Source organism: Colletes gigas, unplaced genomic scaffold, assembly GCF_013123115.1.
Source record: "Colletes gigas isolate AHSC1104 unplaced genomic scaffold, ASM1312311v1 Colletes_gigas_Sc00001, whole genome shotgun sequence".
In the NCBI taxonomy this organism is placed as follows: domain Eukaryota; kingdom Metazoa; phylum Arthropoda; class Insecta; order Hymenoptera; family Colletidae; genus Colletes; species Colletes gigas.
The window spans coordinates 5819137-5963315 of record NW_025106630.1 but is presented as its reverse complement, the minus strand read 5'-3'; the positions used below and the strand labels follow the sequence as shown (position 1 = coordinate 5963315).

The following is a 144179-nucleotide window of genomic DNA, read 5'->3' as shown; positions in this document are numbered from 1 at the left end:
GTTCTATCGAGAATTCATATGGGGCGTAAAAGTTTCGGAATTTAGTATGCAATAACTATTGTTATACGTGTCTTTGCTTTGGGAGCGACGGTACGCGAGATATCGAACATTTTACGGGCTCCCCATAACACCGTGAATTTTGTAGCGTTTTGTGTCTATCTTACAGATACGCGTCGAGTTGCATCGCTGCAGTTGTTTTTTCTAACCGTGTCACGTAGCTGGGAGTGAAATTAACTGAAACTCGCTATCTCTGCCATTCGATCGTTAGGCTAATCTGTTTTTTTTTTACAGGTTACGCGTTCCTCGAACAGAGTGGTTCTCTGGCAGGTTCTCTGGCTTCGGCGACCTCGAGCATTTCTATCTGTGCAAACAAAGGCCGGATTTAAATCGAGAAATTTCGAATCCTAACCCAGATATCGTTCGCCGCAGTCCTTGTTTATCGCGTCTCGATCTTGAAACTGTGGGGGAACGAGGAAGCGTAAGGTCGTAGGTCAGCCACGAGCCGAAGAATGTGGGAGCGCTAACGATACTCTGGTTTCAGCGGAGCAAAAGTCGCAATGCAGCGTCAAGAGCTCCCAATTCGTTTGGGGGGGAGCTGGAGGATCCGCGAACGGCGGAGGTCGACGACCTCGTATTTTTCCGCGAAACAGTTGGCTTTCCGTTTCGACGTGGAGCGTCCCGTTTGGCACGGTCGTCCAGGAGCCGTGATATCGAGAAATATAGGAGCCGCTGAACCGAACAAAGGAGAGAATCGGAATCGCGTCGTCGGTGACGTATTATATCTGCACGAGCAAAAGTCAAGGGAACAAAGCGACGTGGAAGCTCGCGTAATTGCCGCACGCAACAAAGCCACCGGGAGAAAGATTGGCGAGATTCCAGCCTCGATGTTTCCACGGCGTCGCCGTGACAAGACGCGGACCCCGGGCTCTTCGCGCGTGCACGTAATTACGCTGGGAAAATTGACGCTCCAGTTAGCCGTAACGTCTGACTGTTTGCCTCGACGTGGGAAAAATTCGCCGATACTTCGCGACAAAAATTTAAACGCTCGATTCACGAAAATGTAATTGAACCGAATGTTGGATTATTAATAAATAATCATTGCAAAACTGAATCTAACAGTGAGAAACACTGTCCATTGTCTGCATACGAAGACCGTGTTGGCACCATCGGGCCTAGGGGCCTGGGTCTGTTTTGTCGTCGAGGGCCAGGAAAATAAACATGATGCAGGCAATGGTTTCTTTTCTTTTTAAGTGGACGCCAGATTTTCTTTTAGGGGATTCAATTTTAACAGAGTAAAGACGTCCTTCCAAACCACAGAATAAAGTTTCATTTTTACTTACAAAGTGTACTGCTTTTTCACCCAATTCCAATACCGAAAGAGGCGATAATTATTCCCCCTTCCAATCCAAAGATTCCTATCGAATTTTTCCTTCTATCATTCGTGAATTTTATATTTATTTTTATTAAAAAGCAAAACTCCACGACTCTGAAAACAATGTTTATGGAATGGACTCTGAGTCCACTGTATTTTAATTCTATTTACCTAGTAGATTAAATAAGTAGGGGCTTCGAAGGGGAGTCTCGCGAGGGTCGAAACGCAAACCATAATTTATCGTAATATCAATTTGCCACTAATACTCTTAACGCTCGCGTGTTAAATATTGCTGACTAAAAGTGGTTAACATTTAATCTGCTTATTGAAATATTTAATGTTATTACGGACTACGGATTGATCCGGCCAAACACTGCCACGGATTGGACAAAGTACGTACCAGCGACAGCGACGTAGAATTTCGCGAAGCAAACAAGCACCAATTGAACTCAAACACTGAACGCCCACGATTATGGTTGCCATTGTACAACGCCGGACTGTAATATCGCATGAAATTGACTGTTAACAAATATTTGTCCAGCGTGGCTGGTTTAACGTAAATAATTATAAACGATACTGTTCGTTATCTATAGTCGAGCGGGTTTAAAACATTTGATAATTACACGTTCTGGAGATTTTGTTCCGCCGGTCGATGGCCGGAACGCTTTCATTAACCATCGTAAATTCGATGTATTAACGACTGCGACGGGGGATGTTGGGACGCCATTAAGCGCGCAAATAAAATCAGTCGCGGATAAACAGCGGGACTGCGATAATTAATGAATTATCGTATAAAACGCGTTACGTGGAATCACTTACGGATACGTTGATCACCGATCACGGTAAAACGATCCAGTGACGCGATGTAACCGACTCACCTGTAAGCAGACGAATAAACGTGTTAGTCAGTAATCAAATTTCATTCACGATCAAAAGGTTCTCGATAAGTTACGATATTTTAAATCTAATAAATTCACTCTCATGGTTCACGGGGTAACTCAGAGATCGAGACTAATTCCTCGAGGAGGCAGGAAGGCTCGAAATCGAAACAGTAACGCCGAAGAAGAATGACGGGGTTAAGAACGCGCGAGGGAGGAAGACGCACGGTCGATGGCGTAAGGAAATTCGGGAGGGGTTGGTTCGCGGAGCCAGTCTCTTGGCGCGTCGATTAATCGTCGCTTCCATCCGAACGGGCCTTCAGGAGCAACGTTCAGCGCGGAGATCCCCCTTGACGCGTCTGCGATTGAGACGTCTCCAGCCCCCTACCCGGGATCGCACGTTAAACCGACCTAATCCACCCTTCTCGGCTACGGGAGCGGTGTACGCGCGCTGATGCGGTCCGCCCTGGAGAAATCTTACGGCTGCTTCTCACGAGTCGGCGGATAGCCAATTCCACGGACGTACCCGTAGCTTTATTCAAAAAAGAAAAAGGCTTCCCCGCCGGGGCAGAGTTATTTGCCAGCCGGGGGATGATTTAACGGGGCGCCTGGAGGGAGCTTTCGATGACCGGTTAGTTTTTCGAGAACGTTAACTGTAATATCTTCCAACGGACGGAATGGATTACGTTTTCGAGAATTAACTGCAGGGACCAGGGGATCGTCTTATTGGATCCGCCAGCAGCCATTGCTCGTTGCTTCTTTAATTGTGATTTATCATCGAGGAATGAAAATAGATTCCGACAGGGCATTATTCCTTTGATTAATGAACTGTATTTTATCTTTCAATGAGTGGATACATTTTTCGTTTACTGCATTCGTCGCTAAATTGTTATTAATACTATTGTAAATTTTAATTTTTGTAATGTTTCCTCTGAGGTTCCAGAATATGGAATTAATCATTCAACGTATTTGAGGCATGGTTGCACGCGTCAATCTAACAACAAATGGGTTCACGCACGTTAGCTGCCAGCGAACCGTGACGAATCTCTAAGTCTTCATTATCGTCTAAATATTACCCAATAACGCCGTTGCTTTACGAGCATTCCACGCGCGCCTGGTTCAAGTACATCGACTAATTTCGCATGAGCAAGTTGTCTAAGCGTCGCAGAATGTTAATTGTATTACAGCGTAAAGAAACACGAGAAAGTTTCCCACGGAGTTGGTGCAAACTATTAAAGACACTATGGAATAAATATCGTTTCAAGGTTTGCAAGATTCGAGAAATTTCGTCAAAATAGAACAATAGGTTCACTAAGAACGTACGAATTGAAACGCTGAAGTTTGCAAGACAGGTCCAAATTTCCCGAAGGAAAACATTAAACAAATTTATGAAATAGTGTTTCTTGAATAAACTCTTGCAAAAGCCCTTTTCTGCAATTTATGATCCAGTTTTATCGCAGTCGTATAATCAATAGGAATTGCTCAAAGTAAATGTGTAAATAAACATAGAAGACAGGAAAAATTACAGTAGTTGATATAGTGGAAGGTTCTCTTATTTCTTAATCAAAGACCACTTGAACGACAAAAATAAAAATAGAATAGAATAGATAGTTTCAGAGTTATAACATAGAAGACACGTATCAGAATTTCACGTGTAAGAGAATTTCGGATAATTTAGGCACTATTATTCAAACGCTACGGCGATAGAGAAATTATTTGTTCCTGCTTCTACATTCGCCAGAGTTATTGACAGTATTGTAACCTGGTATAATGTGTTGATGGGTCGATTGGATGATGGGTGACGGATGGATGGATGGACAGAATGCGCGAATGAATGAAAGCTTCCTTCGCATTGTTTACGATGTAACATAATCAAATTCACTCCGCGCTTATTGGTCCACACGGATGCCCATACTACCCTTCGTGCATACTACTATTCTCCGTAGATATCAGTGCAAATAAAATTTTGCAAATCATCCATCTTCCCAACCCACGTTTTAGATAATCGACTCGATTTAAATGAACCACCCTGCGTATGTTTTCTTTATTGTCTAGCAAAGATGATAAGCGAGTAAATAAATAAAACATCAGCGACGAAATGCATCGGTCGAGGGTTAAACAAGTAACCTTGGCCAGAGGAGGGAAACTTTTTTTCGCCGCGGTGAAATCCCATGGAAGAAAGTTTCACCTCCTAAATCCCGTCTCTCCGGGGTGTCATTTAATCGATCCTACCGATGTCTGGAACGTACTCGAGCTTCCACAAGCCACTCTTCCCTCGCAGGAGAGGTATTCTCTCCACGGTGATTGTAAGACACTTCAGCCGTGCCAGAAGTAAACGTAAAGGCAGCCCCTCGACTTCCTAGAATTAAACACGACTTCGCCGTTGAACGCCGTGACTCGGATTAAACGCGATACGACCCCGAAAAGACTGGCGTTCCCCGCGGAAGATGTCCCTGTTTAATTGGACCGTTCCTCAAAAGTGCTTTTCGAAGATCTACGATGCTATTGCAAATCAATTCGAACGAGATTCTTCGAAACGAGAGAAAAATGTGGCAAGATGAAACTGAGCATTTATATGAAGTTAAATACGTGTATGTATGTAAGAATGTAATATCGATGCAATCTCTGGTAGATCTAGTGAAAAGCTTGCGACGATTCTGGTGTAATTTCCGTCGCGACACCGGCGAGACAAACTTCGGGAATAGTTTATAAACGAAACATTGGATCGTTTCGTGACTAGACTTATTTCCAGAAATAACACCGACGATTGAACTCGAAGCACCTTTGAACCAAAGGTACGTACAACTGCTCGACGGTGTAGGTGATTTGTGCCCGAAGAAACGTTTTCCCCTTCGCGAACTTGCGAGCCCGTGAACTCGCAAACTTGTTAGTTCTGCTCTGCGGAGTTCCACTGTCTCAAGTTTGTACGCACAACATTGACAAATCGCGGAACTATCAACGAGGAAGGAAGGAACCATTAAGAATACATTCAAATTTGGAGACGTCCTTTCGCATATTAGACAGACGTTTCAGAAATATTCGGATACTCGCGGGCAACCGACTTTTCACGTAAATTGATTTAACAAAAAGAGCTATTTGCATAGTTTCCGAAGGATCTAATCAGAAAACCGAGCCAGTATTCTCGGGAAAGGAAACTCGAGCGTTGAAATACGAAGGGTGGAAAGGTAGTGACTCTTTCCCGGACGCCCACTCAATTTTCCGAGGCTTAACCTGACGAGGACCGCACTATAAAGGTCGAAAACGTTTAAGAAATATATTGTTCGAGGAGACTACAATGTTAAATATATCTACGTTTCGCGAAGAGCAACAATACAATTTTTAGTTCCAATTTGTAACTCTTAACGCCTCCAAAGAATAAATGATTTCATAGATATTCAGATTTTTAAAAGTGAATAGTTCTTTGACCAACTTCACTCGTTGCAAATAACTCGACCAGTGCCTAGTAACGAATATTTTCCGAAAACTGTCGAAGTAAACTGTAAGAAGGTAGCGTGGAGACGGGCTCGAAGGAACGAAGAGGAAGCTGCGACGGTTTCCCAGACGGTCGCTCAATTTTCTGAGGCTTAACCGGCCCGGTGTTTCTTCGCTTTATCCCCCGATCGAGACGTGAGACGCAAAGATCGCTCGTTTTCCTCGTTTAGCTCGCGCACCAAGTATTTCCAAGCGATGGAAGAGGACGGGACACCCGCGGAAATGGGCGGCGGGACCGAAACGTAACGCTCCAATTCGTTTTATCCGGACGCTCCATCGATTACTCGGTATTTTCTGGAGATTAGTTCCCGGGATGGAGTTCCCCTCGTTTTGTCGTCTCTGACGGCCGCCTCTCCTCTTTTTTCTCGCGGAAAATCATTCCCCCGCTCGAGTTACGCAAAGCTGGATATTTGGAAAACGCGTCGCCCTCCCTAAATGATTTTCGAATTGGAAACAAGATCGAATTTCGTTGTTAAAACTTTGCACGACAGAGAATATTCAAAGTCTCTGCTTTTCCTTGCATATTCATGTTCTCGATCGAAGGGTAAATGCAGATTCGCCAATTTTGCTGGCTCGTGGTCGAGCGTGTGAAATTCTTAATCAGGTTTAATTTCAAAGCATGCAAATTTGCCAGTGATTTTGACTTTCTGTTAGTATAGACCCAGTTCTTGGTTGTCACTTCAGTCGACTCGTAAACTCCTGCCCCCCTCTTACTCTTATAATAATATGTAACTTACTCGGAAGCACTACTTAGAGGTAAGAGCATGACTGACGAACGTCGAGCAGTTAAGCGCGAAGATAAAGGACGCCAGGAAACGTTAATGCATCCCGTCGCCGGATATGCTTGTTTATTTTAGATTGATGCATGCTAATGTATTCACTGACAGAGACGAGCTAATTATTCGCGATCCGGCGCATTCAAGTTTATGCTCTCGATCCACCGCGAACCCCAATTTAACTCATTGCTGGCGAACATCTTCGCGAATAGAAAAGATAGAGAAACGGTTCCGATCGAAAGTGATCGATCCCACGGATTAAGTCGCTAGCAGTTGCGAGTACCTTGAACTCCCGAACAGCGAGAAAGTGTATTAAACAATTCGATTCGAGAAGAGCGGATTAAACGACTCGAGAGAAGCGTCATCGAGGCTCAACCGAGAGAGAAATATCATCAGGTCTCTCAACTCGTGCAGAAATATCGCCAGAAGCCAGCCAATATCAACAAAATAGAAGCGGCAATGGAATACTCTACCGCCCTCGCGGATCAACACTCTAGCACAACTAACTACCACACGGATTTGTCCACACACGTACAAACGATCCAATACATTACGAGCCATCGAACTCTAACAGCCTCTGTGCGTCAACGTGCTCGATGAATGGGACGCCGCGAAAAGTCGGACGAAAAGGGGGTGAAAGGTTGAGGAATTCAATACTACCCTCTTCGTATTAAAGCAGATATCTTTCCACGCGACATGTCAATATCCCGCGAAACGTTTACTTCGTAGCTTCCCCAATGCGAACCCTACAGGGTTGGAAAACAAATTTTTTAACGTAGACAAACCGTGGACAACAAAAATCTCTTACTATGGGCGCCGTTGATCGTTTCGACAATTTTTTGATCGTTCAGAAAATAAATGTTTAAAAATAGGGGCTGCAAGAGAAAATTGGTGTAACAAACGATTGTAAGAGTGAATTATGTTGAACTCGTAATTTGTCAGGGGCGCAGAAATTTTCTTTTGTTCCTGGAGGGAGGAAGCGGCTGGCAGAAAGTTTGGAAACCACTTCGGCAGACGCAGCAGAATTCGGCGCAAGAGAATCGCCAGATGCGATCGCAATTACGTTGGAAATGGTCAATTTTCATGATGACCCCATTACGGCAATTTCGCGAAGCCTCGGGGCCATTATATGGCGCTGTTCAATACTGACGATATAAGATCGCCTCGCATGCGAGCCGTAACAATGTATCTTCATCAACACCGCGCGGTCGAGTGAAAGGGGCAAAGATAAGTGGCGTTGCAAATGCTATCTATCAGGTTGGACACTAAGATTCGCAGGTTCGTTTCCTGGCTCGAACAGAACCGTGATCACGAGAATCCACGTTCACAGATATCGGTGCAGTTCCCGGTTAGGCACATTAAATTTAGGAAAATATTTCACAAATGAAATTGAATGGGAACTCCATGGATCATTGTGTCAGAAGAATATGCAATTTAAGGAACACGTAAGATCATAAACACTGTTTGTTTACTCAGCCTTTCATTTGGATCTTCAGTAAATGATGACACAAATAATTAAAACACAGATTTAACCCCTTCCTGTGCCATTTAAACAGATCAGACTGATACTAAACTGCTTTGCAACAGAGATTATAAGAATCCTGACCGACTCTTGTGGCGTACTGATAAGAACTAACACTCAATGACGATCGTGTTCTGCTCTCCGCGAGCCTGGCTCGTGATATTCATGTTTGGGCCAAAATCTTCATCGCGAGTCGGACTCGTTAAAGCACGAGAAGGGGTTAATCATTTTTAATATTACTTACGTTTCTTCTACGAGGAAAGGAGATGAATCTTATCAGTTTATTTCGGTTATGTCACGGGTATGTGATAAATTCAGTGGCTCGCGCGCGGTCTCAAATTAAATTGGAAGTCGAGGGATTAACTTGCATCTGATCCTCCTATCTTTCATCCTAACGCGTATCGATTTCCCATAAACATTGTCGCGCCAAGACAATCTATCGATCGTTCGATTTTAAGCCGGTCGATCATCCCAGGTGCACGGAACAACACGCTCCGACCGTCCGTACAAACATCCATTACAGCTACTTCAACGACCGAGTCCAAGATCTCGGGTAAAAGGTTCCCCGTTGCTCTTCGAGTTTCCGAAAGGACTGTAACTGGAAGCGCACTCGTTACACGGGAAAGCCTCTGTACACAAGATCAGGTCGCACGAATAACTCCGCTTCATCTTCGTCCCTCCAACACCCTCCAGGGAATGAGCCGCCGCCGCAGAAACCTTTGAGGTGTCACGGAGGAAGTCTTGTCTCGTTTCGGGCTACGCTTCGCCAAAACTTTCGATGGATCTCGGTTACCTAGCCCGCCGTTTCCTACATTAACTGCAATTTCGATCGAGCCAGCCGAGTCGATACCTTGATCCATCCAAATTGGCAACAAGTCGAAGGACAAAATACTCGTCTGCACTTTCATTGTGCAAAATTTTTAATTAGAATATTCCCATCCAGATGAATTTCAGCTCGACAAAGTCCAATCGTTATGATATGGATACAATTCTGTTCAATTTTAATTTACAGTAACACAAACTAAATTAACCAACCGAAGGAATGAAATATAAATTACGAAGTATTTTTAAATTTCGCGAGGAAAAAGAACACAAAACTGCGTTCAAGAGAATAGATCTTTGAGTACAAAGGGTTAATAGAAACGCTAATTGCAAAATTTACTTTGATGGAGTCGTAAATGAACGATACGAAGTCACGTTGGATTTTTAATCGTCTGATCCTAGGATTTGTTATAGACTGTTTAAGATCGTACAAATTTAGAAAAATTCTATTCACAGAGATTATTCGATAATTTGTACGAATATATCGTTATGACCATTAAAGTGACAGACGAAGTTTACGCACGCAGTGTTTCATAATAAATCTCGCTAAAAAAATAGTCGGCTTTGAAAAATATTCCGGCGTCGAATTTATGGAATAATTCGTTTAACAGCCACCAGGGTTTCGTGGCCAATTTGTTTACGGGCGGAGCGCAGACTACCCCCTACAAGGGGCACGGGGAAAATGTAATCAACTTTACGAGCAGATGACTCGATTGTATTTTAATTCAATTCCTGTATGCTCAACTTAATTACATTAAGTTCCGGTGGCGAACGTCCCTGGACAGAGGACGTTACTCCCTGTGTAAACGTATTCTTGAAGATTGTACATACAAAAATTAAAATCACAGCCATTTCTACCTCGCGTTCAATTTTATGACGCGAAACAGAAATTTAGTTTACTTTGTTTGCTTCTCATGTTTGAAACTATCGAACGCTACTCCTCAGTCAGACACAAATAGTGAAGGGAATAAGCGTTGTGCAAAATACCAAAGAATCTTAAAAGGATTTTACCTATTTTTAACAATTAGTAGGAAAATAAAAATTGGGTGAAACTGAGAATACGAAAAGGAGTGGCAGTGGGCTGATCGATGAAGAGACGTTGTCTAAGGAAGGAACGGTCCAAGTTAGGGCCCCCTTAACCCTGTTCTCGTCAGCGTGGAGCACAAAGTGATACCGTAAGGATCGTTTGATCTCTTTAGAAAGTTAATGGTACGCAAAGGGAACGGGAGATCACGTGCCATTAAGGTCGTAGCTGCGCTGGCGATCGGCCCACTTTCGGACCGGAGTCGAGCGTTCAACCGAGAAGAGAAATCGATGTACACCTCTCGATACGGACGATGCATGAACCGCGTCGCGCGACCCGCGGGAACCGAGTAAACGGGAATGTCGGACGCGCGAAGTTCTGGCCATCGAAAGTTAGATTACTTTCGCGCGGCTTACGGGGCTCGGGTCATCTAACGCGACGAAAAATAAGAAAAGACGAGGCGCGAAACGCGGTCCTAAGGCTTTCAGACGCGAAAGGACTGCAGGAATGTTCGTAGGGACTGGCTGGAAACGCGGAGGACGGAAAAAACTTTGCTGAGAAAGGAGGTTCGTGACCGTCGAGACACTGGGAACTAACTTCGCGTATTTGGAGGAGCAGGCATAATGTGAACGACTCGAGATACGACGGGAGACGAAGCTTATCAACGCTCGCGAAATTCATTGCTGTGAAAATGAAAATGTCTATGTTTGTACAAAGAGAAATTTAACGTTTTTGCAAACTTCTTTTGGGACTTTTGCTCGGTACGTTTTCCGTGTATGAATTGCAACAAGATTCCCTGGGTAGTGACCGCAAGAAAAGCGAACGATTCAGCGTAAAATGACTGTACGGAGATTCCCTGTATTTTAACAGCGCCGCGGAGAAAATTGCCAGCTCCCGTAATTGAACGAGCTCGTGACCAGCGATTTCCGGTCCGGCAACTACCACGGTTATGACGGTTACCGTTCGAAAGACACGCGCGACACGGTTTTTGTCGCGTGGACGAGCCGATACTCGAGCCTCGGTAACTTTCATAAGCTTGGAATAAAGTCGATTTCGAAAAGGGAATTCGTCGCTACCTTTGAAACGTAACCGCGCTGAAATAATTATTTTGTACAGCGTCGTTGTTTGCGAACTTTTTAAGCTACCGATTTAATAACACTTTTTACTTTTGATAATATATCGTTAGAAACATCAATTCTATTTGAAACTTCCCTTTGTCGATTAATTGCAGAATCTGGAAATACGTTCTCAGTTTCTACCGTTTGGATTCTCAGAGGAACTGTGCGGGGAAATCGAGAGTGCTCGAAGTATTTTCAACCGGATATCGTTGGAAGATCATTCTGTACAATCGAAGATACAAGAGATCCTGGCGATGTTGAGTCTTGTTAGTTCCGTGATTTCCTGAACTGGAGATTCGTGGCACGGATGAAGACGATAGTGCCAATCAACGTTTCTTGGCCCGTCTAGCTATCGAGACACGAAGAGACTTCGTCTCGATACAGGTGGTATCACTTCTGGTACTTCGAAATACATGTACATATTCCTAGCCTTCACGTGTGACGAGAATAAACTGTGTATCGGTGAATATACTATACATATACATTCTCGAGACTCGTGTGAATGAGAAGATTGTCACCAAAACGATGCTTATTTATCGCAGAGATACGCCCATACAGTTTTCACGAAGTGGCCGTCTCATGGCCGAAACGAAAGCAGAGAATTGTTCCCCGACGTACGGAATTTTTATTATTGCCGACGATAACCGTCGGTGGACCAGGTTTTCTACGAATTTCCACTAGTGTCGTTAAATTATTCCATCGTTTCACGCAGACCGCGCACACGCCCAGACTTTTTTCGCCCGCGAAAATATTCCAATTGTTCGAGAACTGCGAGCCATTCGGCGACAGAAATTCTTGCAATTATTTTTCTGCGCAATTCACCGAGATCATTCCCACTCTTTCCGTTTGTTAAATCTCGGGGACCAAAAACAAGTTATTTGTTACATTTTTACGAGTAATTATAAATGATTAAGATTATTTTTATTACCAGTAGCCGTTATTGAAGAGAATTTTATTTTGGCTATCGATAACCAATGTCGACGGTGAAAAATCGTTGTGGTTTCCACCATTAATTATAGGACTCGTGTATTTCAATAACCAGAAAATTGTATGAAACAAAGAATAAAATAAAAGATACTTATGGATATTAGTAATTAACGAGTAAAATCTGCAAAAATTCACGGACAATAATCGAAGTTAGTATCGTTGGTACGTATACTCTCATTCTTGTATTCTACGTTTTCTCGCGAAACAATCTATCTCGAGAAGTGAACTCTAATATTGGTAAACAATCCTGACAATTTCATAATATGATTCATATTCTTCATCGAATAATTCGCCATAAAATTACCATGCGTAATGTTCTGGAAAACTAACATCAACTCGATTAGAAATATTTTAAAAGAGAATTAATTACCCAGATAATTTTGCACGGTTGATCAAACGATTCGTGTAGAATTCAATGCACCAAATATTAAGATCTTGTACATAGTCGAATTCAATGCACCAAATATTAAGATCTTGTACATAGTCGAAGGTTTGGATGACTAATATATTATGTAAAAAATCATCGAAAGACCGCGGATTTCGATGTCGTTCGTAACAGTGTCAATAATAAATCTCTGTGTAAGAATGACGGGGCGATTCTGGCGCGTCGATGAGACATTGAAAGAGATCGAGGGCTCTCTTTCCGTTTCACAATCGGCCGTGAATGAAGGATCGCCGAGTGCCAAGGACCGAAGAGCGTTTGCTCTACCAGCAAACGAATTCACCCCGGCTGAGCCCGCCATCGATAAAGATTCATTCGAGCCTTTCTTGTCGAACGAGGTTTCATCGTTTTCCTTGGACGTCCAATCGAATCCCTCTTACGGGGGCAGAAAGGACGTTCAAGCGGCGGACACTTATCAACGTCGCGTCACGAACGTCAAAAAACCCGGAAGGTTATATTTCTGAATACACAGATTTTCAGCGTCGCCTTTCTGTTTCGGTGTCGAAGGAACACAGAATGTGGGGCGTACCTCGATTTCTCGATGCAATCCCATCTCGATGAAAATGGCACGAGAAAATGTGAAAGTGGCTCCGAGAATCGGAGAATCTGACATTCTATGAAATTTTCTAACATTTGCAAAACATTCCTTCGTCGAGTTGTACGAACTTTCGTAAAGTTACGGAGCAATTAGAAGCGAGAGATGCTTATTTTTTTAATTAGACCATTAGCCTTGAAATTGAGTAAGATGCATAGCGTTTCAGACGCGGGCAAACGTGACGCAAAATCGTGCAAAATTCCACTTTACGGGGCTATTCCGAATCGCTGAGGTCGTCGGGATCCCCTGGCCTCGGTTCATCCAGGAACAAGCTCAGTCTTCCAGGCGAATTTGCGTAGATGCAAGAAGCAGCGGAACAAGTTATTTCTTCGAGGGTACGTGCTCGTTCGAAAATTTCGTGACCGTCGTTTTCATGCTTCCGCGACGATAGACTCGAAACGATATCAGCACGGATCGTCCGAGTTCAGACAATAGCGATCGAACCAGATGTCGGAATTTTTCAAGCTGTTGCCCGACTTTGTACTCGCCGCTTCACGGATCGTTCTCCGCCGTGTCTCGACGAAACATCGAAACGGGTCAAGGATCGTCGTCGCCGGGTCCGATCAGGAATCCCGGCGAACTTCCTGGTTCCATCGCGGAGATCCCAGATGCTCCAACTTCCCCCTCGCATCGACGATCCGACCTATCGGATTCTCATCCTGCAGTTTGCCGCGTCGAACTTCGAGGCGATTGCAAACCTAACAACCGGAGCCTTTCTTCCGCGAGCACGAGCGAATTTTGCATGAATCGCGAAGCAACGGAACGACCACTCGAGACCGCCCCCCGATGGTTTTTGATTCGCGTTAAATACGGTCCCGTTCCTCGCGATCGTGCTTATCGACGCAACTTCGTTCCCCTCCCCATCTGAACGAAGTTCCTCGGAAAATTGAGTTCCGTTAGCAATGACTTCGATCGCCGATGAAATCGATGGAATTCTAATAAAATTTACCCGATCCGATTTGGATCAATGTAGGCGAACTGCTTCCCGAGGAGATTCTGCTCCTGAATTCCGTACGTTTTCCTCCCCCCTCGAGCTTAATAAGACCGGAGCCGATATTAAAACATAGGCGTGTGTCGTGAAATCGCGATACGACGCTCGAGCACGTCCCCCTCTATGCTTTACGCTTCAAATTTTACAAGCACGTCCGCTACTTCGATAAAATATGAGATGTTTCCGCGGAGAAGATTTCGTTTTAGACGCGAGGCAAATTGGGCGTTTTCTCCAAGAATCGAATAAACTTTCTAAAGAACTGCGACAAAGGACCCTGGTACGAGCCGAGACAATCAACGGAACAAAAACTATGCAAATTGCTTTAACTCGATTCCTCGGGAGCTTGAAAATAAGAACTCGAAAAATGAAATTCAACTCGGAACAGACGTGTATTTAAATTCTTATATTATAAGAATTTTTGTTTTACCGGAGATGACTCGAACCGAAGTAAGAAGGTTTCGAATTAAATTTAAATTTATGATTTAATTTACAAAATTCTGTCGAGATCGAATAAAAAACACATGGCGTAGCTTTGAATTGAAGAACCTTCTCTTGTCTCAATCTCTCGTGTCATCGAAATTTCCACAGCTGTCTGACACAGCACGAATGGAATATCATGATTATCCACGCTGAAATAAGGAGTCCATTAAGGAATAACCTGGTCCAACGTCGACGGGACGTCGTTCGGCTCTCATCCACGAGGCAGCACCAAACACCGCAAGATTTTACGGGGTACACCGTGTTCCTGTTCCCTGACGAGGCCTGAACACGCCATTATCGTTAAATCGCGGCGTTTTCGCGGAGCTTGACGCACGATAAGTGTTAACTGCGATCTACGAGCGTGTTTCGCTCGAGAAAGATCGCCTCCGCGTTGTAGTAGCCGGTCGGTTTATCAGACCAGCGATTACAGCCAGGGTTAGGCCGTAATAAATCGACGTCTCGGTCGATCTCACGCGAGAAAAATGATCGAGACGATCCGCTGAAGGCAACCTACTTTGTATGAAGCTTTTTTACCGATCTTTCTAATTATTAACAACGCGAAACAACTTTTGGAATATTGTGTTGCATCGACATCGTGTCAAGCAAAACTTAGAAACAATACAAAGTTATAATAATTATTCTTTGATCAAGAAAATGTATAATGTAACGTTGCTGAACGATCATAATAAATTTTTAAAGAAATGTTACTGTAGTTTTTCCTACCAAATCCCCGAAAATAATCCCCATTTCGGATCGTCCAAGCGCAAAACTCTCCATAAATTTGTTTAACTGTATGTTTTTCTCTTTCTTCCCGTTACATCTGCTTTCATCTTCAGGAAAGTCAAGCGCCCTTTGCCGGAGCCAACTTCGAATCTTTTCAGAAAATTCTGCTGAATTTTTTGTTCCGACATCGAGTTGGAGCCGATTAAGAGCACTCGAAGCGGAAGTTTATTGAAAGAGACTTTCCAACTCAGAGTTTCTTTTCATCGACAGAAGAAGGCCGCAAGTTAAAAATTGTTCTTCTATTTCAAAGCACTGCGCGAACGATTCCTGCTACGATGGAGATCTAGTCCACATAAATGAACAATCTTCAAAAATGATCATTTTTAATACCGGTTGGAAAAGACAAATTTTTGTGATCTGGATACTTTACAGAATCAAAATAATTTTTCGAACCGATCGAATTAATATTAGTAGTTTCAAGTAACTGCTGTAATAATATTTTCCTTCGCGCGAGTATCTCAAGCAGTTATTTTCCAATATTGCCAGCGGTCGCTTCTGTACGAACGGTGTAACAGTTGTTGCTCCTCTATAGCAACAGTTTTATGATTTCTTCGATCATTAAACCCCCCCGCAGACTTTCTCAACAGATTCCCTAATGGATTGCTTCAGAAAAAAAACGATCTTACGAAGAAGTCGGGCATCACGCATATTAACAAGGCAATTTGTATACTTCAACGATTTTGATAAAATAAGAATCTCGATATCAAATTCCGGTGCATTCTTCGCGTTGAATAAAGATATATTATTTTGTTCGGTCTGGAAATGGAAGTCGATAATTGGGACTCGAACGTCACCGAAAACGTATCCTTTCGCTTCCAGGGTTCCCAGCGATGCGCGAGTATCTTGCACGACTATACATATTTCGTTAAACGCACACCTGAACGCGATTTCCATACAATTTATCATGGACGGCCGCTTTATCTCGATCCGAGACGTCGCCGCGATAACATCCAGCTCTCCGGGCACAACTTATTTCTCCTGTCGAGGCGCTACAGCTCGAAAGAAAATAACGAATCCGTTCCTCGACCCATTTTCCCCGTTTCTTCGCGGCTCCCGCCGACGTTCTCTTCTTTTTCACCCGGAGTCTCTCGACTCTCGGGGCCGTGTCTATTCTTCCGACTCTCGACCGAGCGCGTGCCAAAGAAGATTCAAGGAAATCTCGACGGTCTTGCCGTTCTCACCTTGGTATCCCTCTTCAACGCCGGCGGAAAAAAGTAAACGAGAAAAACACGGCCGGCGCTCGAAAGCGAGAGAGAATAAAATAGCGTTCCGGGGCACGCAGGAACGGGGGGGCTCTTGAAATTATTAATTTCGATTCCACGACTCGCCCGGCAGGCGACGCGAATTTTTCGATGCAATTATACCGGCTCTCGACGAACTTCCGTCCACTCGGCCGTGAAATATTTGCCCGGTCTCGAGACTCGTCGTCTGGCCCCGCGCTGGCGTATTCTACTGCCGCGCTCAACCAGACAGAATTATGGCTGTTTCGCGCCGATACTCCGCCGTGCGACTCGCGCGAATTAACCCTTCGTCTCTAGAGCGCGCGACTTTTTTTATTTCACCACGTGACATCAAACAATTGATCGCGTACACGATCTGGTACGCGCTGTTTCAACGCTCCGCGAAATAACCAAAACCTGGTTTTACGTTACAAATCATAGATTCACATTAATTTTATGTCTACAATCTTATGTGCTAGAATTGGTGGTACGATCGAGAAGAGTGCAAGTTTAATTATGTTGCGATTGAACAAATTTGAATTCAGGCTCTATACAATATTAATTTGGCACCGTACAGGTGGGCAGTTGCCTCATTAAAGTACAGTCATAATGAAAAATTAACTCATTTTTAAGTGAACATACGAGTCACGATTCTTTTTACGAAACTAAATTCGTCGTTTATAATTGTGTTGTTTTTCTAAATTAAATGATGAGTGATGAAATCAATTTTACTCAGTATGCACTTGAATTGTACCAAATTACAGAACACAGAGAGTTGGTACATTTGCTCGAAATCTTTCGAAAAATTTGGCGTTTGATGTTTCGAAAGTTGTCGAGTTACGCGCGGCGCAGTCACGTAATCGAAGGCGCTTGTTTCGCGGGAATTTCGAGTCGCGGGTCGACGTACCGCGACAATAAATCAAACCTAACTTTTGCGATGTCCGCCACGAGCTGGAAGTCCACGATACCCTCGTATGCACGCCGAATATGCAATTCGACACGTACGGACAGAGACGCACGTACGCGACAGCCTGCTAACTGTTCTAAACAGCTCTAAAACCGATGCGAATCGCGCGATCGTATTGTCTAACAGCTTATTCCACGAACGGTACGCGAGGCACGACGTGACGATTTAAATGGAGATCCAATGAAATCTTCGGAATTAAACGCGGCGAGCGTGTCCAGACAGCGATTCAACAACGCTCGTAACTAGTTGATGGAGTCTCGAACTTCGTTTACTGGGTAAGATACGCGTTCGACAGATAAAGCAAATGTTTGGAAATTATAGTTATATAAATTGCAAACATTTCAGATCTCATTTAATCCTTTAACACTGTGACTGCCACGTCACCCATGTATAAGTGACATGAATTTACACTGATGAGCTGAAAAAATTATTTCTGAAGATTAGATCATAAAGAAAATAAATCTTGATAGGATACTTAAGTCTTAAAGAGGCTGCAAAAATAAGTTCTACGACAAATTGTGGATATACTAGTTTCCAAATGTCATAAAAAAGAGTAGCAGTCAACGTGTTAATTCAAAGTTTAAGTTGCAAGAAATGTATATTAGTGAGTATATCTTAATCGAGGAACATTGACACGAGAAGGAAACATTATCGTTGGTGACGATGATGAAAGTCTTTAGGCTACGATCGAATAATTAGGTTTAGGGAGAAGTCACTTATGATTTTTACGCTTAAATAATAGTTAATACCACAGGCCTGTAAACATCCCTGACATCCTTACAGAGAAACCTTCAAAATACCATTGATCTCTGTTTATTCGAAATTCTGTCAACGAAATCTGCCCACGTGTGTTGCAAAAGTTCGAACGTCCTGGTCGAGGTGCGAGAAAGTTTAAAATACTGTTTCCTTTTTTCTGGAAAATGGACAAACGCGCAGGCTGCAGAGCCAATAAATGTTAGATGGAAAGCGACGCATCATAAATTGTTCTGAAGTCACACAAAAGCCGGCGTAAAGCGATCCGCGTCGCTCGGCGCTGTATTTGCTCGCGGTATTTGAATACAGTTCAAATGGAAACCCGATACCGCGCGCGCCACGGGTGCCAGTGGCAAATCCTGGCTGCACCGGGATGTCAGGGCTCGCGGAGACGACGAAACGGGACACGGAAAATGAACACGGGGAATCGAGACGACGACGGAGTCGATCAGGAAACGCTACACTGCCGCGGCACGCTGGATCATCTTTTCCGACGGAGCTCTCGCGAAATATCCAGTTTCCCGCGATCCACGGTATATGAAAATATAATAACCGCGCTAGGGCCCGACGGTGTAGAATTTCGCGACGACTGGAGAAGAATCGCCAAACTTCTGCTCCCCGCGGCTGATTGCTTTGGAATTGTATAGAAACGAGTATTGGAGAAAAATTGGATGCGCATTAACCTTTCGTGCACGTTTTATAAATTATTAGGTACTATTTTTGCACGTAGAAACACCTGTTTCTCGACGAAAAAAAAATTTTCAAATCGTTCTAAAAAAATTATTTTTAGTTGCAGAGGTCAATTACAATCATTTTTGGTCATTACATATACCCCCGAAATACTACGCAATTTAGAGAAAAAAATTCCTTACTGAAAATATAATGTCTGACCATACACGACATTTTTCCCTTAAATTTCATGCGTATCTTTGAAACGTCATAACTTCTGAACGGATTGGAGGATCTTGATGTTTCAAAATGCAAACAACGCGTATTTTGGCGTAGAATACGCAGGAATTCGAAGAAATTCAGAAAAGTTGTCCCTTGAGCTTGTAAAGTGAAAAAAACCAAATAGAAGTGGTCCAATTTTCAGACTACCATAACTCCTATAATAGTGAATGTATCTCATTGAAATTTAGCAGGGAAGTAGAGCTCATGGATGCCTACAAAAAAGTATTAGACAACATTTTCGTACAGTGTCAAACAAATTTATTAAAAATCAAAAACAAATTTTTAAGAAAAATCGACAGTTGCCTAAATTTTTTGGCGAAATAAAAGTTTCAAATCGATCTGGAAAAATTATTTTTGGTTGCTAGGGTCAATTACAATTATTTTTGGTGAATATGTATATCCCCGAAATCCTACGCACTTTTGAGAAAAAAAATATAATATGTGGTCAGAGATCTGTGATTATATTCCCTGTTTTTATTACTTCATATGTATGTAGATGTAGTCCAATTATCCGGCACATAAAATTTTAATGGGAGATTTTAGAGGCGAAAACAAGACGAAAATTGAGAATAATTATTTAGAATTAAATTGTGCGTCGAGGGGCTAAATAAGTTTCACGTAACTTCCGGGAGCGAGAATGTGGCCTCAGCTTATTCGTCTCGGTGCACCACTCGAGCGGTGCAGCGCCCTCAAAAGTCCAATATCAACAAGTTTATCTGACTCTCCAGTAGCCGCGCGAAAGACAATCGTTATTCGGTTGAAGCAGTTGCTATATTATTCATTTGTTTGTGTTGGAAAAGAGCACCTCTAAGCATCCTATAGGAAACTGATGAAAGTGCTGGCTTTGATCTTGCAACGAGAAGCACCAGTGTCGAATCCTCAGTTATTAACTCTCGGTGACCAGTGATCGCCTTTACGAATTAAAATTAAAAATTTTTGTAAAAATAACGCCTACGATATCAAAGATTCTCGCGATGTGTTTAATTCTATTGCTGCCTTCGTCGAATGCTGACGAACTCCGGGCTCTCGAGAAACCAACCAAGACTGGAAAAGGGGAAAGGTTTCCCCGAACAAGTCGACCGTCGAGAGGTCAACCATGTCGATTCGTACGATCGCCCCGCCATACACTGAAATCGAAGGGACTTTCAATAGCTTCTGCAGCCGTAGGGCAAACTACGTTCCCTCTTCTAATCTCGTAAATGGCGCTTTTATTTCATACTATTTATTCCTTTGTCCCGTTTCGTGTCCCTTCGACACTACGGGCACGACTTTTCCAACAAAATACTGACTCGACTACCTCTAAAGCCCTTAAAAATCCAGTGCAATATTTCTATACACGACAATAAAAACAAAACACAAATTAAACAAATTAAATTGAAAATATTTCTGTGGAGGGTGTATAAGTGCTAAATAAGTTACTAATTGTTAAAATGAAACCAAGATAAATTCCACATTCGATAGATAAACGGTCGCAGGATAATCTGCGCTCGAAAATAAGTGTTCTGTCGAAACGAGCGTTCCCTAAAATTGGAATTCAGACTACCCCCAACCCTTTTGGATCCCTTTCGCCGGAGTTTAATTTTCGCCCCACGGTGAACGCTCGTGAACGTAGCCCAATTAACCGCGCTCGCTGCAGTCGAAACGCAGCGAGTCGGGACGAGCAGGAAATTCGGCACGTTTCGCGAAGATCCGTGGCGGAACAACTTCCTCCGAACATTGCATTACGTCATCGGCGCAGTTTGCCGACAAATATTGCATGCGACTCGCGACGCGATGCTGTTCCGCGTCCGAGGCGGAAGCGCAGCTTCGTGCCAGAAAATCTCGACGGGAGAAAGTCCAAGACGACGGCCAGAAAGCTCCCTGATAAATAATTTATCGATCCGTAGCCGTGTCACGGGCGAGGGGAGGGGGGATAAATAATTTATCGAACCGCGGGAAAAATTACTTCGCTCTCGTCGCCCCTTAACTGCCGTCCGAACTTCGTCGGAGTCGTGAATATTCACCGGGCGCACTTACGACTTCCGAGTGATTTATACCAACACCGTTATGCATATTCTTCGACGAGTAAGAACGAGAAGTACCGTGTCGCGTCCTGATAAATTTCGTTCGACCTTAGAACGCTTCGAGACCCTTGAGAATTCTCACGCCGAAAAATGGACCGCGCGACAACCGTGTTGATTTCGATAATTACGTATTCTCGAGTGCCTGGAAATATTTCGCTAATTAATTTCAATTTGCTTGTTGTCGTCGACGATCACTCCTCGACGAGGAAAGCGTAAATGGAAAAGAAAGGAGCACGAATCGAGAAACAGCGGAGGGATCGATCGAAACGCGCCTCTTCGATCGACGATTCCGTAAAATCGTTTTATTAATATTTTACCCGCCCATCCGTCGGTCGGTTATCGAAAACAAAAAATAAAAAGGATAAAAAAACCACTGTGATCCGGTACGACGTATGCCGGGCGTTCCAGTTAGCTCGACTAAACCGAACGATTCGTTTATTTTTCGCGCATCAGAAAACCATTCGACGAAAAATTCCGACAAGCACGGAATGCTTAATGCCAGGGTTCGATGAGCTCGTTTGATCGCGTCCGTTGGCCCTGGAGGTGTTATTCGTTCGAGAGGGACGAAGAAACAACGCTAGAGGAGAGGAGAATTTAAACGTGGCATATAACAAGCGAGTCTTCCCGTTGGTATTCTCGTCCGGGATAAATTAATCGACGAAAGAGATATCAGTGGTTTAAAAGGAACGGCTGCATGAATTTTGTATAAGAGAAGACACGCTTCTCGCGACACGAGTCGATTCTTACGACTATTAATGGATCGTTGACACGCGACCGTGGGTGCTTCCGAGAGAAACGTGTATGCATAATAGAACGATGTTTACAAGTGATTCTACTGAATTTATATATTTTTTTTTTCTAAGATATTGTCGAGGGCTGAATTTGTAAGTTGTGATAGAAAATATATCCTCCAAGAAATTCATACATCACCATTTCTCAGCCACGTGTGGGTTTACGATAGATCGATCGCCATTGAGCCGGTACGAGAGTCGGAGTTTTTCTCGGAGAAAGTTGGCTAATATTTTCCAGCCGAAACCGAGTCCCTAAGAAACGTATATAAATCAGATTATTAGCAACGTTCTTAAAACTGGCGACCATTGACCGTGTCGTAAACCCAGCCATGCGTCCTTAGCCCTTGTGTCAATAACCAAACTGTTCACGGTTGTTTGGTAACTAGGGTACTCGAGCAACTCAAGCGTTCTGTTTGGATAAATCAGATATACACCGATGATTTTGCTCCCGTAGTTTCCTGGAACTCTCCATTGACGTTTTTACGACTGGCCACAAACTTTTCTCTTTAGCGGTAGAATACAGGATGTTAAAAAGAGGAATTAAGACCCGAGGAATTCATCAAAAGGAGTAAACAATTTCTAAGGAACATGGGTCTTGAAGTCTTATCTAAGGAAGACTCATTATTCTGTTCTGGATTCGCATTATTTCTAAGTCAAATCTGTTCGCTTCATACTGCAGTACTAGGTTATTTTATTGCATTAATCTACGTTAGGGATAGCAGCTTGAATCTTACCAGTTACCAGAACAAAGTCTCACACCTCTCTACATGAAATCTGGCGGTTCCTATTTGCTTGCAAGACGAGAGGCAAAGCTCTATCACCTTCCTGTCGCCTCAGCCGTTGATAGAGGTCTAATAGACGCGATAAGACCCCACACTTCTGGATCCCTAATGATCCCAGGGAGATTATACTACAACTAATCAGACCGACAAAGGTGAGTCTATAGAGAGGCGATCATCCTGACTAACCAGACCCGCTAATTACAGGCGGTAGATTACACTGCAGAATTAGAGACAAGAACATAAACTTGTCCCTCCTTTTCCGCGACTCTCGCTACGCTGTGCTCAATCAGACTCAGAAAGGAGATTGTACAATGACCGATCAGACAAATTTATCGCCTCTGCGCGATAGGCACGTGTCCCTTCGACTAAATTCCCGCGAGATCGAGTCGAACGACCACGAGGCGAATCGTCGACGAAAAAAAAAAGAACGAAATGCCCGTTATTGAATCACAGATACCGCAGTCGGCAATAGCGAGTATTCGTGGTTTACGACTACGCTTCCGCGCCACTACCTCCGCTTTCGCGTTTCTTTTTTTCCCCCTTTTTACGCCTCGCCGCTAGCCGACATTGTCGTTTTGACGTTCGCGATAAAACACGTCCTGACGATCGTCGTTACTCTGTGTCGACACCGATAATAAATTTTCACGGACCACTGTCGCGGGGGCGACGCGACGCCGACGGCGCCGCGCTGGGGTCTCCTGTCACCGACCACGTTCACCTTGGCTGAGACTTACGACGTCTTGTCGGAACGTTCAGAATTTTTATTATTTTCCATCCCCTTGACCCCGACGCGCGATACGTGATTTTGGAAAAGGGACGCTCGTAATTCATTTGTTTCTTTATTAAATACTCGTTAGCAAAGAAAGAGATACACGCGTGGAAGATAGTTACATAACAAAGATAAAATTTAATGTTAGTATGAAACTGACTCTGAATAATTACATCGATTCATAGATTCGATTTTTTATTCTAAATCAGGGGAACAAAATTCTATTCTGCTCAGTTACCAGTCAAAAGAGCATACCTATAAGTTCATAATATTTAAGTTTTCATGAAAGTTCTACAAGCAAGTGTGTGTAGAAAAAGTATAGGGCAACAGACCCTATCATAGTAATACTATATCAGACTTTCCTACTAATATTATACAAAGCAATTGATTATCGCTACCATCAAGATAGACAGAGCTTCACGGCAAACTAATTACGAAAAGTACCGCGTACGAATTAGAAAAAGTGGACGACGTCTATCGGAAAACTCTTTGCTGCTGGCCATCGTGATATCTGGTTCCGTGACCGATGACCCAAAAACACCGTGTCCGCAAGAACTTTCCGAAAGACGGATACTCAGGTTTCTTGGTCGGAAGTCGCGGGTCGCGGTAACTTCGGGTGAATTTTTTTAATTGCTGGTTTCTGATCGTCCGCGAAAGCCCGATGAAAGACGACAGAGAGGAATTATTTGCCCACTCCGGCGGACGAGTCGCGTCCATTCTTCTCCCGGGTCTTCTAATCCCGGATCCCAGGGGGGGCAGAGGGGACGCTCGAGCATCGCGGAACGCGACAGAAGAAACCGCTCGTTAAGTTGACCCATTGAAGGGACTTTAAACATCATTACCGACTTCTTTCACGGTGACGGGGACGGTCCGCGAAATAAAGGAAGTAAGGGAACAAGAGCAACGGGGGCGCCGGGACGGTCGTGGAAAACTTCCAGGCGTACGGGCTACTCCTTGGAAAAAGTTTTCGCGAACTCCCCCGCCGCGGTCGACAATCACGAGTCATTCATTCCGCTCCGCGCCCGAGACCGCGTCACGTTCGCTGAATTTCAGCCGCCATTCCCGCGGATAATTCCTCCTTTCGAACCACCTGGATCTCGATTTCACGGTATCGATACGAATCGCCGATGTGCTTTCGAACACTCGCGTCGAACTTACTCCGACTCCGTGGATCGGTTTACTTTTCTCCTTTTTCCTCGACAATATTTCGGATCCTGTTTGCATCCCCCTATTCAATCTCCCGAAATTTCGCTGGAATTTAATACGGAGGGGGATCGAGATCGTCACGGTCGACACTTTCGTGGAACAACGGGGACCCTAAACTTAACACGAACGTTAAAGACGGGGTGGCAGTTTCGATGGACGGGAGGGGTGGTTAATAATTCCCCGAAGAGTTCCCCAACAACAATTCCGTTCTTAACGTTCGTATTAATCGTCTCCGAGGTGCCTTATGCATAAAGATCGGGCCCGCGAAGACAGTGGAAGCCCCGTAAGTATGCAAAATAATGCGGAATTTTAAATTCCCCCTTCGGATTGCGGTGAAATTTTTCACGCCGTGTATAAGGGTCGACTATCCGCGCGGCAACAAAAACGAAAACTTTAATTCCCGCTTCAGCGTTCCATCGATTTTTCGCCCGCTCGATATACGCATTCCGTTCGTCCATTAATTTGCATGCTAAATCTTTCGATAATTCCCCCGGGGGGAGTCCGACTAACCCGTCCAGCTCGAGCAATTAACGCGAACTCGCGATAAATCTATAGCGATAGCCGCGCTAAAATAATCATTCCGTGTTCCTGCGTCGTTCGAGGAACCGACGTTTAGGAAAATGAAGCCCGAGGAGAAAGACAAATTCGGGATCGGTGGGACACGATAAATCGATGATTCACGCAACTCGACGTTGGAAAACTGTTGGAAGGGATTTTCAATAGTTGCAACCATAGGTCAAGTTTCCCCTAATCCCATAAAGGGGAAGGGTCCTTTTACGTAACTCATTCTGTTGTTCGATTCGGGGTCCCCTCGAGCGATCACAATATCAGAAGGGGCAGAAAACTGTTGTCGTTCCGGTGTATGTTTGCATTAATTTAATATTGTTCTCCGTTGAGCGCCCAGAGGGTGTTCCGGGTTGCTTCTATCAAATTGCGGAAGCATATTCCACGAGTGGAAATAAAAGAAAAATGTTGCACGAGGCTGGGTTATATTCCTACATGCTGAATAACGTAAATCCTTGAGCACGAGTTTCAATAGACAATAAATCACGGGTGCCGTCTTTCTTGGTCAACCTCCCCCCAGACATCCGTACCCACGTCGCCCACTTCTATCCGTATTCCTTTCCCTTGAAAAATAACATCCAATCCTTGTTTTTCTCATCAGAAATACCGAACAACCTTTCTATTCCTCGATACAAACCACCAATGGCGATATTAGACACTGCAGAAGGAGGGTTAATCTCTCTAATATTACCAAATATATTCGAATAATAAGTAATTACTGGTTGACGTAGTGCACCTGTTTCGAGAATTCTAAATGACCTGTAGTTTGTTTTCGCCGTTGTGCTTACCCAATTTTAGAGGGTTGAACAGTTCAGATATAGAAGTCAGCAAGCTCAGATCTAGTATTAGGAATCGATAAGCTGCCAAGAAGCATTAGGAATTGGTAAGCTACCAAATAAATGGGAAGAGGTTGTGTATTCGGTTGCTATACAAGGTGTTCGGCCACCCCTGGAAAAAATTTTAATGGGAGATTCTAGAGGCCAAAATAAGACGAAAATCAAGAATACCAATTTGTTGATGGAGGTTTCGTTAAAAAGTTATTAACAACTAAATTCAAAAATTTCAAATCGCTCTGGAAAAATTATTTTCGGTTGCGTAGGTTAATTACTATCATTTTTGGTGAATAGACATAACCCCGAAATTCTATCCACTTTCGAGACAAAAAATCGGGTAGGTGCTGAAATTTTTAGGCGCAAAAAAATTTTTCAAATCGTTCTAAAAAAATTATTTTCGGTTGCGAGGGTCAATTACAATCATTTTTGGTCATTACACATATCCCCGAAATCCTACGCATTTTCGAGAAAAAAATTCTTTACTGCAAATCTAATCAGGTGCCTTTCGACGAAAAAAAAAAATTTCAAATCGATCTGGAAAAATTATTTCCAGTTGCGGGGATCAATTGCAATCATTTTTGGCCAATAGACATAACCCCGAAATTCCACCCACTTTCTAGAAAAAAATTCGAGAAGGTGTGAAATTTTTCGACGAACAAAAATAATTTTACATCGTTTTGGAAAAATTATTTTCGGTACTTTTCTACTTTCCTTTTCACGCCTCCTACGATTCTCACGAGATCCTACCCCCAGCGAAGCAGCACCACAAGGTTGTATTTAACCCCTTAACGTTCATGCCCGAGTCTGACTGCTTTGAAAACCGACATTTGTTTAATCTAATGGTTTAAGGGATGATAATATTTGTTTTCCTTCAAATTATACGTTGGATACAACATTGCAAATAACAAAAACCGCAGTTTTAGAAACAAATCCAATAAAGAAAACTGATCATTCTTGGTTAACCCGAAAAATATGAGCGTTAAGGGGTTAATAATGGAGAATACGTTGTAGACTAAGGTGTTACGTAACTCTTTCAGTAAAGAAATAAAATTAGAAAAAACTTCAATTACTTACGATTGAGCTCAATGGAATAATAAGAATGAAGCTTTCGATTCGCGACGCGGTGGAACGACTTTCACGGTTTCGAGGGAAACGGATGCGCCGCAGATGCTCGGTAAATAGGTATCCGGATGGAAAGCTGGTCGATGATTTGTGCAACATCCGGCGACCGTTGGCCGGAATCGAAACTCCATCCCGAAAAGCCTTCCGGGAACAGAGGTTTGGCGCACGGCGTGTCCTGGGTCCCTCCGTTCACCGCAGTCGCTGTTGTAGTTTCCAACAATTGCGGATCTTCCGCGTGCCGTGATAAAGGAGCCGACGATTTCGAGGTTTCCAGCAGGGAAGACGGGGCCTCTGGCCTATCGTTAATCAAGCGCAGCGATAAGTTAATTTCGAAGCCCGGCCTCGACCGCGACGCGACCCGGGCGAACTTCCATTCGACCGGGGCGAAGGAATCTGCCTGCGACCTGGATAGCTCAATCGGTTACAGGAGTCCTCCGGCCACCAAAAGGGCGGAGTTTCGATTCTGGTGTAGCCGACCGCTATGATCGATCGATCGCTGCACTCGGAATTTGTCAAGATTTTGGCATTATCCGCGAATTAATCCCGAACGAGTGACAAGTTCACGGCCAGAGTCGAAACTCGGATTTGCAAACCCTTCGTCGGTTACAGCGCGTATTAACTGCGGAATTTCGGAGCGTCGCGTTCGCGTATTCGGGGATAATTATGTTACGAAGCAGTACATGAACGTACGAAACACGGACCGTCATATTCAAAGCATATCATTAGTCGTAATATGTTATTTATTTCAGAATTTCTCTACTCTGTATTGTTTTGTCTGGCATAGTAATTTCTTTGTCTCGAATTCGTTACCTTGAACGAGGTAACAGGAATATCACGTTGCTAATAATTTCCCACCTCCGAGTTTTTTATTTATCTATTTCATAACACGCTTTCTAATAAAAAGTTCTGAAATAACTGTTACCATGGAACTTTTATCGCAAGAGTTCTAAAATATCTGTTCCGCGAGAACAGTTTTTAAAGAAGTTCTCGAAAGTTTGTTTCCATAAAAGTTCCACATGAATAGATACTTTTCCAAGAAAAAAAAATATAACTTCGAACAGAGTTAAAAAACGCTGTCGACTGTTTACTCGATCCCTGATTTTAATTCGTCGTTTTAGTAATTATTTGCACCGTTCTCGACCATGCTTATTTATTTTTTATTTAAATAAACGATGGATGCTTCGAGCTGAATTTGCCTTCGACGTATCGTCGAACTCAATTAACGCCGTGTCCGAAATTTTCCCTCCCGTCGACGTACGTGGTTATAACGATCACTATGCGTAACGCGAGATTATTAGCAGGAAGTTTAAATTGCTAATTATTAATCGAGTTCCATGGCGGGGGTCGCGGCGCGAAGTTGCAACGGTGCCGCGACCTCCGTCCCTGAATCACGCGTGCGTTTCCTTCCCGTGTCGCGAAAGTTGCTCGCATGCATTCTGTAATTAAGTGACTGGTGGGCGGATTCGCGCGTTACAGCGTAGTTCTGTGTAACAACTCCGTGGACAAGTTTTACGCGGGGACGAAGGTGAAGTTGCGCGGGGATCGCGACGCCTCCTGTAGACGACGCTCACTTCCGGCAACAGAATGAAAATCTACTTAACGCAAACTTACGTGCTGGAATAAAGACGTTCGTCGTGATTCTAAAACTTGGGCGTCCTCGTTGCAGCGTCGACTGACGCTTCAAACTTCTCTCGAGGAACCCTTAAATTTGCCCTTCGTTGCGTTTACACGGTTCGTTCAATCTTATAATTTCGAAATAGAAACATACGTTACAGATCGTTTGACAAATCGTAATAAAGAAACTAGAACATTAAGTAACTGTGTTTGTTTTACAAGCTGAATGAGCTCGATGAAAGGACCAAACTCTCGGTGCATTATTGCTTTAATTGGACCCTGGAATAACCACCCAAGTAGAGAGAGGAGCTTGCAACGTTAATCCCTGTCGAAGCAATTACCATCTATCCAGCACGCCCAAATTCCCTCGAATCGGACAGCTGACTAATTAAAAATCTGTTTCAAAGGACACGGAGTATCGAGGAACCTCTTAAAGCGACAAATATCGCGAAACTTCTGTCGCCAAAGTACTCAAGGTACAGGAAAGCAACTCGTCAGAGAAATCGATGAATCTTTGGTAGTGGAGTCGGGTTGCATTTTAATTAAATTCGACTGTGACGAGACCCGCTGTGTTTTGATCCGGTAATTTATGGACGTTGGATTTTCATCGCGTCCCGCCTCGATCTTCTTTGACGCGCCTTCGCGTGCATTCAACGAGGATCGATCGAAAGATGACAAAGGGAAAAAGGGCTCCGGAATCGGCGGCCCGGATTTCGTTGAAATTTGAAGAAGCGCGGGTTCGTCGATGCGGTACACGACGTCATTAAGAAGACGAATTACTCGCCTTGGAAAACGGAATCTTTAATAAACGAGGCTCACTCGCGGAGTAACTCATTTCTGACGCCCGGGGCTATTAGTCACCACATTCGTTAAGCTGAGTCAGGTTTTATTGCCCCGGGGACAAATCCGTCTAGTCACCGGTGAAATTGTTGCCAGACGGCGCGACGAATTTCTGCCTTTTACGTCGACAGACGAGTAAATAAAATCTTCCTGATCCATTAACTCGGGGCTATTGAACGCGCGCTACGTGACGTATTTTTACGTTCATTCTGCCGTTCAGAATAGTTACCAACTTGTTGCTGCACGGTGCCTGGCACATTTTAGAAATTTTCCCTCGCGTTCCCTGCGCGAATATCAAAAGACGTACACGCGATTTTCAACCTAAATTTCTGCCGTTTTTCTACGGGTTAAGTTGAAATTCTTACGCACTGTAGTCACCATTTGCTCGGTCTTGTTACCCGTTCTATAATCACATTCTCCTACCTGGAACATAAAAAAAATAGTTTAGTCATTATTTATTAGTAATTTTGTATGAAACACAGGGAAAGCGACAAGATTAATTTTCATTGATGGTTATTAAACTGCCACACTAAAATTATCTTGTGAACGCGGAATACGCGCACACCACGCTTCGTTAGAATAGTAATCTGATCTATAATTTGAAAAATTTTAATTTACATAAAGCAATCGACTCGAAATTGGACATTCCATGGGAATTGATATAATCTATAAAAGTGCTTGAAGCACGTCTATACGCAAAAATTAAAATCGTTAGAAGCGTCGAAATTTGCGGTTAGTAACCCAGACTATTTCCTTAAGAACCAGCCGGTATATTGATTCGCGAACAACACGCGCTCGAGCCGAGTTTCTTCAATGCAGATGAGGAAATGCAGTTTCCAACTACGCGCTTTACAGGGCGCCAGCTGCTCCGAAAGGGGAAATTGCGTTTGGTGTCGGCTCGGTGAGTCGACGGAAGGAAATTCGATCAATTAAGGGTGGCCGATGTTTGACGCTTTTTTGGACAACACCGGAACGAGTATCGCGAAACACGTTCCCACGTCGCTCAAAACTCGCTACCGTCGCGGTTCATTTTTAATCACCGTTCGCGAGGTTCACAAGAGTCCGATTACTTTGCATTTTTTACATTCTGAGGCATCGAGAAAATATTGTAAAATATTTACTATTCGAACCACCGTGTTCCGTAAATAAAACACTGGGCAAAATAATTGAGAACGTAAATAGAAGCCAATGTTTCCAGATTTTCTAGCGCCGTTTAAGGTAGTTCCCAGGAAACTGTAAACTGCAAAGCGGAAGGAAGTTGCACGCAGCCCCAAATTATCGAGTTACATCGACAAATTAGATAGTTCGCGACCGCTTAAGCTCCCCGACGCTCCAGCGGCGTTACAAACTTCGACGCATTTTACCGCGCGTCTACAGCTTTGCGGGGAATCCACTTTACGCAAAGCTGCGTGCGCGGCCCAATTAAAACTTATCTTCAGACCAACCCTCCACCCTCCCCGCCGCGACGCTTAGGGTGAGCTCCTGGTCCAATGAATAAAGTTCCATCCCGCGGGGACGAGCGATTATTTTTACTTTTCGTTTTCTTCACCGAAAAACCGCGAGCAACTTTCAACCGTAAGTAGCCGGGGTAAATTATATGCTGCTGCCTGATGCAGCCAGACTATTACGACGAAACATTATGTGTTTATGAGCCGAGTAAACTTCCGTGGGGGGAAGTTTATGGACATCTGCCCAGTTATGGATTACTGTCTAATTGCGAAACATTGCGAAAAATGTCTCCACGCTGCTATGAATTTAACAAATCTTTAAACCGTCGGAACAAATTTCTATATTTATCGACGTGATCATCCTCGTGAAAGGAATCGCCTCCTTAAAAGTTGAACGGTGAAGCACCGTTTATCCACCTTCGTGTCGATGGACGCAATTTTTAGTCGATTCCAGCGGCGTTCGAAGGGCAAAGCGGACAGTTTGCATCCGAGTTTCGGTGAACGATAACTCTCGTACGACGGGGAACACAGAGTCGCGGCGATCCACTCGACGTAATTAAAAAAGTCGCGGGTCGTTGTTTATGGAGGCGCGTCGTATCGAAATGCAAAAAGCATCGCGACGATGCGCGCGTATCTTTGATCCGTGCGTTCGACGGTGCAGCAACGTGGAAAAGGGTGACACCGTGAAATGGGGACGCATAGCTTTGCTGGGAAAAATTCCGAGGAAAGGCGGTGATCGATGCATTGTATTTACGAAAAATGTCTCTAAACTTCGCTGGAGATATGCGAAAACTTTGTGAAATGTTCTCCTTTCAAGATTTTAAGTTGAAGTTTGTTGCAACAGATTTCTAACTCTTTAATATATTTTAAAGGTAAAAATTCGATATACGTATGTACATATATCGTGGCCACGTATGCTATACCGTAAGATACATTTTATGTAAATGCTAAAATTCATCGTTACTTCGAACCAATGAATATTTATGCAGTAATCAACCTACGCAAACTAACAACCAAGTTTACTGTACAAATATATCGCAGTATGTTCCACTCACATTCGCAGTAGAGCAATCCCGCGATGGTCAGACACACGTAACAAGTTACATCAACTGGTGTAAAAATAAAAAGGAAATTTAAAGGCTTTAAAAACTGATTGCAAACATTACTATTCCCCGTTCAGTCTCGATATATTCTGTTACAATTACAAAGCACGAAAAGTTGAAACGTGCAAACAGTAATATCAGGAAAGTTTTGCAACAATGTTGCCAGCTGTTTCCGACTCTCGGTGGTAGAATCGTACGAGTCTCCGCGGGGAGCAAACCCTTCGGTTATTATTATCAAAAAATTTACAAAGATATTCTTTTAACGTATTAACGTGGTTCGACTCTGTAATGAAATATTTACGACGCGATTCGAACGGTAATAAAAGATATTGTGCAGCCGGACTACGTTATTTCTCGCGCGGCGATAAAAACGATAGAGATTAAACTGCGACCCGGTATCGTTGAAAAGAATATAACGACGGGAATGTACGACACACCGCATATACGTTTCTATCAGTTATTGTTATTACTGGTCGCCGTTGTTACTTCCAGCATTCTAACCGCGCCAGTCATTAAACTGGAGCGCAACTCGCCGGAGGAAGTCGAACTTCCACGCAACGAATACCTTCAACCCTTGTTTTCATCCGGTGGAACGAGCACGTGCCGGGTTATTTCGGCTTGTAACCGTTGTTGTTGCCGCTATCGTCGTAGTTAACGTCACATTCGTTCGTGCACCGTTGTTCGCCGCAAAGTATTCACTAATTTAATGGGCGCCGCGCGGTCCGTGCATACGCCAGGAGGGACATTTTCTTTTCACGATTCGACGGGAAAAGATCCCGCGGCGTAACGAGAACAAACGAACGCGGATCCTCCGCTAGACGAAATATATTTGGTCGGGACGTTTCGCGTCTGGGTTTACGATCGCCCGATGCGTGCAATTTTTGGGACCAGACACCGACGTTTATTGTCGCGACGACCACGTGCACTTTTAGACTCTTGCGTCGTAAACCCACGCCACTACACGCGCGGTTAACATTTTCACAGCTGCCGTTTATAGCACGCAACCTGCAGCCGGAAGCTGCGTGTAATTTACGAAAATCCTGGACGAATCAAATTTTCCGGCGAACGTGTTAGGAATCGTTCGAACAGAGTTTCTAGAAAAAAGATAATAAGAAAATATCTGAAGCTTTGTATTTTATTTATCTTGGAAACAATTTAAGCCGATAGTTAAATATGCATTGCTGTGTTGCGAAAGAAAATTCCGTTTTATAATTGATCGATTCTATAACGTCTCCGGGAGCTAAAAATATGCACGCTCACCGAAATGGAACTGCCCGATACAATCATCCCGGGAAAGAAATATCGACACTGCGTTATTTCCGTAACGGAATGTCCGTGATTAGTCACTGGTAAATAAGTAATATGACGAAGAAACCGTTCGCCGGTTCGCAACTGCTCGCCATTCCTCTCCGTCGGTCACAGACGGTTGATTCCACCGGAGGTGCAGTTTGTTCACCTACTTCGAACATGATTCCATGGAAACATGCCCGATAATTCTTCCAGGGAAAGGAGTTTTCAGGAATTCATTTACGAAGAGTCGATCACAGGATACGAAATATTTCACGGGAGAGAAAACGTTCGATCCGCGAATGAAAGGAATAATTCAACGTTTTGGGTGGTAGTTTCTACCCCTTGTTGCGGATGAAATTTAAGGAAAAGTGATATTTAAATGTTTCGAGTAATAATATAATCATATTTAAATATACTTCCACGATAAATTAAAAGTTTCCATCAAAAAGATAATTACTTTAACTCTTTGAAAAGAATAATTTGTTTTCTGGCAAAATTTTCAATTAAAAAACTAAATTCCTGAATGACCCGCGATAGAGATTGCAACGTCAAAGAATAATTTGAATCGGTTATTATGAAACGTAATTTGCAACGTGCTTTGAAAGTCCGAAAATTACTTCCTCCGGATAGTTTTATAAATTACACGCGCAGTGCGACGGAAAATACTCATATTTTGCATGAATACGTTCAGTTAAGGTCGCAAAAAGTGTTTGATGATAGAGAAAGATATTCGCTATGAAAAAGGTTGCATAAAAATAAAATTGGAATAAAAATTCATTTTCGTGAGTTTGCAACACGATTTACAACGATCCCCACCACGAACCTTTACATGAAAATAAAATTTCGCAATTCGTTCGGACGCAAGAAAATTACAAACTGAGAGTACCAAGCTGCACGAAAACCACGCGAGGAATTGTAACCGTGGATGGTTCAACGATACACGTTTTAGCAATGTACTCTTGTCATCGTAAACCGCATACGTCTATGTATCATCGATGCACATAACGTCATATACGCTTGCTACATCCGCCGACGGTGTACAGGTTCTGGGTAGTAAATACCCATTATGGAATAACTCACTCAATATTGAAGTTTACAGAGTGCCTTTACTACGGCCATTCTACGCTCGCCTTTAGACTATCCCAGAGGTTATATTAGTTGCTAATTATCCGCGTTTAAGTTACCATCGCGCCCTTAGCGAGTTTCCTGGCACGTAATTTGCAAAGATCCCTCAGGGGGAAAAATTGATTTCGGAACGAGCACGACAACCGTGACATAATTAATCATTCGTGGTTGAAATATGCCTCATTCATTGAAATTTTAATGGATTTCCGTTTTACCAAAACATGAAGTTTGTTCGTTCTCTTGTGTTTATGCAGAGATTTTCTGTATTTGTACCAGATTTTACTAATAGATTATATTTATGAGTCCCGAAAATTCTCTGGTAATATTATAACAAACGAAAGATTCTTCTCCAAAATGACAGAGAATAAAGTGGTGTACAAATAGCCAGCAAAGAGCATTTTAAGCGTGCCATAAAGTGCGATAAACGTTCAGCGAGGGTGTCCAAAGTGAATCGAGCGACTGTTCGCGGAGGGTCAGCGAACTTGCGTCGAGCTTTGCTCGTCGAGTGTGTGTAATTTTTCACGTAACGAGTAAACAAAGAGCGTAGTCAGAACCGCGGCCAAGATTCAGGATTAAAATTAGAGTATCGAAAAGCAACGGACGAAGAATGAAGGGAAGCCGAAGATCGAGCAAACGAGAAAGAGAGTTTCGCGGGGGAGCTAATTTTGAACGAATATTAAATTTTATTTCGATCGAAGACGAAACGAATTTTGTGATTCGTTGACTTTTAAAGAATATCCAAGTGATTCGTCGGACGCTACGCGGGATGGCAAAGTTTGCATCGTCGATCGAAACAAAACGGTCGAATGTCAAAATGGTATAAAGTTTAAAATACATCGGGGCAACCCCCTATTCGAAAGTTCCTCGATATTTTCTGCCCGATTACGCTTTACGTACGGCGCAGGAGTCACCTCGCCGGGCAAAAGCGAGCGCATTCGAGAGAAACGTCGAGGATCCGAGGATTTCCCGATACCGAGTACAACTGCAAACTTCAATTTTTGTCCCCTCCATTCAGGCTGTATTCGGGCCGCCCGTCAATATTGTCGACGATCCGAAAAAATATTCTGTTTCAATATTGACCGGGATTTCGCGCTATGTTAGGAACGGAAGTTGCAAACAAGATAACAACACGGCTTACGGACGGTTTTGTAACTTTTACACCAATTTTATAACACCGTCGGTGCCGTTTGAAATTTCAGATTTTCGACGGAATAAAAAACTGCGCGCAAGGTTCAACTGCGATGCTCGACTGTGAAAAAAAAAATAACGCACGGTTTTCTCTTTTATGAAATAACGGATTTTGTTATTTTTGTACGGTACGTCCCAATGATATTTGGGCGGAGATCGAATCTTTTGCCTCGCGTTTCCTAAAAATGTGAACGTTTGATCATTTTCACGTTGCGGGGATCTCCGAGGCTCGCGCGTGTTTCGTGCCGGATCGATCGCGACTACTGCGAGAGAGAGAGACGAATTCCATCTCCCCAATCGTTAAATCCAATCTAGATTATTCTGGTGGGAGGTGTTTCCCCTTTGCCGCCTCGAGGGATCAACGTCTTCGTCCATCATCCGTCACACGTGGTCCAAGAGGTTTCAGCCGGTTCCTTCCATCCATTCGTCTCCACTTTGCGCAGGATCGATTATGTCAGCCTGACAGGTGCAATTAGCTGCAACGCTGGTTAGAACCGGCTCTCTGCACGCTCGTGGGCCGCGGTGCTGGTAAACACGCGCGCGTACACGCGTACGATATAATGCCGATCATAGAGGAATATCGTAGTAGGCGAACACCAAGCAAACGATGATAACGCGATTAAACACTACACCCGGTGCGTCAATATTGCCGAGCGATCGGGCCACTTTCTGGTCCGCGAACAACGAACGACAATCTGCAAATATTTTCTTCTCGCGTCGCGTTGTTGAAAAACGTATTATCAACTGGACGAAACGTTTCGAAGGATACACTCAACCTGTACCTCTATGGAAATATTATAAAGACAGATTATTTATATGAATTACTATGAGCCTGTTCACAAGAAATATTGTCCACTATTTAGCACTTTATATACAGAAATTAAATCAAATTTCATACGGTGAATGTTAAGTGGCCATAAGTTTAGTCTTACTCGCATCTCTGTGTAGCCAAATAAACATGGAAGACAACGTTAAATATAGTAGTTGGTATAGTCATCGGATAGAGGATGAAAAGACCTTTAAAATGAGCGTTTGTACGAGTCGATAGCTTTAATAGTTCCGGAGATATAGCGATTTCAGTTTCAAGTCGACGCGGTGGCTAGTTACGGAGATAAAAGGCTTCGAAGTTTGTTTACGTCGCGTGGTCAATGGCCGCACGTGATCGTAGTAGATAGTAAACATTACGTCACTCGGTCAGTGGGTCACCGTGCGACAAGGAGGTCCGACGCGACGCGTTAGACGAAGACAGCGACAGTCGAATTAAGAAAAATTACCCCTTTACATAAATTACGATATCTCGGTAACGGAAAGTCCGATCGGCAAAAACCAAAAGCCGTTTTAAAGGGGAGGCCTTGCCACTTCTAACAGTGGCTCAATTATGCAGAAAATACTAACAGCTTTGGAACTGCATGTATCTAAAGTTTCACTACTTTCAATACGCATTACTATACTGTTTTTTATTAAATATTATTACATGTAAGTAAATTATTCGGATAATTTCATTCTATTGAATGTTTCTGACGTTACTAACAATGATTAATGTATGAAATTTCGTTTGAGCTGTTAGAAATTTGAAATTAATACAGATTCTTTATACCACCTTTTAATTTTTGGAGGAAGGAGAACGAAGCTTGCTTTGCTTGACCAGGTGTTTTACGATCGTATTGTTCCGCGAATCAAAAGGTACAACGGTGCATCGAAAACGCAGTTCTCACTTAACTTAGCACTTCGCGATCGTCTCGACTGTGGAACAATACTGGAGTTTTTCCATCGCGATCGTTGGACTTCTTTGTTTCGTCACCTTTCGAGAACGACTCTTGTTCAGCGCAAAAATACAGAGCGTTCGTTACACCAGCGACAAACTTCCACCAACAAACGTCCAAACACAGTGTTGTATAGTTCTTCTTTCCTACGTGGTCCAACAGACTTTTAGCTCGACACGCCCACGGGGGGGTATCATAGCAATTTTTCGAAACCGATGAAGCATCGATAACAACTTCAATTTGCTTCAATTAAAATGGATTTCGATGGAACAATGTTTCTCTATTTGAAAGGTTTTTCTGTGAAATCGAAACACTGCAGGCATCTGTTGAATGAAAACAAAGCGGAGACCAATTTGAACGGAAGCTACCGCGACGATGGAGCTAGCATGCGTTAACTGATGGACCAGTAAAGAAATGTTAAAGAACAATCAACGAATTATTACCGTATCCGTCGTTCGAATAAGCAAAATATCAAGAACGTTCACGATTCCTCGTGATTTTCCATTTCTGGCTATTCCTGATATCGAATATCGATCATTTATTATGTCATCGCGGCGGCAATGTTTTTACACCCGGTTTAAAAATGCCCACGCATTATTTCAACGTTAATTCCAGCCGACCAAAATATAAATTTCACCCCCCGGTGCCGTCCAAATGACGTTCTCCTCTGCGCACGGCTCGTTTGTAATTTATTATCCGATAATGAATCGATCGGGGCAGTCGCCAGCGAAGAGTTCCCAGTTCAAAGGACGCAAATGACGGTTTAATGAACACCAATTTTGAGACTGGAAATTTTGCGAGCGAAATTACAAGCGAATTTACAATTACCGCCTCGACTGGGCGCGACAGTGAATCAAGGCAGTACGTTAATGCCCTTTGAATATTTCCCAAGAGACGGACATTCTCTCTAAAAAGGAAAGGATCGTTCGATCAAACATACGATCGTGAAAGCATATGCACAGAGAATCGCTAAAAACGTCACAGAGGTAATATTTGTGAAAACCAACGACGAAAAGGACTTTGCAACGACACATATTATACATAGTTTCTGGGATAAGCCAAATATTATTACGCTACACGGTAAAAGAAATCCGTACGATTACCTTCTCGCTGAGGGATCCTTTCGCGCGGTAAGTTGCTTGATCGCGTTCATTTTTCAGCCTCGTTTTCGCGTGTCTCTACCGGCAATCGTGTTTAATGCTACTCCGGAGAAGGCGATTAGGTCGGACCGTTACGGTTTCAATTTGTGGTTGGGCCGGTCTCCAGGGTACCTAGCAGCCATCAGAATCTCCCGGGATGCTGATAATTCTGCTAGAATCAACGGTCATCGATTCGTGCCTCCGCGACAAAGCTGTTCCCGCAGTCACGGAACGTTTACGATTGCAGGGTGAATTCTTTTCGTTGGAAACTCTACTTTCACTGCTATCCAAAGTTGAACATTTCCCGATAGAAACGGCGTTATCGAAATCACGTGCGGGTGTAGCACTGCAGGGACGCGAGAGCTTTCGAGATGACCGCGAGTTATCGCTCGAAAACATACAACGAGAATGATACACTGTCACGACTACGTTCAGCGTTATTGAAAACGTATTCACAGCTCGGATAGAAACCGTTTCCAGACACGCTATCGTACGACCTGTTCCAATAACAACGCTGGGACACTTATTTCTTCCAATTGATATTGCAAACATTCTCTATCGTCGTTCTATAAACTGTTCCCCCTACCAGGACTGAGCCATAAAGTTCTATGAACGCTCGAGCCTAGTTTCCTATCGGATACAATTCCGGGGAAAACGTTCTGACGCAATGTACAATTTATTCGAGAGATTTAAACTGAAAAACACACGATAGATATTGCATTCAAAATATTTAAAGACCGAGCAATATTCTGAATTCGACAAATTTATGGTCGATCGTTACTTGGTCCCCCCATTGTCCTTAATCGAGATTAAAACTGTCCTTTGCGCAAAAGAGATACAGAATGAAAATGGCTATCGTGAAGTTCCGATTCCAATTTACCGAGAACTTTGTTAAATATTTAACGACTGTTTGTAGATTCCCTCAATGTCTCGAATTTCGTCCCTATGCCCTCCGAGGGGTGAATTCCAAGTCCGTGGACCAAGGGTTGAAGCACAGCCGACGCCTGATCGAAGCACGACTTTAAAGTTCGACGACTCGCGCCGCGATAAAAATCTTTACTTCGCGCTCCTCGAGCCGCTCAGCACTTTGGATCGTAAGATGCCCGGTCGAGGGTTCTTCGACTTTTTTCATCCCTTTCTTTTTCCATCGCGCCTTCCACGTCGCTGCCGTCCTGCCCCCCTCCTCCTACCTACCTATTTAAATGCGCGTTTCCCTCATAATATCATAACGAGGTCCGCGAAGCGGAGGAAGCTCGGTGGACCTTCCTTCCCCATCGTCTTCCCCGGCGAGAGGTCTGCAAAGTTTCTCGACGCTGCTTTCTTTTAAAAGCCTTAACGAGTCCGCGCCGAGTTTCGTGCCTTCTGGTAACCAGAAACACCGAACCTTATTATTTGCCCGCGACGGCGAGCTTAAACACAGCCTTCCTCCAACCGAGACTTCAAAGGGTTCGTTTTAATGCGTTCGCGACGAATTCGTCCGTCCATTAGACGCGATCTGTTCCTTAAAAAGCCATCACGATAGGCTATCTATCCAATATATAGGATACTCTAGGATTATAAATAGCCAACCCTTAAGTAGACTCTCAATCTGAACATTATTTTACTTAATGTTGATTTTTACTAAACTTTTCAGTGAAGCATTTAAAAAGGGGATTAACACTCAAGGGTTAAAACGAACAAAATATGTTGTATGACTCGAATAAAGATTCCTGTGAGGGCACTTTCAATTTTCTTTTTAAAAATTATATAAATTTGTTTTCCTATATTCGTTCACTTAAATAATTTTTCACGTCGTTCATCGAATCGAATAAAAACGTTCCTTCGAAAATAAATCGTAAATCGAGGAGCTAAAGAACTACTTACTCGCGAAAATTGGATCGATGGTCAGGTATTAGAGTCTCCTGCAAGGGTAATTTCAGAAAAATATTTGTTTCTTTTTGCAAATTATATAAATTTCGTTCATTTAAGCGGACCAGGCAATCAGAAAATCGATTTTTTTTCCGAAAGTAATACTATTCAGAAATTCGTTGCTAATAATCCTGTAGAAGGTTACACAGCATTCAATAAAAAGAAAAAAAAAAAACTATTCAGAAATGAAATGATAAAGTTTCTTAAAGTTGTGTTGAAAAATAATAATTTTTCACGTCGTTCGTCGAATCGAATAAGAACGTTCGCTCTAAAATAAATCGTAAATCGAGGAGCTAAAGAACTATTTACTCGAGAAAATTGGATCGATGGTCAGCTATTAGTCTCCTGCAAGGGTAATTTCAGAAAAATATTTTCTTTTTGGAAATTATATTTTGTTTTCCTATATTCGTACATTTAAGCGGACTAGGCAATCAGAAAATCAAATTTTTTCGAAAATAATACTATTTAGAAATTAAATGCCTTTCTTGAAGTTGTGTTAAAAAATAAGGATAATAATTTTTCGCGTCGTTCGTCGAGTCGAATAAGAACGTTCGCTCGAAAATAAATCGTAAATCGAGGAGCTAAAGAACTATTTAGTCGCGAAAATTGGATCGATGGTCAGCTATTAGTCTCCTGCAAGGGTAATTTCAGAAAATATTTTCTTTTTGGAAATTATATTTTGTTTTCCTATATTCGTTCATTTAAGCGGACTAGGCAAACTGAAAATCAAATTTTTTCAAAAGTAATACTATTCAGAAATTAAATGCCAAAATTTCTTGAAGTTGTGTTGAAATATAAGGATAATAATTTTTCGCGTAGTTCGTCGAATAAGAACGTTCGCTGGAAAATAAATTGCGAGTCGAGGGTTTAAAGAACTATTTACTCGCGAAAATTGGATCGATGTCAGGTATTAGAGTTCCGCAGCGAGGTTCCGGTTTAATTCCACGAAATATGAGAGGTCCACGATCCCGGTGTAAATCGCTAAGTGTTTGCGTGGCTCTGTGCAACGCGGGCTCGCATCGAATATTACGTTCCCGGTTGTAGTTTCACGGCGGAGTCTCGCGTAACGTTTTCCAAGCAGCTTCCGCAACAAAAAGGGGCACGTCTCGAGGAAGCTCGTTGAGACGAACGCGGTAATTGTCCTCGAGTCGGCTCGCTGCCGTTTACGCCGGAAGTTAACGTCCGAGCCGAAGGAAGTACGACTCGGCTGCTGTGTAGTTTTCCGACGGCGAGGAGTTGCCCGCCGCCTTACGTGAGCGCGAGACACCGTCGCCCGGGCTGCCCAGCCAGTCAGAATAAATAATTGCACGAGTGGAAAATCAAATAGACGAGGGTTCAAGGTGTCGTAGGTAGCTGAATGCGCGCCAGAACAAACGGCACGCTCGGAAATCGCGAAAGTTGCTAATGAACCCCTGACAGCCTCGACAATTGCCAAGATTTATTTCGCGTCGGTTATTACAGGCTACGGGGGTAACAATCGCGAGAACGGAGTCGTGGCGTCTGAAAACTCGACGTTTAATAAATATTTAATTAGATTCCGGCAACCGTTGGCGTATAACAATTTACAAACGCGATTACAAGACATACAGAGAGAAACAGACTTCCTTTTATCGGAACGTGAACTTTCAAAAATAGAAATAAACTTAAATTTTGCCAGGGATTGCGTCGTGCCAGAACGACCACGGTTGGCGAAAGATCTTCGAACGTGGCCAAAACGAAACGCAAAGTATTAGCATAAATCATTACCCAAGAGGAACCCCCGTAGATACTCCATTACGTTCCATTCCGCCCTGTAATCAGTCAGCGCGCGCAAACTGGAAATTTGATTACGCAACAGTAACTCGCTAATTTCGCAATTAATTTAACGATTAATTCCCTCGTGTTTCCCAGTTGGCAAAGTTTCCTTGCTTTACATATCGCGACCCGTTCAGCCGACGGCGCGGCGGGGCGCTAAATACTTCAATGGGCACGAATTAGCGGGGTACGCGCGTATTTGTAGCGAATTTCGCGAACGCTTCGACGACGTCAAGACACAGAAACTTACGAGAATTTCGTCGACGAACCATACGAGTGGACCGTGTCGAAATATATTAAACGAGCCGCTGTGTGCACAGGCTCGACCACGCGAACGCGGACGGAGCAACGGGTGCACGGTTCCATGCAAATGCATCGTTCCGTGCATATCTCGAGCGGGTCGCGACGACACGCCTAAACGAACACATGCGGACGCGTGTCCACGCGCGCCTAAACATCGTAAGCGTTTTGAAACGATTTAAGCTATTTAAACCACGCGCGAGGAACGCGAAACAAAATGTAAATATTTTCCCGAGAACCGTACGAATCAAATATGAAAACGATTTGGAGACTCGCAGTTGCTATCTTTAAAAATATATATAATATTTTATTTAACGTAGTTCTAATCACGATTGGAAAACGTTGTAAAATAAATAGAAGATAACGTTATATCGTCGCGGAAATTGCAATGTTATTCGATACATGCAATAAACGTACGGAAATATTCTGCCTTTTTTTGGTAGACGTAACCGTTCGTTAACCGAAACCAACTGTGAAATTCGTGGCCGGCCACCTCGTGGTTCGGGGTGTTTTTCTAAAAGCGAAACCTGAACTTTTATTCGAATTGCACGTACCCACGTACCGATACGCGTATAAAATTTGTAGTAAATTTATACGATATCGTGTTTTTCAAACCGTATGGAAATAGAAAAGCATATTAAACGATTCGAATGAATTTTAAGAATTTTGCTCGATAAACGATAAATTAACATTCGACGCGTTGAGAAAGTAACCAATCGCTGCTCTCAGGCGATACTAAAAGGTTATATGATTCGATATTTGAAAAATGATATTAAATTCGTCGAAGTCGCGCGGCATTCGATGGAGCCGACCGACCTTTTGGCACTTGAACTTTATATGTACAGGTAAATATGTAAAACACATTTTTCTATGCGGAAGCGTGACGTGCTTGCAAGATGCCATCAGCCTGAGTTCTCGCCCGGATTCGCACAGTGTATACTTTAATCTTTTATCATGCACATATTCGATGCGACCGAAGCACATGTTTTCGTTGGCAAACGTTGATTTCGACTTCGAATTTCTAGTTGTTACCATTTGCAAGAAAAACACGACGCACAGTGGGAGCCAAAACTATCTTCAAACTATCACAACTTATTATTATAATAAAAAAATTCTTTATATTTTCTTCGATCGATACAAATGTGTTACGACGTTGCGTATGGAAATACGAGCAATAGAAAATCCAGTTAGCTCGATTATTTTAACCTCTGGAATGTTCGTTAGCAGATCCGTACGTACGACGAAAAGGTTACTGAACGACGGTTTTAGATCTCTCGAATCCCTAATCCGAAATCCCCGTCAACGGATTAGCAGGGCTTCCGGTTGGACTGTTCAGGAGTCAGCAGCAGAGCAGAACTGTCGGGAAAACGTACAAGTTCCATCCCATTACGACGATTGGGCAAACACATCGAGACTTTGCTGAGTCGATGATTCGCGATGATGATATATGTATATCCATAACGAGACGCGTAGCGGGGATCGATTTTTCGTCAAAGACCGTTCGTCGCGGGAAAGGGGATTGATCGTAAGCCTCGATCCCCGTCCCGAAGCTGATGGATATCGAATCTATAAAACTTTATCCCGCGAAAGGAGCAACATCGGGCTGGTCATAAAGCTAACGTCGATGTTACAATTTTCTCCGCGACAAACTTCCATTCTCTCCTTTTATGGGATCTCATCAGCAACCGTACGTTGGGAAGGGAAACGAAAGAAACGACGTTCGTAAAGACTCCGCGTCTCGTAAAACCAGTTACTAAAACGGCAAGTTACTACGCGCGATTGAATGCACGGTAATTAAAATGATCAACCTTTTGTACGTCACAGCTGGATAAGATGGTATTTTAGAATTGACCCTAGAGGTTCTCGAATTCCCTCTACGTAGATCCAAATCTTTTTAATCAAGCTCGAAGCTCGCGACGTTTCTTTCCTCGATCGTCGTTTCGTTTTAACCCGAATCGACGTCGATCCTTCGACCGTTCGATCGACCATCGGTCCCGGAGGCAGCGTCGTCGTCACACGCGCGTGCAAACATCTGTGCACACAAGGAGAGAATCGAAACGCTCTGACAATCGTCCAACGACACGAACACCACCGCCTGTGTAAACAGCTGATTAGCCAAGCACTGTTTGCCAAGAGTGATTAGAGTTAAACACACGTCTTTCATTCACGCGGCTCGAGGAGTTTCGTTTTACTACTATTAGCGCCGCTTACACCGTCGTCGTTGCCGCGCAGGTATTAGTAACGCGATAGTAATAGCTTCGCGATAATGGTAGTAACCTGGAAGCGGCTTTATGAATGGACACGACAAGCCGCGTGTAAATTTATCTTCGAGACCGGATAGTCACGCGACACCACAACGTTACACGTTACTTTGTCAGCGTATTCTAGCGAGCTGTTCGGACACTACGCACAGAACTAAACTATCCTCCTTTTATCGCCCGTGGAATTTTATTCGAGCATTTTTAACGACTCAAACACTCATTACTTTCATTAAAATAATTCATTCTCAAGTTTAAACGTTAACTCTACTCCAAGAGTCTCCATTAATATGAACAACTAAGAATGCAATTTTTTAATTCGACTTCTAAAGATAAGGAAACAATCTTTTTCCCCACGAAAATGTATAAATACCTGCAATTTAAATTTGATTCATATATTTCCCAAATTCAGTTTCTGTTATAGTATTGAATTGAAAATGTCGAGCTTGCAAAAGGTTAAAGGAAATAAAATTTAAAGACAAATTTTAAGTTACGTAGTTTACGATTGTTTGGACCCAAAGTTTTGGTCTCAAAGAATTCCGACGATCAATGTTTGTGAAATTAAATTTAAGAGTCCCTGATGAAGATCCTGAAAATTTTGCGCGCGCGCTCGATCGTTTCGTGGCTGAAACAGCCGCGAAAAGCGCTTCGACTCGCGTTACGTAAACTTTTTGCGCCCCTTCGTTGTAGGAGAGACGTTGCATTCGCGTTATAATGGCGATACCGTCTGTTTCTTCGTTACACATCCACCGCTTGAGCTTAATAGACGCTACAATGGGCAGCGTTACAACGAAACAGCGTAAAGGTGAAAACGTAGGGAAACGGGGACAAGCATGCCACGGTTTTTCTCACGGACGCGGCAGAATGGACTCGGGTGTGTGCACGGGACAGTTGTTCACGGACAAACGGCGCCCGGGCGCTTTGTGTACGAGTAAATTACAGAGATGCGCGAGAGTGTAAAATTACTTACAAACGGTGCACGAAGATTTCCAGTTTTTTTCGTTCGGCGCTGGCGAACTTGCAACAGATTTCGCGGCGGATCGCGGAGCATTTGAAAAGAGACGAGGTACAACATTCCTATTTAGATACCAACGTACGACGAATAAGAGACGAAATTCTTATTACCTTCGAAATGAAAATCAAGAGTTTGACCCGTAGATAATAGTGTACTAATGGTAAGCGAGAAAGAGGAGAAAATTGATCTCTAATGGCACGTGCAGAAACGGAAAACAGACACTCTAGCAGCTCCTTGATCCGAGGATCAGGAACGCGAGATTCCTCTATCCGTGTGCACTGCTATTGGCGTTGGACTCGGAATGACTAGTCCTCTCAATGTTATCCGAGTCATAAAGGAACAGGTACGAGAGACCTGACGAATGGAGTCGAATACAACTCCTCCAAGAATGGGACACTGACTCGGAACAGCGATAAAGCCTACAACCCCCCGTGATCCGAAGATCATAAACATATTCCACGCCCTGGTGCTACGAGGGTGGTATTGGATTCTGAATAACAAACCCTCTTATCGTTATACGAGTCATAAAGGATCCAGAGAGATTCGCCAGACTCTCGTCAGACTTTTGGAATATAATACAGTTCCTCCAAGAATGGGACCCTCGACTGAGAACATACGTTCAACAAGGTAAATTGGAATAAGTTCAGTCACAAATTTTTCTTTTGATAGAATCTAACGTAACTCTGAATAGGACCTGGAACTGACACGGGGAACAGAGATATTGTCAATTCAGAGAGTCTTTCGATAGAAGATCACAGGAGACACGATAGGAGATTCGTCAGACTTTTGGAATACAATACAGTTCCTCCAAAAATGGAACCCTCGACTGAGAATATATGTATATATATTCAATAAGGTAAATAGCTACCCCTCTTATGACGACCTAACTCACAAAAGAAAATTTTTTTGTTATAATCTAACTCTGAATAGGACCTGAAAGTAACGCGGGAGCATATTCTCGATTCAGGGAATCTTTCGACAGAGAATGGCGAACAAATGGGTCCGAAGCTGTCCGAGACACACACTGACCACCGTTTACTCTGTCCTCGTCACGCAGAGTTTACCACTGATCTCGTTAAAACTTAAACTCGACCGGAACCAACCACCGGATCGGCCCCCAAATCGATTCTCAACGACGTGAATGAACGCGATAAATTTTTCGCCGTGATTCCGCGGGAATCTTACGGCATCCAATTCTAGCGCGAATAAAGAGTTATTCTTCAAATTTGCCTGGATTCGATAACCCCGCTCGAACCCCGTAGAATTCTAAATCATTCTTCAACAACTTTGTAAAACGTTTCCGAACGAAGAGTGTAACGTATGGTAGGGAATTATTCCGGCATTGGAATAATGAAACATTTTAAACGGGCGGTGTAAAAGTAAAGCGGTTTGCAAGTAAAATACATTGCAAAAAGTATTTACGTTTTCGCTAAACACGTAAATTGATTTCTATCTACTCGACTGCATTTATTTGCGATTTCAAATAACGATGTTATCGTTGATGCTTCGTATTTTACTTTCGACCACCATTGAAACGACGATTACCAATATTCTAGTTTTGTTAAAGCATGAGAATGTACTGGATAAATAAACGCTGCAATCATTCGTCGTATCAGCGAAGCTTGGTTCTTACTGTCGAATTAGCACCGTAATAATATTCAGTGACTCGCTTAATTCGAAAACTTCAAAAGTACGGTAAAAATAGCTACAGGTATCATGCACCTGTGAATCTTTTCCGCGTAATTTAAAGGACAGGAATCTCCGAGTGAAAGGCAAAAGCTTCAGAAAATCCCTTCCCTTGGCTTCTTGTTGCTCATAAACTGCTGATGCCCCAGGAACTTCAAACTTCACCGTTGTTGGAAGTTTCACGGCCACACTTCATGATACTACCAGCTTTCTTCGCCCTCAAACTAAACTCTAATTTATTTATTCAACGCCCATCCACGGATTCGCGTGACAAAATGGACTTTACGCATTAACAGAGATTCCGAGGGTCGATTGGCTGATACACGCTGCATAATCGCAAAAATTCCAGTAATTCCGAAATTTGTAACAAACGGGATAGATTCTGACGACATTGACCTAAACGACGCGGTCAGTTACGAGCGTTGTTTCTCATTCTAATCGGCCACGTTGCTCGCATTTATAGCAGCGCGAGCCACCCTTAAAAACGCGCGACCCGCATAGATAAGCGTGAACGATATATAACGCGAAAACGCTCGTTGACAAAACCAAACACGCGAACGGACGTGCGCGGTCGGGGTGGCACGAAGATAACGGCTCGAGCAGACGGACAGACAGACAGATAGCGGCAGAAGGGCGAAGAAAGATGGTACACGTCCCCGTAATACGGTCCCGGCGTCAATGTTCAACATGATCAATCGCCCACTCGTTCCGGGTAGAAAACGTGATCCTGGAACAATATTGCGGTGGGGCGTTCTTCCTTTTCAGCCAGCAATTTCCACCGCCGACGCCGCCCAACCCTTCGTCCTACCCAATGCTCATCGGGTTCCACAACCCCTGCCACGCGTCCCTCGCGAGACGAAGCATCTCGCGTCGTTTCGTACCGGGCTCGAAATGAGACCCTTATGAAAAATCACCCTGGGAAAGTTAGCTTCGTTTCGCGAGGAACCTGGGAGGAGTAACTTCGGGGTTGAATTTGTGTCATACAGCGTCACCCTGTTTCGCTGCCCGTGGAAACAGAGAATTTTCTTTATATTCTGTTCAAACTACGGTGGTTGACGTCAATGACCATTTAAATTACAAAAGTGTATTTTAAGCCAAAAGTCTGTTGCACTTGGGGGGTGTAAATACACGAGTTTCACGACTTTCTCTACTCCCTCTGAGAGCACGAAGGGTCTTGCAATTCTAGTCTAGGTAAATTCTCGACTCTTGCGACAGGTACACATTAAACGACAAATCCCTGTATGATTAAAGGAAATTTTCTTGGACCTTGTTCGAATTTTACTCACACTCGATTCCACGTGTCGTACCAACTCAATATTTCCCGTATAGCGAGACGTGGAAGTTATATTTATTATGAATATAGCGAAAATGAAACGTGGAATCTTTATGAAAAATTGACGGTGCCACCCATCCTCCCCCGCAATACCGCGTGCATTGCGTCGTCGTTTCGTTCCGGAGCTCGAAATGAAATCCTCGTGAAAAATCACTCCGGAAAGTTAGTTTCGTTTAGCGAGGACCGTAGTGAAAGTAACTTTGCCCAGGACGTTGAAGAATTTCTGTTATGCAACGCGATTCTGACCCGATGATTGCGAAACTGGCCCTGCGCGGACGTTGCCTTCGAGAACTTGGACGATTCGCGATTCTCTCACGTTATCTAAATGACCTGCAGCTAGATGTATGCGCCAGGCTTATCGGTACGATTCGAATTATCATAGTTTCGCTCGGATGCACCGAACTCGATGCGCTCTCGAATTCCGCGAAGTCATCAACGACGATCCTTGGCCAAATTTTCGGATCTAATTTACCAACCCTTCGTCGATTTTAATCAACCATTTAAAAATACCTATCAAATTCTATTTCTTTACGTGACTACTATTACAAAGAACAGTTCATTGCAATAGCGTTTGCCTAACTTTCGATGACTGTTTGATCACCGAATTCGGACCTAACGTTAGTTTATAACTTCTCGTTCGACTTCGCAGCATTCCCCTCTGTCTCTCTCCCATCGTGTCGTTTGCTCGTAGTTCACAATCTGCCAGCACTGTCACTCAATAATGCATTCAGCGTCTCGTCAATGGCAGCCAATCTGACAATGTTCGATCTCCCTTTCCGTATATCCATCTACGTGTATATGCGGGCTTCAACGCGCCTGTACAGTCATTTATATGCGGACAAGGCCGGGCGGAGTCACCCCGTGTGCGTGAATGGTCCGTTATTAATCATATCGGTCTAGACGCGACGGAACATTAAAATACAATTTGTTCAACGAGTGCTCGGAGGGGGGGGGGAATTTATTATCGCGACGAGGCAAACACTTTTCCTTTCTGACCTGATTCCGTTAATAACGAGTCGAGAAAGAGGAGAGGGAAAATCAGACTCTGAATCTTAAAAGAGGGCGTCGGTGAACGATAACATTCTTTTCAAATTCGCTGAAATTGCTTCAAAAGCCATTTTTTATTCGCGTATGCTATTTAATTCATTACACCCCAATTATTAGACTTTGAGGCTTCTATGGATTTTGTTCGAAATTGGAATTACCCCACTTTTGGACAGGTTTTAATAATCTACATCCACATACACCATTCATCGAAACGAGAAATTTTTAATGAAGCGAAATTTTCATCTTTTGTCCGATTTTTCTCCATCCCCGTGCGGTTATTTAAAATAAATTTTAAAAATATACTTTCACGTATTTCCCTGACGTTACGAGGGATGAAGTCGCGCGGTGGACAAAGAACAAAAATGAAAGAAATTCACGGCTGCGACGGCGTAAAAGACGTAATCGAAAGAAAGGGACGATCCACTCGACCTCGCGATGGGTTGTTCGCGCGGCTCGTAGTTAGGATTCCGAGTCCATCTGCGCGAGAAAAAGGTAGAGTGGCGGGGTTGACCGTGACATGACGAGTTTTAAATTTCCCTTGTCGTTTCGCGGTCGGGTATCAGATGGAGGGTCATAATGTCGACGAAAATCCAATATCGCATTCAATAAGCTGCTCCCGCTCGAGAGATTCTCTCCGCCCCTCGCCGCCCACCCTTAGGAAGCACCGGTTGGCGGTGAATCCATGAACGTCTCCCCCGATACTTGATGACTACCCCTATTCCAGAGGCGTCGCGAGATTTTTTCTCTTCTTTATTGACTCGGTTCGGACGAACGCCGCTCCTTCGATCGACAATCCTATCGCCCAGCCGAGATCTGACCGAATCACCTGCTTCTGAATTTATGAAAAAATCACACTGATAGGAGAATCCAAAGATACCGAGAAAATATTTATAATATAACATTAATATAAATAAATCTCATTTAACCATATTATATGCGCCGGTAAAACAATTACTCTTCCTAACCGCGCTTTCAGTTCGCTCGCATAAAAATATTTAAATCTCGCATTATTTATGCTCCGTTCCGACCGGCGAAACATCGTGTGCACTATTTTCATTGTGTTTGACCAACTAACACGACCGCCCCGTATGGTTAATAGCGCGGAATAATAATGAAGAACCGAAAACGAGCGGCGCATAATATTTCGGAAAATTTCCAAACAATTTTGACCGTAACGGTCTACCGTCGAGAGGCGAATAATTTCATACGCAGCGAGGAATTTATTAAAAGCGATTACCGGACGGCGCTGCGGAGAAAAAACAACGAGGCGGCAGAGGGGAGGGGGGAAAAAAAACAAAAATACGAACGTAATAACTGCACAATGAATTTACAGGGGTTTATCGAACTCGCGGAAACGGGCGCGGAGATTAATTTACTGCCGCGCGATAATTCGAACCGCGTGTACCGACGGTGCCAAAAGTAAGCAACGATTAGGCAATTCGCGACGACGGGGTCGTCGGACGAATTTACGACCCCGGGGGGGTAGATCAATCGGCCGTGAATCAAACGCGTGCACGCTTTTCGCGTCCTTTCGTGCTCGCTCGCTGTTCGCCGACAAAATTTAAAGACCACCCGCGCTCGCGATAACGACCCATAAATGAAAACTGAGCATTGTTCGCTGCCCGTCTGGCCGGCAACGGGACGTTTCTACTGGAACTGCCGCGGGCCATATTTTCACCCCGAATCATGCGAGCTGCGCGTCCATGATACTATTGACCACGGTGAAACACGTCGATAAAATTGATCGCGGGATTGAAAAACAAGGAACGATTTATTGTATCAAAGTAGTAGCGACTTCGTCAGTTGGGTTCGAAGGTTGAAGTTCGATCGTAAAATGTGCCTTTGAGATATTAATGATAGTTTTTGAATCGAATTTTACGAGGAATATTCGCTAATACATAAGTAGAATTGATCGATAATGGACAGAATTTATTTTCTCGAAAACAATGCATTCTAAGAAGCGTTGCAGGCTTTTTATTCGTTTTTAAAAATAAGAATCACACCCTGCACGGTCGTATCGCCCGCGCGGAAGCACCGTGGACAGATTAACGACCCCTTTGTCATAAAGAAAAAGTTTCAAGCTCGTAACCCGTAATTTTGACCGCCATAATATGTAAATTTCTATGCTGTTTGGCATGATTTAAACTGAAATTATGAATTTATTTTTAAACGTAGTATTCACCCTCTGCCCGGTTGCACTGCCTGCCCTAAAACGCCTCGAACAATCATGCTTCCTACCTGAAACATAAAAAGGAAAATATGGTCGGTATTACTGGCAGTTCCAAAGTATACCAGCTATTCAAACAAACCACACAATAGTCACGATATTAAATTTTGTAAATTTTCCAATTTACAATAAATCTTAAATGTATTGCACGTTCCTCTCGCTTGGGGTATATACCACATTGCTGTTTTTGATTAATGCGTCCGAACAGGTCCAAAATAAAATAATCGAATTCGTTAAAATGGTTGAATTGATTTTACCGTTATAATAGCATATTTATATCGGTAATATCACACAGTTATTTGTCCCGATAACAAATCAACGCGGGACACCAGGAAGCCTGACAATTCTGCATGGAGATGTTAACAGATTTTATTGGAAATTATTCATGTGTCGTACAGAATCCAATGAAATACTGATACAAATGGTGAATATTCATAAGAAGATTTACGTAGAACAGTTCACGCGTAAAATGAATGCAACCGGTTTTTAATTACACGGTGAGGGTTTATTTTGTCGTTTAATCCAATTTTCAACTCACAGAGACACGCCTTCTAATTACGACAGCAGATTGCGGTTTGCCACATAGTTGACATCGAAAAGCGTAGAAAACTGGAAAAGCAAACACGATTTTCCTTCCTGCCACTTCAACCTAACACGAGCTACTAAATTTAACGCCGCGAGTTGCCAATCGCTCGCGAACGACAGATTGACGATTATTGGCGCGAACGATATAAGCAACTCAGACTACAAGCGTGTGTGCCGTTTCGATACAGACGTATAGCGTTTTACGATGCCTCGTTTTACGACTATTCGCGTTTACGACACTTTTCAATTATACCCCACGCTCCCCTCGTACGACACGTGATCCGCTGTTACGTCAACGAGAAATCAACCAACGTCATAGACGAACGAACGAAACAAGTGCATTAGTATTTAATTACATTATTAAGGTTCTTGCACCGAGAGAAACGTGTCTAAAATATTTAGTCAAGTTTCAAGCTTCGTACCTGGGTTAAAAGCTCAATTTTGCTACACGAGAATCCCTTTCTGATTTGTTCCAAGTCCACCTAGTAGCTCGATTGTTCCAACTTTTCGCAATTTTCTGCATTGCAAATCAAATCAACGACGCGAGAAAAAGGCAACGCGACCACCTTTGCGCAACGACGCGTGCAGTGTAATAGCATACTTGTCGAAACGAACGGTACGGTAAATCCGTGAGCACGGTTGCGTGTCCAGGAACGCGTAACTGTATCCCCTAATTCCTGTGGTAGACTAACGTCGCGACCCATAACGCCCCTTCCGTGCGACAGGTAGATCGGGAACGGGAACAGGGGGCCAGGAACGCGTGCAGACTTATCCGTTATTCCGCGCGGAACGTTCTGCACCGCGAATGAAATCGATTTGATTCGATTCTCCCATGCGCGCCGCGATTCTTCCCACTTCGCTGGCTACGAATGGAGACGCTCGCTTTGCTATATTTTACGATAGCTACAGTTTCCGATATCAAGGGCATAAAAGACAAAAAATGTAGAATACAATTTTACGATCAACGCCAGGGGATACAAAGGACCTTTTGTGTCTCGTACGCGGTCGCGCGGCTGGTTCGAACTATACGTCGATGGAAAATTGCAACTTGGAAAGAACACACTTTTCCCGGTGGCGTCTCGTTTCGGAATGCGCCCGCAAGTTCGACGGGACCAATGGACGATGGCGATCGGTTTTGACATAACTTGAGAAAAACATTTTTCGAACCAAAGTTCATCAGCGTCGAAGACTATCTTTCCAAAATTATTCTTGTCCTATGAAAAAATTGGAGTCGTTTCCTAATATTCTTATTAGATAATGTATCTTGAACTGTATGGTCCCAAAATCATCTACAACCTCTGCAGTCACTACTGTTATTTTATTTTTTGTTTTACGAGTATACTCGATTATCGCTACACTTTCTACTTTTACATCAGGATTGACATTTTGTTCCAATAATTAAAAAACACATCTCCATTTTGATAACAAATGTATTGATTGGAACCAAAGTACAAAAGAAACTTGATGTCCAGTCCATTCTTCTATAAACATTTCGGGATTTGGCTCCGTTTGTAACTAAAAAAAGTGGATCGAGAAGACTGAACCCTGAATCGTTTGTAACTCGACAGAGAATGCTGGTCGTCCTGTCGCGATTCGGTGTTACGGAAACCCTGACGAGGTCGTGAATTCTTAATCGCTCGACACTCGACTCCGCGCGCCACAGAACGAAACCCCCACTGCCAGATATTGTTACTCCATGTCGCTGTAAATTATAGAATTCGTCGACGAGAGCGATTACGAAGCAGAGAGCTTTCGGTGGATTCAATACTTCGATACTGGAAGCTCCAGTGTATCGACGCAACAGGCAATACCGTTTTACGAACTGGGTATCAACGATGATCAAATGTATCGCGCGGACTGCTTCTACGATTGATCGTCGAAATAAATTCTCTTTCTTCGAACAACTAATAATTTGATAAACTTTTATTTCAGTGGACTGCTATTTGTTTTCTACGTTTATCGAGCAACGTTTGGAAAACGATGGGCAAACTCGATCACGGTATCTGCAGATCGTTTCACGGATGACTATTGCCGGGCAGCGGCAGGCGTAATTTTACAACGCGTTTCGCACGGACTCGCAAACTCAGCGGAACAGAACGAGTAGAAACATCGGCAAACGTGCAACGTTTATGCATCCGCCGCGGAACCTTTCCCCGGGAGCAATCTCCGAAACGTAGAACCGTAAAAAAAAGCGAAACGTTTGTATTTTCAAGAGGACCGGGGGGCACACGTGATCCGCCATATGGCGGGGCTCGTTGTCCGCGAGATTTCTCGGGCAACGGGTATTTCCTGCTTCTTTCCATTTTGCCCGGGTATTTCGGGGGCCATGAACGGGGGAAACGGGACGGTAATGGACAAGGTTCGGCTATGCCGCGACGAAATAAGGCGATCACTATGCATTCGACGCCAGCACGGCAATGCGGCCGTATGCCGACAGCCTGAAACTGCCTGCGCTCTCAGCGACGTACCCGCCAATAAGAGGATCCCACGAGTGGCTGCTCGAGATTTCTCTTTATTTCAACATCAGCGATCGCTCCAGATCTTCTTCGACACGGAGAATCGTGCCAGAAGCCCGTCAAGACGACGCGTATCCAACGGAGACCACGTTCGCCTCCTGCACCGCAGTCTCGATCCAACGGAAACAATCAGCCAAAGCAAACAACCAGCAAGGACAGAGAAATTCAATTAATTTTTGCTCGTTCAAAGAACCTACTCCTCGCGGTTATTCTTTTCTCTGATTTTATGGTAGCGCAAATACTACTTGAGATACACTCGCGAAAGTATTCGAACGATGACACATTACTAAGTGAAATTGACGCAAACTGTACAGTATAGTAAATATTTTTAAATTGTAATGTTTGATTAATTCAATTAATATTGCTGTTAACTGATGTTAAATGTACAGTTCGAATGCTTTTGTGATATGCTACTAAATCGAATAAAGTATTTCTAACTCGAATATGTGTTATTTTATTTCAATGAAATTTTTACTTGCTATACGACAATTTCAAAATATTTACTATACCGTACGGTTTGTGTAAATTTCAATTAGTGATATATCATCGTTCGAATATTTTCGTGTGTAGATTATCAAAATTCGATACTTTTAAGAATTTGTTCAATTTCTCGATTTTAAATATAGTTTTTGAGTTTTTGGAGAGCCGAAGAATCTACAGAAATTCGTCGATTCGCTTTGTTCGTTCACTTTCGTCGTGCTTATTATGTTGACGAGCGCGCTGCTTGGTATTCCAGAATTCAGTCGCTCAATTTCAAATTGCAATACCAAATTCTGCTTTCCATCCGTTGCCCGTTCCGCCCCGTCCACCTCGTATGCAAATGTCAACGTTAACCACGGATCGCTTCTCGCGAATCTGAGACAGAAATTCATTAAGAGGCGCGCACGATGCGCGGTCAGTTTAGAGGCGCGCCAGCGAACGTATTCCGCGGGCCAGATATATTCGACGAGCACACACGGGGTCGCCGGTAATCGTTGCTCTGTTAATTCAAGTTAGTCGACTGTAAGGGCCGGTCGGCTGACTGTGAAAACGCATTAAGTTCGAGTCGACGGATCCATTTTCCGCGCCTCGGTTTCCGTTGCGGAACGGCAAGCCGCAACACCGGCCAGCGCAAAACTAAACTGACCGAGTGACGCGTAGGCCCACGGACGGCCGGCTAAATGTCCGCGAAAACGCAGTCCACGGACACGTTTGCGAATCTGGAACGCCTGGACATCGTTTTCTGGGTCATCAATGCGAATTTCTCAGAAAAACCGCGGCACGTTTTACGGCTATCCGATGCGTGCGTTATAAGCCAATCACAACCTTTTTCGGCCCGTGGCCTCCTTCCGAGCATAATTTATCTCCGGGACTCCCACGCCTCGCCGTTACTTGTATTCGGCAAAATTGATGGCACGCTAATTGTGTATTTACGATGCATTATGAAATACAACGCAAAAAATGTTCCGTATAGCTTGGTTTTTGTATTACGTAATAAAACTGCTATTTGCACGTATAAATCCTGTGTGATTTTTGTCATTCGATGTACGCAAACCATTATACGCTACTTCGCGATACAAATAAAAGATTATATTTACATATGTTGGAAACACGGTGTTTGCGAAACTCTCGTTAAAAATTCCAGTACAAGCGAGCTTCCGATGCATTTGCTTAATTAGTTCGATTCCACCGCGATGTTCGATTGGAAATGATTCGTCCGATTCGAAGACAATTTTTCGATGAAAATTAACGCTCGAGTCGAAGTTGCGAATTATTTGGAATAATTTTCGAGCAACACCGGATCCACCAGCGGTAACGAAATCGATCTGGAGATTGGATCGAGCGGGGGGAGGGAAAAAAAATTGGAAACGACTCGCAGGAATCACGAGATCCGCTTAGTCAGCGACTCTGCGGGAATATCCAATTAAAGCGCGGGCGAAATCGATCGCGCGCGATTAAACGCGAAACGCGATGAACGTCAACGGCGGCGCGAAGCGCGGCGAGGATCCATCATTTTTCAACGGCCGGAAACGAACGCGTATCCGGTCCGGAAAAACTGCTCGAACCCTGTTCCTCCGCGGTGTTGTTCCCGTGCTGCGACAGCGCAACTCGAGCGAACGATAATTATCGGCCCGGCCAGCGTTCGTACCCGTGGCTCGCGCGACACGTCCGACAAAATCAATTAACCGTCGCGGTGGCATCGATCGACGCGGACAGCGGAAAGATCGATTATATATCGCGTGTCGCGATCGCGTAATTAATGACTCGTGGCGGAACGATTAAAGCTCCCGCGACCGCCTGCCCCGTGAATTACGGACTTTCGGGGCCACGGGCCTTGTTAAAACCAACACCGGAATTAAGCTCCGTGCGTCCGACGTGGTCAGAAAATCGTACCTTGTATTTCCCTCCAAAATTCTCCCTACTTCCCACGAGCGACTTAAAGGGCCTTTCTACTTTGTGGAATTAAAAAAATTGAATTTTTGTTTTGCATTTTCTTTTAGTATGTAGTCTCGAAAATATATCTACCAAATATTAAAATGAAATTTTAAAAATTAACGAAGTTATAGCCTGCTGAAATGTACCACGAGCAGATACAACAACTGGACGTGAAACTTTAAGTTGCCTTTCTATAATACTTTGTGGGCTTAAAAAAATTGAATATTTGTTTTGCGTTTTCTTTTAGTATGTAGTCTCGAAAATATATCTACCAAATATTAAGTTGAAATTTTAAAAACTAACGAAGTAATAGCCTGTTGAAATGTACCACGAGCAGGTATAACTGGACGTAAAACTTTAAGTTGCCTTTCTATAATACTTTGTGGGCTTAAAAAAATTGAATATTTGTTTTGCATTTTCTTTTAGTATGTAGTCTCGAAAATATATCTACCAAATATTACATTGAAATTTGAAAAACTAACGAAGTTATAGCCTGTTGAAATATACCACGAGCAGATATAACAACTTTACGTGAAACTTTAAGTTGCCTTTCTACCTCGTGGGATTTAAAAAATCGAATTTTCTTTTTTTTGCGTTTTGTTTTAGTATGTAGTCTTGAAAATATATCTGCCAAATATTAAATTGAAATTTGAAAAACTAACGAAGTTATAGCCTGTTGAAATGTACCACGAGCAAGTATAACAACTGGACATTTTTCGGCACTGCGTATGTGATAACGAAAAAACTATTCAAGATATCAACATGAAATTTATACAGTATCTTTGGAACTGGTCTCCCTATAGCATGAACTAGGATAACTGCGATATATGCAATACTTTTTCTTTTATTAACAAAAGAGCAACCGAATATTTCAATATATTCTGTATTTTTTCGTAAAATAGCTGCCATTTTGCCATTTTTTACTTTTTTGAAAAGATCATAGTTCATGCTATAACCACACTCATCTACATTAAGAATATCGTTGGTTTTTGGATTTCGGATAACTCGTTCGCAAGATATCATATACGCAGTCAGGCGCCGTTCGTAAAAACTGTTGTTTGTTGATCAACAAAAACAGCGTAATCAATAGATATTATGCGTTGCAAAAATTCGTAAATATAGCTAAATATATAATAAATGTATCTACAAAACACGAAATTAATCTCTCTTTAATAACCCGTAAAAAAAAATCACAAAGAAACATGTATTTGTCGTGCCTACAAGGTAGAATGACCCCTTAACCCTTTTTCGCGTCGAAAGAATTCGAATATTCTCGCGATATTGCGAAATCTGGATGAATCCTTGTTCGAAAGATTCTACGTCGATTTGCGTTTTTAAAATAACAATTTACACTTACAAATAATAATGCACTTATACATATAAATAAAGAAAATATAAAAAATTTTTCCTCTTTTGTTCTGACCAATTGAATTTGTTCCCGAGATCAATTGTATATATAAAACAAATCGTCAAAGAAAAATAAGAAACAAGATTGTGTTTTCGAGGAGCATGTTGGAACTATATCTCATAGATTCATAACCGCTGGTAATAAAAAATATACAGAAGCCTAATATTTTATGTAGTACAGCATTATTTTAGCCTTTAGTGTTCCTCTGTGTCCTATGTACTCCTTCCAATTTAGAAATTACTTTTATTTATCTTCAATCAAAATTTATATAGATTTTCACTACTCAAGAGAGACTGAGATGCAGATTAAATTTTTCTCCCAACCCGACAAGTTAAATTGCAATATGTTCCCATAAAAATGTTATCATTTTGATCACATATGAAAAAAGATTCCAAGTTGATTGGTAGCCTTTTCAAACGTGAATACGAGCGCAAAGGGCGAGTGTAAATTGTACGAAATGTAACATTTTTTATTAAAATCGAGTTCACGTGTATTCGCGTCTGCTTGTCGAAGTTTCGGAAGCTACGGTCGTCCCTCCCGGCGAGAATACAAGGAAAAGTACTTCTTCCGCAATCTCATTTTTTCGCGATCGTCGCGCGGGGAGCGGCCGTAATTCTCAAACGAGACTTCAGGAGTTTCAGAATCCAAGACATTTATTTGGGGTAGTCTCGAGAGTGAAACGTGGACCGACAGGCAGCAAAGGGGGCTGGAGTTTCCCTGCTTTCGAGTGCCAGTCAAAAGCCGGCACGCCTGGATAATTCACTGTCTGCCTATCCTTCGCGTCCTGGCTACGCTTGCAAAATAACTCTATTGTTTCTTCTGGAACCTGAGACCCTTTCGAGTACATTAACCGGGCCCTCGGTTTAAAAAATTGGTTTAGAACGAGCTCCGAGCGTCCGCTTTCTTGGCGATCCGAACGAAACATTTTCTACACATTGCGTCCGTAATTCGTGATAGAAACGGGGTCAAGCGGATTCCGGAGCTCGAAAGAATACCGGAAACCAAAAATAAATAAATCGAGATACAATTTTTGTAACCACGCTCGGTTAAATTAAAAATAACAAGGTTTCGGGTATCGAGATTTCCTTGAAAGAGCGATCCACCGATTTCACGGTGGCAAGAACGATGTTGCAGATTGACGAAGCAGAAAATCGCAACGCATCATTCGCGTCCATGACAGCGACCGACGTTTACATTCAATTACTATTATACAGTTCCCTCGGGCGCGTTCTTTCCGTTCCCTTGCGTCGTGATATTTTACTTTACGGTACCGAATAACGGTTTAATAAGCTCCCTCCTGTCTTCTTTATGCCGGGCATAAAGTTAGCGCGAACATGCTCTACGATCGTTTTATAAAACGGCATATAATTTTCCGCTAAATCGCTCCGGATTAAAATACCATCGAATAAATCGCTAAACATAAACAAGCCCGTACGAAACTGGGACGTTCGAGTACGACGAATATTTACGACTGTGACATTTAACGTACGATTGACAAATGGTCCGTTCTGAAAACAGAGAAGCTTCAACCCTCGATGCGTATCGATAGAACAGTTGAAAAATCCCCCGTTTTGATGGTCCTCGATTATCCAATTCCGCAGTTTTTAAACTCGATGCATCGACAATTAGGAAACTGTCATTTTTTACGATCGTATATTTCATCGTTTACGTTTGTACCAACTTTGTCTCGCCGTTCCCTCCCAGATAATTCGTACTTTTTCCAACCCCAGGAGCGACGAAATGCTTGTTGGAAAATTCGTTCTATCATCTCGACAGGGCGGGCCCCCTCCTCGAACAGAATCGATCAAACGCAACGCCTTTTCTACCTCGCGATTTAAAAGCTGATCCGACCCGACCTTCTTCCCAAACCCCGTGCAACCTCGTGCAACGTACGCGCGACCGAGGCGACTCGACTTCAATTTCCTGAAATCAAAGAATCTCGGGTAAATTCGAGCACACCGGAGTATCGATTCCACATAAAGAGGACGGTATTATCCCTCAACGCTCGTAATGATCTCCTCCCGCGGATACGATCAACGGGAATTGTTCTAATCCGACCGTCCCGAAGGGCAAGAACTTTACCAAAGATTTACATCCAGGTGTCTCGTAAACCCGCACGAGGCATCCACGAAACCATCCAATCTCAAATCTCCCTTTCAGCGGCAGGTCCAATGATTGAGATGAAAATCACGAACTCGGTTAACATCCGCAGATTCTACACTGTTTGATCGCACAAATGTTAAACAAACTTCCGAGATTAATCAGTGAGCATCCCATAGCCAAAAACTTCACTCGACGAAGTTTCGATAGAACAATACATTTAAATTTCAGTTTAGCCGTGGATGTTGCTCTCCGGTAAGAAGAACAGCTTTGTATCGTACGATTCGTTTCTCTAAATAATTGACCGATCGTTTCTTGAATCCCGAGCACCGCTATCGGAAAAGTAGCTACGTAAAATCAGTTCGCGGAACCGAATACTTCCGTCCGTTGGAGAAGCGCTTTCCTCGAGTCTGTGTTTCCTGCCAGCAATCACGAAATGGCGTGGATCTCTGGGCGAATGCTTCTTCGCGTTCTCATTTCACTTGGCCCCGATTGTCTTCAATTGAATTTCACGCGCGCGGCCGTATTGCCGCGGCGGTGAATTTTCACTCGTTCTCGCAATAGAATCGGATAATTCGAACGGACTCTTCCCTAGCAAGGGTCAACGACGTTTCTTTGATTTAAAAAACTTATTCGCGATTCTTACCGAGTCGCGACAAGACGTTCGGTTAAGCAACGTAGTAAAAAATGTTAGGTAATACTGGTTCGGTGCCTAAGTCCTCGATTAAAACGGCGACGATTCCGCGATCGTTCGCGATCGTACGCGACGAAACATCCTGCCGCGCCACGCGTAAGTGCATGGAGATGTTTCTTGCAACAGTTTCCTGGTTTTCTCCTGGTTCGAGTGTGCATCGGACCCGTTAGAAACTTCGAACACACTGACACAACGGGCTACCATCGAGCCGGGTTTCCATGCATCTGCCACGAGCAACTTAAGCCGAGTAGCCTGCGGTTTCACCGTGTTCGCATTCCAGTTAACTTTGCTATTTCCACTCGCGCGATTCCATATACGTCTACGCGAGTAGATCGATAGTCGTGTGTTTAATTAAACCAGTCGGGGTACGGCGGTCGTAAAAGAAACGAGATCCCGGTAAAAAGTAGAAACGATCATCCTATGAACCAGCGGCGACTTTATCGATCATCTTCAGAAAAAAAACGCCACGCTTGAACATTTTCTTCCTCTGTTGCAGCCTTGTCGAACACGACACCCGCAGGCCTCTTCTATCAATGATTTACGTTACGTATTTATACACTACTTGGCTGTTTCTTTACGTTGTATAAATATTATTAATATACTGTATAAATTTATGGTGAATTCAATATTAAATTGACTGCTACGTTATCTATGTACGGATAACAGGACTTTTCACTTAGGAACAGTAATTAATAAGCAAGTTAAGATACTCGTTTTGGAACGATTGTAGGAGATGAGCGTTCTTCGTTGTATCGTATCGATCGTAGGGAATGGCTGAGTGAACCGAATGTGTCGACTCTGAGTGAATGGTTGAATGTATGAGTGCAATGACCTTAGAGACGGAATGTTTGGTAACGTTAGGAATATTCGAGAAGTAATACCGGATGAGGAACTATGGAAAATGTCAAGAACGTTCTGGAATGATTCAATTACATGAATGTGTCGACTCTAAATGATTGCATGATTGAATGTATGAGTGCATGGACTATGGTAACGCGATATTGATACGAAACGACGTGAACGTTCTCGAAACATGACCGGACGTGAAACCGGCAAGTGTTCGGGAGCTGGAGGATAAAAGCGCGAGTCCGGGAAAGAGTGGGGCTTTTTTGAGAGTGAACGTCGATCACGAGGATTACGCTACGAACGTCCATTACGTTACATGTTACGTTGTGTTTCGCTTATAATCAATTTATACGTTGATACGTTGTGCTTCGATTATAATTAATTTATACGTTGTGTTTCGATTATAACTAATTTATACGTTGATACGTTGTGCTTCGATTATAATTAATTTATACGTTGATTGTGTTTCTTTCCAATTCGTGCATGTGAATTACAAAAAACACTTCAAAAACACATTTTACACTTCTGATCCTACACGATGCTTTCAGTATAAAATCAAAGAACTTCTAAGCATTTACATTTCAACAAACTGTACAAAATATGTCATATTATTTGAAGGTATTGTTAAGGAATATGATCGTGACATTTTGAGGCGTGAAAAATATTAATTTTGTTGGATTTGTAGAGGAGAGAAACGTCTTGAGTAGAGCTTGAGTGGATCCGGAGGTCAGGTGACCCTGAAACGCGTCGACTGCGACCCTGAACCGGAACCGAGAGCGAAAGTGATTCGACGTTTGCAACCTTAAGTCGTCTTCGTGCTCCTGTCGACGGTTTCCGTTGCGCAATCCTATCCGCGAAGGCACGCGAATAGAATATTCATGGCTTAGCCCGCGAGAGGAGGGGATTCCGTCAGCCACCACCGGAAGGTGAATAAAGAAAGGTGGATCTCGAGCGAAAGCAGCGAACGCTTTCCTCGATTTCCATTGTATTTTACGACGGGCCGTTAAATTTAAAAAACGATTAATATCCCGACCGACTCTAGGAAAATAATCGTACACTTTCGACTCGAAAACACCTGAACTCGTTCGGAATAATAAAACGGAAAACGTTAAAAATGTAATAACACGATGGTCCACGTGTCCAAACACTCTAGATCCAATTTTATTAATTTTTTATCTCACGTTTGTATTACTCAAAGAAATAGAATATTCAATTCCTTTTTATACGTTCAATGCGTACGCGTTTCAGGCGCGATGAATAACATTGATTACGATGAATATTCCATTCAGGAAGAAAGTATCGTGACGAAGATAAACGATAAAAGAGAAACAAGGTAGAAATCGCGGGCGGCTCGATTGTTCGTAGTTCTAACGTCTCACGTAGACGTTTTCACATGTAGCGGGCAAAAAGGAAAGCAAATCGGTATTCGCGTTCCTTCTTAGCGCCGTGACAAAATTCTACGAGGAACAAAGTGTCATTAACACGGCCAGGGGAGTAGAAATCGTGAGATATTCGCCGCCTTAATTAACTGCGAGCTTACGTGACTTGCCGTGAAACGCTGTCCCTGCATCACGGAAAGCAACGAAAACGATTTCCTGCAAACGTTTTGCCTCCCTATTCGATTCGTCTGGCGCGAGAACCGAAACGGTTTTGCAGTATTTCGACAGCGAACGTTGTTCTTCGTCGCGTTCCTGCGACTGCAGGCAACTTCGACGACGCTTGCGTTAATTGCCACTCGTTAACACTTAATTAGCGCGTGCTCTACCTGTCTCGCAAGTCGGCACGTAATTGCCGGAGGAAAAAATGGTATTTTAAATGCTGGTCACGCAACGACTCGATACTTCATCGCTGCTGTCGGCGAAGTGACATCGAGACGCGTCTACGGCTGCCACGAGGCAAAATTTATATCGAATAATAGACAACCAATAAAAGAGGCGTACAGCAATTACAACGTTTATTAGATCGAATAGTTAAAATTTTATTTATACAGAAATATCTCCCACTACGATTGTAATTTCAATTTTTATTCTACCAGTAAGAAATAAACAGTTGTTGATTAAAGGTAAGCAGAAATATCACCAGTTTCACTCTAGATTTACCCAAACTTTTCAGACTTAAGAAAACACCAATTATCTTGCTGCGTTACCTCTTCCAACACAACCATATTATATTTCTTCTTATTAGTCTAATTATGTAGGTTAATTGGATCGTTGCAAACTGAGGACCCCGAAAAGGAAACCGGCAGAACGTTCAAGTAAACACATTAAACTCCGCCAGTATCGCTGCAATCTACTTAACGAGTAATTATCCATGGTAAACAAACATTACACGTTGCAAGCATCTTTAATTCGAGCACGAAACTACTCCCGTAGCGTTAGCAGTTGAAAGGTTAATTAGCATTTTCCAAGCAGTACGAGGTATTTAGTGTCCGATGACTCGTACGTGGGAACCCGTTTGCTCGGCAATCAAATAAATGGTTAAACGCGGCACTCGGGGCATTCGCAGCGCCTCGTCTCACGATGTCTCGTCAAAAGTTGCGACCGAAATGCGCCCTGGGGGCCGCGCAAACGACGAAGATCGGTCTCGAGCCCGCGTTCTACTCGACTTCCGGCCTCTCCCGGTGGTCTTTCTCACGGCAGAAGCAAAGTAAATCGTCGTCGCGTGAAACACGAAACTATGCGGCTGTTCCGCATGAATTTCGCGGCGAGCAGAGCGAAAGAAAGACAGGAAAGAGGATACCGCTACAACGACCGGGCAGACCAGGCCGAAACCGAGTCACCGTCTTCGCGGAAGTCTCCTGAACAGTTGGCAGCGTTTCCTGTTGGCCGTTCAGCACGCGCAGGAAATTGCCACGATCCGTCATTTCGTTAAGCACGAAACACGACGATAACGACGCCCGCGTTACGATTCCGGCGAGGACATCGGCGTCGTTCCCTGCAACGTCGGGCATAAAACTGCTCCCATTGTTGCTCCATGGACGTTGGACCTTTATAGCGTTTCTGGCGGGAGAGTTTTTTCAGCTTCGAGCCGTTGGTCGCGCGATAAACAACGTTTATGGAGTGTTAAGGGCGGCGTTTGATTAACACGAGCGGGGAAAACAATTTAACCCCGCCTTCGATGGAAGATGATAGAAATGAATCGTAACATGGAACGACCGGGACGACCGAAAGAATAATTTCGCGCGAAGAAACGCAGCCGGGAAACGAGTTCGATAAAACAAGTCCTGGACGTTGCGGAGTCGTCTGTTGCACAACGCATCGGCCGCGTTGAGAAATTGCTGGAGGAAACGAGGAGACTCCGGGTGGAAAAACGGAGAACGGGGAGGGGGCGGGGGAAAAAAAACTGACAGAGATTGGCCGTAGTCGCTTACTTGATAGCCACGAGGAGAAAGAGACGCGCGGAAATCGCGTGCAACGCCGTGAAACGAACCGTTCTCGCAGGATAGGCCGAAAATTAATTGCCGGCTGCTGGCCGCGGCTGTAATTAGTAATTTTGTTCTAATTAAGGAAGACTATTCGTGCGCGTGGAAAAAACGGGCCGTTTGTGCTCGTGTTTCGCGAGTCGTGGAACAGGGGTAAAAAAAAAAAACAGGACAAGAGCCGTAATAAATCCTGGGTACTCCGCGTTTCCGGTGGCGCTGCGCGATTCCAATGGGGGGTGAAAATGGAAAACTAAATCGACGATTTATTCAAAGCGTTGGAAGAAGAATGGCCGTAAGGATCCGATCGATTCGGGATTCATTCGACAAGTATTGATCACGACGTCCGCGAAAACCAACATAATATCGACGTTGCGAGTGAAAAGGCCAGACTCCTCTTCTTCGCATTGTTCAATTTCGAATTTCAAGAGCGAGAAAGTATCAAACGTAACAGCGTGAGAGTGTCAAAACCGCGTATCTCGGAGGGAACGTCGAGCAGCCTATTAAGTAAACATTCATTTAATGAATATTAATGGGAAGGAACGCGAGATGAAAAGCAACGGTGACAATAGTATTCGGGAGTACAAACGGCGGAATATTCTGTTATGTTTCATATACGATGTTTTTGTCCCTCGTTGCGCGAGAAGCCCCTAATTACCCTCAGCCAACACCGAACTAGAACAGCGGGCATTGTAAACACCAATAAAGCAGAGCTTGAAATTCGTTCGTCTTAAAATTGGGTTCATCTCCCGCGCGTCCGCTCCCTTGATGCTTCTACCCCAGCGAAAAGCCAACCCCTGTAAACCGAGCGTAAAAAGACATCCCTCCCGGTGTTATGATTTAGAGGACGTGGATGACACTTGTAAAGCGGCCATTGTTCAACCCCTTTTTCCAGCGACTACGGGGCGACCACCCGATTGTCCGGATGCGTGTGGCGTATCGTGTTTGGAAAATCAACGAAACGGGGCCAATAGGTGGACGAGTGACTTACTGCATTCTTTAACTCTAACCCCTTTTAGGCCACGATGGCCTGAATTCTTTATCTTCAAGAACAGAGACGCATCAAATTTTCAAAATCAAAATAAAGATGAAATAAAATTCCGTTTAAATAAACGAAACTTTTCGAGTAAAGAGTAAACGCTGTAATTGATGTATTTATGGGAACATTGTCCTGTTTACAGAATTATTATCTTCGATTAAAATGATATTAAAGCGACAATATCGGAAGGTATCGCGATGCATTCGCCCGCGTTAATTAACATTGTCCTTTGTTGTTTTCGTCCCCTGCCTCCGCCGGTGATATCCAGTAATTTAAATTCAAGCGACAAAGAGTCAAACCAAAGTAACGATTATCACAAATTTGAATAATGCCAATTTTCCAATCAGACGAACAGGAATATCTCGCGACAGGCGGACGCGAGGGACGCGTGGGAGCCGGAAAAATTAACGAAAAGCCCAGTGGTCGCTGGTGGACCGGTTCCAGGTTTAATTAAACGAAGCTCGACGCGCGACGAACTTCCGGTCCGTTCGGCGTTCGTTCTCGTTTCAAAATTCTCGTCAAGCCCGGGTGTGTTTTGCCTTTTCCCGCGACTTGTTGTAATGGACGCGGAGAGGAGTGCATGTAAATCGCTAAAATCTTAGCGCGGACACGCGCGACCGCCTTCCATTTTAATTAGCACGCGAAACTGTGATTCCCAACTACAACCACTCTTTGGACGATCTCGATGCACATCACTGTACAGGACAAATAATCAATTGATCGATAGTGGAAACAATTTATTACTAGGAATAGGAATGCACTGCATAATCTCTTCTCTGAATTGTCTTTCGAGAAACTACCACCACTAAAGAATACAAATATTTTACTCATAGTTATTGCGTTACGAACACACCAAAAGACCACCAAAAAGTGAAGATGTTGCTCTCATTTATTCCCAGTATATACCAGCACGCTACACGCGCGAAGATTTATTGCTATCGAAGGGATCCGCTCGAATGTTCTCCAACTGTTTCCCACTGAAATTAGTAAATTATTTTTGTCGTTCTAAAAATGAATTCCGGACCACCGTGCTCCCGCGAGAATTTCGCGAAACTCGTCGATCCTGGGCGAAATCGTTCGAACGAAACTGTAACGAAACGGGAGACCGACGCGAATAATACGCGATAAACGTTTTTCGGGGCGCGCGCGACGTTAAAAGGAGCATGCAGAAACGTTCGGAAGATAACAATCGTTCAATTTGCGACATCGAATGGCGGTGCGAGCTAGACTGGCCGGATAAAGGGTCTTTCCATGAAAATATAGCAATTTTTTCTCCCCACCGTGATGCAGCGACGCGCGTATATCCACGAGCGTGCAACGCGTACACGTACAGCCAGCTTAACAAAAGGACGGCGCGATAAATCTCCCGGCTGCAAGGGGGTTAAAAATTAACCCGATTGACGCCGTCCGTCCTCCTTTACCCGTGGCACCGGTTATTTATCGTGATCTACGGCTTTCCCGATCCAAAAGAATTCCCCATCGAGAAAATTCATTCGTAAGAATCGTGGAAATACCTGTCGATGGAAAACTAAAATTATTCGTCGGTCGAATATCGTTAAAATTTATTTGTAAATACAATTAAGACATTCGTTTGCAACATCTTCGATTAAATCAACTCTCAAAAATATCATAGTATAATAGTGTTTGTGCAGCCAGCGCAAACATTCGTAGTAAAACGTATCGAGCTCGAAACTAGGGGTGGAAAATGGAAAGGATGGAAACACGCCTATACGCACGAAATCCAGAAAACGATCGCCCATGGCGAATTTAAATTCATTCGAAAATTCGCATTTTAATGGAACGCGTCCGCCGACCGCGATACAACCGCAAACGTTCTCATGGCCGCGTCCGGTCGATTTTAGATCCTGGCTGGGAATCCCGGCTTGTAGATACGTAACGATCATATCGGCTATCGATCACGATTCGAATTCCGTCGTCGTTTGTCGCCGTGTAGAACCGCGGTCGTAACACGACCGACAAATGTAGCAGCTGGTATTCCTCGGCAATAATGCATACGCGAGAGTATGAAGCGAGCGCAAAGACCGGATTAGGCTACAATTGTCTCCTCTTTAACGCGATTCGATGTATCCGATTAAACGGCAACTTTATCGGGACAGAAATTTTCAAAATACGAACTTACGGCTACGATTATGCCTCCGCTTTATAGCAGACTCGTCAAAGATATTATAAGGAACATTTATAGATATCGTAAAGTTACGATGGTTGTCGATAACGAAACGAAAGTGGGTTACGAAGCAATAAAAACATAACCAGTCGTCTTTTACGATTATGCTTCGGTTTTCGAGCCCCCGATCGTGTTTTTTTTCATTTTCTCGCGACTCAGTCCGCCACCCTGAAGGTTCGCCGATATTCAGCAGCCATAAGTCGCAAGGAACCACTACTCATCTCCCAGGAACCCGACAGTTACCGTGCTCGTGCAGATTAATGTCATTCGAGTTCCCCCCCCGAACATTCCTCGATGTAAAACTCCCTCGCCCAGGCCAACAGCCAGCTCGCAGCTCGCGGAAGTTCGACGGTTTTGCTTTTCTTGGTGGCTCAGACGCCCGGGACGAGACCCTATTTAATCGTGATTAACGCGCGTAGAATGTTACAGCCGTAGAAATAAAATTAAAACGGATAAATACGGCGCACTGCGGTATTCGGCGCGTTCCCAGAGGTGGTTGCACACACGCCCTCCCCCTCTCCGTGCTCCCCTCTTGAAACCACTCTGCGCACCTCCGAACCAACCCTCTGTCCATGTCCCTTTTTAGCCCCGACACTTCCTCCCTGCGCGTTTCCATCGCACGTTCGAGCCACTGTACAATGACGAAAAGCTCTTCAGGTATATTTCCATGCGACGAACACGCCCCCTCGTCGTCGTCCTCGGCGACGGTCACGGGGATACCAAGCAAGCCTTCTTCCAGACAAAATATTTCCCGACGAGGTTCCCCGCTAATGATATGAATCCCGAAAGCCCGGGCGACGCGCTGCTCGCCGCTGTTAAATCTTCATAACCATCCGCCTTTGCGACCAAAATGTCCTTCCATCCCTTAAGCCGTGCCACTGAGCGTGCAACAACGATGATACATCGGGGTTCAACGGAATTGGGGAGGAGCAATTTAAACGTGGCCTTTGCCCGTTCACCGTGGATGGCGAACAGCTCGAGATCCTTGGATAAAGGAGGTCGTTATTCTGTTTTCGGGGTTCGAAAATTATAATTAAAGAAATCGAGAGAGATCGCGAATATGAATATTCCTACCTGGTATCTTTTTATTTGTCTGGGTATGCTGTGCGTCGCAATAGAGAACAACATCGATTCCACTGAAGTTTGATAACTAAAGATAGGCAAACGCGAAGTTTCAAGATTCTTGGTCGACCGAGCGAACGTCGGTCGATAGTTCGGAGCTTCTTCGTGGCGAACCTTTAATTCCGCGCGGCGGGTTTCACCGAAAAACAAAGTCGAACGGTTCCGCGAAACTATCAGGAAACGGAAGGGAACGTCGCGTGCATGAATCGCGGGGGCTGGGGTCGTTTAGAAATTTTTTAAACCGCTTCTTTTCCGCCCTCGGAGTTCCCGAGACCCGAACGACGAAAGCCAGAAAAAGGAAAGAGACGCGATAAAGTCGCCGTTTGCCGGCGGAATCGACTCATTATGCAGCGTGTTTACATCTCCGCGAACATGAAAACGCCAAGTGCTCTTTGCGCTTTCGAGACCGAGAACAGAACGGCGGACTATTACCGTTCGAATCGCGGGCTCGATTACATCGAAACGTTACCGCATAATACCGAGCTAAAAAATCTATAACCTCGGGTTGTTAACCAGTAACATTACAGGCCAAGTTATAGCCTCGCGAGGAAGACGCTCTTCTATGGCGAAACAAGGTTCTGAAAATCTCCCTTAGCCGAACAAACGAGTCTGAGTCAAGAAACAATCTCTCCAACGTTCTTAGAATTTCTTCATATTCTTCGCCAAAATACGCGTTGTTTGCATTTTGAAACATTAAAATCGTCCAATCCGTTCAGGAGTTATGACATTTTAAAGATTTGCATGAAATTTCAGGGAAGCTATTCTGACCCCAGATTATATTTTCGATAAAAAATTTTTTTTCTCGAAAGTGCGTAAGAATTTGGGAGTATGTCTGTTGAACAAAAGTGATTGCAATTGAACCCTGGAACTAAAAATAATTTTTTTAGAATGATTTGAAATTTCTTAATTTCGTTGAAAAATTTGTCCAACTACTGAATTTTTTCTCGAAAGTGCGTAAGAATTTGGGAGTATGTCTGTTGACCAAAAATAATTGTAGTTGACCCCTACAATCAAAAATAATTTTTTTAGAATGATTTGAAATTTTTTAATTTCGTTGAAAAATTTGTCCAACTACTGAATTTTTTCTCGAAAGTGCGTAAGAATTTGGGAGTATGTCTGTTGACTAAAAATGATTGTAGTTGGCCCCTGCAAATAAAAATAATTTTTTTAGAATGATTTGGAATTTTTTAATTTCGTTGAAAAATTTGTCCAACTACTGAATTTTTTTCTCGAAAATGCGTAGGATTTCGGTGGTATATCTATTCACCAAAAATGATTATAATTGATCCCCACAATCGAAAATAATTTTTCCGAAACGATTTGATAATTTTTTTTTTCCGCCGAAAAATTTAGACGCCCCCTGTTGATTTTTCTTAAAAATTCGTTTTTAATTTTTAATAAACACAACCATTTGAAATGGAATAAAATTCCTACGCTCGAATTCTACTGTACTTTGAAGAAATAATCGTCTCGCTAGAGCACCCCAATGTAATAAACTGAGCTGGAGCTTTGGAGAATTCAAGGTTACAGAAATTATAATGGAAAAAGTCTGAAACTAACAATTACTCGATACTACAAATACCGCGTGCATTTTCTCTGCAATAACAATATTGGCTCACCGCAACAATTTGCAGTGTATTGTTTATTATTCCACTGACAACCGAACTATTATTCCGCAAACAAATAAATCAATGCTTCCGAGAAACCAAAACAATGGCTCCCGGTTTGTTCATCGTTATCATAAACATCGTTTGCTCGAGCAAGTGAAAACGATCCCATTGTCGTTCGATGGAAATCCATAAATCCGTCGAAGGCTCCGGGACAGAGAGTTCCCGTACTTTTATTCGTTAATTGCGAAATTTGATATCAAAGGTCGTAGCGCGGGAGACTCGCGTTCGCGATTTCCCAGACGCGTCCTCGCCGACGAGCGCTGTCGCGATGGGAGGCTCAAAGATCCGCGAGGGTAACGCACGAGAGAAAAAGAGCACGTAGCGAAGAGTGTTCTCGTTCGAAGGTCTGCGAGGGTTGACGTCGAGTCGACGAAAGACACGCGAGGCGGTGAAAAAAAGATACGTCGCCGTTGCCATCCGCGGGGCGAACTTCAAAGCGCGGGTCGATGTGACAATTCGCGGAGCTGGAGTGCTGATTAACGAACATCTCGGAAGAACGCGTGTGGCAAAGGAAATCCGAGAGAAACGCGAGATATCATATTTCTTTCGTCGTCGCCCTTTGCTCCACGCGAGCTTTTCCTCGCGGAAGAACGTCAACGAGGATCCGCGTTAAACACGTTTAATTAAAACCCTTTCGTTCGCGATGGATCCCCGACCGCGAGCAGTATTTCGTCATTCTTTCTCCCTCCTGTTCGCCGTATTTTTCTTAAACAAAAGAACTTCTATTTTGATGAAACTTCAAAAGACGAGAGATATATTTTCTTCCTCGGTCCAGAAATAGGATCCTCCACGTTTCGCGATATATTAATGTATTAAATTGCATCCGCGATAGTTTTGTTTATAGTTTTATTAGGTAGAAACGACAAGATTGCGCGTCTGGATGGAATTTTTAGCAGCAGAGCGGAGCAGTGCACGAGCAGGGACAACGGAACAATCTCAGGACCTGAATTAATGAGTGGCACCTGATTCATATGTACCCGCGGAAGAATTAACGCCATTAACAGCGAGCCAGCGGGAGCCACGGCAGATCGCAGGGAAGAGAAAAGTACGATTAAACTGCGCGTTCCGGGGGTGCACGCTGCGCCTTAATTAGTCCAGATTTCTCTCGGAGTCCGAAGAATACCGAAACTACCCCTCGAGCCCCGTTCGTCTGGCGACCTAATAAAGTCCTCGGCACGTCCATCCTTTCGCGGGTGTGTTTCACCCTTTCAGAGGATCGGCCTTCGTTTCGTGCCACGGAGTGGACGAAAGTCCTCGAACGAAACGTGAAAATCCTCGGACAAAAAGTCACGTGAATCTTTGATACCCAATTTCTTCTCGCTGTTGATATTCGAAATTGCAGTTACCGCCGTAGAAGTTCGAGTGTGCTTTCGAAGAATCGATAGAAGGGATAGATTTTTTACACGCCTTTCCTTGGGTCGTACTTTTACCGATAGTAAAAAAAGTTTCTGCTATAATATGATATAAATATTCGCGCACGTAAACTATCTTTTAAGTATACAGTGGACCGAGTAAAGAACGTTTTAAAAGTCGACTGTTACGAGGCTTAAAGTATTACCGATCAAGTTTTATCCGGTCATAATCTTCTTTGAAAATAACAAGCTCATAATATATGTACGTAATGTATGTGACGGCTATGAAGTAAAACTTGGCGAATGAAGCTTACATCGTAAATCCTATCAAGCCGCGCGAACGTGTATCGATAATTTTAAAACGTGGACGAGGATTTCTAAATTCCGAAGAATCTAAGGAAAGATAACTACGTTCTAGAAAGGATATCTGGGAAGCTAGAAGGTATTACCGACGGTGTCTGCGGTAATGCAACGTTTAAATAAAAGCTAACAAGAGGAGTTAAGGAACTCTGAAATTGAGAAAGTTTTGAAAGATTGGGTGCAAGTGGAGTAAATCATCCGTAACGCAAAACCATTTCTAGTTGGTATCATAACACGATTCCAGAGAGCCAAATCACCCCCCTAGGAAAGAATGCAGAGTTTTCTTTTCCGCGGAATAGCTGAGGGACGGCGGCTGGCGCAAAGAAAAACGTTTAAATAAGAATTCCACTTTGTTGTGCCTCCTAACAACTCGCGTTTCTGAAACTCCCGCGAGCATTTCTTACCGTCGAGCATTTGTGCTTCGTAAATTTATGTAAAAATATTTTTATTTATATACTTGAAATTAATTGCTAGTCGCTTACGTAGATAAACGATTAAATAAATCGTAAATCACGCCTACGACTGACTTATTCAAGTAGTTCGCGACCATCGTTGATCGAATTGATCGCTACTCGTCTGTGCTCTCGAGTTTCTTAACTTCTCTCGTTACGTTTTATTTAAATGTTTCGATTCGGTACTCTTAAAGGTTTCCTTTTTCGAACGTAGCTGTCTTTGTTTGAATTCACTGGAACTTACGAATTCTCCGTTTTAAAAATGTACCAATTCGTGAAGTTCGATAGGATTTATGGCGCAAGCTTTATTGGCAAGTTTTAAGTAAGAGCTCGTTATTACTAAATCGGTCAAAACTTGGCTAATTTTACTTTAAATCCTGTAACGAACGATATGAAAACTAAAACTTCAACGAGTCGCTAGATCTATTACTAAACATTTTACACAAATCTAGCAAAGGTCAAAAGCCTCGATTGTCCTGGTTCTTTTTGGCGAACCACGTTGCCAGTAAAACACACAAGACTGATAATTGGCACCGATTCCGCAGCATGTAAGTCACACGCGACGTCCAATGGCCCGATCTACGGACAGAACTGCTTGATACAGTGTCTCTGGACTCTGGTCGAACAGTGTCCAGTGCTATGTGATCAGAAAATACTCCAAGAAAATCCCAATCTCAAGAAAGGAACACACACGTTTCAAATAAAATTTTTATTCGACTATTTACACTACCCTACGACTTACATGCACTTTTCTGCCCTTCACGAAATATTTAAAGAAATGAAACTGTCTCTCGATTAGATTCAGGCCCCGACGCGCCTAGATCCTCCATCGCCGTGGGGCGTGAAATCATTTAATTCACGGAAACATTTCCAGGGCGAGAGAAGGAAAAACCAGCTCACTACATAGCTATTTTCTTTTCATCCATCCGGCTCCTTTGTCTCTCTCTCGCCCCTTCGCGTAATCCTTTGTAAAAAGACCGGATCCAAATAAAGAGCAAAGGCGCGACAAAGAGTCCCGAACCCAATTTCCGTAACGTCGTTTGCAAACGCGTTAAACGCGACGATCGGAGTTCAGAGCTTCGCAGCTGTCACCCGAAATAAGTTCCAAAGGATCGCGACCCCGCTCCTGTAAACCAATCGCGGGAAAATATCTGGGAAAATTTGTTTGTAACGCATTTTGCTTTCGAGGAAATCGATTTCGAGCACGGCGCGGTCCGCTTGCGTGGTTCGATTGTCTACCCTGTGCATTTTCGAACTCGATTTCCGGGGGAAAACGTGCGTTTCGAACGTATTTTTTCGGTCACTGGGAATCTCGGTAACGTTCGTTACTCTATCTTTAAAAAAAGATAAAGGTAATATCGAAAAGAGCCAAGCAAGGACTTGAAATTCTGATATCGAAACATGCATCCACGAACCCTTCAAAGGTAAACAAAAACGTTTCTTTGGTGAATGGAAATAAACTTTACCTAGAAGTCCAATTAATTAGACCCAGCCGGACATCTACAGGATGCTTTTAATGAACAGCTCGAGTAATTTTCGGCCCGGCCACTGAAATCACCTACGTACCAAAGGATTCTATGCGGAAAATCCTATTTCGCTACAGCACCGATTCCTGATGAACGGGCGCGTGCAATTTCATCACGGACAAGTCTGAACCACCGCACAGGAACGCGAATATGTTCCACGCAGGACCGGGCCGCATGTTCCGACCGAAATGTGGAGCTCTGTGTACACACGAGCAAGGCTTTACACGTGTACACTCGTGGGTCTACAGACCTGATATTACATATTACAGAGGTTCCGGATATTAATCACGATTATTCTTGGCTGGACAGAGACCCCGGTCGTTTTGCAGCGGGCAAAACATGCCGGGGGCGATGAATTATAAATTCGAATTATAAATTTTATATAATAGAGATGCAACTCCCAATATTTGTAAACGATTACTATCTGAATATACGAATAATTTTCGACGTAGCAAAGTGCATGTATGATTATTGAACTTAACGCTAGATTTACGGAAGCCGTCAATTTTGACGTAAATATTACTTTTTAACAACTTATGTTGAATTTGTTTGATGTAATGGCACGAATACATATTCTAATTAAAAGAAAAACCGTATTTCAAGGTAATCGTCAACATGAAAGGTATCGATAAATATAACGTTAACGAGTCTCGAAGAAACGAATTGTATTATGCGGGAATAAAATTGAACTTGCGTGTGGAAAAATTATTTGTATAAACAAGAGTGGTAATAATAACATGCAAAAATCGTTTCATATTGTCACGCAAGGTCTGGATTTTGACGGTCGAATGAAAGGGCAAGCTGTGCGATTCCACACAAGGAACTCTAGGTGAAAGTAAGAGGGGACCACGGTTGCATGCATATGCAAATTTGCGCGTCGTCGAGGACAAGCGTCTTGTGCTACCCTCATCGTGGCTTCAAACCGTGAGTCCCGACTATACGGAGCAACTAAATATTTACATGGAACAGCCACGGAACTACCCCCAAACCGTGATCGACATTAAGCTTCGCTGAGTTTGACGTGGGCCGAGACAAACGATCAAACAGACCGATTAACCGTTTATTTCGGCTTAACCACTCGTGAAGCTAACGCTATCGAAACGATTATTAACAATGCCAGAGAGACAACAGGGGCTTATTCCGCCCTTCGTTGGTCGTTAATAATTAAAAGTGATTTTACGAGCAAATGTGTATTAATTTACGAGGATGAATGGAATGAAAAATCGTCTGGTAAATGAACAGTATCGCTACGATTGCTTCTAATTTTGGAGTACTACTCGTTCAACTATAACCATCGGTTTCGACAGTGACGAAGCAGTCGAACGTTCGATCAGGACGGAAAAGCGAGCTTGGATCGCTGTCTAGCATCGGTTACAAATAACACGAACGCAGTTGCGTTAGATACAAACGCGTATGAAAGCAATTACACGTGACCAATTATGCGAACTCGCCAAACCCGGTTATTTAACGATAGCCGGGCGCATTCGGGAAGCACGAATGCGTTTAATTACATTGCATCTTCTAATGTATTGTGGAAGCGTACTTGCGGCGAAAGCGATCGCGTTCAAATGAAATACGTATTACATATTTCTGACTAACTTCCGACCGCGGGGTTCGCTCGCGTAACGAGCACGTAAAACAATATTGTTTCCCCGTAAACAATACAACGACGAAAGAAATTTCTATTACGGGTGATCCAGCGCGACAGTGATCGCGATTAAAAATTGTCAAAGTTCTACTCGAGAATTCGCTTTACCGCATATTGCATTCCCCGCCGGATAGATAATATTGAAAGCCAATTGCTAGCTCCATGTCCAATAAAGGGTATTCTTTAAAACGGTATAGTCACAATCGTTCGATAACATGGGTTAGATAGGATCGATGAACGGAAATTAAAGTCTGTCCAGGACGAACCGATAAAAACGATACACGGGAAGGGATCAGGACAGCGTACCCGTTATTCGTCTTTTTCTCGTAGCATTATCTGCATAGCTTTCGATGATGCTTCCATTGTGGATCCATCGAATCAACTATGAAAGATCCCGAGGACTTCGAAATTACGTACGACATCTTGCTGCCTCGTTTAAAAACCGAAGACGAAGGAAAGTTCGGTTCAGAAATTCGATGAAAATTCGCGACGATACGTGCAAACGGCAGGAACGCCGGCGGTCGTTAAGCGAGCTGGACAACGCGAAAATATCGCGGGGCCATTTGTTAACATCGCGTATTTTGCGCCGTGACGCGGAAACACGGCCGCCGGCTGCCGCGTTCGGCCATTTTTATCGGAGATTTTGTCCCGCGACCGAAGGGAACCCTTCAGAATTTAAACCGGCGTTTGGGTATCGATGTTGCGTGTACCATCGACTTGTCAGCTGTTTTACAAGCATTCGCGCGTAATGGCAATACCTTGCTGTAAAAATGTTTACCGCGTCCGGGCATCTCCCGTAACATTCGACGGGAATATCGGCGACCCTTTTTTAACGTTTCACTGCTCGCTGTCGTGTTATTTCACGTTGTTTATGTACACGTTACGTATCGGTCGAGCTGCTAATGGAAATACTTGGACGAAACGGCGGCGGAAAGAATTCGAAGGAACCCGGATTAAGGGGGAGGCCGGAGAGAGCCGCAACCTCGTTCTTTTAATGGGCATCGTTTCGTTACAAATTATTTTCGTTCGATCGACCAGATATTCTCACGTTCAAGCGAACGGTATTTGTTTCCCGCGAAAGAGCATCGTAATTGGGTCGAATCGCGTCGCCTTTTATTTCCACGCGACAACCTAACGAGACGATATCGGTAATTTTCGCGGGGGATTCCGTTCGTCGCGGCCCGAAACGAAATTCTACATTTCGGACACGTTCCTCGCGGAGATCGTAACGAGTGCCGGCGCGATTCTCGTTTCATGCAAATCCCTTCCCGTCGCTTCGTTTCGGCGAAAAAAATATTTCATTTAGCTGTCTAAACTAAAAAAAAAACCCCATTCGACACGAACGCCGTGATTGCATCTTCAACGGGCCACGGAATAATGGACAGAGCGCTCGCAATATTTGATAAATATCAACGAACGCTCGTTATATTCGCTCCAAGATAACTTCGGTAAATCCCATCGAATAATCGTTCGCGTTTGAAATTTTTCACGTCGCGGCCACCGTGAATGCCCGATGACAATCATCGGTAACTCGACAACGACGCACGCACGGAAACGCTTCGATCGCGGCTTTCGAATTTAATGGGCAAATCGTTTCCTGCATGATCGCGCGATTAGTTCGCTCCATTAGAGCGTCAGCGATTAACTCCGCGCCAGCGACGATAGAAAATCGCAGTCGAATGCGAGGAATCGTTCTCCGCGGATGTAGAAATGGGGGATCGACGATGCAGTTTTCAGCCTGGAGGAAAAAAAAAAATAGAGGACCGTCGTTCTCGAAAGCTAGCTTGCACGGACCGTCTTTATAGCTCGTCGTGGAAACAGCACCCGCCGCGACTTCGTTTCGCGTTTAAACTCCGGAACCGGAAATTATTATAGAGCAAGGTTGTAATTATTTCAACGCGTCGAATGAAGTTTATAATAACGATTAAACAGATATTTACATTTTAACAAGCCGCCTGGAAATCACATCGAAGACCTTCTTTTAATTTTATAAAATTAAATTTTAACGATTAACTCTCTAGGCGAGCCTATTGAGGATATTTAAAAGGGATTAACGATCGGAGAATGCTTTTGCAGTATGCATTTTCTCGTATCGATTTCTTCGGTGGTTTACTTCGAGTTCCTGTAAAACGGAACATTTTCGAGCGTTTGGATTAAATTACACGAACACTCGCGTCGACCGTAAACCGACTATTTCGTCGAAAATTTGAAAGCAACCGGTTGGGAGACGAACAAATCATGTTGCTAACGACACTCGTTATTACGAAAGCAAGCGGCGTTCTCCGACGTTCGTGGCTCGTGAATCGAAAGACGGTTTCGATAACGGTCGCTCTAATTTGGAGCTCCTCCAGAACTCTTACCGCAGGAATGGCTTTCACTTCACCGTCCGAGCTGTAACGGACAAGCGATTACGCTCGTTTCTTTGCTAGGGAACGATTTTCGAACCGATTCGAGGCATAGATCGATCATTCTTACGCGAGAGTGACGCAATTCTAACGGAAGTCGGTGTCGTCGACGATCGAGAACCGAAATGCAATTAGTAAACAACCATCGTCGATATACTAATTCGCCGATAACTATGTAAAACTGTCTACCGAACGCCTGGCCCCGTATTTCACAGAACACGACACGATAACGTCCAGCTATTCTATGGAGGGGAAAAAACTCGCAATTTTCCAGCGACAATCCGGATTTCATGGTGAACAAAAACAGAAAATTTCGGTACTGTAAATCAAGAAGGGTTGCCAGAAGCGCCAGTCGTCGATACGTACAGCCGTTTTAATACTGTGGCAGAAATACGGCTGTCAATTTTTTTTTTTTTAAAAGAGCTTGCAGCAGGGCAAGGATTATTTAATATCCTACGTCTGTCGATCTTCTACAAATAATTCGACTAGTTGAAACGATGATGGAAAACATTAAAACAAGGGTGTATAATATGCTAATTCTAGTAAATTTTTTTATACAGAGTGTTCAGCCACCCTTGGGAAAAATTTTAATGGGAGATTCTAGAGGCCAAAATAAGTCGAAAATCAAGAATACTAATTTGTTGATGGAGGCTTCGTTAACAAGTTATTAACTTTTAAAGTTTCGCCCGTACTGAATTTTTTTCTAGAAAGTGGGTAGGATTTCGGGGATAGGTCTATTCACAAAAATTGATTGTTCTTAAGCCCTGCAACCGAAAATAATTTTTCCAGAACGATTTGAAATTTTTTAATTTTGTCGAAAAATTTGTCCAACTACTGAATTTTTTTCTCGAAAATGCGTAGGAATTTGGGAGTATGTCTATTCACCAAAAATGCTTGTAATTGACCTCTGTAACTAAATATAATTTTTTTAGTGTGATTTGAAATTTTTAAAATCGTCTAAAAATTTCAGTACCTACTCGAATTTTTTTCTCGAAAGTGGGTAGAAATTGAGGGATATGTTTATTCACCAAAAATGCTTGTAATTGACCCCTGTAACTAAATATAATTTTTTTAGTATGATTTGAAATTTTTAAATTTCGTCTAAAAATTTCAGTACCTACTCGAATTTTTTTCTCGAAAGTGGGTAGGAATATAGGGGTATGCGTATTCATAAAAAATGATTGTAATTGAGCCCTGCAACCAAAAATAATTTTTTCAGAATGATTTGAAATTTTTTAATAACTTTTTAATAAAGCTTCGGTCAAGAAATGGATATTCTTGATTTTCGACTGATTTTCGACTCTAAAATCTCCCATTATATATAGAAATCGATAAGAAACAAATCGAATTGAATAGGAAACAACTTCGTCGTTCGTGTAGTTTCTCAAATATTGTTCTTAAAAGCAGTTCGAATGCTCGTGAAACGAATAGCTTTAACCGGGGAAGTTTCGTTAAACAACGAACGCGACTGTGCCCAGAGACTCTCTCATAACCAGAACTCGGGTAGTGAACTGCATCAAATTGCAAAGGGCCCCACGTGGCGAGCGTCGCGTCAGAAATAAGTCCGACGCGAGATTTCCATGGTTTATACACTGGTTGCTCGGAAGTTGCACACATCGCGTGCACGTGTCAAGCTCTGCTCCATTCGCGCGCCCGTAAACACGTCCGCGGATCTTTTGAACCGAGGCTCTCGCGTTAATACGCGCGCAGCAGACGCTTTTGCATGGGTAATGGCGAACTTTCAGACCGCGGTTGCTCGAACCGCGTTCCCCGTGCATCGAATCTCCAGACGACCGGCGAATCCTAGCAACGAGGATAACGAAATCTTTTATCGAATATTCCCGGGTCTCGATGTATTTCCCACGACGCGTGAAAAATGGCTAGAAATCCCTTTACGGGCGTGTAATATCTCTCCGAATTGAGGTTTCGAAGTTGCCGCGATTTATGATACAAGATACGACGATAAGGAACTGTATGAATTCAGTTCTCGATCTATTTTACATACGGGGCGAGTCCTCCGAAGCGACGACTTCGAATAACTCGTAAAATGTTTGTGTTTGCTGTACGCGAAAATATCTGCAACAAAAGTTGCTTTTAAAATTATGTGTTGTTGATTCTGGGAATGCTTAAACTTCGGTGTAAAAGTCGGTGTTAACGTTTTGGTGGTAATCGAACGATTTGTTGAAGCTTCTACTAATGGCCAGAGCCAATGACCCGCGGAAGAAACCATCAGATCGTGAAGCATGGTCTAACGTTTCGCGCAGCCTAAAGCAAACATCTGTAACGGGTTAAATAACATTGGGAATCACTTTCCCCTTTCTTGCTTCGACTCGCACGAGCTCGCTACATTACCTCCTTTAATTAACGTGTTTACACGAAGAAGTAATAAGAACGCCGCGAAGGAGTTGCAAAAACCAGAAAAAACCGTGTGCAGTTTTCGACTCGAAAATACGTCGCAAAGAGTCATAGCTCCAAACTCCAAATTTAATCCGTTCTAACACCAAATTTCACGATAAAACGTGAGATCAAATCTTACGAATCGGTGGATGCTAAATGTTACGTAAACTTGCGTGTTAGTTTAGCTGTAATCTAAGTCGGTCAACTTTTAAATCCAATTATTCTACGTGTCCGAAGAAATAAATTGTTGGGAGCAGAGAAGATCCTGTTACAGAACTTCTTATTAAGTCTAACAAAGAATACGAGATTGTTCGTATGTACGACTTAATAACATATTTTCACCATCAAGCGTTCGAACGAATTTAACTGTCGACAAGAATTCTTGCCACAGCCCAGTGAACACACTGCTCGAAGTAATTAAGAACCTACAGTTTCTGTCAACCTCGAGAGGATGAACTAAATATCAGCGGCGAAAGAAATACTCTTCGCCCCACTGTAGTGGTACACTTGCTTTGAAAGTATTGGACACTTCACTGAACAATAAAGTAACCCGAGTAGCTGTTCCTCAAAGAGGCATCGAGCAAATAAAGAAATTACTATAACGCTGATGGCATTAAATTTAGCACCGGACGTATCGAGGATTAGATTCGATGAAATTGCATTTGAAACAAGGACCAAATTTCCATCCGAGCCAAAAATAAAATAGACAAAAATATCCACAACATGATGAAAAATAAATTACATTGAAAAACCTGCTTGTTACTAACTTGTTGATTAATTGTACGATTCTATCTTCTACCAAAAAGTCAATTACTAGATATTATAATCCATGTATACTGAATATGATAAAATACAAATTTCTAAAGATATAAAACATTTAGAAAATGTTACCATAAAACACATTTTAATTTTAATGTTTTGAATGTGGCTTCTTCGATCAAGCGAAGAACATGTGGTGGTAGGTTGCAATAGAAATCCTAAAATGAGAAATACAGATTTGTTTATCGAATTTGCTCCGAAACGCTACGAAATATTATAATGTCTATCTAGACAAAAATCTCGCTGATCTCCGACACGTGCCATTAGAAATTAATAAGGGCAATAACGCTTGGACCAGAATCCGTTGCGTTCCGTCGTTATTCTCGTCGCGTTAACCGTTTACTATACCACACTTCGCGTTACATTTACCGTGAACTCGTTCGGTTCCCTGCTTCCGCGCAACACGTGAACGCGTCACGTGATCGGCCGTTCCAGATTCAAACGCGGAACGGTCACGTACCTCGCGGTCCGAGGAAACGGAATTCGTTGCATAGCGTGTGGGACGATATCGACGCGGGCGATCGACGTATCGACAGTGCATCCGACGATTCGATCGATATCGAGCACAACACGAACGAAACAATTGGCTCGAACGTGCGCGATCCGTCGCGCCAAAAGAAATGGAGCACGTTCGAAGCTATTAAAGGTCCCCGGTAGTTTAGAATAGCGAATGGCAGGGCCTCGAGCGATGTCACGCCGAGACCTTCACCCATGTGCGCCAAGGACGCTCGAATGAACCTAGACGCCCTGGTCGAACCGACCACGTTACTCTTGTTCCCGCGTTCACGGTACGACGAGACGCGTTATTTTAGCTGTACATTCGTATCTAATCGTGGGCTGTCTCACGTACCTTGGTATCCCGCGACGTGTGATAGTAGTAAACAAAGGCGAACATCCACGCGCATGACAGGAGCAACACGATTTTCACATTTCGCCGCATCTCTGCCGTGTTCCGTGTCACTCTCGCCCCTCGGGTTTGCGTAACGATGCACCCTTCGTCTCTGTCGCTTTCTCGTCTCACGAGTCTTCTGTCGTTCGCGGAAAACGGAACATGTACACCCGCGACCGACAGCGCACTACAACACCGTGGATCGTCACCACCAACGCGAACGTACCGGCAGCCGAAGCCATACTGTCAGGCTTCGACGAGAACGGTGGCTATGCGAACGCTCCTCGCGTCGAAGCTTCCAAAACCCTCCGCCGATCGGCGCTTTTGCCGCGGCTACGACGCCCACTGGCCGACATGGCGGCGGATTTTGAATCGCCTGAACCGGGGTTGACGAAACTTTTGTTCAAGATGCCTGTATCTAGTCTCCTCCGTGTATATTTTTTCTTTTTTTTATGAAAGTTTCGTGCCAAACTGTAAGATTGGCCCTTGCAATATCAGGGACGATTTAAAACGCAGGGTTACGTAAAATAAGAAAATTTTTGAAAATTCAAACATTAAACCACTCTGAATTTCTGAACAGGTTGCAATTAGCATTTAAAAATTAATTTTAAACTTATTACAATGTTAATTATTTGCAATTTAGATATATTCTTCGTAACATCCCCATTTAATATTGTCCTGTTTAAATTGGTCATCTGCTCCATCGAATAGAATTTGTTCACGCAGTGATGTTAATACTAATTTCAATTATTGATCGAATATTCTACGTACATAATACGTAATTAGTATAATTATTACTATAATGTTAATACATAATAAATAAAATTTTAATTCCCGCTAATAGTGGTGCATTTGATTAAAGTTGAATGCCCGCTGTATGTATAACCATTTTCACTCTTCGTCCATTTAATTTTGTCCGCGGCTGAATGTATCTTTTCCGTTATTAAATTATGCAGCCCGAAATGGCATTTGTTTTAATTAATTAATATTAACGATCGTTCTTTTTATGACTCGAACAACGAAAAAAGGTTTAGTTGGTCCAAACAGCATCCTGGTAGTTGTGTACTAAGAAGGAGCTTATATGTATGCATGATCTTCTGAAAGTAATATTTTAATACTTGTATTTGACATGACGAATATTTGGGAATATCATTCCCAATCGAGTAAGTAAAACCATCATCTGGCAATCGATGACACGAGAGTGAATGTATTTAAACGTTTTTAATGAATCGTATTTATCATTTTCGTAATTGTAATTTCATTATTCATCTCACACTATAACCAAAATACGGACTAATATCATTCGTGACATGGTAAAATATGAGCGGCACCAATATTCGGGTGACGCAGTTCCCTGTGGATTTTACGTGTCATCCATATCCGTGTGACATGGTAATCAACGTGTTAAGGATATCGAATTATCGTTACATCGATGTTCGAACCTCATAATATTACTATTTTGTAATAATTTTACACCGTCGAAATGTATTAGAAACTTGCTACTACGGAACAACTTGGAAATATCATTGAATATTATAGATAACAAATAAATTCTTAAAACAAACACAAAAAGTCACAAAATTTGAGGGGTCAAGAGGCATCAATCTGTGTGAAAAAAGATTGTTGCCAAGAGCATGATTGAACCAAGATACTGTCCAAACCGGAAGAAAGGTTCATAAAATTTTTTACTAGGAACATAGTGTTACGTGCAACGTAACGGGTGTAACCGATATTGGGTGGACCTCGATAAGTCGCCGAAATACGCCCACTTTCAAACGAAGATATGCTTCGTTCCTGATCATTTGATGCAGTCTGTGACGAACTTTCCACGGTAAAGGGTCGGCTGCAGCATCCGGCAGGAAATGTCACAGTGAAATTCGATCGAACGTTTCGAACTGTCGTTGCGATGGGTACGAGATCGCAATGGTTGCTGCTAACTTACCTGGGATTTTGCGCGGCATGGATGGACGAGAGGTGCGACGTTTTCCGCGACACTTTGGGAAACATAATTTCCGTCGATCTCATCTTCAAATGAAAAAAAAAACAAACCGAGAAGATAGAAACTCGAGCTTCTAATGTCCCCCAACGTAACTTTAATCTATTTATTTTCAGGCCCGTGTTGGAGTCCAGAGACGGAAACCTGTTCATTTCCGCCGCGAGGGACAGGAACATCACCCTTAAAATTCTGGGCAACGGTTACGTGAACGTCAACGAAATTAATTTGCTGCACGTCGCGTCCGCGGTAACGATTTTGTTCTCGATCGACGACGCAACAACGATCGATAGATCGATGGAATAATTGGTACGCTTTTAGGCGCAAAACGCGACGCATTTGATCGAGAGATGGCGAACGGGATATCTGGCGGAGGTGGAATCGAATCTGCAACGACTGACGCAGATTGTGGAAGGGCCAGAAGGGTTGCAACGAAGAATGGGCGTTTTGAAGGGACGCGGGGACACCAACGCCACGTTTCACACTGGGAACGGTCAAGCGAGTGTCTGGAAAATATTTTAAAGGCTTAGTTAGAAAAATTATTACAAGATGAGGTCGTTTCAATTATAAGTATTATGTAACAGAGTTGGACGAAAAAATTTTCGAATCGTACACGTCGTTTCTCAAGAGTACTCAAAATGCTTCGAACGAATTTATCTTGTAGTCATTTTTTTACGCTACGAGATAACTTGGGCAATCATTATAAAATTAATATTATTTCCAGTCCGACACGCAGATCAATTTCAAATTTCGTATGCTCACCAATCGAGTACGTATAGAAGCATCAATTTAACGTTAACGCTAAACGGAGTTCGCGATCGTTTATAGAAAATTTTTTAGGTGAGACGGCTGCAAAACAAAGTGGCATCGATCGAGACGAAATTGAAGGAGAACAATTGTATAAGCAACCCTTGTCAGAACGGTGGCACGTGTCAAGACCTTTACGAGGGCTACCAATGCCACTGTCCGTCCAATTGGGAGGTAAACAGCCAAGAATCGTACGCGTTAGGAATTCTCTCTGTCCCTCTCGGTAATATTTAACTATTGTAGGGTCCGAACTGCGTGATCGACGTGAACGAGTGCGTGCATTTGCTGGGTACGGACCTTGGATGCCAAAACGGTGCTACGTGTCTCAATCTTCCAGGATCATACAAGTTTAAATCTTTCTTATTCGCAGTATCGTCGTTTTATCATGCTTTAATAATTTCAACGACTTAATTTTCAATCGCCAGATGCAACTGCGCCTCGGGATGGCACGGTCTTCACTGCACGACCAAAACATCCGTTTGCAACACACAGAATTCCGACGAGCTGTGCGGCCACGGTGTCTGCGTGACCAAAACTGGGTCTCCTTTGGGCTACACGTGTATCTGCGACCAAGTAATCTACCGATCGAATTCTCAATTGCTTCTTCGATCTGTTCGCGTATTCAATCGGAAACTGTCGCTTCTTTCAGGGTTGGCAGTCGGACGGTACCGATCCATCCTGCGTTAAGGACGTGAACGAATGCGTGGGAAACCATCGACCTTGTTCCGTGAATCCTTGGGTCGACTGTCGTAACGTTCCTGGCTCCTTCTTCTGCGACTCGTGTCCCCGCGGTTACACGGGAAACGGTTACTATTGCAGCGACATCGACGAGTGTCTCGAAAATAACGGCGGTTGCAGCACGGCCCCCTCGGTGCAATGCATCAACACGATGGTAAGAAAACAATTGTTTAAGCGCCCTTCCAATGCTAAGGTGTTAGGTATTACACGCCCTTTTCCTCTATAAATGTTTCGTCGTCTAGAAAAAGGGAAACAGTCCAGCTTTTAGAAGTTCCAGTTTCCAGTTTTCGTTTATCAGGGTGCGTGGGTGCTATACATGCAACCCTTTGACACTAAATAGTGCATTTTCTCCATTCTTCCCTACGCTATGAACATCTCATAACATATCTCAATTTCTATCGCTTCACTCGCTCTACAGCAACATAAAGCAACAGCTTTTAGAATCCGACTGTAATTACGACACATCATCGATGAATTTCTGAATTCTTGTTACGAGCAGGGTTCGAGGATGTGCGGATCGTGTCCAACGGGATACCGCGGGGACGGTGTAACCTGCATTTACGTCGGTGGTTGCGCGATCAACAACGGCGGCTGTCACCCGTACGCGAAGTGCGTCGAGAATCCAGCACTTACAAGCGACTACGTGCTGTGCCGTTGTCCAGCCGGTTACTCGGGCGATGGAATCGGTCCAAATGGTTGTCAGCCGATAACTGACGTGTCCGCTGGTTCAGCCTGCGCCAGTAATCCCTGCGTCCATGGCAGGTGTGTCCCTGGATCCGTCGAGCAACCCTACGTTTGCGTGTGCGCATCCGGCTACACTGGTAAATATTTTATAGAACCGAATCACGCTCGATGGTGACGTTCGATATCTTTTTTGGGCGAATTCGTTACGAACTGGAACCGAGAAAACTAATCTGTAGTCTTAACTAATGAAAAATAGACTCCGTTCGGTTCCAGAACGAAGAAGACCCAAGAGAAAACGTCCAAGGAAATATACTTAGAATCAATATGGTGTCATTTAATCACTTTTCCTCGGTGATCCATAATGTAAAGGATTAGATAAAAATGATAGCGATCCCTGCGTATATTTCAGGACTCACGTGCAACGATACGATAAATCCATGCTTGCCGAATCCATGCCAGAACAATGGCGCCTGCACGGTGGTTAATGGCGCCGTGACTTGCAACTGTCCAGCGTCAGCTACGGGAAGCAGATGCGAGACACTGCGACAAACTTGTGGCGGTGTGTCGCGAAATTCCATGGGCAACCTGCAGTTCCCTGTCGCCGGGAACATAGTTTATCAACACGGTCTGAGCTGCGCGTGGGTGGTGATCACCAATAGCTCGCTCGTATTGAACCTCACGTTTACCCGGTTCAATCTCGAAGACTCGACCGACTGCAAGTTCGACTTCCTGCAGGTACGAAGATAACGGATGCGTTCGTAGACCGTTTCGCCCTTATCTAGACACCCGAGTTCAGTTTCGTAGATAGATTTCTGGGGCCACAGCTGCCCCCGCGCGAGGAACAGTATATCGGATGATTTGAGAAACTAGGACAGGCTGTAGCTCTTTTACAAACGGAGATAAAACGGATTGATAGAGGAGAAGTTAGATCCCCGGACGGGAACTATCTTTCGCTGATATAATTTGTGCTTTTGTAAGCGTGAAAGTATTTCCTTTCGTGCAACAAATCTTTGAGGATGCAATGGGTTTCAGATACACGATGGGAGAAACGCTGGTAGCCAAATAATTGGCAGATTCTGTGGAAACAAGTTGCCCAACGGGAACGGAACCATCATATCCACCCACAATACTCTGTACTTATGGTTCCATTCGGACAGCAGCGTATCTCACGACGGATTCGCGTTACATTGGAACAGCATCCAACCTGTCTGCGGAGGTACGCTGACGGACGATTACGGCACGATAAGTTCACCAGGCTCGCCGGGAAGGTACCCACCCAACAGAGATTGTTTTTGGAGGATCAACGTTAATCCGACGAAGAGAATACAATTCCACTTTGGCCAGATAATGCTGGAGGAGCATCCGACGTGCCAGAGCGACTATCTGGAGGTAAAGGATCGAAACGTGGTCCATAATCCTTAGTATTTGGTAACTTTTCGCTACTAAACGTGTTTTCGTGCAGAACAGAAAAGTATTTGTCCGATGTTTACACAGATCTTCGGCGAACTAGAGGAGCGATTAGGTCTCTACTGCAACCATACGCGTCCACCGCCTCTCATCGCGCCCGGCTCGGAAGCTACGATTTATTTTCATTCCGACAGCGCTGGCCAAGATTCCGGTTTCCAAATTCACTACTCCACCGTCGAAGGTAAGGTCTTCGAATTGGACGCGTTGTGAACTTCTGACGCTTTAAAACTTAATTAACACAAAGTGTATAGTGTCTGGAAATTACGAGTTAACAAACTCAGACGCATAAAGATGAGAAGAATCTATCGACACGTTTCGTTTACCAAGACAATTGCTCTAATAGAAAAATTGTTCTCTCAGGAATACCGGGTTGCAGCGGAGTATACACCGCTCCTACTGGCACGATCAGCCTGCCCACGCACATGTCCACGTATCGTGAGAACATGGAGTGCGACTGGAGGATACAAATGCCACACGGTGAACGAATACAGATCACTTGGTCCAAGTTCGAACTCGAGGATTCGACTTTGTGCGAATTCGACTACGTCAAGGTATCCTCCGTCACAAGAAATTATAAAGAACGATACGAGAAAAATTCGTCTTTTCTGATGATTTCTTAATTTTCGACGTACACCAAATCGAAGAACAATTACGATTATTGCTTTGTTCAGATATTCGATGGCCCGACCAGCGACTCCCCGTTGCTCGGACGATTCTGCGGCACGACGATACCTCCCACGATCAGATCGACTTCGAACGTGTTGCTGGTGATTTTTAAGTCCGATTGGATGCTAGGAATGGGTGGTTTCACATTCGCCTACAACATTATCTGCGGCGGGGTGTTCACCGAGAGCTCCGGGAGTTTCCACTCGCCGATGTACCCGAACTCGTACCACCATTCCAGAATCTGTACGTACGAGATCCAGCAACCGGCCGGGATGAGGATCGCCCTGAGCGTCACGGACCTGGACATCGAGGGCTTCAATCCGCCGGAATGTTTCTACGATTCTCTGGAGATCTTCGACGGCGACAACGAGAACAACACTAACCTCGCGACTCTTTGCGGCAGCGAGGAGACACCCGAAGATCCCTATTATTCCACCCACAACTTTATGTTCTTGAAATTCAGCACAGACGGCAGCGTCTCCGGACGCGGCTTCATGGCGAATTACACTACGATCCCAACTAGTATGTACATGTCGAATAATCACAATTACACCACGAGTAACCGAGTTCTTCCGCCTACCATAAGGAGCATAACCGAACCAATAATCACAAGCTTCGTATAGATCGTTATTTACTGCTAAGAGTATAGGATGATATTAAAAAACAAACATTATAGTTATCTTTATCACAGTCAAAGGTAGCATAAGAAACTTTTTCAGTAATGTCTTCCCGTTTGGCAATGAAGAAAAGAATAGATTGACTCGGTTTTCCAACAGTTCGTAAAAACAATGTTTGCATGGAATTTCTTAGCAATATGTTTGCATCTAGCAGTTTCGAACAATTACAATATCGAGCAGAAAAATGCGCAAGTAAAGTAAGAATAAATACGTATCCAATTCAGTGGTTAACCTGTTTCGAAGCAAACGTTCAAGTTATTTCGACGTAGTCTAAACTAGCGATTAATTATTGGTTACGATTCTCAGGATGCGGAGGATTGCTCAAAGCTCCGGTTGGGACGATTCAGACGCCAGCCGACGATGAAAAGTATTCGAACTATGATTCGTGCATCTGGACGATACAAGCACCGCAGGGATACGTAGTGCAAATCACGTGGTTAACGTTCGACTTGGAATACCACATTCAATGCATGAACGACTATGTGAAAATATATGAATATCACACGATATCCGACGCGGATCTGCTAGGCACGTACGTATGAATTCTTTTAACGGAAACGTAACCATTCTCAATTTACACCCTTCGTGTCACTGTTCCGTCGAAACTTGCAGCTTCTGTGGCACCAAGAAACCACCGATAATGACGTCGCAAGGCAACAGCATGACCGTCCAGTTCGAATCCGATGCATCCGTAACCCGTCAGGGATTCGTTGCTTCGTATTTCTTCATCGACGCTTCGAAAGTCTGCGGCGGTCACTTCCTTAGGTTAAACGGGATGATCAAGTCGCCGAATTATCCCGAATCGTATCCGAACAAACGGGAATGCACGTGGGTGATCGAAGCCCCGAACAAACGGAAAGTGATCCTGAACGTTAAGGATTTCGAACTGGAGTCTCACAGTCAGTGCGCGTTAGACTATTTGGAGATCAGGTAAGATCGCTGTGGCGACTGTGAACGATTCGATACGATAATCGTATGGTCGATTCTCTATGTAGAAACGGTGGCTACGATACGTCGCCGTTGATAGGGAGATTCTGCGGCACCGACATCCCTTCGCAAATCATCAGTCAAACCAATCAAATGTTTATGAAGTTCGAGTCCGACATATCGAAAGTGTACAAGGGATTCAGTATCGAATGGGACAGCACCACGTCAGGTGAGCGAATCGAAACAATTATTAAACGTAACCATTAGCAAACGTTGTCTACTTTGGACGGTTCCAGGCTGCGGCGGAACTATGCTAGCCGCCATCGGCGACATCATATCACCGAATTACCCGCAACAGTACACGTCGAACTCGGATTGCACTTGGAAGATCCACGTGGCGTTGGGCAGTTCTGTACGATTGATAATAGTGGACCTCGATCTCGAGTTTTACGGCAATTGTAGATTCGACTTCATAGAAATATCCGAGGGAGAGCAGCGAAAGAACAAGCAGAAATTCTGTGGCCATCCGTACCCCAAGGTCATTTCCACCTACTCCAATGTAATGACCATTCGGTTCCGCAGTGACTTCTCGATGTCCGAGCGCGGTTTCCATCTGAAGTACGAAACACGTGAGTCCGATTCTCTTCTTATTTTGCCGCCCGATAAGTAGAAAATTTCGAACAGAATTCTATCGTAAGAGGCTTCCTTTCCGAAGAAAATCGTATTTGAAGATTTATCGGTCGCGGACGCGACGGAGTAGGTCTTGAATATCGACGCGAGTAGAAACGGTGAATAATAGACAGACGCGGGAGACAAATGGTATTCGATCTCGCTCGTGTCCGATGAAATGATCAAATTCATTCGTCTCGTGGCAACAAATTTTATTCAAACTTTTCTATTAACTAGAGTACCGTGTACGTGTTTTCGCAGTTTGTCAGCAGACGCTTACCGGTTACTACGGTGTGATCGAGTCGCCAAATTTCCCGAACAAGTACGAGCGCAACTTGAACTGCAGTTGGAAGATAGACGCGCCTCGCGGCAACCGCCTAAACTTGACCTTCTCGCATTTCGATCTCGAGAACACAAGCGACTGCCGATACGATTACTTGGAGGTGAAGGAGGGGGAGTACGACGTCCCGAAAACCGAAATCGCCAAACTGTGCAACTCGGGCAGCCTTCCGGCAAGGATTCACTCCACGGAGCATCAGGTGTTCATCAAGTTCGTCACCGATGCTCAGTGGGAGGGCAACGGTTTCCGGTTGGAATGGACGGTGGATGGCTGCGGAGGACACCTGACCAGACCTTCCGGGCAGATCACGTCGCCAGGGTATCCGTCAGGCTACCCGATAGACGTCGATTGCAGATGGCTGATCGAAGCTGATTACATGCACAGCGTGGAGTTGACTATTCACGACGTGAGTACATGGAAACGTTCTTTTTGGGGGGAACCAATGATTTTACTCCACTCGACAAGTGGATAGATAAGCTCATCACGTGTAAGTGCAGTCCCGTAACATGTGGGACTGGATTCTACACACGAAAACAACGTTAAAGAATTGTACAAGGCTTCCATGAAATTTGAACAATTCTTGGACAAATGGAAAGAGTAACGATGTGTTACGATGTGTTAAAGAGAAACTCGTCATAACTCGAGAACAAGGTCGCATAGGACGTACGTTTACATGAACTTTTTTTATTTCACGTGTAGAATCTAGTCCTGAAGTGGGTTCCACATGCAACGAAGCACCCCATATTTGTCGCTTGTAGGACAATGAATATAATAAGTATCGTACCCTTTATGCTCCTTTCGTCGGAGGAAGCTCGGATCAAAACTGACGTTTCTGTTTTCAGATCAATACCGAGAAGTTGAGGGGTTGCTTCTTCGACAAGCTTGCAATCTACAACGGCGAGGACGCGACTGGCCTGAAATTGGTCGAGATCTGTTACTCGGAGAACCCCGTGGTGTTCACCAGCACCGGGAACAAGATGTTCTTGGAATTCCATTCCGACGTGTCTTATGCTGCCCGCGGTTTCAATCTCACCTACAGGAGTGTCCCGATCGTTTGTGGCGGTCTCTTCACCGCCGATTCGGGGATCATACACTCGACCAACTACCCGCAGAATTATCCCAACAATCAGCTCTGCGAATGGTTGATACGGGTGGACAATAGTTACGTCGTGAACGTCACCTTCCACGAATTCGATATCGAGAAAACCGCCAATTGTACGGACGATTATGTAAAGGTAAAGAACAAATCACGCGGAATATTTTGTCAGTGAAATATCTTGGTACGATTGCCTGCCATCGACTCGTCCATTAAAGAATTATTTTACAGACGGAAATAAATCTGTTCGCAGATATACGATGGCCCGACGCAGGACTCGCCGTTAATGGCGACCCTCTGTCGAAACATTATACCGTCTCCCTTCGTTTCTACCGCGAACGAAATGCTGATCGTAATGAAGACAGATGGATTATTAGCAGCGAAAGGGTTCAAGGCGGAGTACGCCAGAGCATGTGGCGCTCGATTGATCGTGAAGGATCAAGGATTCCTGACTCCAGCCAGAAGTTTCACCGGCAATTACGAAATAGTGGACAACTGGAACTGCACGTGGACGTTGATCGCCGAGGATCCAGGTAAAACAAATATTGCTTCATGTTACTCTTGTCGTTTGGAGCAACTCGAAGACCAAGACTATTGAATTTCTGTTACGACAGAGGATCACGTCACTGTGTCTTTCACGCATCTGGAAATCACCATGAATGAAGTGGATGCCAATGACTGCTCGTTGTCCTATATAGAGGTACACGAAGGCACTGGCATGGATGGTCCCTCTCGAGGAAAATGGTGTAATAGCGTTGTACCGTTGCCGATAACGAGCACCGGGAATGCACTCACGGTGCATTTATACGTAACGGGCTACGATCACCACGGACACTTCGCCCTCACGTACTCGGTTCTAAATTCAGGTAAACGACTCGTTTCTGCCCCTTTCTATCCTATTTCGTTTGCGACAACCGTCGAAGAGTCTCGTTGAATGTTCGCGGTATTCAAGACGTCTCGTTGAGGGACGCGTTAGACATTTCTACGCCCTTCGACAAAGTTCCTTAACGATGTTTCGAAAAAGAGAAACTGTAAACAACTTGTAATCGAAGAGCTTCCCAGGGGAAAAAGCCAGAAATAATGAATGGAAGCGACTGGAATTCAGATATCGGACTCTTATCGAGCAAATTGATTAATAATCAACAATGACTGCGTTTCAGCGTGCGGGGGGACCTATGCATCGTATCACGGAGTGATCGCTTCGCCAGGATATCCGAACTCTTACCCGTTGAACGCCGAGTGCGTTTGGATCCTGGACAACTCGCCCGGGAACCAGTTGACCCTGACGTTCAACGAATTCGAGCTCCAGCAAGGCGAGAACTGCGATCTGGATTACCTGGAGATACGCGAGGACAGCGGGATAGGGAAGTTGGTGAACGTGTTGTGCGGGACCGACGCGAAAACTGTCAGATCCTCGACCAAGCTGTGGATCAAGTTCAAGAGCGACGGCGAAACGGTGGCGAAGGGCTTCGTGGCCGAGTATACTTTCCAGGGCGGAGGCGAACTTTCTGGACCCACTGGACGTATCACGTCCCCCCTCTACCCGATACCCTACAAACGAACCGACACCACAACCTGGCGAATCACGGTCGAGTTCCAATGGGCGATTCGCATCGAGATCAGCGATCTGTTCATAGAAAACTCTGGCCCCGATTGCTTCAATTATCTGAGGGTAAGCAGAATGCAATTTTCGTCCGTTTCGTAGATTATTAACCCGAGGTATCTAATCGATCAGATCTACGACGGTTATAACAACGAAGCGCCAGTTTTACTGGAGGCCTGCAAGTTCAACAAAGGCGAACCCGTCACGACCATCGGCAACGTGGCTTTCATCGAACTGACCACCGACGTACTTCGATTGGGCAGCTGGTTCGATCTCACGTGGTTGCAAGTGCCGAAGACTGAAAATATCCTGAACACCGAAGTCAAACGTAGGCACTACTCTGTCGAACAATTAAACGCGAAGCAAAATCAAATATTTCCCTGTCTCGTACCCCATAAAGTTGATCTTACGATATTAGAGTACGCGGAGGGTGTAAAAAGAGGCATCGATTTTATTTTATCTTCAAACTATGGAGACCGATAATACCAAAATTGATGTAAAATGTACCTTTCGCTAATGGAGTACCATATTTTGAATACAGTGTCGAATTGCACCAAAGAAGTAGCCCTCACGAGTCACTCTACCCCGACCTACCGGTTTACCTCGCCCGGCTGGCCCGAGGGTTACGGCGTCAATCTCGAATGCACCTGGGTGTTCACCTCTGTGCCAGGAACCCACTTGGTTCTGATAATTCTCGCCATGGATTTAGAGGAGTCCACCGAATGCGTGGCAGACGCCCTCTCGGTCTACGATGGCAATGCTTTAACGTCTACGGAGAACGCTGTCCTGCAACAACGATTATGTTTAGCGAATGCCACGTCAGTGGAGGTGAAGACTGGCAACGTGATGACGGTGAAATTCGAATCGGACGTATACATAAACAAGACTGGCTTCAGCGCTTACGTTTACTGGGGTAACATAATTTTTAAAATTCATTTACTCGCGGCGAATTCCGTTCCTCTATACCGGTAGCAATGATTGGACCACCGCTGGACACAATTACAAATTTGGTTCATTTTTGGCTCGTTCGTACGATGCATTGTTTCCCCTCGATCTTTCAATTTCTATCGGCGCATCGTCCAAGTAATTTTTTCGTACAAAAATACTGACGACCCACGCTCCGTCGATTTAGATTGCGGTGGAAAACTGGAGGGCCCGAACGGAGTGATCGAAGTCGTGAACAATACTTTTGCCAGAGGAGTGTACACTTGGCGCTTGTTGTGCGAATGGGACGTCGTAGTGAGGACCGGGCGTACGATAGAAGTGGTCGTTGAGAACATGACGACGGTGGATAATACGAAGTGCATCAGCTATTACATGGTGCTGATATTTTGCACGGAAGAACTAATTTCGCGCGGAAAACAATTATTTCATTTCGTATCGTTTGTTGTTGCAGTTGAAGAACGGCGACAAAATGTCGTCCTCTTTGCTGGGCAAGGGAAAATATTGCGCCAATGACACGCTTCCAACCTTAATGACCTCCGGTAATCGTCTTTACGTGGCGCTTACTGGCCAGTCAAGCATAAACTTCAAGCTGAGATACAGGTGACCGTACTACCCTCTCGTTATCTCTAGGAAAATTAAAAAAGAACTCACTGATCGGAGAATGTTGAAGATACGCTATCCCTTCGGTGTAAAATACTTCTGAAATATTATTTAGTATAACCTATATAATATACTCCATATAAGGGAAACTAGCGAATGAATTATACTATTATCCACTGTTCCTTCCCCACATTATCGATTTTTTTATCATTTCAGAGAAGTGGGCTTAACATGCGGCGGCGACTACGTGGCGAACAATGAGTTGGAAATTAGCACGCCTAACTATCCGAACATTCCGCCGCCGTTCACCGAGTGCAAGTGGACCTTATTGACGCCGACCAAAGAATTGATATCCCTCAACTTCATAGACAGATTCGATCTGCTTCAAACTCCAAAGTCAGTTATCCGTCTCCGATTAACTTTTCAGAGCTTAGACGATCGTATCCTTTAATCACCGAGTCGAACGTTTCACGTGACGGGGGGGAAATGTATATTTCAGTTGTGTCACCGAGTACGTGGAAGTAAAAGACGGTGGGACAGAGTATTCGAAGCTGCTGGGAAGATTTTGCGGCGACGCCTCGCCCAGCACCATACAGAGCACCGGAAATATGTTATACATTCACTATTTCTCGGATATTCCCGAACCGAAGAATGGCTTCAAAATCAAGGTCACAATCGGAAGTATGTTTCTACAAAGTTTACCTATTTTCAACCGCTTCTTCCCTCTGGTACGGAAGAGCAAATAAATTTCCAAACCTCTTGACTCTCGTTCAGATTATAGTCAAGAAACTTCATCAAGAAATTTTTCCAATTGTTAAGAGCTAATCAAATTCTATGAAAAGCGATCGAGGGATGAAATGGAGAAAAAGACAAAGAAATAATATTTTTGGTTCCGTTTCTCATTATGGATCGATCGATGTTTCTCATTTTGATCACAGACGTTTGCGGCGGAATGATACGAGGTACCAAGGGCGTCATCAATTCTCCAAATTACCCGTTCTATTATCCGACAAATCAAACGTGCGTCTGGCGGATTATCGCTCCGATAGATCACAGTTTGAAACTCGAATTTCGCGATATACATTTACCTGGCTACTTCACTTGCAAGCGTTTGGATCACGTGACGATCAGCGAGCCCAATATATCAAATGGGACAGGTAAACCAACGTTCTGAAACATATACAAGAAGAATTTTATCTTATTCCTTAATGATAATTGCCATTCTAAGTGTCTACAGATTCACGGATTTCAGAAACAACTGTTTCATATAAAATGCATGGAATTTTAGTGTTTTCGTTTTAAAAGTTACAAACGAGCCGCTAATGCTGAATTAATAAATTTCATCATTCAGAGACCGAAATCGGAACTTATTGCGGAAGCAAAAAGCCCGACATCATTGAGACATCATCGAACGAGGCTATTATCAAGCTCGTGTCCGTCGAATATAGGAACGATTATAGGATACCCGGAGGTTTCAGTATCAACTTCACGTCTAGCATAGACAGTAAGTGTAAATTTAATAGTCCCGGACTCTTAACTTTAAGAAATTAATAATTAACCCCAAGTAATGTTACCCTCCAAGTAAGGTTCGTTGCATGAGTCTGATGGAATTGTTTGTTGCAGTTTGCGGTGGCGAATTGACTGCGATGTCCGGCATAATCAAATCGAACGGATATCCCAACGTAGCAACGAGTTCCAGGTATTAAGTAAATCCTAAAAACACTAACTGTTGAATTAATCAGTCTCGATATTTCTTTTCGTATTAAATCGCACGGTGACTTTGTAGATACTGCGATTGGAGGATCCGATTACCAAGGGGTTTCCAAGTAGTGGTCAACATATTGGACATGGACGTTGGTGTGGGCAATATGCCTATACATATGAGCCTTTCGGTTATTATCGACGAGATTTCAATATCGTTCAAAATTTCGTTCCCCGTTTCTGTTTAATCCGACCGTTTCTCTTCGCGTTCCAGTTCTACAACGATTTCCGATTCAGATCGAGGATAAAAATGCTTTCGCAAAACGATACTATAAGGGAAATAAGAAGCTCCAGCAACACGATGATGATTGGTTACTCGCTGCACCCCGGGTATCGTGGATTTAAATTGCGTTACACAGCCGCGGCGCCAGCTCGTACGTATCGATTAAAACGATCATAGAAAAGCATAATTTAAATAACAACGTCGTAAATATCACAGCTTGCGGGGGAGACGTGAAGGATGTTAACGGCACTTTGCTACCTCCGTCGGTTCGACCTTTCAACGAGTCATCGTATTATTGCGTATGGAACATAGAAGCACCCAAGAGCATGGTGGCCTATGGGAACGACTTTGGACTGACACTGGCGATAAGAGTAACTGGTTTCATGGGCGGTGTGCCGAGTTTCATTCACCAACGAATATGCTACAGTTATCAATACATTTTGCTGACAGGTAAGCCTAATACGCGACAGTCTTAGATTTTGATCAACGTCATCGACTAAACAGAATATATTTTATTTTCTAGACCACGCTATGGTTTGCGGAAATTACACGGAACCGACGTACCTAACGAGCCCGAGGCACCTTAACGAGCTAATCGTAAGTCGAGTCGATTCACGGATAACTTTCGTTCGTTATTTTTCAATTTATCTCAATCCAAACAATCAACTCATCTAATATACCGACGAAGTTCGATCGTCTAACTTAGAAACACCCTACACGCTCTTCAACGTTACTCATGAACCGTTCCCCCTTTATTTGGAAGTTTATCGATCCCTTTTGCATATAAATGAATGAAGTTTGATTTAAGAAAGTTGTTTACGCGTACTCGCGAACTCCGGTTACCGTTGTTGAATAATTCTCGATTCAATGAATTTTGCAGAGCTCGGAAAAAGATTGGTACGATGCCTGATGGATATGGCGGACGTAGCAAAATTGAGAAACCGCGTTTAAAAATTTTCAGAAAATTTCTTATCGCTGTCGAGGAACATCCGTAAAGTGCTCCTCCCTCCCCTTCGCTTTAATGAAACTTCGTAGTTCCGCGGAAAGGCCAAAAATAAGGGACACTTAGTTCTTTAGCGGCAGTAACTCAAGTCTAAGGGTTGAAACTACCCTCTAAAGTGTCACCACCTAATGCTATCTTGTAAATTATTGGAGATCCAAGAAACTTTTTCGAGCAACTTTTTTATGAGTTTTGACGGGAAATAATATCAGTAAAAATATTTAAAAAAAGGGTCAAAAAATAGCTTTCGTATAAAAAGAAATTATAAGAGCTCGACCACCGAACAGTGTACACTCTTTGAGGGAGTTTCCTCGTGTTCCTATGATAAAATAAACACGATTCGTCGATTTATATTATCGTAACGATATCGCAAATTTGCAGGTCGTGAACAGCACTTACGGCAAACCGATGAAGTACGATATTCAATATCGCTGGCAGCCCTGTGGAGGTATTCTGAAGGAACCGCTCAATCTGATAATAACACCGAAGAATGTATCGTATCCAGTAAACTGTGCCTGGTACGTCATGTCGCCGGACAGTGGACAAACGATGCAACTCAGCTTCAAAAAGATGAACATGTCCTCCATTTGTACGCAGAATTACATCAGCGTCAAGTAAGAAATTATTACGTTGCGTCATAATTAAATTTTCCGAAACGTCGCGTTCAAACGATCGATTCGAGACGATTAATTCACCTTTCAGAAACGGTGGTCCCTCGTCGCCGGAAATGGGCCATTACTGCGGTAACGTGATTCCGAACAGCATAATCAGTACAACGAACAAACTATACATAGAATACTTCTCTACCGGCGAACCGAACGAGTTCGAAATAGAGGTTGGATACACGGACAACGTGTGCGGCGGCAGTCGTAGCGCCAACAACAGACAGATCTCCTCGCCAGGGTAACGAAAACCACGTAAACGCAAATTGGATCTAAGAGGTTGTTGTCTCTAACGGAAGGAATTCGCGTGTCTTCGCAGGTTCCCCAAGTCGTACAAAAATAACGAGGAGTGCACCTGGGAAATTACTGCGGATAACGGATACCACGTTGGATTGGTTTTCATTGATCGTTTCAGTTTGGAAAGTAGCGCGGATTGTAAGAACGATTACGTGCAGGTGCGTAAGAAATTTGCGTTAGTTGGCGGAAAACTGACTTTGGACACGCGGGGCTCTTTTCACGTGAAATACTTAAATTTCATTTATGCTCCAAATCTGACTGAAATTAATCTCGAATTTTTTATGATTTCCGGGATTCTCGAAACAGATATTCGACTGGAGAAACGGAACCAATGGCATTGATTGGCAGAGCATCGGAAAGGTTTGCGGCAGAACCACGCCTCCGGCATTTAATGCGACTAGCAATCGAATGAAGGTTACGTTCCACACTAACGAGCGTATCCAAGGCGATGGTTTCCGTGCCCAATGGTACGAGAATTGCGGCGGGATTTTCGAGGTCACCAATACCGCGAAGATCATCGAGTCGCCGGGTTATCCGAATCTGTATCGGCCCAATTCGTTCTGCAACTATACTCTGGTCGCCCCGGGAAAGGACATTATCGTGGAGTTCATGGAGTTCCAGCTCGAACGCGGTGAGAAACAATGCGCGACGTTGATCGTTAATTGAACGCTTATTAAACGTTAATGTTCGTTTTAAAACTTTCGCCTGGTTTTTCGTAAAAACAATAACTTTATTATATCATTTAATTATCCGAACCCCGTACAGGAACAAACAATTCCTATAACTCGATCGTTCATATAATAGGAGTTCGCTGATACTTCCTACTACCTATTGATTCGTTCTGGTCGATAGAATCAGTCATATAGAACGTCGGTTAATCGGTAACCGAATAAAATCTCGTTTCAATAAATGAACTTTTCTAAGAAACACGGAACTTAGGTCGCAGAGATTGTCAATTCGACAATCTGACGATTGTAAAGGACGCGCAGTACGAGCAAGAGGAGAAAACCTACTGCAGCGACAACAAACCACCAATATTCGATTCGTACGAAAAAACTGAGATCATCTTCAGATCGGATAAATACATTCAACGTACCGGCTTCGCGTTCAAATACATCCTCAAAGGTATGTCATTCAACGTTGTTGCATTTAACGATTTAACCACCGTTTGCGAATTCGATTTTAACGACGATGTACGTTGTCGAAAGGCTGCGGCGGAAACATGACGAAACCTGGCAAAATCAAACCTCTGATGAACGGTGGCGAATACTTCTCGAATCTGAACTGCGTTTGGAGGATCGAGGCGCCCCCGGATAAAAGCGTCGTTCTACGTTTCGAGAGTTTCGTGTTAGAATTGGTTCACAGGTAATTGTGCTTGCGTTCACCGTAACGTCAACAATATTCGATAACATGCAACATTGCAGTTGCCTCTTCGACAACATCGAGATTTACGACGGGGGTGAGATCGACGAGGACAAGAGATTGGGCAAATTGTGTGGAAACCTGACGGAAAACCTGCCCGTTTTCAAATCCACGAACAACACCATGGTCGTCCAGTTTTACGCCGACCGGAGTCGCCATTACGGCGGCTTTACCGCGGAGGTGAATCTCGTGATCCGAGCCCCTATTGGATTTTCTCGTAGCCGTGTTCGAGATCGAATTTTGTCGAAGTACGTCGAACGTTTTCGAGCCTTTGAATAATTCCGCAGGTCCTGTTCGCGAAGAGCGTCGCGGCAGGTTGCGGCGGCAGCATCAACCTGACCACGACGAGCACCTATCAATTCAGAACCCAGAAAGGTTCTACTTACGAGAGCTTGGAGGATTGCCACTGGGACGTAACTACACACCCGAGTAACAATATCAGATTCACTATCAACAGCATGGACCTCAAGAACAATACCTACATTAACAAGACCAAAGATTACAACGGCGATTACTTAGAGGCGAGTCTCTACCCAAATTCGATTACACCTGTCGTTCTTTTATGGACGAATTTATTTTTTCTTTACGTAACGATTTTCGATCAGGTTCGCGATGGTTCCGGCCCCTTTTCTGAACTTATTGGCAAATACTACGGTACTCTGTCGTCGCCAATCGTCGTTACGTCCAGCGCGAACTCGCTTTGGATACGGTTCTTTAGCGATGGCACGCTGGAAGGAACCGGTGTCACCGGAACGCTCGAAACCACCGAAGGTAAAACACAGACACAAAGTGACACGAGTGCAGCGAGTAATTTCAGAAAATGTTTCCAAACTTTTCTTAACGCAAAACATTTGGACGTATTTCTAGAAACGTTTGACCCTTAAGTGGATCATTGGGGCCTCAATGTAATTATTTGAAAATTTCAACATGAAGTAAAATAATTCAGTTGAGATCGAGGGTCCACTTAAGGGTTGAAACAAGTATTTTCTCCTTTTCTAACATTAATCACCGTACGAATACTTTTCACGCTGTAAATCCGTTCGATCGAGTCGGCGTTTACTGAAGAAAGATTCGTCCGTTTCAGCGATTTGCCACTACGCTCACGTGGTAAGGAACGACACGAAATACGAGCTCACTTCGCCGAATTACCCTAACAATTACGAACCGAGTGTACGGTGTCGTTGGCAGTTAGAAAACAACCTGGTGGGCAACGAGAAAATAATGATACATTTTAAAGATCTGGACCTACCCAGCTCGGCTAAGTGCGAGGACAGTTATCTTGAAATTTCCGATAGATACGTAAGCTACCTTTTATTTACACCTATCAAAAATTACAAAGAGATAGAAATAAAACCCTTAATCCTGAACGTAATGTCTCGTTCGCGTAGAATATGAGGTACACCGGTGAGGGCTTTGGATCGAGTTTGATTTGGTCTGGCGGCGACGACAATAGCATGTACATGGTAATTAAATTGTTCTACTAAAAATTTTCAAGTTCGTTGATGGAAAAATGCAATCAAAATTAATTGTAAAGTTTGCAAAGTTCGTTCCAATTTATCAATCTTTTATGGCTTTTCTGCAGGGCTCTCACTCGCCCACGACCTCGTACAGGTACTGTGGCCACTCGGTGCCCGGCGATTACTACAGGTAGACAAAATGTCGATCATTTCTGACGCTCTCGATCGCGATGACATCAAATTTACCTTTCTTTCGATACAGTTACAGTTCCATTGTCGACGTAACGTTCAAAGGAGACAGCGCCGGTGCTCACAAGGGCTTCAAACTCGAATACAGCAGCGCGGACTGCAATCGGAATTACACAACACCACAGGGACGAATCCTTCAGGACGGAGTAAAGGATTGCTGGGTCACGATCATAGCACCGGTCAATTACACCATTTCTCTATACTTCCACAGATTCACACTTTACGATCCGGACATGTGCACGCAATCCTCGGTTAAAGCAAGTGTCCCTCTGATTTCTTTCGCGTTCAACGTAGATTCGTTGGAATATTAGCGTGTCTCATTAAATATTTATACGTAGTTCCGAAACGCTTTGCATATTTTTCCAACGATACACTTGCAGATCTATCGAACGTCAGATAATACTTGTTCGAAGAAGTATTTAATTAACTCGAAAATACGCGATATTTTGTGGGACGCCCTAATATTGGATACACAGATTCGACGTTAAAACTCTTCGTTTCTCATGCTAATCTCGTGCAGGTGTACGACGGTGGTTTCAACGATAAACTTTTAGCCATGCTGTGCGGAACGGAAATACCGAGTCCTATTTTCAGTACCGGCAACAAGTTGAGTTTACATTCTTGGTCTGCATGGTATAGTAACTTCCATTTTTACGACATTTCTTTCACCACCACGGACAAAGGTATGTAAACAGAACGTTGCAAAGTATATTGGTGATTTAGAAAGATTGATTTTATTCAGCGATCATTTTACTTCCCGAGAAAATAGCCTTCTTCGAAGGCTTTATTCCTATACTCTGACTTGTTTAAATGAAACAAACGTAGGTCGTGGTTGCGGTGGTCGACTGTACAACTACGCGGGGTCATTCACGTCGCCCATGTATCCGAACGAGTATCGAAACAACACGATCTGCGAGTGGTTCATAGAGGTGCCACATGACATGAGGGTGAACTTGGAGTTCACCGTGTTCGACATTGGTACCAGCACCAATTGCGAGAACAAGTCCAACATTCTAAAGATTTACGAAGTCGAGCAAAACGGAGACAAAACGCTGGCCAACACTTTCTGCGGAGGGGTAATCTCGAATAAAAATCGTTAAATCCCGATTAAAAACTATCTGAAAATTCCCGAGCAACTTCTACGCTTGATTACATTTCTCGAATTCTAGTGAAGATTGACATCTTCACGAACGAAACTCAATCACCAAATTCGTTTCCTTTCAGGATAATCTAGAGTCGTTCCAGACCAATACCGATCGAGTAATGGTGCAGTACATATCAACGGTGAATAACGTTGGAAGCGGTTGGGTCATCAATTTTGAAGCGAAATCTTTTTGAAAATAATTCGAAGGTTAGAGTTAGAAGATTAAAATTTTTTGCAGAACAAGTATACTTGATAGTTTTCTGAGTCGATGCAAGCTGTTTCTTATTGTCAGGAATAACTACAAAAATACATAATTCTATATATTTCCGATTTCCCAGTAACCCAAATTAAATCAATAACCAAAGAATGCTTGAATCGCCTTAAAAACGATTAAGCTTACTTAAAAAATATATTTATTCTTCGAAATATATGTACATTTCACAGGCTAACGACACGGTACGTTCATGTTATTTTGTTTGTTTAGTACAACCCCCGGCGACAACGAAAGACGAAAGGCTCGCAGCGCCAAGATCTGACAACGATTGATCGTCGCAAAATCTTATTTGTAAATAAAAAAAACACATCGAGACGCTCCGTTTACGTTCACGATTCGATGTAGATAAAGATTAAATGAATAGAATTTAATAGAAGCGCGGTATCCAATTAATCCTCTTAATTGACTCCCCGCAAAGAATTGATTGCGTAAATCTTAATAGATATTATATCAACTCAGATATACTTAACTTAAAAAATCATGATTTCGATATAATCGTATTGATGAAATGACAAGATACGTCGTTCGTGGATATCAAACATTCAAAATTCACGCTTCGTCGCAATCCTCCGTGGCCTTTTCTTTCTGAGCTTTATGGCAACTTGCTTTCCCTTCTTCCTGCTCCGCCTCGGCTTCCTGTCCGTTCAAAACGGTTTCTTCCACCACCTCTTCTTCTTCTTGCGCCACTGCCCTCTTCTTCCTAGTTTTTTCCTGCTTATTCTTCTCTGCCCTCTTCTTCTCCTTCTTCGTCTGCGACTTCGCTTTGGGTTCCTCCGCGTTCGCTTCCGCCGGTTCCTCCTCGACCTCCGACGCGGTTTCCTCTTTCTTCTCCTTAAGCTTCTTCTTCTTGTCTACTTTCGTTGCTTTCTCAGTCTTCTCGACGTTCTTGTTTTCCACCTTTCGCTTCGAATTCGTATCGCTCTCCAATTCGGTCTGCTCGTCGACTTTCGTCTCGTCCTTCAGCTTCTTCTCCTTCTTGCCCTTCTTCGAATTCTTCTGATGAACTTCCTGCGACTCCACCGAGTACTTGGACTTCTTCTTCGACTTATCCTTGGCCGCCTCGTTCGATCTCTCGTTCGGTTCTACGTTCTCCTTTTCTTTCAGCTTCTTGTTCTTCGACTTGTACGCTTTCCCGGAGTCCTTGGCTTCCACGTTGCTTTCCGAGTAAGCCTCCTCGTTCTTGCCCTCGGACGAGCTGCTCTTCCTCTTCTTCGATTGCAGTTTCTTGTCCTCGCCGTCCTTCGACTTTCCTTCCCTGGAAAAGCCGAATCGAACGCCGTTAGACGCGCCTATCGTCGAGGAAAATCGGCACAGAAGCAAAGTCCGTGGTGACAGTCGAAGATAAGACCGCTGAACGGTTGCGTAATTGTTATTTTAATTTGCGGAAACAGATGCGTTCGCGCCAGGGACATTACATCGAAACGAGGAATAAAGGTATTCCTTGGAAAACGTTTATCAATGAGAGTTAAGGAAACACCGATAAGATAAATGCATCTAATTTCGACGTCGATAGTCATCGACACTTTTACTTGAAATTCAAAGTATTTCGTTAATACGATCGTTAAGTAATTGATAAAATACTCTTAATTTATCGATATCGATAAAACTGTATATCTGGATAAGAAAATGTAAACAAAGGATTGCCTGTACAAAAATTGCTCGGTTAAATCTCTAATTTGCGGTTCAAAATAACGGATACATACTTCGAGTACGCTACATCTCTCTTTTTCTTGTTGTATCCACCCCTTTCGGCTTCTTTGCCAGGCTTCTTCGCGATCGCCTCGGAGACGAACACCGTGGCGACCAGAAATATGACTAACAGCGTCCAGATCCTGAGAAACCCACGAAAATATTAGGACAGTCGCGGGCTTGGACGAAGAACAAACACGTGCGAAACACGAGCGCAGCTGTGAATCAAAATATTTGCCTCACCGCATTTCGCCTCGCTGAAGGGATCACTGATAGATAAACACAGCTCTGAGAACGATCGAAAGCACGATCCAGCACAACACTGACTGCCGTTCGCTGGCCTCCTTATATCTTATACGTGTCCTCCGGTTGATATCTCGATAAACACGCGCGCTGCGTTTCAACGTTTACGTGGCCTACGAACAGATTGGCGATATCGGCGCCTATATCGCCGCGAAATCGATCTCCAATAGGGCCACGATAGCTCCCTGGCGCGCAAAGTTCGAAGTTCGAACCTCCAGATCGATCCACTTTCTTTGTTAACGCTCTGTCGCGGTATTTTCTAAACTTTCTTAGTCACGGAACAATTTTTATCTATGCAGAGTGTCCCGATGTGATCGTAACACAGCTGAGAACGGACGCTTAAAGAATTTTTTGCTCGAAAACGAATCGAAAGTGTAGAATGAAATATTTTTTATGGCCAATCGTTATCGAAAGAAATTGCATGAGAAATTTTACAAGTACCGTTAGAGTTAATACCAAAAAATGTGGTTAACTAAACTTTTTTCCAAGTTTAATTTTTACGATTTGTACATTAAAATGCAATACAGAACGATATCAAATATCCATTGATAAAATTGAACGCCTTCGAGGCAAATTTGAACGAAGAGTTACGTCAGGAATCATTTTAGTCTCGCCACAGTGTCACTGGAACCTGAGCCGGAAATAGCAAATCATCCTCCCTTCTCATTCTTGAATTTTTCTGCGATATGTCTTTCCATTTCTGTTCTTTCATTGATTCTAATTCATCGACGATTTCTGTCGTTCGACTAACGCGAGAGAATTATATTAATTGGGTCGGTTGATATCTAATCTGCGTACTTGCAGACTTTGACGTCAGTGAACGCTCAATAGAAATACTATAATGTAACAAACACATGCAGTTATTCCGCAGGTGATTTCCGAGAAGCCCTTTATCGAACTATTGAAGCAATAGACTTTTTGGTATCTATCATTAAAAAAAGTTTCAATTATTTTAATTCGCCAAATTGATTTGTCAAATATTGAAATTAGTCCACTTAAATCCCATTAATTCTAATCTTAAGGATGTTCGTGTAGCAATTTCACAATTCTGTTATAAAATTTATATAAAAATCACTATTATATCGCGGCCTATAGTTCGATGACCCTTAGTCTCGATGATAAGGCGCGCAAAACTGTCACAACCGATGATGTTCAAATAACGACGTTAATAATAAATAATTTTATCTTTCCTAACACCCCTCGATTTTGATTTATTATTAACGAGCAAACATGGCTTATGATGGTCCATTATTCGTTTGAATAATGCAGTATCAAACGTACAGCAGTTGCTACACATTTCATGAATGTGAGTTTTTGCCACACAAACCATTAACTCAGCTTATAACATAATTATTGCTTTCAATCGGATCAACTGAAATCGATAATTTAATAAGTGTAGAATTTAATCAAGACAATGTCAGACCACTGATATAATCAATTTATTGTACATTCTTCCTGACCCGATATCATCAAATTTTTACTTGTTTACGTTTTATACAATTCTATTAACACGTCAGCTACCACACGTCACAGATATGCGACGCCTGATTGTCGCGAGGAACCGACGTCGCCCAAGGGTGTTTCCGTTAACTAGAATATTTAACATTGCAACATGTTTAGACGATATATTTTAAAAGGAAATAATTTTGATAACGGAGTTTATATTTTAATTAACTGATCTCTCATTTTCCTTGCGATTACTGGAAGCGAAGTTTTGCGTTTCTCCAAATGATTGATACCGTGATTCAGCTGGGAATATTCGGGGAAACTCAATGGCGAAAGTTGTTAGACCGTGATCTGGAGAACGCTATTCTCGGTGAATTTGTCACGAGCTCGAGCGTGGGAGTGCCAAGGCTAGTCTTCTCGGAGCCGTTTCACGTTATTTTTGAGAATCCGAAGGACAATTGGGAGAAGGCTGTTTGTTGGCGCGATTTTACGTTGCACTACTACAGAGTGATCCATTTTAGCTCGCTCAAATTCGATCGAAACTAACAGCGATATCAAAGGAAAATTAAGAAACTAAAAAGTTTAGAGCTAACGCGTCCAATGCGATAACTTCTTTCGTAGACATTGATATGTTGTGGTGTACAACCTGACGTGGAAACAGATTACAGAACTTTTCCAATAGATTGAATCAGCCGAAATTGAACTTTTACAATAAAAGTTCTCACATTGTAACTCTCGCTGATAATAGATAAATAAAAGTTCGGGTTTCGATAAAATTTATAAGTGACAAGGATACTAAGTGCTTACGTAACAAAAACAAATATTTTTGCTGTTCAGGGCAATCGCATTCTGTACATTTTTCAATTTTACTTTCATGTTTGCTGGTACTCGGCAAACAGACTTGTCAGTTATGCTCCGTACTTGTCGTTCGTATCTAATAATAGCAAAAAAATAGACTTTATTCTGGCGAAGTTATACTTCAGACGTGTATATCGCTCTGCTTCGTAACGAAGGTTGAGTGAAATATGGCTTTATCTAGGTAAAGACACTATAAGCTTAAAATCAATATTTAAAACTCAGTTTTTATAGAATAAAAGCCTCGTTTCGCTTAATAGCCGTAAGTTTCCCGATATATCTGCTTTCACAAGCTTATAGTCCTTGTACAAACATTTTGCAATGGTAATTTGAATCTAGAAATCATTTCACAATACTGCTTTCCTTTAATATTGGTCCACGAATTTTCTAAGCATACAGTACGTTATTTATCTGATGCTTTGTCGCTTGTTACGACTCATTGATATCTATTCTTGGTGAAAACTTGCAACAAATAGCGTCGCGATACCTTGGAACGATAAATCGAATGCGCAAATTGAATTTCTTTTATCTGTGGTCGTTTATCGTATCCGCCAGGTCATTTGCACGACTTATCTTTCGATTGTTCTTGTAACATTCTACGACAATTCGTGTTTGAATTTTACTGGTCGTGCGCTCGATCTCGAGATACGATTAAAATTTTATAAATGTTCATGATGCAATATAGATCATCGGTGTTGATCGATTTATCGAAATGTTTCTAACAGAAATCGTTGACTCATAGTCACGAAACGGTTTCTCGATCGATTTTCTTTTTTCAGTTTTTGGAAACACAATTCACCTTCCTTTTTTTTGTGCAAAAGGAAAATTACTGACACAGTGTAATTAGTGAAATTATATGTAATCGTATATTTTTTGTTCACATACATATCCGTATCAGTAGTTTGTACCGTAGATTTTCTGGTGTTAAATCGATTTTGTTACAATGTCGTGTAATTTAAGTTTGAAAAAACACTCGTGGTCCTTCTATCGTTCGAAAACGATTATTAAGATTTAAATCTGTTTCGAGTATCAACCGAATTCTGGATTACGACGTAATGTTTTCGAATGAATGTTTAGGGTGATATCAATTGTAGCGTGGCTGGCAGATGGCACACGGAGAGTACAGAACTGTATACGTAGACAATTATACATTTATATACAATTATTTGTACATTAAACTAACGCACAGTCGGGCATAAATTGTGGAAGAAGAGTCTGGCTCTTCCCTATGTATACAACCCTTATCCGTTTCATACGCGTAATAATGTGAGGAATTATTTTTATTTAGTTTTGTATTACAGTATTAATCCTAACATTTGTTTATAATTCATTTTCTATAGTCTGTTAAGTATTCGCGTATAACAAAGTACTCGCTTATAAATAACGAACAAAGAGAACAACGTGGCTTATCGTTATAGTATCTAAACGGGGCCAGTATAAAAATAATTAAAATTACAATACTTGCAAGGATCATTTCTTAACTTTGTGTATCTTACGAATGGAATCATTAAGTTTCAAGTTAATAAAAGAGAGAGAGAGAGATAGCTCCAGAGAGAACGAAACGTTTCCTATCGAACATTTATTATCTTTTGCAAATTTGTGTTTACCTTCGAGACGAATAGTGACTAGTAAGTTACGATCGAATTAACGGTGGAACAACGAAAGTATTAAGTACTAAATAAGTAGGTTATGTGCACTCAACAGTTTTGTATCAGATCTCTTTTGTAAAATAAAGGTAGAAATGATCGAGAACTGCCTAATGTAAGGCACTAATCAGTATAGTATAACTTCTCTATCTGCTTTTTGTTTTTGTACATTGTACTTTACCCACTTTCTATGACGTATTTGACGTTTGTAGAGGTGCAACATGTCTTAAGTACAGACAATGTAAAATTCGCATCAACCTCTCTTTTCGCACGGCGTATGCAACAGATTGATAAAAGTATCGCCGGCAAAGCTGTAGAGACATTCTTGATTACAAGTCACCGAGAACGTTCTTCGAGCCAAAAACACGAAACCCTCTGGAGTGTGTGCTGACACCCTCGAAAGAAACAAGAAATACGAATTTCACGTATCAAGTCATAATCAATTTCTAACTCAAACACGCACAAGCTCTTCGAACATAATAGCGCGAAGCAACGGTTCCTAAACGTTTTAGCAACCTTTCGTTGCCGGGGAAGGGGAAAAAGCATCGATCAGTCTTCTGTTCGCAACAATTTAAATTGACCCTTTCGCGATAGAAAATATTTTAACTTGAACAAGAACTGCGCGTGCCTCTGTTGGTTTTGGAAACGGTTGCTCTCGTTTACGAGAACCATTTATTTTACGAACATGTTCTACGTTTGGAACAAAGCGAATCAGCCGCTCAAGATCGCTCTTGCGACAGGAGATTGGACAGAGTGGGGGAGGTAATCAGACCGCGTGGAGGGGACAGCGACCTTGCGCAGCCAAACAGATTTTGTTCCGACTATAAACGGCTAAGGTCTCGACGCGTAAGAAAAAGGTTTTGATCACAGAGAATATACGCGAACACATGGTCGTTAAAGATCATAGCTCGAACCTAGAAATTAGCGCTGCGAGTATTTGTGCTTCCACCTCGAATGCAACTTTGCGAGAATTACGTAACGCGATAAGGAAAACCTCGTAAAAGTGTTATTTCAACGTTGCAATATACATACCCTGGCTTCTATAGTGCTTCTCCCACGTGGACTACGGGTCTATTTACATAGATACAGGGACGTTACGAAAAAATAAATGTTTCCTATATACAGAGGCTGGCTCCTCGCGGCTCGAGGCCAATTAGTTCCCGCACAAATCACAACTCGTACGTTTCGCGCTATTCGTCGCGTTCGAATGTGTTACGCTTCGTCGAGAACGTCCGAACGGCTCTTAACGATCTTCCCGTTTTTGTGGGGCAACTCGTTCAAAGGCTGGGAGTCCTCTTGAAACGATTGCGGATACTTTTGGTCGGGATAGTTCCACGCTTGGATGTCGCCCGTGCCAAATATCTGATAAACAACGTACGTGCCGCACGCGACGCACGCGGTCACGCCAAACACTTGCCTCCATGCGTCGAGGGCTTGCTGTGAAACGAATTCTCCATTATTTCAATCGATATGCAACGTGGCATTTCTCGTTCCACGTTTCGTAACTTTGGATTCGACAGGGACATTTAACACTAAACCTACCGACACTTTCCTACCATGACCGGTCATTCTTTTTCTCTTTTACGACGGAACGTGCTTCTAATTTTTGCATTACAAGTATAGAAAGTTGTGTTTTCAAGTTTACTCGTAAGATATCCTAAAGCATTGAATGCTAAGAACCCGCACAAAAATATTCAATACTTTTACTCTAAACGTGCATTAGTACTTTAATAATATTAGTAAAATAGTAATTTTCATCGGATAGAAGATAAAACGCCCTTGAAAACGAATTTTCTTTCAAGTCGATAGCGTAGTTGGTTCTAGAGAAAACAATTATTTACGAAAAAATGGCATAGTAATTATGCAAACATCCTGTATACAAATTTACATTCATTTTCAATTGAATAAATAATTTATGGTCCAGTTTTATCGTACACGTATGATCAACAGGAAGTGCTGAAACTACTTTGGGTATGTAGCGTCAAAGTAAATGTGAAAATAAACATAGAAGATAGCATAAATTATAGTAATTAGTATAGTCATTGGATAGAAGATAAAACGCCCTTGAAAACGAATTTTCTTTCAAGTCGATAGCGTAGTTGGTTCTAGAGAAAACAATTATTTACGAAAAAATGGCATAGTAATTATGCAAACACTCTGCATACAAATTTACATTCATTTTCAATTAAATAAATAATTTATGGTCCAGTTTTATCGTACACTAGTCGTATGATCAATAGGAAGTGCTGAAACTATTTTGGGTATGTAGCGTCAAAGTAAATGTGAAAATAAACATAGAAGACAGCAAAAATTATAGTAGTTTTTATAGTTATCGGATAGATGATGAAATGCCCTTTAAAACGAGCGTTCGAACAAATCGATAGCTTTATTAGTTCCGGAGATACAGCGATTTTAATTTCAAGTCGATGCGGTGGCTAGTTTCGGAGATATAAGGGTCCGAAGCGTTTGTTTACATTATTACTACGGCCTTGTCAAGGTCGTTCACCGCACGTGCTCGTAGTAAATCGTAAACGTGACGTCACTCATTCATTCGGTCAGTGGGTCAACGTGCGACAAGGAGGTCCGACGCGACGCGTTAGACGAAGACAGCGATAGTCGAATTAAAAAAATTACCCCTTTACATAAATTACGATATCTCGAGAACGAAAATTCCGATCGACAAAAACCAAAAACCATTTTAAAGAGGAAGGTTTGCCGCATCCAACGATGGCTGAGTTATGCAGAAAACACTACTAGTTTCGGAAATACACGCGTCTAAAGTTTAACTATTTTTAATACGCGTTGTTAGACTGTTTTAAGACTGACGATTCTTTCCTTTCGTCTTTGCTATAAAAAAATATAAATCATTCAACCGGTCAGATGACCGGTCGTGGTAGGTCTAGTGTTAATATAAAATTAAATGATTTGAAACGCTCTCGGAGAGTATTTAACAAAGAACGTTAATTTTACGGTTCGAAATTTCACTTACGCTTTTCTGTGTGAGTAGACCAGCTACAACCGGAGACAAGAAACTCGCGGTCATGTGGATTGTCTGCGCGAACGCCAATATCGGTCCTGTAAGCAGGGCAATCGAATGAGAAACGTACGTTTAGCGCATTTTGCAATTGCACGCGGTATCTCGTGTTTCTAGCTTACCAGCGAAATTTGGCGCGATATCAACGATGCTTGCCATTGCCCCTGCATAGGCAGCAGTGATAAGGGTAACGGCTATGAACCACACCACTAGAACGAGTATGATGTCACAGCCTAAATAGCCGATCACCACCAGTAGTATACCAGGCACTACTTGCGCTGTACAAATGAGGAATGCAATCGTTAGAGAATTTTACATGACTCGGAACATTCTAAACGCGATGGAGATACGTACAAGCGGCGGTGAACAACTTGCGAACGTTCGTCAGCGAGAGAATCTGTCGCGTGACAAGGACGTCGGCCACGTAGCAAAACAAAACGGAGCTGAAGTAGCTGCAGATGAACGGCAAACCGGACAGGACCCCGTTCTGAAAAGACAACAATCGTTTTCGTAAGAGGACGGTCATCTCGCGAAACGCACGAAGCACATTCGAAGAACGAACCGCTTGAATACTGAATCCCAGAACCGTCTTCATGTACATTGGTCCAGAGATGATGAAGATGTAATGCACCCATATCCTTCCGAACGTAGTGATCCCGATCGACCAGGCTGCCCACGACGTGAGAATGTACCTCCACGGAACTGGCATGTTCTTTGCAAAAAAAAAGAAAGAAGAACGACTTTGATCATCCTCGAGTAGCCGGATAAGACTAGCGGGACCAAACTTTTGTGGAAAACTGAGATTGCCACGGGCTGGAAAGGTGAGTCGAGAATGTAATGGCGAACCAATAGTTAGAGTACCTCGTTCGTTCCAAGAACTTGGTTCCCAACACTTTCTTGGATATACCGTAGCTCCTGTTGTGATATTCTCGGATGCGCGGCGGGCGTATCGAAGGCGTAGAAGTACCAGAAAAGGCACCAGAGCACTCCGATACTGCCTGTCGTGTAGAAGACCACTCTCCAACCGAAGTGAGCGATGATGAATCCGCACAGTGGATAGGTTATCCCGATGCCGAAGCTGAACCCTGAATATAGATAATCTAGATGTTAGGAGTGGCTCACCCTACGACCCGGAAGGAAGCTGAAACATGATGCTTGTCGAATGGCTTCGCCTTGGCTCGTGTACGATTCATGCGTGGCGACGATCGCTCTTCAGCGGTGGCGCTATATTTCACCCTGTAAAGCGATTCAAGTAGAGTCTTAGTACGAGAGGATGAGGATGAGTGCACGTCGAGGCTGCTACAGTGGGACAATGAAACTTCTATACCTGAAAATATATCAAGAGCTTCTCGCTGGATTTCATCTGACTAATCGCGTTCGAAAATTTTCACGGAATTACGAATTTGCCGCGACGTTTCTTCATTACGGAGAATTAAAAAGAAAAACATGTTCGATCCGCGAGCCTTTCGAATCGGAATAAAAACCGAAAAGTCTGGATTGAAAACCTCTGACGTCAACGATATCTCTTTGGTTTACGAAAGGAAAACGACTCTGTTAAAATCCAGCCTTGATTATTAACATGGTACAGCGTTTCATGGTGAATTCTATGCGAGCATACGTCCCTTTCCTGCCACGTCGAGCACAGTAATACAAATTTTCTATCGAGACTCGACGTTCGTGAACGAAACAGAAATTAAAAATCTAGCGCGTTATCGACGTCAGTAGAGGGGTGTACGATTTACACGCACCAAGGCTAGCCCGCGATACTTCATCGACGCATTGTAAACGAAAAAAAAATGGGACAAGACGAGAGAACGTATCGTGACAAGTTTCGATGCGAAAACACGTACATCAATCGAGAGCATCGTCCGTAACCGTGAATGTTTGTGCGAGGTTGTATCGTATTTATCGCTGGTCGTAAAGAAAAACTAGAGACAAGTACAGATTTTCTCGTAGATGCAGCACCGACAACATACAGAACGATGAGAAATGTATTACGAAACATGTTCCTCGAGCACGGCTGATTCTACCAGCTGGAAGTATACTCGGCCATTCTCATGCTATTGAGCGGTCGCTGTTGAGTATACCCCTCGGTCCGGCGAATGCAACCACGTGGAGCTTAAACCAATCAGAACAAAGTGAATGAAACAATCGCATTCGCGCGTAAACGTGCGATTTCACGTATTCGATTGATACACGTGGCTCTTGGTCCGGAACCGTGAATTTTAACTGAAAGCAAAACGTTCGGAGCAGAGACGAAAGATTTTCTCATTCCGTTTCCCGCTTTCTGAAAGAATCGTGCGTTAGTATTTAGCTGGGTCACATGTGTTTCAATAAAGCAAAATAAAAGACCGTCATTGCGACTGGACTATCGCGTCGTACGTATCGAAGTTTCACTGTAATATACAAAAGAAAATACGTTCGATTAGAGGATGGACGCTCACCTTGGAAGGAAGACATGAAACGCGAACGTTCCACAGGGGGTATCCAGTGCCCGACGATAGCGTACATTGCTGGCCACGTGAGTCCCTGGGAACAACAGTTTTCCGTCAGTTCGAGCAACGTTTCATCGTGATTTCAAACCAAACGTTGTAACCTACTCGTATAGAGCATTTACAAATTATTGTATTCGAAAATTAGCTGACTTCACAGTTCTTGATTAGAAATTTATCTCAATTCTTCAGGATTAAGAATAAAAAATCGTAGGATTGGAAAGGTGCGGTTTTGCTTTAATGTATCACGGGTCGTAAGCGACCCAGGATCAGCTGCACGTGTCTCTGTTCAAAGATTAAATTCTTTCGACGGTGGATTACACTTACACTGGCAATGCCCTGTATGCTACGCAGAGCAATCATGGCGCCGTAATGAATCCCCGCGGCGGTCGGCATCAACAGGCTGCAGATCGCCGTAATGAGCTGAGAGCCGCCGAAAACCGTCTTGGTGCCGAAATATTGGGTCAGCACGCCCCCGACCACTTGCGACAATATGTAGCACCAATAAAACGAACCGCTGATCGCGGATTGTATCGTCGGGTTCCATTCGAACTCCCCTTGATCCTGCGTGACAAACATAATCGTACTTGTCTACAATCCGTCCCTCGCAACTGACAACATTGTTGCAACACCTCTCCAGCATTAGCTTACACAGCATGCTAACGGAAAATAAACATTTGCATTTTCCAATAACAAGATACAAAGCCAAACAAAGATACATGCATGTACAATTTCTTAACGAACTCCTGTCAGACATGACTGATCCGATCAATGAAGATTAACGATCGTAACCAGCTCGATATTTTCGCGGAATCCGTGAAACAACCGCAACCGTGATTGTCTTTGACCACGAGTGGGCATCGTGGTTCGCATTGTCCATTAAATGAACCGGCGACAGGGTTACGTAAGTGTTTACAAACTTAATTACTGTCTCCGCGTACCGGTGATCGTAACGTGATCGGTGTTCTAATCGTTCTATCGTTCTCAATCGCGGTGGAAATTATCGCGCTGCCACAAAACCAGCAATTACGATGTTCCATCGACGGTGAGGTACCACAATGGAAGAACGTACGTGTACGGTGATTAAACACGTGACGTTACGTGAACATGTTTCTTAACTGTTCAGTTACGTTAGGATGTTATCGAAGCGACCCGTGTAACTTAATCACCATAATCGATATCGCGGTGCGGCGCCTATCGAGCGGAATTCTTTGAAAAACGATACAGACAATTTTTCGACGTACACTCGTTCTAAGAATTCAAAAGTTTACCATAAAGGATCTGTAGAAACTGGGACATTAGTTTTCAAACATTTCACGACATGCAGGCAAAATATATTTAACTCGTGACTTTTAAAATTCTTAGATAAAGTAATATTCTTTTTCGAAGGAACGTTTCATGCTTGTTTGTGCTTTTGATGACTCGGGGATTGTGGAGAGGATTTCACGTGCTATGCAATTTCTCATGAATTCATCGTCAACTCTACCTCATATCTGATCAATGTGTTGTTGTTTGCGTACGATGCATTCGATGTCACGTAACAATACTGAGAAGTCTCCGGGATCATACTGTCGTTGGATGAGGGCGGTGGCGGTTTCACCATCGCCACCATGGCGATGTTGATGTCGTTCCTCATCATGAACGAGACAGTGAATCCCGAAAACGACAGCATATACAGCACCACCCGCGCTGGCACCATGTCTGCAAACGCGAACACGCCCTGTGATCGGCGAAATATCCTCCTCTATTGAACTTAACGTCTCTAACAGACCAAGAAGTAATTCTCTCTTTCGTTCTTCGATTACTTCCAGAAGTAATAAACATCCACGCGTGATAATTGGCGGGCATCGAGCACAATAATGAATGCGACAGAAAAGAAAATGTTTCAGTATTTTCGATGCTTCTGCCTTCATTTTGCCCATTTAAAAAAAAAATTACAAAGCTACTGTATCCTGCCTCGGATGTGTCTACTATGTAGTTGGCAAAAATCTACTATATTTAACATTTCCGGTCAAAGCGCTTTGTATATCATTAGTCTTGGATCTTACGTAAGCTCAACAATGTTTACTAAGGGCTTTTCGTGTACGGTTTTGCTCTGAAACAATCTAAGGCGGAAACGTCGAAAGTGGTATTAGAATATTTTTATTTCCACTGCATTTATTATCACTTTTAATAGCGACCCAAATTATACGTTTAGATATTTATTACTTAACGTCTCTGATTCGTTCGTAATTCCTCCTTATACTGTTTTTCATTCTCTCCATTATGATTTTATAGCGTGAAGAGTCGTTTACCTCTCAGTTTTCGCAGGCTGCATGGTGAGCGTGTCTTATATATGTTTTGATCTTCGTATCTGCGTAATAGATGCAATTGACATTTTTATATGAACCAAGGAATCAGTTGTTATAAACAAGAAAAAGTGTACGTTGTCGCTCAAAACTTTGGAGCAACCTTCTATAAAGAAATAGAACCTTTTTATGCACATATACTTCCATTAATATCATGCTTATACGTTATTCTTTTAGATATATTCTTCCAATTTTTTGATACATATACTTATCCCCCTTACCATTATACGTATATTACATTTTACATTTATCGTAATTTTTCTTTAACATGTATCACGTCATAAGAGGACCATAAAATTAACCAATCGAAACGTTCGATTTAATAAAAGTATGTACACATCACTTGCCATCAATTGGCTCAATTACAGCTCATCATTTATTTAGGTTTCATCGTTTTGTACGAGGACAAGTAACATTTGTTACAATTCCATGCATCGTTCTCCATTTGGGCGGCATGTAAATGTAGAAAATACATTTCTGTTTTAACGAAACCCCATTTTTGCTTGAAACGTATCGATAAAATTCATTTAAAAAGCGCAATAAAATAAAATTCACGCGATAAAGTTAAATGATGCACAGAAAAGCATTTTGTGTATATGCAAAAAAGGATTCGTTTATATCGAAGATCGATAAGTGCTCCAGACTTTTGCGCGGCAATGTCGAATCGTCTTTTTATTTTTATTTTTTCTTTGCCTTCGTTATGGCGTAACGGCACGAGAAAATAAGTCGCGACAAGGTAGCGGATTTAATTACAGTCGAGAATTGAGTTAATGAGTTGGAATTGCAGCGTCACTGGCAACCTGTTGCCGTTTAACAGCGAACACGGTGTTATTTAATATGCAAATCGTTAAATCCTATTCCCTTACCCCTGGGACTCCTCCATCGTCATGTGCGTTGGTTACTGTTCGTGCGAAAAGAGACAACTTCCTTATATAGGAGTGTGATCCAGGATCACCTGGGATTCTGGAACACAGAATTTTATTGTACATTGCAATTAATGAAATGGGTCGTTAATTGTTCCAATAAGCAACTCGACCGCTTATTAGACCAATTAATCGCCCATTCGTCGAACGTAAAGATCGAAAGGTTGTACATTTATCTTATATTGAAATAAAAATGCTGTATTCCGGTTACTCTTTTCTTATTTTTGAGAACAGACTGAAGCTCGTCCCCTAATTTCCTTATTTAACAATAGTCTGATCGGAGCTGCTAGAAGATTTATTCTTCGTGAATTTCATGTATCATTTGTCAATTGAACTTATGAATTAATCATAAGATTATGTGATCGTAAATCGTAGCAATGATAATACGAATTAATGGACTTCATTGAGGAACGGTTGAATTGTCTCGACGATTTAGCTATTAACTTCATCCTATCCGGATTATTATCGTCTCTGCGATAGCTATCGTACGTAATTGATGCGAATTTCAAGATCTAATGCAATCCACTCCTCCACGTTCGAGTCGTGAATTGATCACAGTACGGCGTCGCGACTACACGCAACAAATTATCGTAAAGATTCGCCACATTTTTATGTAACTTCCTCGAAGCTGTGCGTTCTCGAGATTCTTCGGTCTCGTCAACGCCAATCATTAAACAATTATATATTTGTTCATCGTTGTACAACCAACTACCGACTCTAATTAAGCATTTGTTTCCCATTTTAATGCTTGTAAAGAAACGCCGAAGCAATTACGCTATTACTCATACCGTCGAGTTGTTGATACTAATTTATTAGAGAAACGAATACGACGAAGTGTAATCGGTGACGATACGGATTATTAAATAATCAATCTACTTACACAAAAAAAAAGTAGGTCAAGCATAATCGTCGAGAACAGATTATATGTATACAATTTTTATAATATTGTAAGTTAACTGTAACTTGGGTAATCAACTTTTACATTTCGTAAGTTTATAGTCGTTACTTATGCGTACGATGTATTTATGTGGAATGAGCCGCGTATGTAGCGGCTAAATAAAATCGATTTCCCGCTGTTATCTCGAGTTGGAAGAAATGCCGGCAACGCGGCTTTATTAGAGTCTTCGACTCGATGACGCTAAGAGAATGAAGTATCCCGGGACACAATGGCGTGTGGACGACTTGCGAGGGCGTGATGAAATTCCGACACGGTTCTCATATACGCGGCATGCGACGAACGAGCTCGAAAATTCATCAGTTTGAAAAGGTCGCGACTTCGATCACGCGAAAAGCTAGGAAAACGTTTCCCCGAACGAGGACTCGCATCCTTCCGAGAAAACGACGCGATCGCACTATTTTTCAACCTGTGCTACTTCCTTTATCAGCGTACGCTATTTGCTATCAGTTTTCGTTCGAAAAACTCCAAAAATATCGTGATTTTCCTGGATTATAATATCCTTTGAAAAGTCACTTCGCGCGAAAGCTTAGGTTCCCCACAGCGGTGTTGTTTATATTGCAACGATTTACGACTGTCATTAACAGCAATCACGATAACTTTATTACGACACTCCTGAATCCGATTGAATAAAACGCGCGTATTAACCGTATGATTACAAAGTAATAGTTTAAACGAACGTAGTCTATAACGTTCAATCATGACCAGCGACGTTCTCTCGATAACCGATATATAATCTCCATACCGTGTTATGAATTTCCTGTTCGTGCCGATAACTGGTATCGCGAACGAGAAAAAACGATAAAACAAGCATCGTGCGTGTTTGGTTATTTACTTTTACTTTTCGCGGATCGATCGTACTTTTACAGCCATGAATTTCTCGCGGACGTCGCCGCTACGTGATTCATTGCGAATAAACTTCCGATGATTTATCTTGCTGACCGTGTAACTTTTTTTCTGCAACTACGGCCGACTTTACGGCGGACTAGGCACCGACTCGACGGGCCGGCAATGTCCTTGAACTTCGATAACGTTAGTGCAAATATATCAAATTCGTTAAAATTGCTAGATCGCGTTTCAAGGTACTTTCGCGTAAAATCATGATTTGCGCTGATATAAATTGCAAATACGAGTCTTTTACTTTTGTGTCGGCCCTGTCTGTAACCATACACACGTAATAAGTGTATGACGTTACTTATGACGACGAAGAGTCACGTGCTCACACGAGAATCTTCGAACAACCGAAGCTTATTCATACTTGATGCAAATTTCGTACAAAGGAAACATTAACTGTGTCAGTATCTGTATCGCGGTGACTTTTCGCGACGCCTGGTTTCCTGTTTGAATCGACGTCGACCGAGCGAGACACGTGCTCGAATGACACAATTCTGTTGTCAAGCCTTGCTCTTCCTCGCGATTCATGTCGATATTACATAATCACACGCGGTGAATTGTAATTCCCCGTTACACATTGTATTTAACACTCGATTGCAGGAAATCCGTAATGTAAATAATCGCGCGTATTAAACAAATTCGTGGACTGATTGCTTTTCTCGTCGAGAAATAAAAAAAAAAATATGACACAACTCGTTACTGACAGAGTGAGTAATGATTACGAGGAAATTTTCTCCGTTTCCCGGTGCTCGTTACAACCGAGTCAACTGTATCGTTCTCGACAATCACAGAACTGTGTTACGTTATTATTTCAATGAAGATATCAAAAATTCTCACAGCTCGCAAGAATGTTTCGTATATTCGGCGATATTCGAGGCACGCGCGGCAACGACCGTCAACGGCAATACGATGATGGTGCAAAAAAAAAAACGGGTAAATTATGGTAAGCAAGGACCGCAACGTTTGTAAACGAAGACTCGAGAAACGTTGATCGCGAAATATTATCGCGAAACGCGTCATGGAACTCGTAAAATATCGTTTCTTACGACCGATTTACATTTCGTGTATTCACTGCATAGTTTAAAAATAATAGATGAAGGTGCACTGTGAATCGTCGGTTGTAAACGATCTATACCACATTGCTGGACGTGGTTTAGATCGAAAATAGAAAACGGTTACTTACAGCGAAACACGTGGCAAACGATCGATTCTGATCAGATTCCTCGCGATCGATGTCCAACTACACTAATGTTTACATCACAGGAGCCCAAGAAACGACTATCACCTGTGCTTTTTCGCTGCTGAACCTCGTGGCCAGTGACATCCGCGTATCGCGCGATAATGAAACGATCGCGAAGACTCCGCAGCCCAGGGTATCGAATTAACAGAGTTGAATGAATGTTCTTATCCTCTGCTCCGAGGTAATCGGACGAACGTTCGTTAGAGTTCTCGGTTAATGCTCGAACGAAGACCCGATGCTCAGCAAAGATCCACGGCGTAATCTTGATTAGCGTTCGGACTCCAAAGGCAGCAAGTCGTAAAGGAACGAAAGCTTATCCCGGACGAGGAGAACAGTCGACACTGAAAGGCGACCGGACCACGAGGCATGGACTATCGTCTAGGCCCCACCACTTTTGCTTTTCAATCGGCCATCAAGCGTTGTAGGAAATCCGCAAGGATCGCGAACGATGAAACGCGACAATCACGATTCGTCAACGACCACGCGGCGTCGTCACGATCGAAACCGCCGATAATTTTCGGGGGTAATGCTGATCGTATCAGCGCTGTCGACGTACCACGTGATCGAGGAAAAAATAACAGAGAAAAAAACACCGGATAATGGGTGTTAATTGCAATCTGAAACCGAGACCATCCCCGTAACCGCTTATTACTTTTCCATTATAACAATGTTTAGAAACTAGCTAATCGAAATCGACGTTACGAGTCAGACTTCTCTTCGCTTTCTAAAGTTTGAATCGTACGTGAATTTTCAGAAGCTTACGGTCACTCAAAAGTACGGAGTAACCTCATCGAAATTCACGAAGCCTATCTAAATGAATTTTGCCTAACATCTCGCTTCGAGAATTAATTTTTGTATCCCCTTAATGAAAAGTCCTATCATCCACATACGACAGACAATGAGTTAAAAGAATTTGTAAAAGATATCTTTTAAAATTGGATATTTCGATGCATGATTACCAGTAGTCGAGAAAAATATACGAGAACGTTCGTAGTAATTAGAAATTGAAATTCCGGTCTCTACAATAATGACACGTGAGAACTGAACAGTAAACCACGCGTGTGCTTGACGTCGTGACGATCGAATACATATTACGCGCATGGCTCTTTCGATCCATAAAAAAGTCATCGCGCTAAGTACTTCTTTATTCGATTCGTGTTTCTTGCTTCGGCTGCATAAACATTGCTCGAACCGATTCTATCAATGATGAATGCACTGAATATTAGGTGACAATATTTCATTCTTGCATTTCTTTTGTTGTTTGCCAAACGATAAGCGGGTGGAATAATAGCTTTCTTTTTATTGGTTTTTAGAGCAACGATACAAAATTAGAAGTAATGCAATCGAGTGAACATTCACAATTTTTAATCGTACAACTTGGCGCTTCGTTATCGAAGAAATGCAACAGGATGTGAGAAAGGGTCGATGTATCGATTTACTGCTTGAGATGGGTACGGTGATGTGTTCCTTGAAACAGCGTTTTCCGTCGACTACTCGTTTACGGTTTAATGTCTCGAGTGTGAATCGTTATCGCAAGGACGCTTGCAACGAAACTTGACGGGTCAATTTTCACCGATCGATCAACGCGAACTTACAAGCTACCGTTTATATTCTATGCTGAACGATTATAGCGTGTAATGCAGCTCTTTATCGTTCGATACCTTCGTCAGGGCATTGCTGGTTGTGAAACTATTACGTCGTACGCAATTTCACGACCGTATTGCGTGCTTCTATATAAATAAAATACGTAAAACTTAGTCATGTCCTGTATATTACATAAGTTGTATAGAACAAAAACCTCTTCAAATTTAATCTCAAACAAATTACGCCGTAGATACTTTCGCTGTGAAAGCAAGCGTAAGCGAGATATCGTACATTTTTATAGTTAGACGTCCCCGATGATCCTCTATATAGCTGATATTTTAAGTTTGTCTATTTTAGGGGTACGTTAAGTCATTTTCTCGTGACGTGGATGCAAACAGACAGGTACAGACACAACTAAATTTTACTTATAATTATTTAGTATGTTCAACAGAGTATTAGTAGTTCGTTCAAAATCGATTCAGCAGATATTCAGTTAAACCTGAACGAACAACAGAAATTTTAAAACTGTGTAATTCGGTTTATTTCTATAGACGTGGAATGTTGGTAATGATCCATCTTAAATATTATTCGTGCCTTCACATAACTATGTAGACGATTACTAACTACTATGTAATTTATTTTTCGTGAAGAATGGTTTAAAGATAGATACATCAACGAGTTCGATATGCAACGATATGCAATATAACAGCGCTGAAACAAAGCCAGATATTTGTTAAAAGACATGCACATTTAGGATAAAAATTTCGTTTTCGATTCAAGAAGCGAACCTGAGCTGCTGTTGGAATTCGATTCTTCTGGATTTCACTACCGGATACGCGTCATTCTTAATTACTATGCAGTTGACCCTATTTAGTTTATAATCCCAATCTGGTCGCGTGACGCTCGATGGAATTCTTACGCCGGCCGGCATGAGATCGAACATGTGAGCCCTCGTGACGTTCTCTACCCCCTGATTATTCGATTCATCGTCTTCGATGGGAAATGTACACCCGAGCTATCCGTTCGAATCGCTTTTGAAACTTGAAAACGACACACCGACGCCCAAACAGACGTTCCTTTTCACACTTCGACCACTAAAGGAACAAACACTGTCTTCCGTTTCTTTCTCCAAACTAAACGCAATTTCACAGAGGCAACTGTCGCGAGATTTGTTCTATCAATAACACGTCAGTGATTCCAAAAAGCAGACCGGCTCCGCCAGGGAACTGTCACTCCACCCACACGGGTAGATACGTGAGCACCGGCGCTTTGAACAGCTTCGAAAAGTCGAGAAAGAAGTCAATATTTGAATATTTTAATCGTACAATTTACCTCTGTTTCAAGAGGGAACTGCTTTGCACAGATGCAACAGCGTTCAATTAATTCTAAAGTTGTTAAATACAAAGGGTAAACGTAACTATACTTTCAATTTTCTACAGATTAAAACACTTTCCCTTGCTATTCATAACTGGATACAATTTTCCACTTTCTATTCTAGTACGTACATACAGCGTTATTTTAAAAAAAAAGAACCTACGCTTGGTATTTACAAAACTAAGTCATCTGTCGTTTCGCGGCAGCTGCGACTGGCGGTTCTGTAGATTAGTGTAAGTGACGAGGCAAATTCTCTAATTTAACTGATCTACCGTCTGGAATCATTGACAGAAATATATTTAAACGATGCAAGAGAGAGACGACCAGGAGATACACAATTGTCGATCACGATAATTCATTATCTACGAAAAGTCCAAGGTTTCATTATGGTCCGAAGTTTGCGTTAGCAAGCACTGACACGAAACAGCTAAGATCCAAATAACGAAAACAAACTTGACGCACAAAGCGTCCAAGGTAATTGTTCGAATCTCACGTACCGGCTATCGAGATAACTAGCGCGATATCGACGTCTCGACGCCTCGTATTTCGTCGATTACGGAGTCGTCGGTCGTTGCGTCATCGAAATATGTATTCGACGAGCGCACGAACCCTCTCGTTTTACCACGAAACGATTCAAAAATACTATAAAATACAGGCCACGAACGAACGTTTCTCGCGGCTCGATGTATTCTAACCTCAACCGCGAGACGCTTGTCATCGAGTTTGAGGTTATGTCCGCTCGTATATATCCACGTGGCCGTGGCTCTCGTCACGAATATGGGAAACAGGGGTGACGGGTGCGATCGATTCTGACAGTGATTCACCTTCAGCCCGTCTTTTCTTCCGGCGAAGACCTTCTGAACAACAGCTCGCCCCTCCGTTCGCATTTTCGTATATTCGTCCGTCGACGCTTCACGCTCTCCGCAGCATCGTTTCACGGTAGAAAGGATCACGCACTGTTCGAATCTCGCGTCGCACGCAAATGACACATGAACCACACGTCGCTGAAGCGAGCACGAAATCACGAGCACACGAAATTCCAGCGTTTCGTCGCGGCGCCCTTGTGCCCGCTGCTTCGAGGCGCAGCGATCACGTGACGCGTAGCTAAACACACGCGTTCGCGCGCCGATCGATCGACGCCTCTGCGTCGTCACGCGTCGACCTTTCTCGACACCTTTCGTCTACTCTCGGAAGCAATCGACCTTTCGAGTATTTTTGATCGATTTATGCGAAGCGGCCAGCATAAACGGACGTGACGCAAAAATACGAAATTCAAATAAAGTCAAACTCAGAATCAGTTGTACAAAGTATCGGAATGACTGACAAAATTTCCACGCTGCGACCATCAATTGGTAGGGAAGGATAATAAATTATAGATGATGTAACGCAGCGATTTATTTACTACTCTTGTTCGAGTTTAAATAAGCTTTCAATCGTTCAACGTGAAACATAATTCGAATTTTTATTTATACTATACTTTAACACGTTTCTCACGCGTTAAAATTTAAACAAATATCGGCGTCATTCCTAGATACGGAAAATAGGTTAATATGTTAAGACTAAGTGCCTCGCTCTATCATTATTGTTCAAGCTAGAATAAAGTATTACCTTATCGAAAAATATAATAAAAGAGCAAGACACATTAATTCTTGTTTATCTTTTATATGTTATTTGAACTTGATCTAGACAACCAATTCCTAGTTTGTTTTCCAATTCTCAGTTAATAAAGATAAAAGATACAACAAAATGCGACCTACTTATTACTTTTAAATCGAAGTCAATGGCAAAGGCATTCTATTGGTTGTAAGAGAACAGTGCAGGCAAAGTTTGCAGGCAAGATAATCGACACAGACGTTATATCGATCGTTCGTTCGACCACGTATTGTCACTAATTGCGAAGTTCACGACCACATTCTAAACCTCCTGTGTTTCGAATGCAACGTCGATAGTCGGAATATTTTCGGAATTTCCAGCAAAAATTTCCAATGTAAATGATATCAAAACCCACTGATAAATGTCATCGGACGCACGATGAGCCAGCCGAATCATTCCGCGCAGCCACGAAAGAAACACGCAAAGTGCTCTTCAGCATCGACTCCGGGCCAAAATACCAATCACAAGTACTAATAGTTTTGTACAACCCATCGAATCGATAGACTCTAAGCATCACTTACGCGTGATTTGAATGGCATACCTACGAAATATTAGACTAATTCGAGTCGCGATTCTAAGACCTCTAGGTTATAATTGCACGTTTTTCGTAGACTGAAAAGAGTCTCGTCGACGTCGACTTACATAGTGGGCAACGAGGATGAGCTGGAACGCGCGAAAAGCGCCACGTTGGAAAGCACAAACTTTGATTGGAGGAAAGACGTAAATCGTGTTGGCAAGAGGATTGATAAAACGGTAGTTGCGTCATTATTTCCTTAATTATGCAAGCATGCCAGCCAATTACTATTCCGTCCGTGTCACGAATATCGTTCGCGCTGATACCCTTTATCGAACCAGCTGCACGTAGAAGGTTATTTTGTCAGTTCTCCCTTTAGACTTCCAGCACGACGTTTAGCGGTGGGAGAAAATTTTGGAACCAAAGCAATGCCAAACCGTCGAACATTTTCGTGCCAGACAATTCTATCATCGAGGAAGGTAGATACCCGGTATCGGTAAAAGTAACGTAACGAAAATTTCATCTTTTTACTTTCGACACGGATCATTAGAGAGCGAGCTGATCAACGCGTTGACGAAGCAGCTGTACTTCGTCGAGTCTCAGATGCAGAAGGTGCAGAGCAACCTGAAAAGAAGCGAGGATCAATTGAAGACGAGGGATCAAGAGATCATCCGTCTGAAACGGAAGGTTCGCCGCTGTTTTTGCCCGCCCTCTACCTCTCGATAATGAGTGTCGAATTGACGCAGGTCAAGGACTGGGAAACCAAGAGCCAGAACCAGGAGACCCTGCGGAAGAAGGAGCAGCAACAACGACGAATCCAAACCGACCACTCGGAGTACCTTTACAGACGATGCCTCATGTTGGAGCACAGAATCTATGAGATGGAGGTTGAACGTTTCCTACCTTGAACTATTTGTAGTAGCATACGTGGAAACGAAATATTTAGACGGATTACGATACAGTCGTAACAGCGTTATCGTGACGCGAAATTACCGTGTCCCCGTTTTGCAGAAATTCTTGGCCGATTACGGTCTGATCTGGGTAGGCGATACGAACAGCCCGAAATGCCCTGAAACGGCCTCCAAGTAAATCGAGTATACGCCACTATTTAACCAGGGTGACAATCGATCCGATTAATTACCGATTTACCGATGCATTTCAGTAATTATATCGGGACTTGTTACGAGCAGATTATCGCGAACATCGATCAGCTCAACTTAGCCGCGGGAAAGGGTGAAGTTCACGTGCAGCACAACGAGAAAGGAAACGGGGCAACGTTCAAAGTAAATCGCTGCTCGTTCATCGTGACGTTTCGAATTAGTTTTCGAAGAAATAGGTTATTTCACTCTGGCAGCGTATTCTGCACTTTGAACAGATTGTAATGAACGTATCGAAAGACACGGCGCAAAGAATTATTATGGAAACGAATGAAATATTGTTAAAAAGATTACGAAATGACTTTTGTCGACTATGAGTGTCTACTATCTACAAGGATGAAATATTAGAAAAAAAATGTATAATTTTGTATATTTGCGTGAGTGATAATTTACACTTATCGCGAACAGCACTTAACACAATGTCCAAAAGATTACCCAAGGCGGACAAGAGTAACGCGGAAGTTGCTAGTAAAGAAAATTCTTTTTTCTAATGAAGACTGTCGAGAATAACATCAAGATCGGATTGGTTAAGAGAAGAAAGAACAATCCAATAACATATAATGGATGTTAAACACAAAAAAGATTACATAATGATTGCAAGACCAAGGTGTGGTAACGACACGGTAACAACTATGTGCTGGAGGAGAAAGGAAAAAGAACTATGGAGAGTATGTGAGATTGAGGAAGTGTAACTAAGTACTAGAAAAACGTTTTGGAATAGACATTGCTGCATTAGGAAAGAAGCGTTATGCGGTGTAAATCACAAAACCCACTCTACCAGACAGTTACAATAAGCTATAAAGAACCATAACCAATTCGTACCATGTTGATAAGATTTGTTCGTTACAATCTGTCCTTTACAACTCCTTTACATCATTCACGTTGGTGTTTTATAGAAAATGCGATGAATAGTTTTGTCACACACAAGGGATTTATTCAAAAAAATATTAATATTATTAATAACGAGGAACAGTAAAAAATGCAAACAGAATATAGGATGACCCAACGATACCAACCAAGGTTTAAATGTGTATACTATTTGCAAAATACGTCTGGATTGTAAACGCGAGCATTATTCATGATCACGCATTCCGATCGAACAATGCGGCTCAGCGCGTTCGTGTGCATTCTTTTCTCTTAATTTTATACGACACTAATCGCTGGATGCGTTCCATCGATATTCGTGGTCGCGTAACCGCGGTGTCAGTTTTCGACGGCAATCCTGCGGCCTCAATGCATTTTAATGAAACGCAGAAGGTTGACGTTAATCACTCCCACCGGTTACGTGAGAACAATAACGACGAATATGATTTATGATCGTAAAAGAGTTACGACGTTCTAACGCGCGCCGAGTGGACCGAGATTTATTTTTTTTTTTTCAAACGTTCGTTTCTTCGTCGGCGTTCATGTAACGCCGACGAGATAATCCGAACGTAATTAATTCCGACGGTCTCGTAGAGAGGAGATTAATCGAGTGTTATTTAACAATTGTTCGAAGACCCCTTCTTGCATGTCTTTAAAATTCTACAAAAATGGAATGATAGTTCAAGACGGCATATTGCGCTCTTACGACGATCCAGAGACGGTATCGTTCATTCGTGACATTTTGGACGGTTATTTCCCCTCCGAGTTGCAACAAACCTATCCGAATGGAGTGCCTTTCAAGGTGAAGTACAGATCTCGTAAAAAACTTTGGCTCGAATTATGAAAATTTCAGACTTTTAATTAAAAAAACTGATGAAACGTTCGCGTCGAAACTTATCAGGTAGAAGATCGCAGACACCAAATGTACATGGACGGTGTCGTGGACTTTCCCGGTCAAGGTTATCGGCTGGGAAAGCAGCCACCAGCTGATAACGCGCTGTTATCGAGCAGAATTCGTAGGCCAGGCACCGTGTCCCAGAAGTCGAGTCGTCGCCCTCCGCTTTCGAAAGATAATCTATCCAACAGCGATTTTTCCACGTCGTTAGCGGCTTCGACAGCTAGGTATAGTAGATATAGAATGTACAGGGTGTCTCAAGCAATTGGGTCGCTAACCGTTTTTCCATTTACATAATTTAAGACTTTCTATATACAGAGTAAAGCAACGCATCGATTACTGTATAAAAAAGAAAGAATGTATAGTTCCATTTAAAGAAATAGAAACGATCTTGAAATCGATGAAACGGCTCCACTTATGGAGATGACACACGCGACACGCAATGCAATCATTTAATTTTTCTTAATGCAGTGTTGTTCTATTTTTCGCTATGTTTCGACCTTCTTGCACGCTCTTTCCGTGCAAATGCTTATCGACGTAATTTTTCAAGGGTTAAATGCTTGCCAACAGGTCGTTAAAATCGAAAAGCCCGTCGGTAGATACGCCACCGATCGAGATGTACATTCTGCGTTCTCAGATTCTGGCGTCGCATAATAACATTTGTTCGGACACGCATCTGCAATCGCACATTAACGCCGAATTGGGTATAAGTAACCGAAAAGAGAAGGTAAATATCAATGAATCATTGTTCAATATGTCCAAAAATATGTATATGGAAACATTCTGTTTTATTTTGCAAACTAAAAAGGATATATTTACGCGACAAAAGGAATAGTTCTTTAAACTTTCGTTCGACACATCATTGCATGACGAACAGAAATGTAGAAACAATGAAACCATTCTATGATTCATGCGGTGCAAATTACATAAATTATACCGTATTGGCGACGTCCAGTAAAATAACAAGTAAAGTTCGCGTCACGTTAGAATTTACATTTACTGCGTGAGCGCATACTTGACGGTTGATCGAGCATTTGGAGGATTGGAATAAATGTTGAGGAAAAACGAACAAATTCTTTCAATCGAAAGGTTATCATGTAATATTTGAAAATACTGCAAAAATCTAACAAACACCATTTAAGACTGACTCTAACGAACCGAAACCTCTTGGACGTAATTTCTGAATAAGAATTTTCTACGGGTAAAAAGATATTCACTTCGAATTGATCTTTACAAGCGAGATCTGGCAACGAAGAATGCAGACTTTGATGTTTCCGGTCGAGAAGGACAATTGAAATCCAGGGGTCTGTTAAGGTTTCCAAGTTCTGGAAGGTGTTACCACGGTTCCACCGATAGATCGTCGTCTAAACCACCGTCCACGTAAAATACTCTTCTAATATTTTGTTAATTGCTTTGATCGATATCTTTTCATCTCATTTTTGTTTCCAGTCGATCGGAAATCGTTGAAGATCATGCTCGACAACGGACGAGATCGGCCAGCTTACCAAGCTCTCGCATGTCCATTAATTCGAAGCCCATAACCAGGGTTAAGGCGGCCATGGATTTTGGTAAACTCGATCCCACGCGGTTCTCGAATTTGCAAACGACAAATAGCGCGGTCAAGCGAACTCCGCGCGTCGCGAAATCCGCGACACCGGTTAAGAAAAGTGCAGTAAGGGAACCTTTTTAAAAATTTTAGTCATCGAATTCTGACAAATTTCGTACGATTTGTGAAATCGATTCGCGTGGACAATTTTTTAAATATATTTCGTGCGTTTCAGCCGCCAATTCTGCATCAGATCAACGAGCCATCGGGAAGACCAGGTGAACTGCGACTGAAGGTCAGGTCAGTTAACGGTGGTACCGTTTACCTGGTGCACGTGTCAGCCGACGAACCGATAGCTCGACTTTACCAACTGCTAGACAAAGCGATGGCGCGAACGGTGCCACGAGGATACAAAATCATTCTCAGCGGGTAAGACTACATCGACCAAAATCTGCATTTCCACAAGTTGCACAACTAGATTTCCCATTCGCAGAGCAATCGTTTCGAATTTCAGTTACTCGCCGAGGAGATTGGATCAACTGGCAGCCACTTTAAGAGAAATCGGTATTACCAGAGACAGCGTTCTACATTTAGTGAACGACTGAACGCTGCAGAACGGAAAACTTTTAATCGTAGCAAACTGTGACAGATTTTTGTGTATATATTACTGTAGAAAAATTACAAACGTTTGTGGAAAATATATTGAATTAAGTAATTGAAGGCGTTTGTCTGGGGCTTTAGGGCCACCTTACCGTGTGAGTTGACTATGAAAAGGATTGAAATTCGTTTCTAAATCTGTTGGTAACGTTGCGAGTGACATACATTGGGTGAAAGATCTACACGTATACCTCATTTCTGACAATAATCTAGAATCTTTGATGAATCAATGAGAATCAAAACTAACCTAGCAAAGAAGTTCTATATTTATGATGATCTATGCAAAGCGGATCGCAGCCAATTTGCTAATATTATTCAGTTTTTAATTAATAATTGCATTACCTAGCTAAGAGTGATACGATTATTAATTAAACCCTAAATAATATTACCCAGGTCTCACCACGTGGAGGTTGCTGCGAATGGAGACCCGCCCTAACCGATTCCCAACCACCCTCCATTATTAAAGATCTTTTGTGATTAGCGATCACTGATCGAAGAAGCAATAAACGAAAGTGCAACCAACGAAGGAAACAACCAACGAAAGAGTTTTTTGAAAAAGAATTTGCCTAACTATAAATCTAAATTCGTTTACATCCTACCTATCTAATCATCTAACAAAATACATAGAAAATATATTCTTCGAAGATTTCCTGAAACGTACTATTACATTCTACCTAACTATAAATCTAAATTATTAAAACATAAACTAAGCAATCTGAAACAAAATACATGAAATACATTCTTCTTTCTTCTTTCTTCTATTTATCCCACGATGATTTCCTGAAACACAAATGAAGCAATATCAATGAAAATTGTAACAATTCTTAACTATTACTTCTATAAACCTAACACTTCCGTAGGAATTTGCTCTGTAACAGAAACGTGTTTAATAGATTAGTAAGAGAACAAACAAAACAAAACAAGTAAAACTACAAATACTACAACTACAGGCAAGTGCAGTGAGAAAGTAAAAATAGTACATAATATACGAGGTTACTTTGACTCTAAAATGTATTCGTCGCGAAATATCTTCTTGCACGTCAATTTAATGATATATTTTAATAAGTAAAGAAAGACTTTGGGTATCCTCGACATCGAAGATACCCAATGTCGTCAACTGAATTATGAAAGTGAATTTAATTATTGAAGAATGTAAAGAACAATCGGAAGCTACTAATTTGACACTCATTCTAAAATTAATATAATTATAAGTATTATAAAAGATATTAAAATCATGACTCTACTTTCGATTGATATTACGATATTTGTCATATTAAAAATTGCGGCGTGTAAAAACATCGCACGCTTAAATAAAACGCGACGCGACACGTGCTCATAAGCGTGCAGTGAGTGTGGGTATCAGATTGATCCCCCCCGGCCTTGATTATCAGAAAAGCAAGTCGCGCCCCTGACCCACGTCGATCGGACCTCTCTACGTACAACCGCCGGGTCCTGGAGGACACAAGATCACAACAGGACCCGCTTAGTACTCGAGAACGGATATGGGTCAGGGACTCTCGCCGGAGGTCATTCTCTTTTCCGTATAAAGAGGAGAATATATGCGCTCGGCGAGGCCCCACTTAAGCTGAACCAAGCTGCACCAGGGTTGAAGCGGTAAGAGCTATCACACCTAATACACAGGCGTCACATGTTTCATTCTATCAAACAGAGGTGATCGAGCAAAACTCTCCGATCCTTTCGGTCGAGACATAATCTCGGAAAGCGAGAACCAGAGAACAAGCGAACGAGAGAAAGTGATACTACTCATATATGTTGTATGTACTCATTATATATTCATTTTAAAATGAGTGTCAAATTAAAAATGAATCTACTTTGACATTTGTCATTTTAAAAATCGCGGTGTGCAAGAAGATTATAATTTTAAGCAAAATGTACTAACTACACTTGCCAAAGAAAGCACGTATACAACCAGTTGTTTTACCCCTTTGCCTTACGATTTAATTTCCAACTGTGCCATAAGCGCCACCAAGGTTTGGTCCGGTAGACTTATCACCTCTCTGAGTCGTCTTGTTCATGTTTGGCCCGATAGACTCATCACGTTTCTGAAACATCATTAAGCTAAGGGGTTAAAAAGGAGGTTTTTAAACACTTAAAAATGACCTATCAACCTATCACCTAGCTTAAAAATAAAAATTCATGATATTGTATAGAAACAAATATAGTATATGATCGAAAACAATGTTACATTAATATATCCTGCAATATTATACATATCGAAGCAATCACATAAATTCGAAGAACAATGTAAAAGTGGAAACCGAGAAAAGGAACATTCATAGTAACCAAATAAAATCAGATAGATAAATGAAGTTGAATTCACATCAAACAAACAAATAAAAATAATAAAATATAAATAAATGGAGTGGACTTACTACTTGTTGTCAGTACATAGGGTAGTTACCACTGGGTCAGCTGTAAAGTAAGAAAATATTCATATTATAGCAACGTCAGTTAGGCAAGCAAGGCAAAATCAGTTCATTGAAGCGAAATTGGTATCAAACGATAGAATAAAGGAGGGGAGAGAATTTTTAAACAGTTCTTACCGTAGTCATCACCGTCCGGCACTGGTCAGTAGTGGTCAGCAGTGGTCAGTAGTGGTCAGTAGTGGTAGGAGCACTAGTCACAACTGGTCAGTAGTGGTCAGTATTGGTCAGTATTGGTCAGCCTTGGTCAGCCTTGGTCAGCGCTGGCCAGTAGTGGTCAGCAGCGGCCATCAGCGGTCATCAGCGGTCCCCGGTTCACTTCTGGCTATTTGCCCACTCCCGAATCCGCGACGCGACTGAAGAATTCTTCGCAGAGACCCTGCCATATATGATTAAGGTGATGAAAGGGTGGGGAGACCAGTCAGAGCCAAGGTTGAAGTTAACGGGTAAGACTGTCTTGTCTACCAAGAAACTATTTCGATTGGTCCCACCTCTTCACCATTTCTGGATCTTCACTGAACTGCTAACCTTGATGTCAACCTCACTGTTGACCAGCAGTGACCATAAGCTGGTCATCGTTGATCATCGACCCATTAAAACCATTACGAAGATTAAAGCCTTCTTACGAGGACCCCCTTACAATTTGATGCATGATCTTTTTAACATTTTATTCCACTTTGGAAGAGTGTATCTCATGTTATACGACACTCATGGTACAAATTGATCGCCACACAGTTGACCGCCATTCACGAAAAGAGAACGCTAGAATCACCTCTCAATTTTTAGGACGGTATGACAGTAAATTTGAGCCACGAGAGTTCATAAAGTGTAAGTTCAGTGTTATCAGACCACACACCAGGGCGAAGAAGGTATGTGGAACTATAAGAAGAACGCAGCCATTAGCTCATATTATTTGCTATGTAATTAATAATTATATTAATTACATAGTAAATAATAATCTCCAGGTCTCACCGCGTGGAGGTTGCTGCGAATGGAGACCCACCCTAGCCTCGCCCCAACCACCCTTCCTTTGGCGAGGAATTCGAATACCTATCTAATGGAGAAGCTATCGAAAAGTTAGAAACGAGCTACGAAAGGAGAGTTCTTAAAAGAACTGCCCAATCAAGAGACGAAGAACCTAACTAAATGTCAATACATGTGAGATGATACACATGTTTTCTAAAAACGAAATTGAAATGTGCAACTGCACCTACGAACTCCGATGAAGAGATCGAAAACCTAACAAAATGTTGATACATGTGAGACAATCCAGCACATGTTTTCTAGAAACGAAATTGGAATGTGCGACTGCACGTACGAATCCTGATTACTAAAGTACCAATATGTACTTTATTATTAATTGTTCCTTCTTAAATAACAAGATACTCGTACAAAACGAAGAAAGGATCCTGAAGATCCAACCAGAAATGTGCAACTGCACACGTACGGACCTTGCATATTAGAATACTAATATGTATCTTAATATTAATCATTCCCACTAAAATTTACGCACACGTTTCGGTAATATTTAATAAACGGCAGGAGAACGCTTTTTTATCTTATAATCTATATACATTTGTACTTATATTCCAACGCAATCTGTAGAAACATGAAGAAATACGAGGAAATATTTTCTTCTTGGTATCTTCATCAATCCCACGATGTTTTTCTAAAACATACACTCATATACAATAAATATAACCGATATAAAACGAAGATATGACAAGATATTTTCTTCTTGGTGTCTTCGACAATCCCACGATGTTGTCCTGAAACAAAAACTCATATCCAATAAATATAACTCATATAAAACAAAGAAATATGAAAAGATACTTTCTTCTTGATGTCTTGGTTAATCCCACGATGTTTCCCTGAAACATAAATCAGACAATAAATAAAATTGTATGAAATATTTCTCTAAGAGCGATCAAGATGGAATCCGTGAACAATTTCCAATTCCATTCTTCGATGATTATTATATCCTGTAACAAGAACTTGTTCAAAGAATTAATAGCTGAAATAAAAGTGTATTAATGGACACAGAAAAAAATAATTATGTACCGTCACGATAGACTCATGGTAAGCAATCATAGTAAAAGTGATGTTATGAAATTAATATTTTAACTAAAGCTCCCACGAGTAAAAATTGATATTAAAAGTTTAAAAACATAAATAATACGTGAAATTGAATGAAAAATTAAATTCGTCCCAGTGTTAAGATAAATAAGAAATAGATTGAAAATTTGTTAGCGTAGATTTTATTTTTCAAGAAAAATATATTCAAGACGTACACATTGCAATAATTATATTTTACTGTATTGAAAACTAAATTACGTTCATACAGAAAAAAGCAATAACGAACGAAAATGTCGATTCTGCGCGGAAATTAATTCTCAATATGAAAAATCGAATTGCAATTTGCATATCCTTTTGATGCAAGCATTCTATTTTCCATCGATTAAAACAATGATCGCGAATAAACTTTGATTTATGCAAAGAATACAGAATATTTATAAAAAATTCGCTATTTATAAATAACAATTGGATTGCAAACGTTATTATATCCCGTAAAAATTACCAACTCTAAGAATGAATAATTAGTGATATAGATATCTATATAGCAATCATAAATTCAATCTTCAATAAAATTAATCATAATATAGAATTTTTAAATGCATCACAAATCTATGATGAAAATACATTCCCATATATTACAGATTGTAACACGTTATGAAGAATAAAACAATTGGTGTATTCACAACAGTACTTTCAAGCAGTATTTCTTTTAAGAATGAACTCATAATTGGAATAAACGTCCACTCGTCTTAAATTCAAACAACCCGTGAGTGGGCCACGCTTTCTTTCGCAACGCTAAATTATAAAATAAAAAACTATACGCGAATGGCGCTTGTTATTCGTAAAATGAACCATACAGGGTTCCTTTATTAATTAAATCGCGTGCACCCATATTCAATCATACGCAACACTAATTTTAATAATGACGTTGAGCCATTCAAGGCTTTGTTCAATCCCAGCTGCGTCGTGATGATCCTGGAGCAGTGGCCAGCGTTTTGGCCAGCTTTTGGGCATTGTATCGCAATTCTAATTAATAAAAACGCGACAAATCAAGATCGCAACGCTAATTTATAATATAAAAATTCCAAACGCGATTCATAACAATAAAAGCAACCGCGAATGGTGATTATTCGCAACACTACCCTGAAAAGTAAACGCGAAAAATAGTAATTCGCAACGCTAAAAGCAAACCGATCAGTTAATTAGCAATGCTATTCTTAAATAACAATAAAAGCAATCGCGTATGGAATTCGCAACGCTACCCTGAAAATGAAACGCGAAAAATAGGAATTCGCAACTCTACAAGTCAAACGCGATTATTGTATATTCGCAACTCTATCTTTAATGGACATATATTTATGTTTCGCAACGCTAATGCAAATCGCGTTGCCCAAAAACGCTGGATCAGGTGCTGGCGTCTTCAGTTGTAGCTACAAACATACATGCACGAAATAAACTAACTACATCAAGCTACTTCAAACTACAATAGAGTGGCACATATGGGGATGAAGTTAGACGTTTTAAATATCGCAACACTACGGGGCAACAACGCGATAAATCAACAATCGCAACGCTAATTTATAATAGAAAAATTCCAAACGCGACTTGTAAGAATAAAAGCAACCGCGAATGGTAATTATTCGCAACGCTACCCTGAAAAGCAAACGCGAAAAATAGTAATTCGCTACTCTAACAGCAATCGCGTTTACTAATAATTCGAACCGCTATTTTTAAAGCAAATGCCCGGTTCCTAGGTTTGCATAAAAACAATCGCGAATCGTATTTATTCGCAACACTGATATATCAACGCGATAAATATTTGTTCGCAACTCTACGAGCAAACGCGAACATTGTATATTATTCGCAACTCTAACTTTAATCAGGGGCTATTGGTACATGTACATACACATGTACTGGCCACAAAATAAACTAACTACTACTAGTACTACAATTGGGGTAGAATTTGGGCATTGAAAATATCGCAAAGCTAAATAAAAAATCGCACGATTAATCAAGATCGCAACGCTAATTTATAGTATGAAAATTGCAAACGCGGTTGATGTCCATTATATGTATAAAAGAGTAAAAAAGCAACGCGAATCGTGATTGTTCGCAACACTACCCTGAAAAGCAAACGCGAAAAATAGTATTTCGCAACTCTACGAGCAATCGCGTTTATCAATAATTCGCAACGCTACTTTTAAAGCAAACTCGCGGCACCTAAGTTTGCATGAAAACAATCGCGAATGGTAATTATTCACAACACTACCCTGGAAAGGAAACGCGAAAAATAACAATTCGCAACTCTAAAAGCAAACGCGATTATTGGATATTCGCAACTCTATGTATATCATAACCGCGAGTTATGGGGAGGGATGACTGGCATGTATGGTGCAATCATGTACCATCAGGTAAGTACATGCATACGTGAGCCAGCCAGAAAAATAAACTAACTACAACTACAGACGAGTTAAGTGACAAAGTAGTAACAGGAATGACTTTTCATCCTCATCCGAGGATGAAGATGAAACGCCATTTGTTGTAGCCCACTCTTGAAACAATTTGTCAGGGCCTCTTCAGCTCATATAGAGCCTTTTCTTTCTTCGGCGGTCCTGCCGATGCCTGAAACATACTTAAGACCAGGCTCGAGATTTTGTGCAATACGTAGTCTTCCAACAATATACGAATTGTTGCAAGAGCATACGTGGTGAATCTCGAGCGGGACGAACGGTTTCGAAAGGGACCTAATCACGACCGCGATCGCGAGAGAGCGACTTTAAGAGTCGCGCGATTCAAGGAGTCGAAAATAAAGCTGAAACAAACAGCACAAGTGCACCGTTTGAATCAGCAAGATTTCTACTCTCGAAATCGTAACTACAGGAACAGAACTGCCACGCGAAAACGCGCCTACCCGAATTACTAATGTGGACAGTCCTGCCCTGACCCTACCTACTTAGGTTTAAACACACACACCAGAGAATAAGTTACCTACCTACCTAACCCTATATTTAAAAAAATGCAAAACTCAGTCTCTCAAACAAACACTCCACGGTTCTCATTCACAATGTCCGGGCGCGACCTAAACTAGAGAGGACTCCCCGGGGTTCCTCCGACACCCGGACACAACCTCATTCATACTCTAATTGTGTACGTACCAGTTTTTGCAGTGGACTGACAAAGCTAGTGCCCATTGCGTACTTTTATTATTTATGTAAAACATTTTAATATATCTAATATAGTCTTTATTAAAATATACTCTATAATATACTCTAAGATTGAAAAGCTAATTCATTATGCATTTTGCAATATTATTGACGTATATGCAATACGAACAATTGTCAAGTAAATAATAACTATAAGTTTAATATTACTATTGTGATTATTATGAATCTAATGTCAACAAATTCTGTATCTGAATTGTAATGAACTTTTGAAACGATGCACTTCCACATCCTAACCACAATCACACATATGTGGATAGTACATCGTGCACGATACACTAGCATTGTCAGTCGCACGGATAAATTATTATTATAAATGTTACAAACTAAGTCATCGTGCCCCGTTGCCTTCGCTCGTGCAAATAACACTTGGGCATGTGCATGAACTTAGGCAACGAACACGGAAAAGTATCCTGAAAATCCTGACTAGAAAAACTGGTTATTAATAATTAACTAAACGGTATCTATTCTCAATTAAAATGACTCGACTTGTTATATGTAATATATCAACAACAGAGTACGTTAATATTGAAAGATATTATTATTCAAGAAAAATTTGTGACAGAAATTTAATTGTTCAAAATGTAAGACTTTAATAAAGATTTAATGATAAAATAATTTACTTTGCAAATTGAAATAAATTTGTTAAATTATTATTCAAAATATTCAATTAACCTTGGTCGATTCTGTCGTCAAAGTAAATTTTTTAAAAAATAAAATTAACATGCATGTTCCTTTGAGTTGAAAATCGACCAGTCGTGAAACGCCTTCTTGCACGTGAAATACATCATATGATGTATTAATCGATAAAACGAATATTTAATAATTATGTTAATGTTGTAAGATATTCTACTGGATCATATGATTGATATAATGCTTTCGCATTATATTAATTCATATTCTACTCAATTATATAATTCATATAAAGTTAATAAACATATTTCATATATTTTATCAAAATTGTGTAATATTTATTGATAACATTCAAAAACGCGAGTGCAAGAAGACCCTAGCCTGCACTAAAAAGATATAATTCATGGGTATTTTTCATACCCGCGGTCACTTAACTCGTCAAAAATACTAAGTATACAACTGGTCACCCGTGTTGATTCGGATCTTTCATCCTACAACATGGTTGGGGACCAGAGGAACACAAATAGCATGCGACTCACCAATGATGAACTTGTACCTCTGGGATGACTGCATAATGATGCTGCTGCTGCCCAGTAGAAGTCATCAAAGCCCCCTGCATGGTCCTGCTATAAAGAATAAGAAAGCAATTATAATCTATTGTTAAAATTATAGAGATTTTTAATTAACAAATTTCAAAATATAAATTTATACTTACATTATTTGCTCGTGAAGCATCGCCAAATAATCCTCTTCCGTGATGCACTGATTCTAATTCCGGTAACGAGGAGTTTAAATGTCAAATTGAAAAATAATTAATTTGATTGAAAAGTATTAAATTAGATTACCGCGACCGAAGATTGAAATCGGCGAACAAATGATTCTATTATCGCGATTCAGAAAACAGGAAGAGCCACGATGCTCTGGAAATAATTTAATACTGCGTAAGAAACACTGCTTCTATTCTCGCGTTTGCCTAGCACCGTGAACGACAACGTACTCGGGGTCACTTTGCCCCGAGAAACAAACTTGTTGCTACGCACAATCACTGAATCTACCGGCCGCATTGCGCGCGGCCAACAAATTTCCTGGAAAGAAAAGAGCTGAAAAGAAAGGGACAGGAGACAAGAAACACAACAAGCACATCTGTGCTTTGCCTATCGATTTTCTTTTTTCTTCTTACAAGAGTTCGTCAACAGAAATACTGCTTTACTTAATACTACTGTATGCATAGTTTACCACGTAAAAATTCAATGCCACGAAGGCGAAATATTTTCAATCAATGAGAATTTCAACTATAAAATATTATTTACGAAAATAATTACGTACAAGTAATTATTCAATTTATAAATATTATATCACTAAATTTCATAGTTAGAGTTGTAAGGATGATTATATTTACTGTATCGAATGTTAGAATATCCCGTAAGTTTTATAAATATTCCGAAATTTGCAAGAATTAAAGTTCGCTAGTTATTTATGCTTGAATAGCATATTCCAACAAAGTTACTACGTTTTCTGAAACTTGTATCGAAATATGTATGCAAATTGCAATTACAACGATTTATAAAGAAATATAAACGATCAATTAAATAAATAACAGTCGGAAATATTTAATCGCGATCAGAATACAGTATAATATAAACTATTCCAAATTATCGTTAATATCTACCGACGCCATTTTTGCATACTTCGATATATGTATATCGAAGTAGATAAAAAGTTTGTTAACGATTTTAATATTTTATCTTAACAATGACCGATTACAAAATTAAGATCATGCTTACAACGAATGATAAAGCGAAGTAATA

General features: G+C 42.5%; 4 protein-coding genes across 5 annotated transcripts; 2 read left to right on the top strand and 2 right to left on the bottom strand.

The window, feature by feature from the left end:
• Positions 1–86051: 86051 nt before the first annotated feature.
• LOC122395241 (cubilin) lies at positions 86052–106261 on the top strand. 2 transcript variants are annotated; one of them, XM_043392682.1, is made up of 53 exons: positions 86052–86201; positions 86340–86469; positions 86542–86718; positions 86945–86989; positions 87061–87201; positions 87271–87374; positions 87453–87600; positions 87677–87919; positions 88265–88586; positions 88859–89184; positions 89482–89838; positions 89944–90097; positions 90277–90467; positions 90588–91104; positions 91566–91791; positions 91872–92189; positions 92255–92415; positions 92483–92815; positions 93117–93601; positions 94038–94430; positions 94545–94824; positions 94906–95157; positions 95452–95963; positions 96027–96222; positions 96436–96807; positions 97027–97214; positions 97291–97439; positions 97656–97835; positions 97939–98120; positions 98378–98596; positions 98791–98943; positions 99063–99138; positions 99226–99331; positions 99415–99574; positions 99640–99873; positions 99947–100020; positions 100805–101037; positions 101126–101326; positions 101405–101540; positions 101689–102013; positions 102322–102507; positions 102591–102747; positions 102807–102984; positions 103092–103325; positions 103410–103575; positions 103889–104103; positions 104193–104267; positions 104387–104451; positions 104524–104767; positions 105031–105193; positions 105336–105586; positions 105735–105861; positions 106139–106261. In XM_043392682.1, exons 1-52 carry the CDS (start codon positions 86134–86136, stop codon positions 105846–105848), a joined length of 11115 nt encoding a protein of 3704 aa, XP_043248617.1. In that variant the 5' UTR covers positions 86052–86133; the 3' UTR covers positions 105849–105861; positions 106139–106261. The 2 variants fall into 2 exon arrangements, with proteins under 2 accessions (XP_043248617.1, XP_043248608.1); XM_043392673.1 differs by having other exon boundaries at positions 86542–86724.
• On the bottom strand, positions 105987–107992 carry LOC122395448 (ABC transporter F family member 4-like). Its single transcript, XM_043393043.1, has 3 exons — positions 107861–107992; positions 107632–107760; positions 105987–107183 (listed from the first exon to the last, which is right to left on the bottom strand). The coding sequence occupies exons 1-3, from the start codon at positions 107863–107865 to the stop codon at positions 106478–106480; spliced, it is 840 nt and encodes a 279-aa protein (XP_043248978.1). The 5' UTR covers positions 107866–107992; the 3' UTR covers positions 105987–106477.
• A 3482-nt stretch (positions 107993–111474) lies between these two features.
• LOC122395358 (vesicular glutamate transporter 2) lies at positions 111475–124148 on the bottom strand. The gene is made up of 12 exons (XM_043392856.1): positions 123697–124148; positions 120608–120704; positions 119688–119746; positions 118880–119094; positions 117721–117957; positions 117346–117430; positions 115763–115986; positions 115464–115613; positions 115256–115388; positions 115024–115179; positions 114857–114942; positions 111475–113304 (listed from the first exon to the last, which is right to left on the bottom strand). Exons 2-12 carry the CDS (start codon positions 120628–120630, stop codon positions 113080–113082), a joined length of 1593 nt encoding a protein of 530 aa, XP_043248791.1. The 5' UTR covers positions 120631–120704; positions 123697–124148; the 3' UTR covers positions 111475–113079.
• Positions 124149–128742: 4594 nt separating this feature from the next.
• On the top strand, positions 128743–133945 carry LOC122395320. Its single transcript, XM_043392778.1, has 14 exons — positions 128743–128831; positions 128976–129117; positions 129258–129357; positions 129429–129565; positions 129625–129765; positions 129890–129963; positions 130041–130161; positions 131534–131701; positions 131801–132021; positions 132365–132521; positions 133032–133174; positions 133244–133466; positions 133576–133769; positions 133855–133945. Exons 1-14 carry the CDS (start codon positions 128743–128745, stop codon positions 133943–133945), a joined length of 2001 nt encoding a protein of 666 aa, XP_043248713.1.
• Positions 133946–144179: the final 10234 nt, after the last annotated feature.

What these genes read in the sequence shown, in the direction of transcription:
- LOC122395241 (XM_043392673.1), top strand. Translation starts at nt 86,134, where the DNA reads ATGGGTACGAGATCGCAATGGTTGCTGCTAACTTACCTGGGATTTTGC. An exon ending in TTCGTATGCTCACCAATCGA is followed by an intron (nt 86,990 to 87,060) that starts GTACGTATAGAA and finishes AAAATTTTTTAG; the next exon opens with GTGAGACGGCTGCAAAACAA. An exon ending in GGCACCTTAACGAGCTAATC is followed by an intron (nt 100,021 to 100,804) that starts GTAAGTCGAGTC and finishes GCAAATTTGCAG; the next exon opens with GTCGTGAACAGCACTTACGG.
- LOC122395448 (XM_043393043.1), bottom strand. An exon ending in AGAGATGTAGCGTACTCGAA is followed by an intron (nt 107,184 to 107,631) that starts GTATGTATCCGT and finishes CGGCTTTTCCAG; the next exon opens with GGAAGGAAAGTCGAAGGACG.
- LOC122395358 (XM_043392856.1), bottom strand. Translation starts at nt 120,630, where the DNA reads ATGACGATGGAGGAGTCCCAGGG. An exon ending in AAGTTCTTGGAACGAACGAG is followed by an intron (nt 115,614 to 115,762) that starts GTACTCTAACTA and finishes TTTTTTGCAAAG; the next exon opens with AACATGCCAGTTCCGTGGAG. An exon ending in TATCGCGCCAAATTTCGCTG is followed by an intron (nt 114,943 to 115,023) that starts GTAAGCTAGAAA and finishes CCCTGCTTACAG; the next exon opens with GACCGATATTGGCGTTCGCG.
- LOC122395320 (XM_043392778.1), top strand. Translation starts at nt 128,743, where the DNA reads ATGAGCCAGCCGAATCATTCCGCGCAGCCACGAAAGAAACACGCAAAG. An exon ending in TCATCCGTCTGAAACGGAAG is followed by an intron (nt 129,566 to 129,624) that starts GTTCGCCGCTGT and finishes GAATTGACGCAG; the next exon opens with GTCAAGGACTGGGAAACCAA. An exon ending in TTAGCGGCTTCGACAGCTAG is followed by an intron (nt 132,022 to 132,364) that starts GTATAGTAGATA and finishes GCTTGCCAACAG; the next exon opens with GTCGTTAAAATCGAAAAGCC.